This window comes from Haemaphysalis longicornis, unplaced genomic scaffold (assembly GCF_048455015.1).
Source record: "Haemaphysalis longicornis isolate Haplotype H1 unplaced genomic scaffold, Haemaphysalis longicornis Haplotype H1 scaffold_2, whole genome shotgun sequence".
In the NCBI taxonomy this organism is placed as follows: domain Eukaryota; kingdom Metazoa; phylum Arthropoda; class Arachnida; order Ixodida; family Ixodidae; genus Haemaphysalis; species Haemaphysalis longicornis.
The window spans coordinates 68,396,138-68,538,092 of record NW_027526295.1 but is presented as its reverse complement, the minus strand read 5'-3'; the positions used below and the strand labels follow the sequence as shown (position 1 = coordinate 68,538,092).

At 47.3% G+C, this 141,955-nt stretch overlaps 1 protein-coding gene and 1 pseudogene across 1 annotated transcript; one reads left to right on the top strand and one right to left on the bottom strand.

Annotated features, from left to right (window-relative positions):
* Positions 1-27,276: 27,276 nt before the first annotated feature.
* Positions 27,277-30,203, bottom strand: LOC144168038 (uncharacterized; annotated as a pseudogene).
* Positions 30,204-64,346: 34,143 nt separating this feature from the next.
* On the top strand, positions 64,347-132,173 carry LOC144168037 (uncharacterized). Its single transcript, XM_077697127.1, has 5 exons — positions 64,347-64,635; positions 76,166-76,435; positions 77,427-77,515; positions 93,411-93,560; positions 131,806-132,173. The coding sequence occupies exons 1-5, from the start codon at positions 64,347-64,349 to the stop codon at positions 131,818-131,820; spliced, it is 813 nt and encodes a 270-aa protein (XP_077553253.1). The 3' UTR covers positions 131,821-132,173.
* The last annotated feature ends 9,782 nt before the right edge of the window (positions 132,174-141,955 follow it).

The following is a 141,955-nucleotide window of genomic DNA, read 5'->3' as shown; positions in this document are numbered from 1 at the left end:
CCAAGAGCTGGCCAATATGCCGCACGCGCGGCGGCTGGATGCCCTTCGTGCGGCGGTGGCGCCTGTAGTGGCGCCCGCGGTCTTTATATGAAACGAGCGCCGATGTTTCGTGACCAGTAAAGCATTGAAGGACTCTGATAGGATATTGTAGGGTTAGGCGGAGTTAGAAGGAGAGAAGAAGGCTTCGAGGAGCAAACAAGCGGATATGTTCTGCGCTACAGAAGATCCCGAGAAGGCAACGCACACGGGATGGGATTCATAATTCATGGAGAAACCGCAAGGAACGCGGAGGAACTTTTCAGCATTAGCAAAAGAGTCGAGGGCGTCGTGATTGAGCTAAACAAGCTATACACGTTAAAGATAGTGCTGGCCTATGCGCTAACAACTAGCTACGATGATGAAGCCGTACACAGTTTTTGTGACGACATGGAATCAGCAATTAGAAAGGGTACAACTGCGTTTGCGGTTGCGATGGGACACTTTAACGCAAAGGCTGGTAAGGAGCAAGTGGGAAAATGGTCAGTGGGAAACTTTGTCACAGACAAACGCGACCTGAGGTTGGTGAACACATTCTTCTGAATACGAAACAGTAAGAAATAAACATAGAAAGCTCCAGATTGTGCAACAAAACATGAAATAGACTTCATCTTAAGTGACAGCCCAGGTAGTGTGCAGGAGATACAAGTGCTCAGCAAGATAAGGAGCAGTCATCATAGGATTGTGAGACGCAAAGGCTGGCTCTCAAAAGAGACAGAAGAAAACTTCTGCAAAGAAACCGAGCATGGAGTCAGTCACAGCCAAGAGTCACGATTTTAGAATAACTGTCCAAAACAAACCCATCTTTCTGAACCAGGAGAATGGTAATGTACCCAGACTACATGACAACCTTGCAACGTCAATCGCGGGATCACCACCACGTGTGGGAGACGCTGAATGTAGGAAGCAAACTGGAAAACTAAGAAAACGAAGCAACAAATTTTGGAACCAAAGAACCTGAAAATTACAAGTATGGTGGTTCAAGTTTAGTTTGCCGAGCTATTGCAATCGAATGACAGAAACAAAACAGACGTCAACTTGGGCATATAACATGGCTGTGATCGAGAAAGGCTACATATGCGAGGAAGCTTTGAAAAATACGAGGAAGCCAGCCATCGACAAAGACAGAATTTACGCACTCAGGGACGAGGGGGGTAACATTCCGCAGGGCATGGGCGGGATAACAGAGGTATCAGAACGATTTAAAACCAGCGACATTAGACCACCGACTGTAAACGAGCGACGCTGTACCAGCGGAAACTATTAGGCGTACAGTCGGGTCCAATTTGAAGGTGATCCCTCGGGTGGTAAAGTATTAGGCAGCAGCGCCATGTTACGGGTTGTATCAGGGTTGTACCACGCAAGAGACAGGGAGGCGAAAAGGCACTGCTACCTTTATCTCCAAAGTTCTTAAAATGGCCGCTTTGTAGGCTTAATGACCTGCTGATCGATGCTCCCACGGTCACCTTTGAATTGATCGCGGGTTACAAGCATAGCTTGCGAATTCCTACTACAGTCGAATCCCGTTATTGCGAAGCTGAGATTAACGATTTTTTCAGATTAATAAACATTTTGAAAATTCCGTACCAATTTCCCATTTATTTTTATGAAGAAATATTTCGCTACCACGAATTTCAGAACACCGATAATTTCAGAATAACGTATCGAATTTTATCATCCTCATATAAAACAACACTTCAAAATAATGAATTCCGAGTGTACGAAATTACTCGTGTTGGTGTTGGTGGGAACGACGACTAAAGGTGGGCATGTACAACTATCATCATGAGCATACTAAATGCGCGTTAGCGCTATCGCCATCGCCTGCGCTTGGGGAGTCTCGCCACTATGCTAGCCAGTGGGTGCCAAAAGAAAGCGAAGAATGCGACTGAAGACATCGTCAACACCGTTCGTCGCGATGACGGAACCAGCAAAGAGGATGCCGAGAGCGACGATGATGACGCTGAGACTGCGCCCGCAAGCCAAGGCGAAGATGCCGTGTCTAACGCAGATGTTTTGCAGTGCGTAGCAAAAATGCGCACTTTTCGTAGCAGGTGCACCAATGCCACCGAGGCAGTGCACAAGAACTTGGACAGCTTCGAATCGTTCGTCTTGCAGCAGTTGAGTGGCACACATCAGGCAAAGATCACCAATTTCTTCAAATAAACGTGCATCCAGACTCGCGTTAGAGGATAACGCGATTGTGCACGTGTTCCCAGTAAAGGTAGCTGGAAGCTCTTGTTGCGTTCACAATTTTTACCATGCGTTTTTTTTCACTATAACGATTATTTGAAATAACGAACTATTTTTAGCGGTCCCTTGGAAATCGTTGTATCAAGATTTGACTGTAGTAACTAGAGGGGAATTAGAAAAGGCTCTCAAGGGATGAAGAGAGGGAAAGCTGCAAGTAACGACGGCATAAACGTGGATATTTCAAGGAAGGGAAATATACTATACTTGAAAACCTTGCTGCCCTATTTTCAGAATGCTTAAGGACTCAAATGGCGTCCAAATCCTGGAAAAATGCCAATATTATTCTGATTCATAAAAATGGAGCTGTCAAAGACGTTCGGAAATACAGACCCACTAACACAATCTCATTTTTTACAATTTTTATCAAAGGTAATAGCTAACCTCATACGTAACACCCTAGATTCGCTACAACTCAGAGAGCAGGCTGGGTTAGGGAAGGGTACTCAACCATGGATCACATTCATGTCGTCAATTAGGTAGTAAAATAATCCACATAGTACACTGAAGACTTGTACACGGTATAGACTATGAGAAATCGTTTAACTCGGTACGCAGCGCTGACCTGGTAAAAGCATTAAAAGGCTACGGAATACAAGAGACTTGCATTAGACTTCTATACGACCTGCACAAAAAATGAATGGGCAGGGTAATCCTTCTCAAGTAAAGCCGCTAATATCTGATCTGAGTGAGCGTAAGAAAGGCAGATACCATCTCGCCAAAACTGTTCACAGCATATCTGAAGGTTGTATTCAGAAACCTTGGGTGTGAAAACGCATCATCAAGGATAAACAGTGGATACTTCCGCCATTTGAGGTTCGCAGATGAAAGTCTTGCTAAGCGAGACTGCAGAGCACCTGCGAAAAATTCTTGAGGATCTACAATCAGAAAGCACGTCCGTGGCGCTAAAAATAAATATGAATAAATCTGAAGTAATGGGGAAGAAACATGCCGGAAGCATACTTTTTGGCTCAGGAAACCAAACTATAGAAGAAATAAAAGAATATAACTACCTCGGACAGGTGACTAGTGCAGACCCCAACTACGAGAGAGAAATGCGGCGGAAAATAGGTGTGGGCGGGAGAGCACTCTGAAAACACTTCCAAATAATAAAAAGTAAGCTACCTTTGTCACTAAAAAAACATACAACCAATGCATACCGCTGGTGGCGATATATAAAGCTAAAACGTGGCGCCTTACTAAACAACTGGTAAGTAAATGTAGGTCGGCTGAACGGGTCATGAAGGGAGTAACATTAAGAGAGACACTTACGGATAGGTAACGAGCTTCTTGGATAGACGAACAAACGCGACTAAATGATACAATAGGTAAAATAAGGAAACAAGAAATTGACTTTTGCTGTCCATGTATTTAGAAAAAAATGGAGGAAGCTCACACTAACATGTAGGTCTTGATATCACCTTGAAGGGCGTGCGTTATAACGTGTCTTTCCCGTTCTAACCAAGTGCTGCTACGATTGTGGCGGACGCTGGAGTCTTTCTCTTTCCGAGCAAGTGTTGCCACGATTAGGGCGAACGCTCCAGCTCTTTTCGCCAATCTTGGCTAATCTCCGTAAGTGAACTTGACAAACGTGGTGAGCTTGACAAACGCGCGCCGGGGACGCTGGGCGGTCGCCTCGAGGCGCGCACACGCGATCGCTAGGCATTTTCTTGGCATTTCTAACTGAGGGAACAAAAAATTACGATTTGCTAAACAGCTTTGGTGTTAAAAAGTGAAAACCAGTTTACCGCCACGATAACAGAGTGGATACCAATATACGGGCCGAGAAGAAGAGGAGGGCGAATAACACGATGGAGGGACGAAGTAAGCGAATGCGGGGGCAAAGAATGGACTGAAGCAGCGCAACACGGTGGGAGAGGTCTCCGTTCTTTAGTAGATCTGAGTAGGCTGTTGTGGGTGTTGTTGTTGCTGTAGTTGATAGTGATGATGCCGATAATTTCGGCAGTATGCTTTTCCGGTGTAACTTTTCCAAAGCTAGGCATTATTTCGTTTAACACAGCCTCCTTTCGGAATGGAAGTGAAGTGCCCCTACAAGGGCCCTTGGTGATTATCTCTTCAAGAACAATGGGTTCCCAGCTTGCATATTAGTAGCTACCGGCATTTCAATGCCTCGGCTACGAATTACCTTAATTCAACAAAACCATCTTGAAGTAATTGTCTGCGGAGCGCAACAGCAGTACATGGCATGTTTATTCCACCAATACGAAAGATTCACGGTTGAAAAGCGTGAAAAGACAAAACACCAGGGAGTACATGTGCAACTCCAGCGCTGTGGCTGCAACGAATAATTAAAAAGCAAGCTGCTCCATTGACTTGATCCCCAATACAAGTACGTATGCTACGCGGTTCTAAAACGCTGTAGGCGTGCCTGTGTCAGCTTCTAAAGCTTGTTTTTTTTTGTCAGAGAACCATTGTGTTTTTTTGTTTCAAATGTAATTTTTGTTACCAACGAGCGCAACCTTTATTAGGCCATGTGTGACGCCAATGTGGAACAACATTTTAGTGGCATGCGTCACTATATCAGTATATATCAGTGACGTCTTACACACCGTCAGTAATGTTGACATCATTACATACGTAAATGATTCTTTACGTTTTTAGCTCAGCGAGTCCTTTGACGTGCGCGAGTTGTGTGCGCTATTTTAATGGCTTTTATACGATAAGACAGAGTTTTACTGGAAGGGACAAGCCCATCTGTCTCGTCCGTCGTCGTTTTTTCTGTCGTAGTTTTTAGCGCTCTTTTTCTTGAGGCATGTGTTAAAGCCTGCCAGCCCGAGTGATAAACCTTATCTTTGTATGCCGCTTGCTGTTAAATCAAGAAACGTGCAATGACTACCCGGATGCTTAAGTTTGAACTGGATATACCTTGGGGCTATATTGCGCAAAAAATGGACAGGCGGTGTCAGAGTTGCAGTCAACTTAAAGGGGCACTGACACAAAAATTTTGCATCTTGTTTTTTTTGTTGCGATAAGTAGCTAGTGACCTACTTATAACCTGTAGGAACCTCATTTGCTTCAGCGTGCGACGGTTGTTTATTAGAGGCATTTTCAATGCGGCCAGTCGCAGTTTCGGTTTCAGCGAGTGCCGCGAAACGATGGATTTTGTGGATTTTGTGTGAACAAAGCTGACCACGTGACCATCGGAGGGATATCACCGTTACAGAGCAGAGCCGCCGTAGCACTGTCGAATCCGCATCGACGGCAGTTACTGCGAATGCCCCCCCGTACTGATCTCGTGAGGCGCCTAATTAAAAAGCGACCGTGGATGTGACGCGGGCGCTGCGAGTGCAAATGCTACCGCGGCTAACGAACGACGCGCGACGCTCGAGACGGTGGGTGGCAAGACGCGCGCTGGGAGCAGCCGGCCGGTCTGCCCACACGTCCGCCTACAGATGTGTTCGGCTTAGCACTGCGGCGGATATTCGAGTGCCGCTCTCGTAAGCGGTGCAGATGACAATTTTTAATGCAACCCGCCATGGCATCATTAACTCCTTTCTCATGTAAGCCACCATGGTCGGGGCTTGGGGACAATTTCGTGCAGCGGTAACAAGCTATCACTCGAGCTACCTGCGCCGGCGTGGGCCACTTCGCGGCCGTGGCCGCCGCCTGCACAGCGACCGTGCGGCTTGCTCAGTGGGCTTTTCGTGCCTCCGGGGCGTTTCCGCATCCAATGGTAATAAACAGTAATAGAAACAGAGTGCCTGGAATCGCTGTAGAACTTTGGTCGCGGTCAGCTGCCCGATGAGCTGACGAAATCACGGCGCCTCCGCCGCCAACGATCGGGTCGTTCGTTCTCGAGAGCAGAAGCTCCGCCCTCCGGCCCTCCGATTGGAGCGGCGAGCCGGCAGTGCGGAAGCGGCAAACACAAACTCGTGACGTGTTTGGATGTTGTTTATTTACACTTGCGCGTGGTCCTCTGCTGGCCGCTCGGTTGCGTTTCGCACACTTCAAAATTGATTTTAAATATGTTCTAGGCTGTATTCACCGCTGATATTTTGCAGATGATGTATATGTGTTCCCACCAATCTATCTCCGAAGTTATCTCGCCTTCAAAATTTTGTGTCAGTGCCCCTTTAACCTGTGCTTTTCTCTACTTCAGCAGTCACATGATGTACTTAAAGAAGTCCAGACGCTCCTGCGTACGTAAGACGTGCGCATAAAAAGCAAAACGCGGAACTTTCACGCCTTAGGTCGACGTATACTCTAAAATATTGCCCCACAAACAAACTCATCTAATTCTTGTGCATGGTGCTAAATCCCTGATTCACTTTTAAGTCTAGGGTGGCTATCCTTGTTCCTATATACTTTGATTCGAAACACGCCACCATACTTACCCACTCTGACTGATATTCGTTTTGAAAGTCCCCGGGATGTACACCCGAAAGGGAAAAACATTTTAGTCTGAAACCACGCGATTCTTATAATCCTTTCTGGGTAGCGTGTAGTGAAAAAGTCACGCAGTGCACCGTCCTCTTTCCCTCCTCGTAGGGGGCATAAGAACACACAAAGCGGCCACAACAATAAAAGGGAAGGCACAGGTTTTTTGTGAAACCTCTTGCTACATAATAACACAGAAAGGAGGGCTAGTTGGTTTGACGTCGTCACAATAACTTTTGCGCACAAAATACGGGACACAGAAAAAGATGACACGAAGACAAGCACAGACTAACAACTGAACTTTATTAAGAACATATCACATTTATACCCTCAACGTCCTTCCTATGAACACTGCGCATGGTCAGAATGGTGCGAACATTGTTTGATCAGTAAGAAAGTTCATCAAAAAAGTGTTCTTAGTGAATAAATAATGTGTGCACCATTCTGACCATGCGCAGTGTTCATAGAAAGGACGTTGAGGGTATAACTATGATATGTTCTTAATAAAGTTCAGTTGTTAGTCTGCGCTTGTCTTCGTGTCATCTTTTTCTGTGTCCCTGTATCGAGTGCGCAAAAGTTACCGTTAAGATCTTCCTACATGTTTTATTAGTTTTGCTACCATCTTGCCTCGTGCCCCTCTTTTCCGTCGTTAGCCGTCCTATACAATTCGCCGAAGGCCATATGCCGTTCAAAAAACACGTTGGCACATTTTTGGTACCTATGATGAATGCTCCCATGTTAGCGACCGGCCTATGATGAAACGCCATGTGACGAACAGGCGGTATCCCAGTTGGAACATCCCATCTAGTGGGAAAGACGGGATAAAGTTAACTTTCCTTCATCACTCCAGCTGGACCTTTCCACACCATTCGCGGGCACTCAAATTTGCATCCAAATGTCCTGCTTGCTTACCAATGCGGTGACATGTATTTACTCTGCGATAGTAACTGAAGCAGGGACAGAAACACACGAAATAAAGAACGGGCTGAGGTAATGGCGTCAACACCAGTTCAGCTGCTAAATACTGAAGATTTTTTAATTTTTTTCGTAGGGATTTGCTTAGGGGCTAGATTTGCTTTTCTACTAAATAATTCATTACAAATTGCTTGAGGGCAGGCGCTAGAATATACGCGTGTTTGTGATGACGTTATTCTTTCAATTTATTAAAGTGAATCTTTTAGCCTGTCACTGATGATGTCCGTACGCGGAAACGCGCTGCATGAAAGATAACTTTCCCTGACGATAACAATCGTGGGTGACAAAGAAATTAAATGGCTTCCCTGAGACTTGGCGACAGCTACATGGGGTCCCCTCCGCTGTAGTATTAGGCGCAACAGAGGAAGAAGGTGACGCAGGTGTTCGAGGGCCCGACATTTGTAGGCCTAACGTCGTGTTCTGACAGTAACGCCGGCGGCCGTTACACGCAACTGGATGTATGCCATGAGAATGACATGGTCTGCACGTCGTAAGTCTGTCAGCTGCATGATGCCAGGCCTACCATCGCATTTTGAGGTTTAGGACGTTTGGCTTAACCCCACATTCTGAGGTCAAACACCTTTAACCCGAACCCACTGTAAAAAGTACTCGCTGTGCACAAGGCAGCAGGTACCGACCCACGCCGTAGACCTCAAACCTAATCCATTCGAAAATGACGGCAAGGAAAATTTATGTAGTTTGTCGTATTTGCGAGCGTGGTGCTGTCGCCTTGTATTCTTGTCGTGTCGGAATTCTGATGTTATGCCGAGTGTGGTATTCCTGTAATCGTTTAGATGATCCGTCGTGCAGAATTCCTGCCGTGTCGTGATCCTGACGTTCCACCAGAAGTTGCACATGGTTTGAGTGGTATTGTTCATTGTGAAGAGTAGTTCTGTTGGCAGTTCTGTTGTGACTACAGGGAGGTTTGTCATTGAGTAAATTTACTTTGTCATTGCGACGGAAATGTGGGTCGTAACAACAAATGGCTTTGTCGTAACAGAACTTCTTTTGTCAAAACAAAGTTTTTTGTTGTACGACAAAAATTCTGGTTAAGGTTTTGCGGTGTTCCTATTGTGATTTTGGACTGGGAAACGCTAGGCCTACAAAGTGCACACCCGAAAGTTGGTGTGGTTATTTTAGAAAAGTTGTGGACACCTTTAGAATAGCACACAGTTGAAGTGTGGGATTGGCCAATCAAGGAATCCATGACGACAAAGCTTCGTGTTGAACCATCGCCATAGATAGACGAAGGGGTGCAGGATTTTTTTTATTGCTCATGCCTTTGTTTTTTTATTCACGTGTGAAACCTTGATCAGGTAGAGGTTATAGATGGTGTTTCTGTACCTTTTTCCATTTTTCATGCATTCTTTAAGAATAGAGTGGGGGCGCTGGGTATAGCTGCAGCAGTGATTTGTAAATTTGGTTTGAGTTTTTCCATTTCTTTTCTTATTGTGGAAGGGTTTCATCTTTTCGGTGCTGGCAAGCAGCACACGATGCAACATAATTAGAGACACTGGTGGCAAGGCCAGGCCAGCAGAACCGGCTCTTCACGCGGTCACACGTTTGAGGGCTCCGCTGAATTAGGACAGAAATAAGTGTTGCCAGTCAAGAATGCCTCAGAACGCAAAGGGGGAATGTGGCAGTTCATTAAAATAGATGAACTTTGAAAGACAGAAAGAAACGGAAGAAAAAAATGCCCGCCGGGTGGGATCAACACGCCCCTTCTTTTTTTTCTTTTGAGATTTTGATGGGGGGGGGGGGGGCGATAGAGGGGAAAAGGGCCCGAAACTGTTTGCTTGTCGACACCTCATCAGGCCCGTCAACGAGCCCCTGGTTTCCCATTCTGATTCGCTACATGCAAAGCGAAGGTTTCTGTTATGGCAGTCTTGGTGCCATAGGTAGGTTAAAAGAATTAAACGCTGGTCAACCTCTCTCAACATGTCGCAGGCACTCCAGTCACGGCCCGGCGGTTTAAAAGAAGGTCTCCTTCACCCCGAGTTGTCCGAGTGGCGCAGGCTACCATCCCCAAGTGCCGTAAACAAAATACCTTTATATAAGTACCCTAGAAAGTGCAGGGGAAACAGCCCCGCCGGTAGCGTAGTGGTCATCGCACCATACGCGTGTTATGGATGTCGTGGGTTTGGATCCCACCTGGCGTACATTTGTTAACCACTTTCTTTCTGTCTTTGAAATATCTTCATCTATTTCAATGACCTACCATGTTCTCCCCCTTGCTTTCCGAGGCATTCTGCACTGCCCCCTTATTTCTGTATATATATTGCCGCGAACCATGCATTTGGTTTGTTTATTTGTGTTTTGCGTTTGACGCCCGGCTGCGCCGGTCTGTGTTGTCGGTGTTGTCTCTGTGCCAAGGCGGGCGCGTGTTCCGTTCTTTCTTTCTGCGCCGCATGTGTTATCTCTTCTGATAAGGAGAGCGTTCCGAACTAACGTGAATAGCCTAGAATAATCTTCGTTGATCTACAGTGTTCTGGATACACTTCGACTATTCGAGAAACCTTCGCGCCAAGTGATAAATTCCCGCAGAGCAGATGCCGCGGCATCCCATTCGACGACACTTGCCTGTGGAAGTCACTTTGTTAACCGCTGCTTCGCCGCCTCTGTAATCTTTTGAGTTGTTAGGTTAGGGGAGCAGAAGTTTGCTCCAATAAACGTGTTTCTCATTCAAGAAAACTGCGTCGTCCTTGGCTTTGTGACATCTGGTAGAGGTGCGGGGTACGCACCCTTTAGGTTCCCTACGACCTCTGGAAGCCGCCAGGCCAGTCCAACTAAAGTCAGCCGCCGACTGCAAGGTTTGCCGCCCGAGTTCGGCCTCCTGCTAGAAAGACACAAGACAACGACCGCTACAACCACCACGATGGTGTAAGAAACAACGTCGCCAACCGTGCTGCAGCAGCCCCGGGAACCACCAACATCCCGAGGAGGCCTCGCTGAAGACCCGGAAGAATGGTTGGAGAAGCTGGAGCGTGTACGGATTTTCAACAGGTGGGATGACAAAGAAACCTTCCGGCATGTTTTCTTTTACTTGGAGGATGCAGCTCGAACTTGGTTCGAGAACCACAAGAGCGCCTTGACCAATTGGACGCAATTCAAAAGCCCGTTCCTCAAGACCTTCACGACCGTGGTGAGAAAAGAACGAGCTGCGCTTCTGCTGGAAACTCGAACGCAACACCCCAACGAAGGAGTCGTAATCTTCGTGGAGGAAATAAAGCGACTATTTATTTTATTTATTTTATTTATTTATTTATACGGTACTGCCACCCTTGAAACAAGGGCTTAGGCAGGAGTTGGCGGAACAAACCAGCTGATAATACAATGCACGACAGGAAAACACAGGGGACACTGAGCCTTAACAAAAGTTGTCTACAACGTGACTGCACCAAAAGGAACAAGGAAAAAATATAAAAAAAAAACACCGCGGGACATGCGCGTTGCGTATACGAAAGCACGTTATGTGATGCTGCACAGGTAACGAAAAAAAAATAGTAGAACAATGCTGCCAACAATAGCACGCAAGCGCATGCAATTGGCGGAAAAAACTACAGAAGTCATATATAAACACGTAATTGCACTGGGCATAAAGGATCTATCACAATTAGAGAAAAAAAAAGCGTAACAATAAATGTTCATGAACCCTGCCAGGAAACACATACGAGCAGGAAAACTTAAGCATGCGCGCACGCCGATGTTTCCGTAAGCATGCGCGTAAAGGATGCACTGGTAGGGCAGTCTATCAAGCTTGCTGGTAATCGGTTCCACTGGCGTATAGTCCGCGGAAAAAATGAATTTTGAAAGACGTTAGTGCGACAATATATCTGGGCTAGTTTTTTAGTGTGGAAAGATCGGGTCGAGCGTTTATCAACACGTGTTAAGTAGGCGTTGGTGGAGGAGGAGGAGGAATGCCTTTAATGAATGAAGAGAAATCAGCCTGGCAGCGAGCTTGGCTTGCTACTCCACATGAACATGAGATGTGCGAAAGTGAAGGGAAACGAAAACACAAAAACTCACACAGACACTACAAAAGCAAATAAGCACACAAACTGACAAATGCAGGATCACGCACACGGCGCACAAACAGAAGTGAAGTTAAGGCACACACTCGCAGAGTTTCGTTTAGGCCGGAGTCACGGAGAAATGACACCAAAGCCCGTGTACTCCGTGTTGCCGCGGCAGTTGAGTGCCAAGGACCAATGGCGTCACAAAGCTTCAATGGTGCATCAGCACGCAGTCCCAAAGTTGTCTTCCAGGTTAGCCGCGGAGTGTCATAACGGGGACACACACACAGAACATGTTCTATGTCCTCACGGACACTGCATACTTGACAGTGAGGTGAGGCAACTCGGCGCGTCTTGTGCAGGTAGTGGCTGGTGAAAGCGACGTTGAGGCGAATGCGGTGAACGACTCCTTCGTCGCGCTTTCCCAGGCCACACGGCATTCGAAAAGTGCAGGCGGGATCGATTCTGTATAGTGGCTGATAATTTTTTGTCCCGTCCGTCCATGTGGAGAGTTAAGACTGCCGCGCCACGGAGTACGCAAGTGTCGCGGCGTCACGTCTAGAGAAAGGAATCGGGATAATGACACTAGATTGGGTGTGGGCCGCGCAAGCTGTTTCGTCGGCCACCACATTCCCATTCACCCCACAATGTCCAGGTAGCCACTGTAACACTACCTCGTGAAGCATTCTGGCAGCTTGTGTATGCAGGGTGTGTATTTCGTGGGCCAGTTGCTCGCGCGGGAATGATGCTAGTTGCTGTAGCGCCACCCGTGAATCTGTGAAAATCACCCACACAGAAGCTTCTTGCCCAAGAATGTACTGCAAAGCGGAGCGCAAGGCAGCAAGTTCTGAGGTCGTCGACGTTGTTTTGTGGCTTAACCTGGCCGCAATTGTGGTGCGCGTTGATGGAACCCAGATTCGGACAGCAGATGATGTGGCCGTCACCGATCCATCAGTGTAGATGTGCTTGTGGTTAGGGTAGCAATTCCACATGTGCTCTAGAGTGAAGTACTTTGGGGCTGGAAGTGGCAACCTTGATTTACTGCTGATGCCCGGTATTGTGGTGACGATTCGCCAGGGGAGTACAACCAGGGCGGGAGATGAAGCGGCGCAGGGCACTTCTGACACAAGGGTGGTAGAGTGTCTTGTACCTCTAAAGCAGAGCCAGAAGTCAGCGGATGTCCATGGGCCCTAGTCGCCAGCCGCAGATGCAGGCGAAGCTGCTCCTCTTTCACCAGTACACTGGGTAAGAAGCGCCTAGACTCTCGTATGGTCCCCAGCGTAGAAGTTGTCTGCGGAAGACCCAGACAAAACCGCACAGCTCGGGCCTGCATACTTTCTAACAGCCTTGTGTTGGTCTTGGAAAGGGCCGAGTACTGGGAGGCTGTATCGGAGCAGTCCTTCACAGAGTGCCGTGTAGAGACGTAGGAGGGGCCCAGCAGAACAACCTCCTGAGCCGCTGGTCAGCATGCGTAGCACCTGAGCAAAGGAGCCCAGTTTCTCCTTCAGGAGACGAACGTGGGGGGACCACGTCATCGACCTGTCAAGTGTTACGCCCAGGAATCGGTGTGAGTCCACAAAGGGATGGGGACCCCTGCCGCTGAAAGATGATAGCGGGAGACATCACGCCTGGTGAAGGCTATTGCCGCACATTTTCTAACCGAGATTTCGAGGCCACGTCTCGTCAAAAAGTCCGCTATAGAATTGATGGCTTTTTGAAGGCGAGCTTGTAAAACTCGCCTGTTGCGGCCAGAGCTCCAGATGCAGATATCGTCAGCATAGAGCGATATTTCGACAGTGTGTGGCACGCACTTCTCAATTCCAATGAGGCTGATATTAAAGAGGGTTGGGCTTAAAATGCCGCCCTGTGGCACACCTCGCGTGACAGTGTGAGGGGCTGTTTCGCCGTCTTTCGTGGACATAAAGACGGATCTGTCAGACAGATAATCGGATATCCACGCATACATGCGACCTCCGATGCCTACCGACTCCAATGCAGATCTTATTGCCTCATGTGCCACACAGTCAAAGGCTGCTTTAATGTCAATGAACACTGCTAGAGTGATGCGACGCTGGGCTTTCGCACTCTTAACGTCATTGACAACGGCAAGCACGTTGTCGATGCTGCTGCGGGACTGTCTGAATCCAGTCATCTGTGGGGCATACACGTTCCGCTCTGTCAAGTCACAGTCTAGGCGAGCAAGGACCATCTTCTCCATCAGCTTCCCCACGCAGCTCAGGAGTGCAATGGGGCGGTAAGACTCAATTTCCGTAGGGATTTTGCCGGGTTTGAGCACGGGAACAAGGCGACCGCGCTTCCAGCCCGGTTCGAGGCGGCCCGTTTCCCAGCTGTGGTTGTATGTGCCGAGAAGGAAGCGCTTAGCTTTCTCTCCAAGGTGTGACAAAGCTGCATAGCGTATGCCATCTGGGCCCGGTGCAGAAGCCTTGTTTACGGAAGACAAGGCAGCAAATAGTTCTGCCATTGTAAATGGCTTGTCCGTGACGGTCACACTTGCAGAGGGCGGAGAGACATCGGTCAATCTGGCAGGTAAGACTGGAGCCGACAAGGCTGTGACCTTGGCGCAGAAATCTTCAGCGACGTCTAGATCACGGCGGTTCTGTCGCAAAGCGATACAGAGGAAAGGATGCAGAGCAGTAGGTGGTGCCAGTAGGCTGCGTACTAAGCTCCAAATTCTCGTAAGAGGTTTTCGGGGGCCTAATTTTGAGCAGAACGACTGCCATTCCCGCTTAGCCAGTTTCTTCATATGTCGCTGTACGTGCCTCTGTGCTCGTCTAGCGGCTTGCATATCTTCAGATGTTCGTGTTTTGCGAGCACGCCTTTCAGCCCTGCGACGCACCGCGCGGAGCCTTTGGTACTCCGCATCGGCCACAGAGAACCTCGAGGGTAGACGGAAAAACTTCATACAGGAGCTTCTCGCCCGTGTCATGGAGTCTATTAGGTCGCTGTACGATTCAAAATTCCCATCGAGCTCCTCAATAAGAGCAGAATACAGAGACCAATCCAGGCAACGAATTTCTTGATTGAAGGGCCCTCCACAGAGACTATCCAGCAAGATATATGTAGGCAGGTGATCGCTCCCATGTGACTCGATGTCGACGTACCACTGGGCCCTACGTGACAGTCCGAGGGAGACCACGGTGACATCTAGTGTGCTTGATACTGCGCCTCGGCTAAACGTGAGTTCAACGGTATTAATGACAGCCAAGCCGTTACGGCAAGCCGCATCGAAGAGGCGCCTGCCTCTAATTGTGGGCTCAATGCTGCCCCAGGAGGGATGGTGCGGGTTAAAATCTCCAGTTAACACGTGCGGTGCCGGTGTCGTGGCAAGACACGGGTTTTTATGGTAGAGTAGATGCAATTGTTTCAGGCGATCGCGGTAACGTCTTAGTTGCAAGGTTTCAAGCTCGGCTAGATTTAAAAGCGCTGTAGGGGAAATATGCCACCCGTAGGCATTGTAGACAAATCTGATTGATTTTCTTTGGACGCCTTCGAGCATCGATATATTCTGGTCGGTATGCGGGTCCCACACGATAGACGCATATTCTAAAAGCGGTCTTACGAAAGTTTTATATGCGAGTAGTTTAATATCTGGGGGACAAGTTCGCAGTGATCGCCGAACGTAACCAAGCTTGCGAATAGCTTTATTTTTGATATTCAAAACGTGTGCATTCCACCTAAGATCTGCTGAAATTGTGAGTCCTAAATATTTAAAACTGTTAATACGGGAAATACATTCGCCTTTGATGACGTACGAAGACTGAAAAGGGTTACGTTTTCTTGTTAGAGACATAGAGACAGTTTTTCTAACATTAATATTCATTTGCGAAGTAGAGCACCCCTTGTCTATTTTTGTGAGAGCTTCGTTTAGGAGAATATGGTCTGCATTGTTGTGTATTTTGTGGTAAAGGATGCAATCATCGGCGAACATTTTTATCTTCACAGGTACGTTTGAGAAGACATCATTAACGAAAATCAGAAAAAGCAGCGGTCCAAGTACCGAGCCCTGGGGAATGCCAGAATTAAGTAGTGAGGGTGGGGAGGACGTATTACCTATACTTAGACACTGGTACCGAAAGTTAAGGTAAGATTTAATCCAAGCCATGAGGGTATCATTTTTAAGGATGGGTCTGAGTTTTAATAATACTTTGCTGTTGGAAACGCGATAGAAGGCCTTTTCGAAGTCAATAAATATTATGTTTACTTGACTCTGACGATCTAGTGCTAATGCGAAATCGTGGATTACCTCCAGTAGCTGCGTTACTGTAGATCGCCCTCTACGGAAGCAGTGTTGACGGTTGTCGAGTACACTGTGTGTGTCTATAAAGGTCACGAGATGCTTACATATGATATGCTCAAAGATTTTGGCTCATGCGCACAACAGGGAGATAGGACGAAAGGATGACACGGTTGAGGGGTTGCCCCCTTTGGGTATAGGGGTAATTTTACCAAATTTCCAGTCATGAGGCAACTCGGCTCGGGATGAAGATGCCTCGAAAATGATGCACAAATACTTTGAGCGCCATTCGGCGTATCGCACAGGAAAAGCGTTTGGTAAGCAATCAATTCCTGGGGATTTTTTGGTATCAAGATTTATTAAGAGAGACAGCACACCGCTTTCTAAAATCGAGACATTACCAATTAGCGGGAGGGAAACAAATTCCTCAGCGGGGGTCGTAGCCCCATCATCGTGAGTGAACACAGAGCAAAAGAACGGATTGAACAAATTCGCAGTTAATTGTCTATCCGTGATAGCTTCGCCGTTATTTTGAAGGTTGTAAGAATGCTTCTTTTTGGGTGATAAATGCCGCCAGAACTTTGTGGGGGACGAAAGTGGAAAGTTTTTCATTTCGCCGTGCGGACCCAGAAATGGCGGAGGAAAAGAAACTAAGGTTTCTGATGCGAGGGGTAAAACAAGAGCACTTCGCGTGTCTTGTTCGCAACCCCCCCCCCCAAGACAGTGTCTGAATTCGCGTCTGAGGCTGCCGCGATGGGGAAGACGCTCGAAATTAGAACGAGACAGTATGACCTCCCCGTGAATGCGCTGGTTTTTGGAGGCGAGCGGAGCCGGCGCTATTAGCTCTACACACTACGTGAAATAATCCGCGCTGTCGTCAGGGAAGAACTAGGGAAACTCTTCTCAATAACGCCACAACCCCAAGTCACCTCTATGAGCGACGTGTTCCGCGAAGAAATTCAACTCGCTTTGGAGACTTCTACGCCAACTGAAGTACCACGCGAGCCACAAGCTATGACCTACTCCGTGGGAGTTCGCTGACCGCGGCCTGCTGAAACCCGCCGTCAAGAAGTCCCGCCGTACCGCCATCCACTGTCACCCGCCCGACTCCCTGTAGCCCAAAACGAGACGCCGTGGAAAACCGACGTGTGGCGAACGCCCGATAATCGTCCGCTGTGCTACCATTGCGGAGAGGCCGACCACATCTACCGTCGCTGCCCCTATAAGAGGCTCGGTTTACGAGGGTTCTCCGTCGACGCTCTATGTCCCCGATACGGCCAGCGCCCTGCAGAGATCGAAGAATACCTCTCCAACCCCAAACCGTGGACCAGCCCGCTTCCACCGTTCGCTGTCGCTCTACCCGTATCAGTCACCGAACCGCCGCAGCGCTGCTGACATCTCACGTGGAAGGTCCCCCAGCCCATTCGGGGGAAACTAAAAGCAGCAACTTCTGGAGGTAAAATTGCACGACCGCGGAAAAATGAAAACCCCCCAACGACGCAGCGACTCGCTGAATATCATGATTCACGACATGCCCTCAGTCCGACGACCCGATCTAACCCTGACGTGACTTCCGAACACGACGACAGCAAAACAGACAGACGCGTTCCCGACATGACCGAACCTGCCGCTGAGAAAACGACGAAGACTACGACGCGTAGTTCCCGACCATCAACATGTACAAGCCGAGATACGACGCCCCGACGCACGCGAAACTGGAGGAAAGCGGCGTCCGACGTTCAGCTCTCCATCGACGGATTTGATGTAGTCACCCTCATAGATACGGGAGCCGACTACTCAGTAATGAGCGGACCATTTGCGTCTAAGATGAAGAAAGTTAAGACCAGATGGGACGGTCCGCACATTCACACAGCAGGAGGCCACCTCGTGACGCCAAGCGGAACGTGCACATTGCGCGTCACCATAGGCGTCACAACGTACTCTGCGGCGTTCGTCATTTTGCCTAACTGCTCCCGCGACGTGATTCTCGGAATAGTCTTTTTGACCGACAACGGCGCAGTAATTGATCTACAGACCAAGTCGATAAACTTTTGCCTCCGATCACTCCACGACGCCGCAGCGGAACTGCGAACACCGTGCTGCTGTAAGGATCGCCGACGAACACGTCAACCTGCCACCCCGCGCAAGCTGGATGATCGCCATGCACAGTGAGGATGCTGCTCCTGACATCGACGCTATCGTAGAGAGTGACCAAACGTTCCTTCTCAACCACGGCGTCAACGTCGCAACAGGCGATGCGCACTTTAGGCAATGTAAATCCCACGTTTTGGTCGCCAATTTCACCGAGGAGTCCAAGCAACTAAGCAAGGGCGCTGCAATTGCATTCCTCGAAGAAACGCAAGAAGCAAGTCAAGTGATCGCGGTCGCCAACTTTGAACGCGCACGCGCACATGGTTCCAAGCTGCCGCATCTTTTCGACGTGAGCCCGGCGCTGTCGCAAGGAAGTCGGGACAGATTACTGGATTTGCTGCGTCACTAAAGCCAGTGTTTTTCGTCAAACTCCAAATTACGTCAGACACCCCTAGCGAAGCACCAAATTATAACCGAACATGGAGCCCGACCTACCCGACAGTCACCGTACCGCGTCTCTTCACACGAGCGCGAATCCGGACTCAAGTCCACTACATGGTCCACGACGACATTATACAGCCATCGAAAAGTCCGCGGGCTGCGCCGGGCGTACTCGTGAAGAAAAAAGAAGGCACACTGAGGTTTTGCGTTGACTACCGGCGATTTAACAAGATCACAAAAAGGGCGTGTAGCCCCTGCCATTAATCGACGACTTCGTCGACGACCTCTGCCACGCGAAGTACTTATCATCGATGGATTTGAAGACAGGCTACTGGCTAATTGAAGTGGATGAGAGAGATCGAGAGAAGACTGCATTCATAACCCCGGACGGCCTATACGAGTTCAGGGTGATGTCGTTTAGTCTATGCACGGCGCCAGCAACGTTTCAGAGTCATGGATACTGAGCTAGCTGGCCTGAAGTGGCACACCTGTCTCGCATACCTCGACGACGTTGTGGTATTCTCCCGGATTTTCGACGAACACCTTGCCAAGTTGCAGTCTGTGCTCGAGGCTATCGTACGTTGGGGTTAACGCTGAAGCCTGAAAAGTGCCACTTCGCTTACGAGAACTCAAGTTTTTGGGCTGTGTCGTCAACGCCGCGGGAGTCGTGCCTGACCTGGGGAAAACTTCAACCATAGCGAACTTCCCAAGACCGAGAGATAAGAAGGGCGTGCGAACATTTCTCGGACTGTGCGCATACTACCGACGCTTCGTCGCAAACTTCACAAGCATTGCAGAGCCACTCACGCGCTTGATGAAAGATAGCACCCATTGCCGCTCTGAAAACGACCAAGAAAAAGCTTTCTGCGAGCTGCAAAAACGCCAGCAAAGCCCGCCTGTGCTCGCTCATTTCGACGAGAACGCGGAAACGTAAATGCACACGGGCGCCAGAGATACAGGCATAGGGGCTGTCCTCGTCCAGAAGCAAACCGGTTGCGAAAAGGTAATCGCCTATGCCAGCTGTGGTCTGTCTAAGGTGGAGCAAAACTACTGTGCCTCTGAGAAAGAGTGCCTGGCTATTATATGGGCGATTTCAAAATGTCTCCCATACGTATATGGAAGACCATTCAAGGTTGTGACAGACCAACATGCACTGCGTTGGCTCGCCAATTTGAAGGACCCCTCTGGCCCTGTTGGGTGGTGGAGCTTGCGCCTGCAGTAGTTCGACGTTACAGTCGTCTATAAATCCGGCAGGAAACACTCCGACGCCGACTGCCTGTCCCGCGACCCCGTAGACCCACCACCACAAGACTCTGATGAAGACAGTGCGTTCTTCGGAATCGTGACAGAGAACGACCTAGCCGCCCAGCAGCGTGCCGACCGCGACGTACCCGTAATAATTGACTACCTCGAGGGATGCAACGTCGACGTTCCTATGTCCTTCAAACGCAACTTACCATCATTAAGCCTGAGAAACTCCGTCCTCGTAAAAAATAATTTCAGCCCCGGAACAAGAACGAATTACCTTGTTTTCAGCCCCGCGGACCTTTGTGACAAATTTCGGAAGCGTGCCACGACGACCCGTCTTCCGGACATCTCGGCATAGCTCGCACTATTGGAACAATCAAGACGAAGTACTACTGGCCCCGTCTTTCATCGGACGTCACCTACTACGTCCGGAGCTGCCGTGACTGCGAGCGACAAAAAACGCCACCGACGAGAGAGAGAGAGAGAAACAACTTTCGCTGAGCCCATTTCAGGTGACGCTCGCAGGCGTCAGACGGGGTGGAACCCTAGTCACGAGTCTCATATGAGTCCAATAGCTCCTGGCCCCTGGACGCGAGCTCTTGCTGCGTCGACAGGTCGGGGCTGGACATCAAGATCTCCCATCGCTCGGGTAGGGGGGGAAGGGGAAGGGGGAGGGAAGGTAGAGGATTCTTGAGCTCAGTACACTCCGCCAGTATGTGCGGCAGGGTGCCTTCCGTCTTTTTGCAGAACGGGCAGATGGGGTCGTGTTCTGCCGGGAACATCTTGTTCAATAAAGCTGGGTGCGCCAGTGACCCCGCTTGTGCGCGGCGCACTATTGTTTGTTGCTTGCGGTCGAGTTGCTGGTGCGGCACGGGAAGCCTGCACCTGGCGCTCCTGTACAGCGTGGTAATCTCGCGGTAGCTCGTGACTGGGTGCGGTAGCTCCGACTCGTCCTCGGCCCGGTCTGCTAGTTCGCGGGCGTAGTGGTCGGCGAGGGCGTTGCCTTCCACTGTCGAGTGTGCCGGAACCCACACGAGCTCTACGTCTCGTCCCGGTGGGCTGCGCTTTGCGAGAATTGCCATGGCCGCGTGGGAGACGATCCCCTTGCGGTAGTTGCCGTAAGCCGTCTTGGAATCAGTGACGATCGTATGCACGTCTCCGTGCGTGAGGGCGAGAGCGATGGCCATCCCGCCGGACTTTCGCCGTCCCATCGAGGCCCTTCCAGCAGATTGGAATGGACCTTCAGGGCCCGTTCCCTACGTCGCGATCCAAGAACAAGTGGATTGTCGTAGCAACAGACTACATGACGCGCTACGCAGAGACCGCCGCTCTTCCGAGGGGGACTGCACAAGAAGTCTCCAGGTTTTTCATAAACCAACTTGTGCTACGACATGGGGCCCCTGAATTCCTAATCACGGACCGCGGAACGGCCTTCACTGCGGTGTCATGCAAGTAATCTTACGCTACAGCAACACGGATCACGAAGAACAACAGCGTACCACCCCCAAACGAACGGACTAACGGAACGCTTGAACAAGACAATCGCGGACATGCTGTCTCTGTACGTCGTCGTTGAACATATGACTTTGGACGAAGTCCTACCCTATGTCACGTTTGCGCACAACATTGCTATCCAGGAAACCACGCAGATGACACCGTTCGAGCTTGTCTACAGAATGCTTCCCCACGTGGAAGACGACGACCTCAACGCCGACGTCCAAGGATACCTTCAGCGTGCAGAGGAGGCCCGCCAGCTCGCTCGACTTTGAACAATGGACCAGCAGCTGGTGGATGCGAGACGCTACAACCTTCGACGCCGAGACGCCGAGTACGCCAGGGGATCGTGCGTGGGTTTGGACTCCCATCCGACGACGTGGACTCAGTGAGAAGCTGCTACGACGGTACTTCGGACCCTACCGGATTCTGTAACGTGTTGGCAACCTCACCTACGAGGTGATCGCCGATGGTGATTCCGGAACATCACGACGACGCACGCGGCCCGAAGTCGTCCACGTGGTTCGCTTAAAACCTTTCTACGCACGATGACGGACTTTTATTTTTTTATATGTTCTGACTTTCGCTTATGTTAGCATCGGGTCGATGCACTCTTAGAGGGGGGGTAATGCCGCGAACCATGCATTTGGTTTGTTTATTTGCGTTTGTCTGAGGCAGTCCGGCAGAGTACACGAGCGGTGCTAAATGTATTTGCTCTGCCTTTTTAGGGACCGTTCCGAGGGAAATTCTCGTCGCCTGCCGCCTGTGCTCGGACCGTGCCTGCCGCTTCCACCATGATTTTGTCGCCCGTAAAGTCAACGGAACACCTCGCCTGGCTGCTACGTTGGGCGACTATCAACCGGCGTTATCGGCGGGGAAGAAACGGACCACGTGCAGCGATGCCAAGCGCCAGCGCTTAAAAGCCAGCGTTTCCTGGGCCACGCTTGCAGTCCGGCGCAGTACACGAGCGGTGATACATGTATGCGCTCTGCCGTTTTAGGTGAGACTTTTTTCTTGAGTTAACCTTTGAGCGGCTCAATTCTCCGCCGGACTGCAACATTGCTCACGCGTTTACATTCAAAATGTCTCTTGGTGATTGTTTGTCCTGCTTGAAAGCTGTTACTCCTGAGAGCCATTACCTAAAATGTTGTGAATGCGGCAACTGTTACCACATTGGAAAATGCTCAGGAATTACAAAGACTACGCTTAAGAGCATGACACCGGATGGGGTTCTTGAATGGTTGTGCTCTACTTGCGTTAGTAGCAAATCTCGACTAAACCGCAAGCACGATGACGGGGACAGCCAGGCAGGCGCTTCTGAGCCTTCACTGCATGATGTAATGTCGAAACTGGATCCAGTGCTTCGTCGTTTAGATGTCTTGGAGAATAAACACGAAGAACAAGTAGTAATGCACGACGCCACTGACCGCAAAATTGACAAGCAGACTGAAACTATTGAGGGTATGCAAAAAACGCTCGAGTTTCTTTCTTCGAAGTACGACAACTTGCTAATAACCGTTGAATCGCAAAAGGAGGAGATTAAAGACCTAAAGGGAAAAAAACAACTCGCTTAGAGGCCGAATTGCTGGCCAAAGATGAACAAGTGAGCGACCTGGAAATTGAAGTGGATAGATTAGAGCACTACTCGAGAGAAAAGGAACTTGGAGATTCATGGCATTGCTTATGCTGAAGGGGAAGACTTGCGTGCAGTCCTGAGTTCTGTTACCAGTAAACTAAAACTCAGAGCCGCAAACCACGAGGACGTAGAAGTTGTACATAGGATCAAGGCAAAAGCAGGCATGATCCCCCCTATACTTCTACGCTTTTCCCGGCAAGAAATGAAAGAGGAGTGGTTAAAGAAACGGACTACTCTGAAAGAAGAGAGCATTTACCTCAATGAAAACATGACACTCCGCATTAAAAAACTACCGTGGGAGACCAAGAAAGTCGCAAAAGACAAGGAATACGAATTTGTCTAGCAACGCAACGGAAGGGTGTTCGTTAAGAAGCATGAAGGAGCCATACTTGTGGAAATTAGGAAAGTATCGGAACTAAACCAAATAGCATAAAGTGTCCGCAAGCTTGCAATCACTCAAACACTGGATAGAAAAAAACCAAGAGTGGGAATCCGCGAGATCAAAAAATGTAATTCTCGAGCTATTACACGTAAATGTCAGGAGCCTACACAAACATTGGCATTACTTACAATTTGTTCTGACGTCAGCTTTGCCATCTTTACACATCCTTATTTTGACTGAGACTAGCATCTCAGAGATTGACAATTCAAAGTTCTTTCTCGATGGGTTCTAGTCATTTTCGCTATGTAGGGAACACAGAAAAGGAGGTGGCGTGACGGTGTTTGTTCGCAGTGGGTCGTTATGTGACAGACTGTCTCTTACTTTTGATGAGGCTGAAGCGGTAGCCTTAACTGCTGACAGTCCACATGGTGAATTCTTAGTTTGTGCGGTGTACAGGCCACCAAATAAAAATATTGCACTCTTTTTAGACGAGCTTTTGGCATTTTTAAACAAGTACAGCAATAAGCAGATAATCTTAGCTGGAGACTTTAACATTGACATTACTGATACATCGAAAAGTGGAGTCAATGACTACTTAACGCTGTTAGCAGGATATGGGTTTGAGAATAAAATCCAAGATTTTACACGAGAGGAAATCTTAAGTGATCGGTTGACGCAGACATGTATTGACCATATCAGTACCAGAACGGCGAAACTCGATGGATTTGGTTGGGTCGTTCAGGAAATAGTGGCAGACCACTATTTTACTGTATTAGTAATTTCAGGAGATAACCGATTGCCACCCGTAGAGCCAGAGCTAAAAAAATTAGTGTTACGTGACAAAGAAGTTGACCGACAAATTAAATCTTTTAACTGGGATGCACTCTTAGAAAGTAATCATTTGGTGGCTTAAGATCTAATGGCAAAAAAATTTGAGGACATTTACAACAATCAAAAAAGAAAATAAAGCTTCGGCGCAGAAATGTAGCCAGCCCTTGGATAGATAAGGAGATAATGGAACTAAGCTATAAAAAGGCGTCTTGTTTAAACACTGCCGAAAAAACCCCGACAACACTCTTCTGAAAGACGAATTTAAACAGCTGATACTGACTAGAAAAAAAAGGTACTATCTAAATCAGTTTTCAGCCTGTCGAAATAATGTAAAAAACAACTTGGGGCATAGTTAATAACACTTTGGGAAGGGCTCCAACGGGGAACATTGACTCCACACTAAACGAAACATTTCCAAAAGTTTCAGATCCAGAATTACCCGAAAATTTTAATGACCATTTCGCGGTAAGTGTGAAAAAGCTTCACAATCAGTATAGCTCGCAAGTATCCCATACCCACAGTTCTGCTCAAAATGTACATTCAGCTTTCATGCCCACTACTAGTGAAGTTGAGCTTCAGGATGTAATTAAAACGATGCGCATAACGAAATCGCCAGGAATCGACATGATCAGAAGAAGAGATATTATTCATAATTTTGAAAAACTAAAAAAGTTACTACTCTTCATTATCAACGAAATCTTTTTACTGATAAAATACCGGATCCGATGAAAGTAAGCATGGTGAGGCCCCTGCACAAAAAAGGAACCAAGAAGGATTAGTGTAATTACCGGCCAATTGCAATACTTTCATGTATAACATGCATAATTGAAAAAATTGTGTATAAGAACATGAATTCTTTCTGTACAAAATATAACTTACTAAATCCTGCCCAGTTCGGTTTCCGCAGTGGAATAAGCACGATTACACTATTAGAAGACTTTAACGCCTTTATTTGCCATGAACTGGATAATAATAATGTTGTTCTTTCGTTGTTCGTTGATTTACAAAAGGCATTCGATACCGTTGACCATCAATGATTATTGCACAAATTGTACGATATTGGATTCAGAGGACCATATTTGTCGTTCTTTAAAAATTATTTTTGAATCCGGTGCAATGCGTAAAAGTAGGTGCTTCTTTAAGTAAAAACGGGGCAGTGAATTTTGGTATTCCACAGGGTTCTGTGCTAGAGCCTCTTTTGTTTATTATTTATGTTAACGACCTTGCCAATGTACCACTAAAATTCAAAACTTTATATGTACGCTGACGACACGGTCTTAGCCTTTCCGAGTAACTCGTATGATGAAGCTTCAAGAATTTTTCAGACTGATATATGCCATTTGCTCGATTGGTTTGTTTCTAATCGCATTTTCATTAACAAAGCAAAAACGACCCTACTTTGCTTTCATAGCCCACATAAGCGGCTCACAATATCTAGGCCTATTTATCTACACGATAGCGGCTGCCGTCAGTACTTCTGCCCAACTGTGCCACGATCAAGTACTGTTAAGTACTTAGGTTTAACATTCGATGAGACACTAGCTTGGGACAAGCACATTCAAGAAGTGGCGAAGCGCTTGCGTGTAGTGTGCAGTTACCTTTATTCCCTACAATTTACATCACATAGTTTAATAAAAAAAATGGTGTACAAATCATTGGGAGAATCAATAGTACGTTACGGGCTAACTATCTATGGTCATGCCTCACCATACCGGCTAAACATATTAAACCGTTTAATAAAACGAATATCTCGCACCATTTTATATGGAACACTCCTTCAAGGAGAGGACAAAGATTTAACAATGCATCAACCAAAAATGATGTCAGTTGACACAGTTTGCCTTTGATGCACTTTGCAAACATTATTTTTCAAATACCTTTAAAGTAGACAACAAAAAACAAAGACCTTTGCGCCGTATTGAGACGTGTGTAATTCCTCGCGTTTATACCAATTACAAGAAAAGGACACGATCCTACTATGTACCTTCTCGTTTTAATAAACTTGAAGTAGATGCTGCCCTTCATAGTTTTAAAAAAATCAAATTGCTCTTGCACTTATGGCTAACCGAAACTTCTTGATTATTTAGCTATACACCCGCACACTTGGCATGGTCATGCTCGTATTGTATGTTTCATAATAAGTTGTGTATTTGTGAAGAACATATACATTGTATATGTTCTTCCGTTACATTGTGTTAGTTCAAATTTCTTTTGTTTTGTCTGTGTTGTCGAACAGTAATTGTTGTCCGGCCAGAGGAAATTCCCTCTTCTTATTTACCTTTGTATATTTTGTAAAGGGCATAGGCATGTGCCCCGTGCACGAAGTTGGGCTGCCCAGCCCGCTCACAAGCATCATTGCTTAAGTGGGCTGGAATGTATAAAGTGTACTTTTCCTGTAATAAAGATTATTATTATTATTATTATTATTATTATTATTATTATTATTATTATTACAGAAGAAGCTGACGCCTAGCTCCGACTCTTTGCGCTCCCCACAAAACCGGCTTCGCAAGGAATGCGGCTACGCCGGCAATGTTTCTTCCGTAGCGGTATTCAAAACTATAGTTTAACTCATGCTTTCAGCTAGTCTATGCGATTTTAAGTCTATTATTATGATAAAAAGTTACGAACACGCAAAATCTGGTGCGGACACGCATCAGACGTCAACCGAGCGCAAAGAAACACCAGGGAGAGCGAGCTTGAGTGAAGCGCACACCACCTAGACTTTTTAAGGCCTATTCACGGCTCCGTGACGTCACCGTACTACGACGGCCCTGGAGGTTCGGTTTTCGCGTGCGCACGTCTTTCCGCCGCAGTTCCGCGTGTATCTGGAGGATTTTGGGACTGAGAAATGGCCCCTAACTTTTTTTTCAGTCGGTCGGCCACAATAAACAGTTCACTCCCTCACAGAATCCGGGTTCGGTTGCACAGCCTAAATGAATGTTTTTTTTGTTTCCTTGCAGGTAGAACCAGTGACATTTTGGCAGATTATTACTGATTTTATAGCAATGCGCGGATTTACGAAGATACGCCCGTAATACTTTTTTAAGAAGCAACGCATGCCATTTTCATAAGTACTGTTTTATTTTAGGAAAAACACCAGCCAGCAGAAATCAAAACTGTTAAAGCAATAAATAATAGAATGAAATAAGCGAAGGCTGTCAGAAATTGCTCTACACACACAAGAAAAGCTGCAGAATACGGAAATACAACGTGAAAATCAGTTTCATAACTCTGACATGGAGAAAAAAGAACAACAAGTCACAAGCAAACAGAGCAGTAACTTTTTCAAGGTCTTTAATTTTCGCTCTTTTTCTTTTGTAGCCTTTTCAACAACCAATGGATTATTTTTCCTTTTACACAGGTTATTGAAAAGCGTGTTGGCTGCTGAACTTGGGACATCATGCATTACCAACTGTGCACTGTGCCCATTCTCACACACATCAAAGTCCACACTTTCATTTATCACATCATGCGTGAGTGCCAAGAGAGACTCCTTTTGACTTTGTAGTGCATGAAATTGTGCCGCATGCTGTTGGCTCCTCAGTTTGCCAAGAACTATTTCCCCAGTAACCACGGCATTTACTACGGCAGGTTGCGGAAACTTCAGGCCACCACGTGTCATGAACTTGATAAATTTTCCGCGTTCAACTTCAATGCCGTCACCCTGCATTAAACTTTCTTTGCAAGCCATGCATGAAAGCTTTTTGAACGTGGCATGGGCACAGTAGCGAGCAACGTATGTGATTGCAGGGAGATTTGCCTCTTCTTGTCATAGTCAGTATCTGTTACTTCAATGTCCAAATCATCAAGTGCAGCATGATTCACTGCCACCACGTCTTCTACAGCCTCAATTTCTGGGAGCTCCAGAATATTCTGCAGACGAAGCTTCCGCTGAGACTCATACGAGAACCGGAGAGTTGGCGGTATTTGCCGAACCTCTCTTCAAAGAGTCCGTCTGGAACTTTCCTAAGATCACGTTTTCGAACTCCAGTTCATCCAGGCAATACTTAGCAACCTTTGCTAAGGTGTCTGTTGCGAGAGGGAGGGCACTATGAGTCTCTCTCGTATGTACGCCTGTGTCAAATATTAAAGACTGCCACAGATCTAGCCACTCCACTATATCCACAGAAACTGTACCTGTGGACTGGTCACTGATGTAATCGGTGACTGCAGCTCATCACGAAGTCTAATGCCCTTGTTGCATGTCTTTACATTGACAATGCTCCAACACTTCGTTATAAGTTCCAAGAACTCTGCCGTACCAGCCACATGCTCGAGCATAAGCGCAGGCCCACACGCTCGAAGAGCTGTTGCCGCAGACAAGTTGAAAATCTTTAGCGCGCGCTTGACATGCTGTCCTTCATGATTTCATTGGTTGAGAGATTTTGTCGTAAGCGTAGACGCAGATTTGATCTGCTGACCCTGTTTTTTCGAGTGTAGCTCTCGAAGCGTACTAAATGACGCGGTAAGTACAGGTGGCTGTACACAGGGTCCTGTAGGGCTAGTAAAACGCATGCATGCTCGAGAGTTTCGCTTATTGAGGAAGTTATTCTTCACACACTTCATTAATTACACAGGATCAAGCAGGAAAAAAAGAGGACGTTCAGAGTCGGTGGGGTGTGGATACACACTCTAGAGTTTGCAAGATGCCCCGAAAGTGACATTTTTTTGCGGTTGTTGGAGTTATTGTCAGCTATGACAGCAATGACACGCAACCTAACATTCTCTACCCAACATGCTACGAAGAACAGTGTGAAGCTCCTGAGCATCGATGCGCTCTACTGGAAGTATGTGCACAACGTTCTTCTGACTTGAAAGCAGGCTTTGCATCATAAAAACATTCGCTGTTTTTGCTGCATTAGGGCTATTACTAGCGGCACCAACAATTGTTCCTCCCTAATAATCAAAATAAGGCTGCAGGTTACTTTCATCCATAATGAGAACAACAATTATTTCATGCTCCTTCATTGCAGTGAGAAGCTTGTTTGCATACGAAAGAAAAGAAGCGCTTTGCTGCTCTGCTGCTGGGCTTACATTGTACGAGTTACACACACGACGAATGGTAGACTGATGGGGCAGCCTAACATTACGAAAACTGCGCCGGAACCTGTAAGCATGTGGTGAGACTGTAAATAAAATACTCGAAAACACCAGCAACTCTGAAGATTAGCGAGATGACCTGCTATGCCTGACGAGAAGACAAACTTGCTCTTACAAAAAACGAACTACGTTGAGTCGTTCAACATCTGCCAGTTCACAGTTTGAGGCATCTTCAAGCACAGAAAGTGCCAATTTGAGGAAGCCCTCAATTTTTGTTCCTGCTTAGATGAAACTTTCCCAAGTAAGGACTATACAGAGTCCAGCAGGCGTGTGAATTAACGAATGTCGCTAACTTTGTGAGTAACGGCATCTATGCCATCAATCGTAGGAAGCTGCACATCTTGGCAATGAACTTTCACCGTCAGGTCCTTTAAAACCGTCACTGACAGCAAAACACGAGGGGCGTCATCAAGAGCATGATTCAGAAAAAGAACGTAGGCAGGCCGAGAAATAACGCTCCAAAAGTTTGAAAACTTCATTTGAGGAAGGCAGCCCAGTAGACCCTGTAAAGTGTCAATCATGCTTTTTTCCTCCTAATCACCATGTCTACGAAGCGAGAAGGCGATGGCGTCTCGTAAAGAAGCTCCTTCAAGGCGGATCCTTTTTTCAGCGGGGGCCTCTCGGCATGTAGTGGCAGGCGTAGAAAGGTACGCAGGACAATTTCGGGAACACACTGGGAATGGCATCGGAGCTGAGACGAGCGGTCTTCAATTTTGCCTCGACGACTTTGCCCGTTTCCGAGTTCGGAGACCTGTAAAAACAAACGTAAATAATTTGGGCATAATTAGCACGGTTAATTCCAAGAGCGAAACAGCACATTCGTAACTTAGAACTATCGTAGTTCAATGTGTCACCACACAAACGTCTCGCAATAAATATGAGACGTTTTAGACTTACCACTGAGCGCATTCCGTGCTCAAAGTTTGCACGCGGAATGGCTTTAAATCATCGCAACCTTCTGTCGGCATCAGCTGGGAAAGTGAAGACTCGCCCATTCCTTTCTCCATCATAACTCCCGCGACAGCCGGGAACACAACAGTGCCCTGGCATTTTCACAAATTACTCAGAAACGGTCCCGAACACGCATATCACTTTCACAGACTTTTCCCGGTAGTTACGTCCAAGTAATCACAGCGAGCAATGAAGCTTCAGCAAATGGCAAAGAACGACGGAAAAGAGCACGTAAAATGCACGTGCTAGTGTCTCAAACAAGGCATGACATACGAAAAAAACACGAACACGACAACGATGTCTACAGCAATGGCGATGTCCTTTTCGAAATGCCTTCTTTCAAAAAATTACAAAAAACTACTAAATACAGTTTTTAAAAATTGCAGCGTAAAAAATGCAATAAACTATTTTTCATTACTTCAAAGGTTTTTTCTCTTTTCATAATAGTAATTTTTTTTATTTTTGTCTACGAAAGCAACGCTCACAGTACTCAGCATGAAGGGCGGCCGCAGCCGCTGCCGTCAGGTGGGGCTGGTGGAGTGCTGCCGCGCCCGTTGCTTCCGCCGTCGTAGTGCGGTGACGTCACGCGCCCGAGGAAAAGTCGTGGAGAGGCGTTCAGTCTAGGTTGTCTTGGTGAAGCAGACGACAAATTCGAGAATCCCTAGCCGACGTAACGGAGGCGTGTTTCGCAGCGCCGCCCGTGGTCGCGCTTACCGGGCGTTGGCGTATGGCTGAGCGTAAAGCAGAGCGTACGCATAGAGTTTTATCCCAATATATACTACAGGAAAATCTAGCGCTGCATTCACGGGCCGCCGTGGGCGGTGCCATTGCAGCTAGCGACGTTCCTTGCCTCCTTGGCTTGGTTAGCCACACGGGTTCTTTTCGTTTTGAAGTCAAAATCAATAAAAACGGGTATAATTTTCTTTTTGTTCATCTTGCATGAAGCTTCTAAATAGTATCTGACAAATACATCTTTCTGGAGCTCTAATTTATAATGATAAAACAAATTCGATTATTCTTCAGCAGTACTATTGTTGCAATTTTGCAGCCAAAGGCAACTTTTCAGCCTGTTCGTGAGCCATGCCAAGGACAAGTGGAACGTGCCTGCCCGGCACATGACGGAACTCTTGCAGAAGCGCGGCTCCCCTAGACAGTGGCGCCAGATTTCCGTCTAGTGTATATTAGTATGAAACTCTATGATCGTACGCTCGTCGCGACGCGCCCATGGATAGTTTTAGTACAGCGTTTTTCGAAGCGTGCGCTACCGCTTGAGGCCCCACCTGTTGAACCCAATGCGAAGTACCCAAATTTGACCTTTTTTACGTGGTTAACCATGAAAAGGTGCAGCTGGGCGGCGTTTTTTTTTTTCAATGCATTAACGCTAGTTTCCAATGTAAAAATCTTGCAAGTATGCTAAAAAAAGACCCTCTTACCTTGATTCAGTATTGGGGAAAAATACGATACACCCGTCGCGATTGTTTTGCTCAACCGCGCAACGACAATGTTTTGAAGCAACTCGCAGTTCTCGGGATACTCACTGTATTCAGCTCTGAAATATGGCAGGGCCATGCGACAAAAACAACTGAGCATGGCATGCGGCGCTAATGCGACAGAAAAATGAAACAGCGGGTAGGCTGGCACAGCTGTTTAGTGATACACATCACCCGGGTGTAGCAACTCAACAACATATACGAAGCATCTCCATTACTCACTTCCTCTTATTTGTGGAGTCCAAATACAAATCCTTCACGTTTCACACGGGTAGGGAAAAATTCTCGGCACGCACCCGAGGCGCGACGCCGGCGCTGGCGAAATTCTTGCATGCACGAAATGGAGGCCGCCGATCCGCACCAACATTGCGCGCATTCCACCACAGCTACACGCACACAAACACCGCAACCCACTTCGGGAACTATCCGGGTCGTCATTCGTCGTTCATTTCTGGCCTGTATGCCTGTTGGAACTAAAACGTTGTCGCCTACCGAGAAACACACGTGACAGTCCGCGTTTTCAGTCGGGGAACCGGATCTCTCGCCTCCTGCCACCGACATCGCCACGGAAGCAGCCATTTTGGAAGCAAGCTTCCTTCCCGCAGGTCCGCAGCACCCCGCAAGCACCCCGGAACATACGCTCCCAGCAGTTGCGTGCGTAGCACCCCATCGTCGGGGCGTTTACGTAGCGTACTGTGTATACGCAGTCGCGACCCGCTTCGCCGGGGCGTACGGTCGTCCGGAGCGCGCGCCAAACTAAATCTGTTTGGCGGGCGCCAAACTAAAACCAAAACTCCCAGGAATGGGCACGTGGCGGCTCTTGAAGACCGACACTCTTCCACGTCGTGCAGTGCTGCACCATATTCACCCCCACCACTTCCCTCCCCCAACTGCCCTTCGTGCGGTGCTCTAGCCAACATGCCGCACTCCATGAGGGCATATCCTAATGATCCCGTCCACTCCATAGCGTGGGACGAGCAGTGGGAGGGGGCGCTGGGTAGCTCGGATCCTGGATCCAAATCTTCCTGGTGAACCGAGCCACCGCTGTCGCCGTCAGGCTCATGCCACCGGCCACCTCGCCCTCGTAACTGCATCGTACAATAAAGTTTCTCTCTCTCTCTCTCTCTCTCTCTCTCTCTCTCTCTCTCTCTCTCTCTCTCTCTCTCTCGCTCGCTCGCTCGCTCGCTCTCTATTTTTCAAGGCCGCGACTCACGGGCTGTGATGGCCGAGACGATACGTGGGCTGCCGGCGAGGTAGGACTGGGCCGACCTCGTGCGTGCGACATCGCGCGAGCAAGAGAGCAATGAAGTGCACGCGCCGCGCGTATAAGGCGCGGGGGAAAAGAGGCGGCACGGGAAAGCGCGCTCGTTTAAAGGCCACGCTCGCCGGAAGAGGAAAGGGGTATCTACTGGACTAAAGTGTGAAGACGGGCTAGTTGGTTCACACTGAAGGCAAAAAACAGCGCAAAGAAACGGCACGGAAGACGATAAAGAGACAAACACCAGTTGTCAGACAGCACCCGCGCTGGTCTCTTTCTCGTCTTCCGGGCGATTTCTTTGCGCTGTTTTTTGCCTTAAGTATCTACGGGGTCCTCACAGTTGTCAGGATAGTGTTGACAGGGAATGCAATGCCATTCGTGGCGAAGCTTCGAAGGGATTCCTGGGTGCCTGTGCGGACTGTAATGTGGTCGGTCCGATGCTGGTGAAGTAGAATGGCTTCTGCGATAGCTTGAGTCTCTGCAGCTGTGGGCGAGGAAACGTGGCATCACGCGGCAAAACGTCGTTAGAGATGTACAGGGTTGAGAAATTGGACATCAGAAAGGAAAATTTCTACGATAATTCTCAAGGCAGTGCTTGACTTTTTGAGGCTAGAGCAGGTTGCTTGCGAACTATGAGCTTTGTGGGGAAGTATTCAAAAAATCGTGGGGTACGCGTGGTCTGCGGGAAAGAAACAGAACCTTTGCGGCAGATAGGGTTATGTAGTGGTGTCTGTTGTCGTGTGGGATCAGGCGGGGTTAGCCTGGCTGAATATGCCGGCCATTGCTCCGCCCAAGCTCCTCCTAATTAGCCAATGGTAGTGCCCTTTCACTACGAGTTCACCAGTTCCGTGTCCTGAAGGAAGCTTAGGAGAAGGCGCGACAAGTAGAATGTGAGGGTATCTATCCAAATATACATGAGGGAAATATTGGACTTCCAGAAGCCCTGTAGGATTTAAGGGTAGCATAGAGGAAGATAACTCCAAGGCTATCGAGGCGACGAAAAGGAGATTAAAATGCTAGTGGACGAAAAGCGGAGAGGGGAACATTCCCTAGGACAGTATATCACCTTTAACAGGAAAAAAAAGTATTTTGCGCCTAATAAGTTTTTTTGTGCCTGCCCTAAGTAGCGCTAGTATTAAACCGAGAGTATAAAACATAGGTATATTAGTCCTTTTTGGTAAGGTGACACGTCGTCACCCCGCTACAAAGGGGAAACCAATAGCAATCGTCAATCATCATCACCAGCCGTACGGAAGCTGGTCGGGGGCCAAATGATGCCGTCGTCCTTACATGTTCCACAAAGCGGGCGTCCCTGTAGTAAATGTCATGGGTTGGTTCCCGTAGGTGTTGAGCGCGAGATGCTCTACGTTTTTGATCTGTGGCTGAACTCGTGTGTTTTGGTATGGGTAGCTCTGTGATTTTTGGATAAACTGAGGCCGTTGCCTCAAGAGTGCAGGAGGAGAAGAGCGTGGTAGATGGGCGAGGCTATAGAGAGATAAAAGTCAGTTACGTGGCAGGGGCGGACGAGGACTATCGTCTGTCGCTGACATTTGCAGGGAAGCCAAAAAAGATAATCAAACAATTTTCTTTTATAGGAGGATTGTTTTCCACTCCTCCCGGAAGATTTCTAGGGTGAGAGAGAGACGCAGAGGGAAATAGGTTTAATGGGCAGGGGAGGTCAGCCAGGGTAGGCGCCCAACTTGCTACACCAAATGAGGGTGAAGGTGCGATGAAAATATATAAAAATAACTATCAATTACACATGAATGCTCAAACGCACAGATCCACACGAAAAACACACTCATATAAAGGCGATATAGACATTTTTCTGGGAGTTCATACAGTGCTCCAGAGGAAATTTCTAGTGTCATGTTTGATGCTTCACATCGCCTCGTATATTCTTGGGGCTCTGCAGCGATGACGATGAAGAGCGCCATCACCCCAGAGTAGAAGAAGAGGAGGAGGAATAGGAAGAGAAGGAAGGAGCAGCAGGAAGCGGCGCCCTGTGAGATCTCAACGGTCTGGTACGTGATCCGACTGCTTTTTTACGAAGTGATTCCGACTCAGTTGCTTGACAGCTAGGCTTAGGATAGATAGGAAGGCGCGCCTACCCGCCCTGCAGCCTCCGCTGCTAGTGCATGTTTCGACACGCGCCTACCGGCCTTTAGCCTCCGCTGCTAGTCCATGTTTCGACAATGTGGTCACGCTCTTTGCAAAAAGAAATCACTGAGTCATGGGCCGAGTCGGTGAAGTTACCGCTGTATCGCGCACTCATCAAATGGACGTAATACCGCGTCCTAAGCTCGTGGACCTTGAAATTTAACGCGTGTAACCTTGCAATGTGAGAGCGCGTAGATAGCCAAAGTAGGTCATGTACGTAACCTTCGCCGTTGGGAGCGAGGCTCTCCAGAGAACCAGATGTGCCGAATAGAGTACCGCCTAAGGTTAGGAACCTGTTTGATGACAATATTACTAGAAAATCTGCAGAACATCACAGAACGTTCCACTAATCCATGCCATTAATACGCCGTTTGCCTAATTTATTAATCTTTTATAGCCATGAGTAGCCAGATACGTTGCGTTTTTTTATTGTTTGTAATTTTTACTTTGTTTCTTTTAGACAATTATATCAATTTTCAGCGTTATAGCGAATAAATTGCCTCTGCTCCACAAAATATTTTTCCGCAGGCACAAGGCATAATGCAGGATTCGCCCGTCTTGGCGGCTTTTTGTATTCCAGTTCTCGTTATTTTCCAGGTTTTTACTTAGTTCTCTTTTTTCGGAAGACATGTATTAGATGGATACTTTTTATTTTGTTAAGTTCTTGTATTTCTTATTTTTTATTTTTGTGCGGGCAGTTACTCGAGTTGCTGATTTTCGCTATTTTTTTATTCGTATGTCCATCGTTTTCTTATGTGCTTTTACAGTGTGGTCTTCGTTTTTTGAAGGAGATGTGTACGATGGATATTTTCGATTTCGTCAGTTGATTACTGTAAGCTTTATTTTTTTGTTTTTGTTCCGCCGCGTATGTATTTTGGTGCAAATGCAGGGCGTTACACGGTTGGCTAAGTTTCGCTATTTTCTATTCCTGTGTCTATCGTTTTTTTTTTTCTCCTTTTAGTCTCATTTTTCCGAAGGATTTCATTTGGAGGATTCATTTGGGTAAATTTGTTGTTTATATTTGTGTATTTTTAATTTATTAAAATTGCGTTCTATCAGTCGTCCCAATTTACGCTATTATATAACACGTTACACGCGTTACTTCCGCCAATATTACACATTTTTGGAAATGCAGGTTATTACACTGTTGAGTCATTTTCGGTTTTCATCGTATTTCCATGGTTCTTTTCTAGTCTTCCTTACTTTACTCTTCGTTTTCTGAGTAGATGTGTAAGGTGAATATCTTTTTGTCAGGTCATGGCTGCAAAATTTCGATGTTTTCGAATTTTCGTACTTTTTGGTTTATCAACGCTATTATAACAAGGAAAGGGGTTACTTGCGTCGATTGTGCGTTTTTGTGAAAACCCGAAGTGTCACACGCTGGGATGATTTTCGTTATTTTTGTTGTTCGTGTTTCCAATGTTGTTGTCCTGGCTTTCTGAGCTTAGCCTTTCTTTTTGGGGAATATTAGAATGTGTAAATATTATTTTGGCAATCAGTTTTGGAAAAGTATTTTTTATTTTTTCCTCTTTTTGGTTGCTCCAGCAATTAGCTGCATTTACGCTATTATAACTATTGAATGTGTTACTTCCGCCAAATATGATTTCGTTTGGGAATACAAGGTGTTACATGGTCGGCTCATTTTCGCAATGTTTTTATTCGTGTATTCTACGTCCTTCTACGGGCTTTCTGATTTAACATTTCTTTTTTTTTTGTAGGAGATGTATTAGATACCCATTTTTGATTCGTAAGTTTATGTTTGGAATTTTGTCTTCATTTGTGTGTTTTGCCGTTTTAGGTGCGCTGTACCTTAGGACCGCACAATGTCCGTCCGCATCCGTGCGCATAGCATTTACAATCGCAAGACATCACACAGGCACCGGTAGGATTCGAGCCTATGTCTGGTAGACCAGACAGAGTTAGTGCCAGTCGTCTTACGCATTGGGCTACGACCGTGAATTAGTACCCGAGAGTCAAACGGCTTACTCCCTCGCCCCTAACGGTGCGGAGGAGTATTTTAGGACCTCCCAATGTCCGTCCGCGTCCATCCGTGCGCACACCACTTTCAAGCGAAAATCAAGAGAAATTCGATTGGAGCCGTGAGTTGCAGTTTCAGTTAGGGAATAATCAAGGTGCAACTCACGGCTCAAATAGAATGACGGTCGGGGCGCAAATCGGATGTCACTCGGGGCGTAACTTGGATGTCATTTCGAGTCCCCGTACTCCGCACCCTCGCCATCATCCACGGAGTGGAGATGCTGCCATTTTTTCTAGAAGTGTGTTCGATGTATTAACCGTACGCACGTTACAATAAGAAATAATTCCGCTAGTTTTGATAATTATGCATCCTTGTGCAGTGGCACAACTAGATAGGAAGGCGCACATGGCAAATATATTTTCGCACCCATATGATGATAATGATTGCGATTATTATTATTATTATTATATTGTTATTATTATTATTATTATTATTATTATTTCCTTATTTCCTTAGTTATTTTCCTTATGTGTGCGTTGTTTTCATAGAGTTTGTTCTCATTTGTTCGTATATGATATGGTGATGCGGGCGTAATCGTTGTATGTGCTATGACACACTTGTGTAGTCAACTCTTCATACATATTTTTAAGTGGCCCGGGTAGGTTACAGTAACAAATGTTTCTATAACTTATCACTTTCTGTGAATAGGTACAAATATTTTCCGTACTTTGTTTCATACATTTTTGTGTAATTGATGCTTGATCCTATTTCTGTGCTCATGCATGGTACGATGTGTTTTTGCAATGTGCCATAATTAACAGTCTCTGTTGGTCGTGTAAGGTAGTTTGGATACAACTTTTAATTTTATTCTCTGTACTATTTCCAGTTTTTTATTGTTCTTCACTCACCCACCTTTTTTACTGGCTGCTTATGTGTCAGCCGCTGATGTATTTCAATGCGGCTTTTTTTTTACCTCTCAGTGCGCCAGCACGAAGGCTTCGGCTGTTCCTGGGCACTTTATTAAAGGTTTATTTATTTATTTATTTATTTATTTATTTATTTATTTATTTATTTATTTATTTATTTATTTATTTATTTATTTATTTATTGATTGATTGATTGATTGATTGATTGATTGATTGATTGATTGATTGATTGATTGATTGATTGATTGATTGATTGATTGATTGATTATTAATGCATCGTACCATACCCGAGATGTCCGCAAGGTTAGAAAAACCGCAGTGTTTAAAGTTACGTCCGATGGACCCAAACATTGAAAATTAAATTTACAACTGACGAAACTTTCAGTCAGTGTGTTGTGTTATGTCCTACGTAACCCAAAATTGAAAATTAAAATTATGTGCGACAGACCTTTATGCCTGTGCTTTGATTTACCTCTAGCGTAACAGTAAATGAAATTCAAGTTACGTCTGACGTATGCCACAGTAACAATTCAAGTCCGAAATGAAAAAAAAAACCGACGTTCGACGTATTGTAAGCATCGAAGAACGCTTACAACTGTCGGCAGTAAATACCGTGAGGTATAAGTAATCTACGCAACATTATTGCAAGGGTCCGTGGTACGATACGTGACGCCAAATTGGCAAACAACACGAATGTTGCTTATATACGGCCGAACCGGCGCGGAATTGGTAAATAATAGTTTAAACGCTTACGTCGGTTCGTCCGGTCACCGTAGATAGGGTGAGATTTTAGGACTAGTTTTTCATGCAATAATGAGAAAAAAAAATTGCCCTTTGGTCAGAGTGGTTTGGAGCGTGTTACTTGCACCCATACCATGAGGTGATATGGGTTAGAGTTCCACCTGGGTCATTGGAGTTCTCTTTTAAATTAAAGTATTAAAATTTTTATACGAACGCACGTACACGTCTCTTCATATCCAACATACCGAAGGAAAGGAGAAGTCGGGAATTAATAAATAGAACATTTTCTCGAGGGCGGCGGAGTTCCAGTTCATAGCGCCCGCAGCTCGTGTTGAGAACAAAATTTACGTGCGCCAAAAGTATTTTGACAAATGCAATTTATAATTGGTGAGAGTTAGAGAACGGAATGCCTCGATACTCTCTTAATCTTCCCAGATACAAGAAATCTCAAGAATTTTGATTATTATAGCTGACTGACTAAAGAAAAATGTATTTCATGAAATCTTCAACTAGTATGGGCAGACGGGGTGGTTTTTACGCCATATTTAATTGTGGAGAATACAGTCACTTTATATGCAGATGCCAGTAAGATGATAGCCATTGAAGTATTGAAATGTTGCCTTGAAGGAAATGGTTCGCACGCATTTTTTGTCCGGTAGTTAAGAACATCCCAAGCTTTATTCTTTGCGTTCTTAAAGTTTCATACTAAAATACGTATATTAGTACGAAACTATGTTTGCGTATACGCTCTGCGGAAAATACATAGGTGCGCACGCGGTAGATGGTAAAGCAAAAGGTAAACTTTATATTAAAGTGCGGAGTTATGTGGTGAACTTTTCATTTGTGTCTCTACTTGTCGTCGAACCTGATGCGCATTTTTCGAGGAAGCTGCTACAGGGCTGTCTGCCCCGGCTTGTCCTAACACGCTGCGACGGGGGATGAAGAAAAGTCGGGAGCACTGCCGCCTGTAACTGTTGTACGGAACGGCGTTCCTGGAACTAGTTCCTTTTGGGAATAATGGAGAAAAGCTACCGTTCCGTTAAGGGTCGGTGGGACAGTAAGGGTAACTCGTTAGGCTTACGAAGCAACAGCGAGGAAACAACGGCGTTCCTTCTGTAAACGTGCAATAGCTATAGGATTTGGCTGCTTTCGACGCCCAATCTTTGGGGAACTAAAGCTAGTACAAAAAGGGCCCATCTCCCCGCGAGGGGGACTCCAGTAGATGCGTCGCATAGGGGGTGGGTGTATTGGGTTAACGTTTAGTGTTTGGGGAGTTGGTGGTAGTGAATGCGTTGTATCAGCAGCTTCTTGACGTAGTTTGAATGAGTCAAGGATATAAGGCCCGTTCGTAGCCTTTCATTCTGTGTCGGTTTTGTGGCGCAGTGGGAAGAGCACCATGTACCTCGCGTTCCGCCCACAGGTAGAGAATGCGTTGTATCAGCAGCTTCTTGACGTAGTTTGAATGAGTCAAGGATATACGACGCGTTCGTAGCCTTCCATTCTGTGTCGGCTTTGTGGCGCAGTGGGTAGAGCACCATGTACCTTGCGTTCCGCCCGCAGGGTCGTGGGATCGAAACCAGGCGCCGGTAAGTATTATTTTTTATATAGTGTAGGGGGAGGGGTGTGGACCTGTTGTTGAGAGCGAGGAGGGTAGCGTGATGCGGGAGAGGAGGAGTGGGGGAGAGGGCGCACCTGGAACGGCTGTTGCGGACGCCGAGGCACGCCAACGCCGGGTGACATCGTGAGTTAAAGAAATGCTCTGCATTTAAAAGCCGTAGATCGCTGCTGTGTTTCTCTTCCTATGGGCTGCCAAATTTTCCCGCGCTTCCGCGGAAAGCACTTCCTCGAATGTCAAAGGCAGAAGAATAACCCCGCCGCGGGCCGCACCTGTCGGCAGGCTGCACCTGGTGCGCAAAGCCTTGTCGCAACGGCGGGTGCAGACGCGAACAAGACACGTGCCTTGGTGCTCCTTTGAATCTCGCCATAAAAATATATGCGAAAAGGAATGCTGGATTGCGGATGGGACAGACTGCGGTGAGTTCGGGACTGCCTGCAGTCTTGGCAATCGAAAGTTAGCTACCTAGAAGATGACCTGGGCAGAAACAGTTAAAAAAGGTCGCTATTGCACAATCAAAACAAGTATGGCGTGTTTTATGAAATCAAATCAAATCAATATGAAAGTTTCGGATCTTCTTCCACTGTCATTATTGACTTGAGCACGCGTCCGCGCGCAACGCTTTATGGCCAAGGTGCGGTGAGAAAGTATTGGACAGGTACGTACTACCACTTCGTCGACGTGTTCATCTGCGCGTCTCGGATTTACAATCCGCGCAGCGCACTTAGCACACGGAATTCAAGTTAGGCGCATGCACGTACGCAGCGCATAATATACAGTTACGATTGGCGACCTCGTGAGGCGCAAAAAACTACGACTGCTTGACATGTCGCTTGACTGTAGTGCGTTTTTTTTCGTGAGTTCTCTGTTATATTTTTTATGTCTAGGCCATAGAACAGGGAGCTGGGTATGCTTTAAGGTTGCCCCGTGACGGTCCTTCCTGTAGTTTCCTTCCCCTACGACGGCATGCTGGCCTGCCGCATAGGAAGTTGCAGTTAGACATGTCTGGGGTATGGCTGGTGCTCCCTGAAAAAAAATGTGTGGGAGCGTTTATTGTTGCTCTTTTTATCGCCAGATAATCTGCTTCCGGCGGTGTTTATATTCGTATAGTACGCGTAGTTCGATGCGAGTTTTAAATTGCTCCCTTTATTTCGCCTCAAGATTATCCGGCACTATATTTTAATTAAGAAAAACCAAATGTAACGTTAATGTAGCTACAAGATTCAATGCTGGAAATGTACCTGGAACGCGTTCCTTTCGCAATGAATTTGCAACCAGTACTCCTTTCAAAATTTGGAAGGAACGAGGAAAGAGCAGTCTTTCCTGTTTGAGAGGAACGTGTACGACACTGCCGCCCCACTCTTTTTGTCGGGCGCCGACAGCCAGGTGCGGCGTCCTCTGCTCCTTTGTGATATTCCGGGTCGCATGCGTAGTGTTCCGAATTGCCGATGTGTTCGTTTTAATTTCTGCTTTGCACTCTACGTTTTTACTGGGAAATACGTCGGACGCAGCCTCAATATCATTTACAGGCTAGGCAGGTCGTAACTGAAAGCATTCCGTTGAAGGTCCGTCGAATGTGACTTTAATTTATCATTTTGGGTTCAGTCAGACGCAACTGTACACACTGGCTAAAAGTTCCCTAGAAAATAACGTTTGTGTTCAATTTCGGGTTCCCTCGAAGGTAACTCTAGACACTGCATAGAAAAACAAAGTTAAAGAAGAAAGGGAGCTTGCTGTTCAGGTTTTGTGGCCTCGCATGATACGAATAAGGCGACGCTCATAAATTATGTACAAACATGCAGAAGAAAAGGAACAAGTACGCATTTAAACAGTTATCGTTTTTCGCTCCCTTACCGTTAAACATATTGCTCAGAATATTTATAGCATACTTCAAATCTACATACTATGCCCACATGTTGTTGCTAATGCTAATGATGTTAATGCCATCATTGATGCTGATGTCATCAATGATGATGCTGTGCCATCAATGCTAATGATGCTTTCAAAAACTTGTTCCCTCAATCACTGTTGTCTCCTGGTAGCATATCATTGCCTCTTGTGACGCCAGTGCTGATGTTCATCGTGAACAATTTGTCAGGAAACGCATACTTTGAGTTTTGAAACGCTTTTTTAAAATCACTTTGTTATTAATACCAGAGATGTGAAAGTACTATACAGTAGGGCACTCCGTAAAAACTAGAGCAGCACTTGCTTTCGATAAAAAAAACTGTTCTCTAATGTCATCAAAGATAGTTTTTACAGTTTCTTCTCTTTTCACACTCAGCAGAGCGACATTAGAAAGTCTGTCGTGGGCCCTTGTGGCCCTCAAATAGGAAAGTATTATTTTAGCTTGCTGAGGGACTTTTCACAGCCAGCGATGGAAAGGCCTATGGCCAACTTTATCTGAATCGGGACGCGAATGTTGGGAAATACGCTGTAATTCCCGTACTGTATGATAACTTTCAGTTCTTCAAGTCTTGAAATTCTCCGGTCAACACGCCGTGAAAACAGCAGTGGGCAATCTAAAGTCTCTTCATAGAGGTCCTGCGAGCTACCGTCGAAAAAATAACACTCGCCAAAGGTGTAGCAATTTCTTTTTAGTTTGTTGTCGTCGTCACCGTGGCACAGCTTATGTCCAGGAGAAAGCCAAACTTGGAATCGGTGTCCTGTAGGCGAGTAAACCTCTCGTAGATTTCAGAATGAAAACGGTCGGGTGTGGGTTTCATGACCCTTTGTATTTTTTGCGTAGCCGTTCACGCGTCTCCTCTCTACTTTTCACCACCCATCTTTTTTTTCGTCTCGAACGCCCTTCAACATTGACATCCCACGACTCACAGAGAACAAGTCCTTCATCGGCTCACTCACTCACTAGCGTCTCCCTTTCGTCATGAAACTGTTCTCTAAAAGCGTTCATGTCTAAATAAGCCTCGTAAAAGTTCATTATTGAGTTTTGCATCCTTTAGACAATATATTCGAACCAATATCTTGCTCCAAAACCCAACCAAAATAAAAAAATCATATCTTAACATCCGCTGGTGCAATAGCTATAGTGTGTGATCACTTCTCGTTTCACTCGTTGCTTTGTCGTTATTTTTCATAACTTGTAAAACTTCAAGTATGTCTTCAAGGTACCTACTGACCAGCTATACCGCTTTGTTCCTTGCCCTCCGTCTCCTACTCTTACTTTACAACAATAGGCACCGCCACCCGCCGCGGTGGCTCAGTGGCCAAGGCGGTGTGCTGCTGAGCCCAAGGACACGGGTTCTATTTTTAGCCATGGTGGCCGCTTTTCTGATGGAGGCGAAAAGCAAAAACGCTCGTGTGTACGACATTTCGGCGCACGTTAAAGATCCCCAGGTGGTCAAAATTAATCCGGAGCCGTCCACTACGGCGCGCCTCATCGCCTGCGTTGCGTCGGCGCGTTAAACCCTATAATCAATCAATAGGCACCGCCACTTATAGATACCGGGATCTCTACAATTCCCTGCACGTTGTTAACTTCACATTGTAAGAATACCTGCAAAGAGTAAATCGAAATAGAAGGGTGCAAATTTTAAGCACGCCACCCCCCCCCCCCCTCTCGCTACTGCTGGAATACAAACAAGAACACATGCACGCAGCACGCACGCAAGCACACATGATATCTTCCCGTGTTGCTTGAACCGCGGCATTGTAACACAGGGATAGCTCTGCGGAAGGCGAGGATGAAGAGAGGGGTACACTCCCGAGCCGCTTTGCCGGGGATGCGAGGGGCGCCGGCGCCTCGTGCGTGTCCCCTCTCTTCGTCCTCGTCTGCGTCCTCGTCTTTCCTTGTGTTACAATGCCGTACCAAAACTAGAACTCTCCGCAACCGTGACTAGTGCAGCTGCACCGCCCTGCTACTGAAAGATAGCCCCGCTGCTATTTTGCTCCCTCGGGCACGAGTTGCATGGGCAGACTCGGCTCGGCGCCCCCTCCCAAGTGGCGCCCGGGGCAGTTGCACCCACCTGCCCCACCTTAGTTACGCCACTGTCCTTGTGGATATGCAGTGCATTTCACGGTACTGTCTTCGGTGCAGGGTACTCGGCAAAGAAGGGTTCGCGTTAAAAATTTACACTTTTTCGTCTAGTGCGAATACCAGACAGGCAAAGCTGCATTGGTACAGACGGGAACTGCGTAATATTTACAACTTCATTGTCAACTAGAAAATTTGATGAAACTCGGCGTAATGCCATAGTCGTCTTCGGTGGTAAGTTTCACCTGAAATGTTTTGAGTTAGCTGCGAAAAAGCAAGAGGCCCAGCCGTTGTATTTAATCATACTCCTTCCGTCGACAGTTTTGTGTTAACTGTGCAGGGGAATTCTTTATCGTGTTCAACTTCCCTGCGAACGAATTGTGCGAAGTAAATGAAGGTCGGCGTAGTCATAGAGGTGCCTTTGTAGGCAGTTGCAGTTTATTTTTCCAGCATACCTACATTGGACTGGAAGCTACAGAGGATTTATTTTAGGCGAATAGAACGACGAACGCTCGCGTGGCCGGACAAAAACATAGTTTTGCTGCAAAAGAATTATACAGAAATTCAGAGAATTATCTTCTATTACACAGCATTCTTTTGCCGCTTGTCTTGAGTTTTAGTTTTTACAGCCAAAGTTTTTTTGTTTTTCTATATCCTGTCAGACAAATTATCTCCATTTACGCTATTATAACGATTCGAAGTCAAAAATTCGCAAAATATGCTTTAAAATGCAGGGTGTTATACGGATTGCCCTTTTCCGCAATTGCTTAATATTTTGCTTAATTTTCAGTTTTTCAGAATATCGTTCCGCCAATTATCTCCATTTACACTGTATAACGACTGCATTTTGAACTTCCGAGAATTCCGCTATACTGTGGAAATGCAGGCCTTTGCACAACTAGCCTTTTTTTGTATTCGTTTTTTATATTTTTCTTATATTTTATTGTTACAAAACTTCTTTGTATCAATTATCTAAATTACACTAATACAAAAATTATAGGTGGAATGTCCGCAGAATATACATTATTGTTCAAGTGCAGGACATTATAGGGTTCGCCCTTTTCCGTATTTTTTCATAGATTTATTGTTTATTATTTTTTCAAAATTTCATTCGACCTAGTTATTTCCATTTACGCTATTCTAACGACTACAGTGGGAACTTTCTTTAATCTGCGTAATTGAGAAACGCAGTGTGTTACACGGTTCGCCATTTTCCGGAATTATTTTACATTTTTCTGATTTTTTAGTTTTTCAAAATTTCGTCAACCAATTATCTCCATTTACGCTATTACAACGATTACGGGTGGAACTATCACGTAATCTGCGTTTCAGTCAAAATGCCAAGCGTTATATGTTTTGACATTTGGCGTATTTTGTTTTCTATTTTCAGGTTTTTCAAAATTTCGTTTGACCAATTGTGTCCATTCGCGTTAATACAACGATTACACGTGGAACTATGCGATATCTGCGATAATGTGGAAATGCCATGCGTTATACGTTTTGGCATATTTCGTATTTTTTTATGTTTCTTTGTTTTAGTTTTTTAAAATATCGTTTGACGAATTATCTAAATTTACGGTATTATAATTATTAGAAATGGAAATTTCGCGAAATCTGCATCATAATAAAAATGCAAGGCGTTATACGTTTTGACATTTTCCGTAATTTTTTATATTTTTCTTTTTTTTTTAGTTTTTCAAAATTTAGTTCCTACAATTATCTGCATTTAAGCTATTATAGGGACCGGGCAGCTGGACGGGTGGCGCCACCACTGGGCACTGCCTTCGTTAGAGGAACGAGCCGGTGCATTGGACTACGTAGCCTCCCATTGTTTCTGCCGTGTTTGCTTCGGTGATTTCAACGTTTCGGGGGTGTTGTGAGCGTATATGTGCGGTGAAACGAAGTCTAGAGATATATGTTGGGTTCTTAGAAGCAATATCGGCTACGTAAACTTGTCGGACACTTCTGAAGTTGGCTATGGGTACAATGACATGAGCGTTTTTTGCAGCGATCTACGCTTGGCTCCACCCGTTGTTAGTACCAATAAAACTACTATTATTAGTATTCATTTCTTTAACGAACTAACAGCTACGTACACGTATTGGATGCTTTGAAGCTTTGGAATGGTCAACATTGACATGAGCGCTTTCTGCAGCGCTCTGCGCCTGGCTACGCGCGATCGGGTTCGGAATAAAACTTAATGTTAGCATTCGTTTCTACCACTTTAAATTATTCACTGCTTTCGATGACTACGTTTTTCGCGCCACGCTTAACGTTGGGATACCGCGATACGTGTGCTTGGAAGAAAAAGGCACTTATGTCAGAGATGATTACCGTGTGGCTGTGGAAACGCCGCGACAGTTTCCACTTTCTTTCTGTAACCGTAAGGTTTGTGCCTTCGGTTTTGGCGAGTGACACTGTAACAGCATCGTAGCCTGAGAGCCGAAGCGGAACTTCCACCTTTGTAGTGGTCATTTTATCAAGAGACAAAGTTATTTAACTACCCGACAGCCCAAGCTACAAACGATCCCCCCTCTCCCCTTCCCATTTTACAACCTGCGTGAAATAAAGGCTGGCACCGATAGTTAAAAAATTGTGGCAGTTTTAACGTCAGCCTGTGTTTTTATGCTTAAGTATTCCTTGCCGAGTACCTACAAAAAACGTGCAATGCCTTGTGAAGAAACCAAAAACGCGCGACTAGTCACCTCAAACAGGGATTGATTGATTGTAGGTTTTAACGCGCCGACGCAACGCAGGCGATGAGGCGCGCCGTAGTGGAGGGCTCCGGATTAATTTTGACCACCTGGGGATCTTTCACATGCGCCGAAATCTCGTACGCACGGGCGTTTTTGCTTTTCGCCTCCATCAGAAAAGCAGCCGCCGCGGCCGGGAATCGAACCCGCGACCTCTTGCTCAGCAGCGCAACGCCTTAGCCACTGAGCCACCGCGGCGGGTCACCTCAAATAGGGGCGCATTACCACGAGTCATCCTGCACAGACGCATTTCTGGCACGCTGGAAGCAGTTAGGATTTGGAGAGGGGTGCATAGAAGTGCAAAATTAAACAGCAAAATCATCCAGCCCTCCGTTTAACGATGACGATGGTTTCCCGCGAATCTTTCTTTGTGTGAAATAGAATGGGAAAGTGTCAAAGTCAAAGACGCTGCGACCAAAAGACCAAACTGCGTGCTGATCAGATTCCAAGCTCAACAGTCAAATTTTAAATCCAGAATGCGACGAAGGAAACCCATTCGATAAAACTTTGCGATAAACCGTCATCGTCGTTGCAATGGAGGAGTGCATGATTTTCCAAGAATAGGTGACAGCTTGTAAAACAGGACCGCAGCATTCAGTTGTGAAATAGAGGGCAGGTTTTTGGATCCCTCCGGTCTCTCGTCCTTCCGCCACGCAGAAATGTTTATTTCAAAAACAATAACCAACTAGCAAGCAACCATTGAAATTCTTGTAAAGCAACGCTTTTCCACAAGCAATAACATCCTACTATCATGCAGTATTTATTATATACACAATTCCCTATGACTGTAGTGAGCGTATTTCTGGGAAATTAAACACGTTTCCACCATAATTAAGGAAGTTAGGGAGCGTCGTTCATCACAATTTCTGTTTTGGTGTAAATCCTAGAAGGCACCCCCAAATTTGCCTTCCGCTTGTGCACGATGCCGTTTCGTCAACTGCCTAAGTCCAGCGCCGCAGCATTCCCGGATCGGCTGCACACACCAGCTTCCTAATAGCACCTAGCTGCAGTATATTCCTCGATACGCCAAACTGCACGCAGGCATACAAATTTGCACGAAGGAACGCCTTGCACTTCCACCTTGACTTCCAGCTTGGCGCATTGAGCGTCGTCTGCTATCTCTAATTACTGAGTATGTAAATTACATGCATGGCAGGCCTTGTAAGGTAACCTCCACGCTCAAGATTTACCGGCCTGAAAAAAGTCCTTTCCGCAATCTACGCTTTGGAAGCCGCACCGCAGCAGAACTACAGAAAGCCATGCACAACAGCGCTGCGCTTCCGGCCACCGGCAGGCATTCCACTGAAGAGCGCTTCGCCACGGGCGGCGCTGGACGCTGAAGTGACGGTGGTACCATACAACGGCCGCCCGGTCCCTATAGCGATCTCAGGCGGAACTTTCGCCATATCTCCATTATTGTGGAAATGCCCTGCGTTATGCGTTTTATTTTCCGTTATTTTAATTATTTTTATTGTTTTTTTAGTTTTTCAAAATTTTATTTGAACAATTGTCTCCATTTTCGCTATTATAATGATTACAGGTAGAACTTTCGCGATATCTGCATTATTGTGGAAATGGCATGCGTTATTGAATTTGACTTCTTCCGTAATTTTTAATATTATCTTCTAGTTTGTAAATTTTATTCGACCAATTATCTCCATTTAAGCTATTATAACGATTATAGGCGGAACTTTCTCTTAATCTGCATTGTAGTGGAAATGCCAAGCATTATATGTTTTGACATTTCCCGAAATTTATATTATTTTTTCTTTTTTTTTTTTTACTTTTTCAAAATTTTGTTCAATCAAGGATCTCCGTTTGCGTTATTACAACGATTATAGGTGAAACTTTCGCGAAATCTGAATTATAGTGAAAATGCCGGGTGTTACAAAATTCGCCATTTTTCGTTTTTCCTTTATTTTTCTTATTTTTGAGTTTTCCAAAATTTTGTTCGACCAATTGTCTCCATTTACGTTATTATAACGATTACAGGTGAAACTTTCGCAAAATCTGCATTATAGTGGATATGCAGTGCGTTACATATTTTGAAACAGCGTGCTTAATTCTTTTGTTTGTCTTATTTTTTTAGTTTTTCAACCTTTCCTTCGACCAATTATCTCTATGTACGCTATTTTAAAGATTGCAGGTGGAACCATCGCGATATCTGCATTATTGTGGAAATGTCGTGCGTTATACGTTTTGACATTTTCCGTAATTGTTAAATATTTTTCTTATTTTCGAGTTTTTAAAAATCATGTTCGAGCAATTATTTCCATTTAAGCTATTATAGGGATTAAAGGTTGGACATTGGCGATATCTGCATATTGTGGAAATGGCATGCGTTATACTTTTTGACATTTCCCGTAATTTTTAATATTTTAACTATCTTTTAGTTTTTCACAATTTCGTTCGCCCAAGTACCCCATTTACGTTATTACGACGATTACAGATAGAACTTTCACAAAATCTAAATTATGCTTGAAATTCAGGGCGCTACACGTTTTGACATTTTCCGTAATTTTTAATATTTTTCTGATTTTCTAGTTTTTAAAAATTTTGTTCGAGCAATTATCTCCATTTAAGCTATTATAGCGATTACAAGTGGAATTTTCGTGAAATCTGCTGGGCGTTGCACGTTTTGATATTTCGGTGATGTTTTAATAGTTTTCTTATTGTGGTTTTTCAAAATATCGTGGAACAATTATCTCTATTTACGCCATTATAGCGTTTGCAGGTGGAACGTACGCGATACATGTGCAGCTTTCCCGCTCATGGCAGTCCTTTCAACAGTGATTACTCTGAATTTTTTTTAGCGAAATGGAAATGTTCTTTTGCACAGCTAATATTTCAGGTGAATACTTGCTTTTTGCACAGTTTCAAGTCGCGCACGTTGCGCGACTGGGTTCCTGAGCCATGGGAACTATCCCATAGAAATGCATGGGGAGTTAGATTTGACAGCGAATTACACAAAAACATATTCAGAAACCTGAAATATTCTTTTAGCGTTTTAATCATCACATTGACTTCTAGCTTTATGCCAAATATCATTTTCCTAAAGTGGTTTTTCTAGGTTCCCGAGAGGTTGTAATTTTGAGCGAGAAAGCTGGGTATGCTGCATTTTTGTCAGTATGCAGGGCGTTACATGGTACTGGCGGGGGGTGGGGTCGGCAAACAATTCTACGCATTATAATCGCGTTCTCTCCCACAGTGTTGTTTCGAAGGCAACGACAATATTATGCAGTGCGTAGCTCCGCTCAGAGGAGGATATTGTGCGTATACTTTTGATGCAATAGGCATTAAGGAAGGGAATGTAGGCAGCGTTTAATAAAACAAAGAATTGCGTGCTACCGCGCAATTTTCAGCAGAACTAAAGCTCACGGTATCCTACGGGCGGCAAGGAACGTAGATGCAGCACATCAGAGCGCCAAGCACAGTGGGTAGGATTCCGTGAACTTTAGTTCCAGAACGTAGATGCAGCACATCACCGTGCCGAGCAAAGTGGCGCTGCAGTCGGACGCTTGTGGCCTACCTTCGAGAGGAGGAAACCCTCCTGCCTCCTCCTACTGCAGACGGCTGTTCCCCCGTATGGGGCCTGTGGGAGTTCCCCCAGCAGCGGGCGCTGTCGCAGTGAACGGGCGGTGTGGTCGGTGCCGTTGGAGTCGTCTGCGAAATTGATACCTGCCCGCGCACCTCAATCTCGCCTAGGAGCCGAAGACATCGATGACTGTCCCCGAGCAAGAAATAAACCGACGTGTCCGCCTTTCCTATTGAAACTCGCTATTACTTCATTTTCCTGTCGATCCTGATTTGGGAGCCTATAATTAGGTCCCGGGCTTTTGCACCTTACATCCTTACGCGCGCTCAAAGATATTTCCCACCCCTGTGGGCGTAGCTTACGAGTTGCAGGCAAAGTTATCCACGGCCCCCCCACGGCCAGAAAAACCTGCGGTATCGGTTATTGTACAATCTCTTCTATACAGGGCCAAGTGTGCCCAAAATCGTTCATTTTAACCATTTCCCCTGGCAGAACTCTACAGTAAGCCCCCTTGATCACTCAGTGTTAGCTGGGGAGCACACGGCTGCACTGTTTGAGGCACTGCGCAAGTATATATTTTGAAGGGCTAATTTGAACGATAAAACCCGTCTACTCCTTCTGTTACTCTTGAGGCTTCGCAGTTTTTCAGCATGCTAGTAGGCTATTCAATCAATCAATCAATCAATCAATCAATCAATCAATCAATCAATCAATCAATCAATCAATCAATCAATCAATACATCAATCAATACATCAATCAATCAATCAATCACTTTAAGTTCCTACCCGCCGCGGTGGCTCAGTGGCTATGGCGTTGTGCTGCGGAGCCCGAAGACGTAGTTTCGATTCCCGGCTGCGGCGGCCGCTCTGCTGATAGAGGCGAAAAGCGAAAAACTCCGTGTGTTTGAGATTTCGGCGCACGTTAAATATCCCCAGGTAATCAAAATTAATCCGGAGCCCCCCAGTACGGCGCGCCTCATCGCCTGCCTAGCATCGGCACCTTAAAACCCACAGTGAATCAATCACTCTAATTTAATTTCACGAGAAAAAGGGGAGTTTGGTCTCTGCGCATTCACAATTGAATTCCAAACTCCTTATAAGGATTGCACCTAAAACGCCGACTCAGAAATGCACTTGTGAACAGTGGCGGAGCTGAGTTTGATGCTGCTCGATGTATAGCGTTTAACAGGGATGGTGGTTGCCATCCCTACTTGCTGAGGTGTTTGGTAGGAAAATCAACGAGACGTTCTATGATTCTGTCAAGGTGTGGGAGGCAAAGGTAAGGACCGAACAGTTGACAGGTTAAGCTGGGCCGGGGGGTCTTTGTTACGCTTCGAGGTAGGAGAAACCAGGCTGAGTGGGACGATTTTAGGAACAGTGTCTGCTGTCCAAATGGTCTGGCAATGACGTCCACGTTACAAACGTGTGGCCTGGTGACCTCACTTTAGCTCAAGTCCAGACGTAATTGGTCTTGGTGGAGATCATCCCAGAGTTGTACTACCGAGTAAAGCTGCGAAACAGCCGCGAAAGACAGAAACGCTGCGCAGGGGCCTGAGTGAGGATATGATGTCTTCAAAAATGTGTGGTGAGCGGTCGTTCAGTGATATCGGGGGATCATTTAGAGAGAGATAGAGAGAGAGCGAAGTGGGTGACCTTACGCGTGTGCTTTCGGACTTTCTTCAGTATACGACCGTCCCGTCAACTTTGTGGCTACGTTTTTCGCGAAGACTGGCGAAGGCTGTGCTATGGTTTGCAGGCAGGTGAACGTTGATACCTCCAGAGAAGCTGTTACTGTTCGTTGATCTTAAGAAGCTGAATGATGTCGAGGGCAGGGACGGATTTATATTGAGTGCACAGTTTGCGATGCACAGAGTATCTTATTGAAGAAAACAGTGTTACCTTATATAAACGTCTATTCGCCTGAAATGCAGCCTGTAGGTTTTAAATGCACCATTGCTAACACCTGCCATCGGTCATAGTACTTGAGAAATTCTGTAGCTTTGTCATGCCTCCAGACGAGGGGCACTGTGCTTTAGAGAGTGTCATTCCAACTGTAGGGTAGGCGTAGGTTAATTAATAGCGTTTAAAAAGCAGCGTCTGCATTTCAAAAATGCATCACGTTTTAAATAAAAGGCATTGATCCTAAAATATATAAGTAACACCGTTCTAGTGGAATTCGTTGCCGTTTGTGGACAACGTTGTGAGTTCGTTGATAAATGTTGTAATAATTATGTCCGTGCAGGTTCAAAGATTTCAGGCTTTGAGCAGAAAGAACTTGGACGGCCCACCGCCGTGTTCACAAACCTAGGCACTGGGTCAGCTTGCGAAGACGGCAAGGCAGGTTCGGACAGCAGACTGCAGTCAGCGGGACTTCAGAAGCCCCAGGTAACCACTAATTCATCCCTAGTGGCCATGTTTTCCGTCGGGTGTGAAATGTCCGATGCTTAGCATTGACCATCCATCAATTTGTTCACCCTGAACTTAACATCAGGTGCTATCTTTCTTTGCTGTGATTTTTTCTCTGTTGCGAACGGCACTGTAACATGATTTGTACCCTTTTTATATATAACTAACACCCTTGAGTCCTACTAAAAAACAAAAAAAAAACACTTATTGATAGGGTTTAATTGACGCAAAAACGCCCTTTAAATGGTTGTATTTTGACGTTGTCTCTTTTGTTTAAGGGTTTTATAAACGGCACGTCACCATAACTTTTCGTTACCGCGCTTATTCAAAGTCGTTGAATTTGAACTACATCTTGCCAGCCCCTTTTCACGGCGCTCAAGGAGTTTCTATGACAAGTTTAGCTGTTGAGGGTTAGCTCACAAAACTCCCTTTCCAAATCAATTTTGTTTTCATTTTTGCATCAAAAAGGATTTTTGACACAAGTTTGCATCACCTGGGTGTTGAAAAAGGGCGTGGTTATCGCGCCTCACTGCTACCGAAGGCGGCGTGCCGGTCGTAATTACTCTGAATCGGCGTTTGTGTTTTGTTATCAGGACACGAATGGTGAATCCGAAGGCAATTTTCAGTCGTGAGGTTTGCACTCTGTCCGTGATAACCTTTCAAATCGGCTGAACATATCCAGCAGTGCCTGTTTGTAAGGTTACTTCATGATTTTAGGCAGTTTTATTGCCTTTGCGCATGTTTTTCTAAGTCGTCTTCTAGTTCTACTTACCACAGGATCACTCGCAAACAGTTTACAAAAGCTTGCGTTTTGTTTCTGCATGGAGACATTCACAATCGGCTTTACTACGCAGTTACCCAACTTCAAGTCTCTCTGCCATGGCGCCTTGAGCGTCCGATACTGATCCTCGGAAAAAGCATGCCTCTCCATATTTCACCCCACCATACCCCGATTTCTGTGAAAATAACTTCCAACGCAATACGAAAAATACCACCCAGTCGCCAGATATCAGTTCCCACTAGGGGAGCGCTTCAAACCGGCCCAAAAAATATACTTGAAGGCATCAGAGACAACGACATGGAAAAAAAGGATGGACGCCAAGTCCTTAGATATATGTATATATGTAGGAGGATCGGGAAGCGGGAGATCACGAGGGAAAAGTTATTTGAAAATAACAAAGGACTGCATTGCCTTTTGACGCCCGGGCGGGTTGTTTGCGGACAAAAACGTGTGGAGAGAAACGCTTAGCCGCGACACAGTACAGGAAGTTCCGGAAGGGACGGAGAAACCATGCGAGATATTGTAACGGAGTGCAAAGGTACCCGTCCAGCCCTCGGTGAGGGTGACATCCAGCTTCTCGAAGCGCTTGGCTTTAAGGTTAAGGGATAAGTGAACTCGACAGCAGTAGAGGTAAGTAAACGAAGGGTGTAATGTTGGGGGGAAAAGAGCGGACAACAATATGTGAAGACATGCGAACATCCAGCTTCTCGAAGCGCTTGGCTTTAAGGTTAAGGGATACGTGAACTCGACAGCAGTAGAGGTAAGTAAACGAAGGGTGGAATGTTGGGGGGAAAAGAGCGGACAACAATATGTGAAGACATGCGAACAAAGTCAAATTACCACAAAAATTCCATAAAGGTTTTTTATGGCGAGGTGATTGTACAGTGGCGTTACGACTAAGATCGCTTTAAGAGGCCACCCCATTACAAAGGGGAAGCCGCTAACCATCATCATCCTCAGCAGCAGTAGCAGCATCATCATTGCAGACCAGCTGTTCGCTGGCTAGTTTCGTTTCCGTACGAGGGTATTTTCGGAGGAGCTGTAGTGTTGCTCCTTAGCAGAATTGTACATTCGAACGGAGGTTTGGTATTGTTTCTTTGCGACAATGATAGGCGGTGCTCAAAACAGGGGGCTCGTAGTGTTGAAAACTTTCATCGCGCAACAGCTACTCCATGAAAACTTGCAGGGCACGATTATAGCGCATTGAGCCTCATTGCCGCAAACAGGGCCACAGTAGCGAGTAAAAAGAAAATACTAAACCGCAAGTTCGTTTTGAGATCTGGCGGTGAACGTCAACAAGCATCACTCACACAGTTTCATTTTCAACTCCAAGAAGAGTTTTCCGCATCGCGTTCTTGTCCCAAATACTGTGCTGCCCGTAAATGCAAAATCAGTCATTGACAAGTTGTTTTTACGTCACGTGGGGGAAAATTGGTGCTTGTGATAATGTCAAGCCCCCGTGTTTCTTTTGGAAAAATACCCAAAATTGCACATTTTGACATGGAGGTTGGGCTTCACCGCATGGCGCGGACACCACGTGTCCTCACATTGTTTTAAATGCGAATGCATTTATTAGCCGGGGGTTGTCTTGCTCCGTTGGCCGGCGTGCGCCTGCATTCCTCCAGCGCGAGCGCACGTGAGCGCGCACCTCGTAGTTCTGCCTTCATCGTCGTCGTCGTCGTAAATGCGAATGCATTTCTTAGTCGGGGGTTGTCGTGCTCCGTCGGCGTGCGCCCGCAGGTGTTATCTCTCCGCGCTCCTCCTCGCTCCTAGCAACAGCTGGGGCGCGCCCAGCAACCGGAGCAGGTGGTAGCTCGGGCGGGAGTAGCGGAGGCCAAGGTGAGAGGAGGAGCGCGCTCGGGCGTGTGAGGGCGCTCGCATCGCGGAGCTCGGCGGGAGAGAGAGCTCGCGCGCGGAGCGGGCGTGTTGCGCGGGTCTCTCTCTCCTCTCCGCGTACCCTCTCTCCGCTCGCTGCGCTCGGAAAATGTATATAAATGCAGTGGAGCGCACGCCTCTCTTTGTTACTGCTTGCCCCAGCGCACTCACTCATCGGTGCACCCAATGCATTCGCATTTCCGCACGATCCCCTTCGGAGAGGTGGGGGGAGTTTTTTTACGTCTAACAAACTGTTCCGTGCAAGTCAACATTTTTTCCAGGACGTGTTTTTCAAATGTTTCCGTAGAAAATATCTATTGAGATTTTCTATACTACAACTCCTTTTTATAATTTTGCAAGTGTTCACAAAAATTTAGGTTTGGATAATTTTTTACGCAACTATTATATATGAAAACATTATAACAAGTGGTGTTGTTGGAAAGGGTGTTTAACCATCGGCATTTTATTTTAGATCAGTTATTGCCTAATCAGTATGTTTTGCCGGAAAAAGTGTTTTCTTAGACCCCTTTAAATCGGTCAATTTCCGGTTGTAACGAAAGGGGCAAATAATGTTTCCCTTTTTATTTTCGCTAGAGTGTAAGGGTGTGAGTTATAGACAGAAAAAAATGCCTGACGGTTATGATACTCCCTTATGCGAAGTTCTTGTGCAGCGTGAACTGCAGTCTTCTCTGTCAAGGCGCGTTGCTGCTGTGTCTCAGGAAGTGATCGCGTGATCGACGAACGTACGGCCGCGTTCGCTACTCTGCTGTTATCTAGCAACGCGTCGACACAATCGAGTATGTTTTGTAAATAGCGTTCGAACCTCCCGCGAATATGTCACGTTACCCGGATGACCACGCAGCGAGGACGACGACGGACCCTAAGGACCGATTAACCTGCAGAATGTATGCCTGATTTTGCGCTTCATTTTTCGGGCGTCACTAGACGTCGGTTACAAGCAACAGACTTGCCTGTTTTATTCCACTTACTTGCCCTACTCCTGGCTAACCTGATTTCCTTCCTCCGCCCATATCGCCCTCACCCCTGTTTTATACTCTTATGGCTCATTCCCCCCCTTTTTCCTCCCCCCGCAGTTGTTAGTTCTCATCAGTATGATTACTGCCCCCCCCCCCCCCCCCCGCACCGATCTCTTCCCTACTTTTACTCCACACCATTTCAGTCGCCTCTTCGTCACCTCTATGGCCCTGAAGTTGAGGCTCCCCCCCACTCCAAATCCCAAAGCCCCCAGCAACGTCGTTTTCCCATTGCCCCGTGGCCGCCGTATTTCTGTGCAGTCTGTGACAATATGGTACATGGTTTCCCGATCTCTGCAGAAGCATACACGTTTCATCCTGCTGCCAGTAGATATCCGGGTAGGTACGGGTTCTCAGAGGCCCCGCCCATGCTTCAAAGAGCAATGCACTGCCTCTTATATTGCCATAGACACCTTCCTTCCTGATTTCTGTTTTTTTTGTCGTATAAGCTTCCGCTGTTTTTTCGCTTACATTCTATTTGCCCACTTCGCCGTCTCTGCTGCTTTTACCTGCTTTAACGGTTGTGTACACCCCCCTTTCCCCTACCAAAGTTTCATACCGCTTGGTCAGCTGTCTGGCCCTCCGTCTCATTGGCGTGTCCATGCTGCTCATGTACGGGTATTTAAACACTCTCGCGGCCCATTTTTTTTCATCCATGCCACAACATCTCTCCTCAAACTTTATCTTGCTTTGCGCTTCCCTTGCCTCGAACGACGGGCAGCCTAATATCCCCCTGTACCGCTTCATTCGTAGGTTTGCTGTGGGCGCCTAGGCCAGTCTGCATACCGACCTCTGATTTACCTCCACGCCCGCATGTGTCTCTGGTTTCGTGCACAGAACTGAATTTGCGAACGTCACTTCTGGTACCATGACCCCTACCCAATCTCCCCTTACGACTTCCTATTTGTTGTAGCTTCACAGTGATCTTTGCTTGATTATAGCCACGTCCCCTCTTCATTTCGGCCTAATGTAAACGTCTAGCACCTGCGTGTAGTCTCCGTCGTCGTTTAGCCATACTCGTAAATATTTATACTCTTATACCGGTGGTATTTCTACTTGCTGCACAGATAGTCTTTTGTGCTCCGTGTCATTGTTAAAACCACGATTCCCGATTTTGCTCTACTCAATGCTAGCTCTAGGTGCGTCGCTTCTTCACCGCATATATATATCAAGCCCTGCATATCTATCCATTTGTCCGGCATCAACAGTATATTGTCTGCATACATTTATCCTAGAAACCGTTGTTCCACCACCCGCCTGTTTTTCATGTGTGATAAGTCGCATCCCAGAGTACTGCGCTCTAACCCCATCATGTAGACCATGAACAGCACTGGAGAGATAGGACATCCATGTTTCAAATCATTCTTGGTATACACAGGCCTATTGTATGTTATCCTATCCCATATTACTTGTAATTGGTTCTTCCAGTGTAGTTTCATGAGTAAGATAATAAACTCTACCTCCACACCCTGGTCATCCAGGATATTCCGGAGCCACTCCCTTCCTACGTTATCACACGCCGCTTTAATGTCCAGAAAGGCTAACAACAAATGTCGGTTTTGAATATTCGCCGCCTGTATGCATTGGCTCACTAGAAATAGGTTGTCATCTAGTCTTACGTCCTTTCAAAACCCAATTTGAAGTTCCCCTGGTATCCTCCCACTGTTCTAGCTCGAATTTCACTTCCTGCATGGCTAACCTGTACAGCATTGACGTGATTGTGACTAGTCTGTGCGAACGCGATTTAGCCCTGTCTTCTTTTCTCTTGTACATTATGTTCATCCTGCTCGTTTGCCACGTGTCCGGTATTGCCTTATTTTTCTATCTCTGTGCTGATGGCTGGTAGTAGGCTTTCCCTTGATCTTCGGCCCTATTTGGTTGATCGACTCCGTGAGTATCCCATCCGTGCCTACTGCGGTGTTTTTGGGGACCTTTTTCTCTGATTTTTTCTACTTCAGCTTGTCCCCATCTATCTCCAGACAATCCGGCCTCCCCATCGTGACATCTCTGTGACGTTGCGTGGCCGCTTCATCCACCTTACAAAATTTCTCCGTGATAATTCCATTAAGGAATGCGAATGACTGCTCTCCCTTGAGCATCGGCCCTGTTAGTTTTCTATAGTACCACCTTCTGTAGGTCCCGTTCGTTACCCTAATGGCCGCACGTGGTTCGAAAACGTTTTTTGGCCCGCCTCTACCCCTGCCTCGTATTTGCGCTACCCATCGCTCGCTGTCGCCCTTTTTCTTCGCCTACACCAAACTGTTGCCCTTCCACTTTTCTTTGCTTATATTGCTCCCAATTTAGGTCCACCTCTTCCTGCTGCCTCCCTGCCCTCTTGGTCTGCCGTTATCTCTTGCCCTGCCCTATAGGCGCCGTGTTACGGCTCTCTAAACCCTCTTTGATTTCTGCGTTCCACCTGCTTCTTGGCGTTTTCTTTCGTTTGCAGTGATTTGCCATTTCTCGCTTGCCTATTTTTGCTGGCATAGTTTTGATGCGCCTGTCACATTCCCATCTTTCTCCTGGATTTCTTTCTATGACAGTTTCTATACTTAATTATACCCGCAATTTGTTTACTGCTTAACTTTGTGTGCTGCCCAGCTCGGTACGGTTTCGCCCCACCCGGTTTCCGAAAATTCAGCTGGATACGCCTGTGGTCACTGCCCAGACTGCGATCTTCGACTGTCTCCTAACACACTCCCACGTGATTTGACCTTCGCAATTTTTTCTTTATTTAGTATGATGAGGTTCTGTTCCTCAGGCATATCTAGCAATAGATTTCCGTTGCAGTCTGTGTACCCGTCTAGATCTGCAATGTGGGTATTCATGTCCCCTACCAACAGTACGTACGCGGATCGTTTCAAATCCTCGTTGTCCATTTTCCGGCAAGCAAACAATTTTTCATTTTCTTCCCTACTGTCCTTACCCCCACACGTACGACAATCCTAAAGACACCTCCTTACCCCCTACCGTTCCTTTCACCCACACATACGCTTTACAGTCTTCTTTCGCTCTTTTCCTCTTTCCGCGTGGTGGTATCAGCATACCTATTCCTCCGCCTTTTCTCCATCCACCCGTCCTATTGTAACCTTCCCATACATACTCTCCGATTACCGGGGGTTCTTCCAGGCCCCTTAAGTGCGTCTCGGTCACGACATATACCTGGATGTCTTGCTCGTCTAGCTGCTAACGAATCTCCATCCATTTCACTTGTCTCATGCCGCCCTGCATTTTTAGGCACGCGATCTTCAGTTCTCGCCCTCTCTTATTTGCACACCGGCATCGCCCTTTTTTCTACCTATTACCAAACTAGTCAACTTCTCTTTCTCTCCGCCTACTCTCTCCTCGCTAAGGGCTACGCCCCCCTAAAAAAGCAACTCCTGGTGCCGCGTGTCGTCGCCTGGTGGATTCTCCCACCTGCCCGCTGAAGTGGACTCCCTCTCTCTGGAACGCCCTTTTCAAGCCTACCCGTCGGACGTCACTGTTGATGTCGATGACTGCAAAATTCATCGCCTTGCCCAGCTCTCCTGTCTCTCTGATTACTGTCAGCACCTCCCTCTGCACATGCACCCCTCTCCCAATTATCTGGGGTACCATGCTCACCACGATCTGTACATTCGGCACAGCGTCAGAAGCTCCCTCACCCCTTTTCTAGTTTCTTCCGCATTCAAGTGCCCCTTCACTGAGGAACGTCATTGGTTCCTGCAGCTTTAACCACGAGGTTTTGCCCCTGCATGTTCTGCCACATCGTTTCCTTCACCTTTTCCAGAACTACCCTGACCGACTGGCCAGGGAACACGCTCACCTGTACCGTCTCGTCCCCCCTCACCCGTTCCCTTATCTCCCACTCGGAGTAGCCCATGTTCCAGTCCCCTGCCACGATCATACCATGCTCCTATCTCCTTTCTTTTGCTCGTCCCCCGGCGTGCCCACCTGCCCCTGCTGCGTTTGAGTCAGCCTCGCCTCCTTATCGCTCGGATCCCTTTCGGCCGGCTTCCCTGTTTAGTTGTAGTACTCCTTTTCCACAGGCGCACTGGTTCTTCCTCGGTAACTAGCGCTGCCCGGTCCTCCGCCATTTTCGTCGGGGCCTAGCACTCTCAGCCAGCCCGTCTTGCTGCGTACGTCACTCTTGGACTTGAATATCGCCGCTAGTCCCAAGCGTGCCGTCCACCTGCGCCACCTTCTCTTCGAGTTCCTCCCGCTGCTTCTGTTCACCTTTAAGCTTTTCATGTAACTCTTCAACTTCCACCCGTGGCTTCTACTTTTCTTCCTCGTGCCTCCCGGTTACAACGCCGCCACGAAGCCACAGTAGCGCGTGGCCGCCGATGTGCTTGCGCACGAAAACGCCCACAAGGGTGTGAATCATTTCACAGTTACAACGTGCGGAAGGACGCTAAGAAGCCACGTGAAAGCGATAAACGTGCGGCCCCAGTCTTTCTCAGTCCACCTCTGCTGCAAAAGCCGCAGAATAAAGAGAACGATCGCCGCAATTTCAGTGCTGATTTAACTTCCGCTTTGTTTGTTAGAAAAAGTGGACACAAATTTCGAGAAATTTCGAATAATTAATTACACCGATTCACCTTTTCAGGAGCCTAACGTTTCTTTGCTGGCATCTCGGGCTTTAATATTTAATGTTAATCAATGAGCTGATCGCGTGATTAGGCTGAATCATATATAGCTGTGCAGCTTTGCTTCTCCATCTTGTTTTCTAGCCAGATTTGACTGAGTAGCTGAACAGGGAGACGTTTTGTAGCTTTGCATGAAGCCGTTGCTCGGATATTAATGCAAAGTTGGATGTTAATGCAAAGCTTTCTAGCTCTACCAGCAGCAGCTCTTTCGTGGCGGGCGAGGCATCAAACTCCCAACGCGGCGGAGGCGGGAGGAGGGGGGAGAGGCAGAGGGTTTCACTCACGGGGAGTACTGAATATGGCGAGGCGAATGTACCCAGCGTTCTCATCGCGGAAGTGCCTGCTCGCCGGCGTCGTTGGTACGGCTGTGTCCTCTGCTTTAGCGACGGTTGTGTTGGGCCTGTTGTGGCGAAGCTTCGCGTCCATTGCGCGCTGCCTTCGCACGGCTTGATTAAATTGTTAGACAGCACCTGCAGGGTAACCCGCACCCGACATAATTAGGTGGTCGTACCGCAAAGATACGTTAAGGATTAATTTGCAGAGCGGGAAAACAAAATGTACAAACCACATACAGACGTCTTGACTCTAGAGAAACGATACCATTTGCGACTGCTTGCCACGAATGGGACTCCGTTTGCTAAATTGGTGAATACCAATTCAGTTGTGGTTTAAGCGGTATTCAAAGAGGGGAAAGTAGCAACTGGTTCTGAATAATAGCGATTATAAAAGTTCCCTCAGCTTTCTCGTAATTCGCAATCTTACCAAACTAACTGGTTTAAATAGGTATAGGTGGGAATCACTAAGCTCATCTACCGAGTTGTTTTGGTTTCTGCGCCTGTGTTGCGCGGTGGTGTAGCCCTAAGCCAACGCATCAGGATGGCTAGGTTCTGCAGTCTCGACCTGCGAAAGACGCTACTCTCCGTTTTCTTTTTCCCGACTCCCGGCCGGGCTACAGCGGCGGACGCCGCCGCTGTAGCCCGGCCCTGGACGATGCTGCTGCTGCGTTCGGGACGCCGCCCCCGCGAATTCCAGAAACGACTGGCAGAATTTGTGGTTTCACTTTTTGTATAGCCACGTGTGTTAATTAAGTGACGTCGCATGGGCAATAGTTTGGGGTGTCGTTTAAAGCTTTGCTTTCTAACCACTATGACACCGTGGATTGGAGCCAATTTTTTTCATTTCGTCTGTAATATTTCTGTTTTTTTCAGTTCTTGGGTACTCTTACGCATTACCTACGTTTACATTACCAACTTAATCATCATCGTGCTCTTTCCTGCCGACAAAACTTAAGGATGGCTTTGCTTTTTCTACACTCTGTTTTATTTGTTTATTTTTTTCATTTCAATGTTTTGTCTTAATTGTAAGAGGGCGGTAGATTGACCTGAACCTATTGGTTTCGTTAGTTAATTTTTAGTTTATTATTATTGTATTTCAATGAAATGTTCAACTTTTCCAACGTGCACTTTTGTGGACACAGAGGGAGACACTGTTGCGTCTGCGATACCGGACAAAGAACGCTTCTGCATTAGAACTGTTCAGTTCACCGATTGATTCGCATTCCAGCGCTTAATCTCAACACGGCGTCAAAGTTAACGTCAGAATTAGAAGTTGGAAATCTTATGATTTATCCAAGGGATGATATATTTTTCTGCGAGAAATGTAAGATACATCAAAATATTCGGGCCCTGACACCGTGTTTAATTTTTTGTGAATTTGTCTGCACGCAGAACACGAGTTCCCAAGATTTTCGTTCCACACGGGCACAAAAACTAGGGAGGCTCAAAATTTCAAAAAGTCCTTTTCGCCGTTTTACCGGCACCGAAAGGCAGTTTTGTGCATTTGTATAAGCAACATTTATTAGCGAAAACCAATTGGATAAATGAATGAGTCAAACATTTATTGCAGAATCTTTAAGAACACCCATTTTGCTCCGAAATGCTGGATCGCCCAAACAGTGTTGGTTAGAACTAAACCCTAAAACTACTTCGTGGCATTCTCAAGGGCTACACTAGCAGCAAAAAAAAAACTTCGATATTTGAACGGTTGAGGGACATAATCACATAATTGGGAAAGTACAACTTCCTCTTTTTCCTCTCTTAGGGACATAATTTCCCAGAAATTACGCCTTAGGGAGCCCGTACGCCACGAAGAATACCATCCGGAAACTCAAGTCTGTAGGTCTAGAAGTTTTGAATGTGCGTTGATGGACCATACAGCAAGATAGTCGGGCACTTCGTTTTATAGTAATAGGTAGGAAAAAAATCCGTTAATACCACTGTATTTCACCTATAGTGACGTGCGTTTTAGTGAACTGTCAGCGCGATCTACCTAATAATTTCAGCAATTAGTGAGAGTTACGCGCATTCTGATGTAGAGACTTTGCCAAAATTTTGTATGTGCGACCGTGGCCGGAGCAGCGCGTGGCCAAGCAGGGTGCTGCGGTTGGCGCAGTAGGCTGGCTGCGCAGCTAGAGTGCGAGGGGAACTTTGCTCTTGCTTTCGTAGCGCGGCTGGCGCGACTTGTGTGGCGCGTAGTGCCTGCGAAATGCCCTGCGATGAGAAACCAGGCGTATCCGCACTAGCAATTGCAGCAATAGCGCTTGCAATTGCAATGGCAATTGGCCGCGTACCTGCTCCGGCCGCGGTTGGACAAAACAAGAGTTGCAGGCGTTTTCCGTTACCATACTCGCTCCGTAGATGGCCATCATTTGACAGCAGGACAGAAATAAGCAACGTTTTCTGATTAAGTCACGGAAATGAAACTCGGCACAGAATACATTCGACTTTGTGCCTAACTTCAGTTTTGATTTTTTCAAGATAGCCAAGAAGCATTTGCAAGAAACGAGAGAGGAACTGTTTTTGTGTCCACGAGAGGCGCATACAGGAGGCAGGCACATCGACCACCACCGGGTGTCGATGTGCGTAAAGCTTCACCATAGAAATTATTTTGAGGCACTTGAAGCGACCCCTGTAAAACATTTGGCGCCAGGGGCTGGGTGTGCTGAGTCACAGGAGACCTGCGTTAGTGGACCTGCTGACTGTTCCCTCTGATGTTTCAGGCGCACCCGGGGAATGGCGCTGCCCAACGCCTGCGTCCTGTTTCAGCGTCGCCTCTGGCTGCAGTCGATACGGCGACACTACATAGCCTTTGCGATTGAGGCTATCGTGACGCTGGGCTTATGCTACCTGGTGGTGAAAGCCTGCACGCCCGAAAAGGCTGTGGTTAAGCTGACCAGTAAAGTCGTCTACGATATTGCCACAGATCCTTATGACGCAAACATAGAAGTCAACGGGATCATTTACGGACGCGAGAACAGCGTCATCGAGGAGCTGGTCCAAGCGGCCTTCCCCAAAGCCAAAAGTACGTCCTGCAGACTCACGCTCTCCTACGGGCATTCAGCGGTTCCCCTGTTAAATCAACTTATAAGAAAAAAACATGAAGGAAGCTCACACTAACGCTAAGACTTGAAGGTAGCGAAGCCGCACGCAACCTTCACGACCATCACGGAGGTTTAAGCCCATGATTGCAGCCGAGATGTTGCTTCGTTGCTGCTGCAACGACGTGTACGCCATCATTGTTGCTATAAGCGTGACGTTCTTTCATTTTCTCGGAAGTGATAATCATTGGACATCACCTTGAAGGGCCGTACGCTATGGCGTGTCTTTCTCGTACCGAGCAAGTGATGTCACGATTTATGGCTAAAGCTAAAATTTTTTAGACAATCTTGACCAAGTTCCCTAACTGGGTATGCTTTGCTTGACAAACGGGCGTCGGGAACGCTGAGCGGTCACCGCGAATCATGCACACACTAGCGCAACATCTTTTTCTTGTTTTTTTTTTTAAACTGGCGCGCGGTCGCCGCAAACTTGGCCAATATCCCTGAGCGGGTATTTGTGGCTCAATAAACATAGGCAGGGGACGCTGGGCGATCGTCGCAAGGCGGACACACATAACCGGTAGGCATTTTCTTGGTTTTGCTAACTGCAGGGCGGCCTCCGCGGGGCCCGCGCTCACGTGCGCGAGCTCGGCAATTGGTATTTTTAACTGCTGACACGAAAAATTACGATTTGCTAAACAGCTTCGCTGTTACAAAAATTGAAACCAGTTGTCTCAGTGATTGCGAAGATACTAAAGTTGAGCGGCTGACTGGTGTGGCTGTCCCTGGGGATTGTTAGGAGTTTCCTATAAAGTTTTATGGTATTTCTCGCTTCGTTTATCACGATTGGCTTTTCACTTTCTCATTGCATCGAACTCTCCACACCTCCTCGTCGGTTTTCTATAGTATTCCATGTCTCCCGTTTGCCTCCCCCGCTTGAACAATGTATTCCCATACAATCCCGTTTCCACTCGACCTGCAGTCCGCCTCTCTTGGTTTCGCCCCATCAGTAGACTCTGGCGCCACGTGGTCATTTTTAGGTCTCGTGCAGCCTGCCCCTGTCCCTCGCCTTCGTCCTAATGTTCCTGCAGGCGGTAGTGACAGCGGCGAAAACTTGATAAAACGCAAAATATTCATCCCCGATAAAATGTCTGTCTGCGATTTTGCCTAAAGACCACGTAGAGCGAGTCATATTCAGGGTGTGTGTATATATTACCCGGCAACTTGGGCTCGGTGCATGTATAAGTTGTCAACGAGTTGCCCCGTGTAGGTTGAAGCTGAAGTTTATTTTCACAAGTTTTAAAAGTGCGTTCAAGTAGTTATACAGAAGGAGGAACGGGGGTACCTCCTGTGAGAAGGTGCGTAAAAGAACAGCGTTAGAGTAGGGAATACGTACACTATACATCAAAACAAAATGAGCAAGAACAGGCGAAAGCAATACATATATGTGTATATATGCATAGGGACACATGTATACATCCATTTGTAGCAAAACAAACAAATGCACATAAAACACTGCCGTAAAAACGATTACACCTAAGAATACAAGCACTGCAAAAATAAAGCTACAATGAAAACACGTTTAAACATTATGCCAAGGTAGACAATAGAAAATATTTCAATAGGTTTCGGAATAAATGAGGAGAGTGAATTGATTTGAGGGGGTTGGGTAGTTCATTCGATATTGAAATGGCTGCGAATACGGCTGTTTGCTTGCCGTAGTTGAAGCGAATGTTCGGTAGAATTAGGTCGTTGTGTTCTAAAAAGCGGGTACTTTTGGGGTTAAAAAGTAATGACTGGTCGATCCAGTTGTGCGTCAATTCATTATTTTTTGCAAATGCTCCAAGCAAGTGAATGACGAGTGACTCTGGAAATCCGTCGGAACGGTGGGGCAGTTTTTCGAGGCAAATTATAAGAACTTCTCGACGACGGCATCACGCAGGCCCTGAAAAGGACTGCACAGGCGGTGGTTGGTTGTAAAGCAAGGACGATGTCCTAACTAGGAGTTGGCATTTGCCATGGACGACAAAATCAAAAGTGTGGGGCAGCGACACGCACCCTGTACGACGCCATAAATAGGCTCTGCAGTTCGGAGTAATTTGATTTGTTGTATCGAGAACCCGATCGATACCCAAAACTGATCGCGAATACCCCAAGCTAAAATGTTGGAAGCGTTGCGGGTCGTACAGGGCTCCTTGTGCATTCAAGGTGACTGTATTGGCGACACTGCGGGCCCCGAGCCCCCACACTCACGCTGTAACCAGCCGTGACAGGAAGTTTTGAGGTGAAATGTAGAATCCTCTACCTGTGGCCGTCGAAGCTTTGGAGGTGAAGCTCCGGCTGGTGCGCTCCTGGTCTGTTTACGAGACCGGGAGCCCTGAGACCTCTCTGGCCATCAGGCCAGACAAAAAATCGTGGCTTGGTCATCCTCTGCGTGGAAAAACGCAGAGGAAGACGAAGCCACGATTTTTTCTCCTCTGTATTCGCAGCGTGATTTTGCAGTCCACGAACCTCGAGGTGATTCATCAGCGGCACGTTCCTTCGTCTGAGCGTCTCCGGCGGTGCCGGTGAGCCTGCAAGTTTTTCCCAGGGCAATGGGTTTGACTGTAGGAGCCCGGTTAGCCGGTTAAGCTTAGTGTGGATTGCAAGCCATCGTGTATAGGCCGCAGGAAAACCTGCATTGAAGCGCCAGCCGCGATCTCCCTTCAGGGACGCAATGGAAGATCAACCACCCGTCGCGCTCCGCCAGACATCTCGTGGATCACTTGCAGACGGCGCTAACGGTCCGAACGGAGATGTTCAACGATAGATTCAAGATCAAGAGCCGTTACTAGTTGGCAATCCCCAAGGTAGTCATCATCATGCAGAGGGGTACAATCCCCCCCCGGGATCACGCTCACAGTGACAGTGTTCGTGCTTCCAGCCCTGTGGCGCGTCCAATGCACACTTTTGAGGGATCGCCAGTCGAAAGAGAAGAAGATACCTCCCTCCTCTGCGACAAAGGGAAGCAGCTCCTAAATGTTCTCAGTGATGGAAGAAACAAAGTATTGCACCCAGTGCCCAAAAGGATTATGGACATCTTCGACTTGCAGACAATGTTCATGTCCCTACGTAGGAAGCTATCCGGCGCGCCGAAGGAACGATCGACGAGCTGCGATCGCAGTTAGCTGAGTGCCGCCATGAAGAATTCACCCCACAAAATCCACCATCTGTGCCGCTGCAGTCCTTCGCGAATGCTCTGCGTAACCCCAGGGACTCTGCGTGCAATGCACGCGTCCCCGAACCGTCACTCTATCCTCCCCTTCAGCCTGTGCAGCACTACCCAGACAAAGAAGTTAGGCCTCTTGCAACTGACCCAAACCACGTTCAGCACATTAGGCCTCTTTTTCCATTTGGTCATCATGGCCCCGCAACTATTACCCTGCTCAAATCAACGTCTGGAACGATCCATCCGGAATCGGAGAGAAACAAGTTAAACTCATTCCTAACCACACCGGGCTGACGGTAGTGTCTGCGGACCGAGCTTCGATTAACCATCTCGAAAAGCCATCGAAGGAAACACTCAGCTTAGAACAGCCATCAAAGTTATCCGTCTTCCACGCCGTTTGCCACAGTTTAAAATCAGTGGTGTAGACCCCAGCATCGTTCCCGGTATATTGCGCACGAACATCAATGCTCGCAATGAGTTGAATATCCGCGAAGGAGAGTTTAAACACAGGACCTACATTATAGACCGTACTGGTAACAACGTTCATATTGTGGAGGTTTCGCCATCCGTCTACCACATCCTGAAAGCGAAAGATCGCTTATTGATCGGCTGGACGTCCTGTCCCATTAAAGAAAATTTCTACGTGGCGGCGTGCACTCGTTGTTGCACATACAGCCACGTCGCTTTACAATGCAACTCGGAGAGTGTCTGCTGCTTGTACTGTGCGGGTGATCACCTCTCAGAAGACTGCACACTTGCCGACAAAGAGAACGTTGTGTGCAGGGAGTGTGGGCCGCAGGGCCACGTTCCAACCACACCTTCAACACACCGTGCTGTTTTACAATAGAATGGAGGGTTGCCCGCATGCGTCAAAAAACTATTTATGACACCACTCCGACATCTACCTCGCCCTCTACCGTTTCAGCCTAGCACAACAGCTCCAAATAACCGCTCAAAATTCCACATGGATTCTTTAAAATTTCTTCAGGCAAACCTAGACCACACTCGTGCGGCAACTCCACATCTTGTTGATTTCGTCGAAGCAGAGCACATTGATGTGGCTGTTGTTTGTGACCCATATGCCAGCTGATCAACCACACTTGGAGTACCACCCAATTGGCTTCGTTTTCTGCATCAAGACACTCCCCGATGCATGGTCCTCATACCCCGGCGTAAATTCGATGTCTTTCCCCTCACCGTGTCTCCTTATATTGTGGCTCTGCGACTTCAAAATCAGCAGTCCACCATGCTTCTCATCGCTTCTTATGCTGCGTCATCAGTGCCGATGGACTTTATTTTGTCTCGAATTATGACGTCCTCGAACGATACTGTGCTACGAATGTGATATTGGCAGGAGATTTCAACGCCCGGTATCCCATTTGGGGAGGCGATGTTTTGAACTCCCGCGGCGTCCAGCTCGCTCACTTCATCCACACAAGCCGACTCAAAATACTGAATGACCCAACTTTGGTAGCGACCTTTCGAAATGCTTACTAGGAGTCTTGGATCGACCTTACCCTTCTTTCCCGTCCCATTTGGGAAGGTGATTGTTTGTGGAATGTACATGACACGCCAACTTTATCAGATCACAAGTTCGTAATATGCGGCCTGCAACGGTTTCCACTGCCCTTGAAAAGACGACTTACCAAGGCATCATTACAATATTTGGTTGAGGAATCGGCAGCAGATGACTGGATTTAAAATTTTAACCCGCAAGATGTCTCTACGAAGTTCAACCCTTAAGACAGTTCTTGACGTTTTCTATTCCAAATTAGCCAGTTTAAAAAAATAAGTTTGAACGACTGCTGAAGGAACACCGGGGAAACGCGTGGGGGAGAGATGCTCTGGCGAGGGAAAGATCGGCAGTGCGATTATTGCGGAGGCGGTACCAGCATTACCGACATCCACTCTTGCGGGAAGATCATCGTATTGTTTATTACAGAAGTCTCGCCACCTACAGGGAGCACATACAGATCGCCAAGGACAAGGCCCTAAGACAGGCATGTGCAGATGCGACCCGCAAGACCTTGTTCCGGCAACCATTCAAAGCCACGTTTCGGAAGCACCGAGTACCTTCTGTTTTATCCCCTCTGCACTTACCGGATGATACGTCGACAACAAGCACATTACAGTCAGCTGGTCTCCTTCTGAAAACTCACTTCCCTTCTGATTTCCATGAAGACGACACTCTGGCCCACAAAGCAATGAGGGTCGTCATTGCCACAACTAGATACCACACGGAAGTCCACGGCGAGCTCTTTACTCTTGGTGAGTCGCGATTGGCCTCCAGAAAACTGAAAAATCAAACAAAGCGGTTGTTGTGTTGTGTCCCAAGGTAAAGCCATACTGATGTGGATGAAGAAGTCCGGAACGGTGTAGAAAATAGTAAAACCGTGAATTTAGCATTCGTTCTAGCAGCTTCCAATTATCCACGTAATGCATATTATCCTGTATGAAGAAGGCTCCGTCGGCGGACGTCCAGGTTTCAATAAAAATTTGACCCGCACGCACACGAGAGCTTTCTTTTCAAGCAACGCTTGACTCGTGCCGCCGTTGGTGTTGCCAACGCCGCACGTCAAAACCATCGTCCTCGCTTCCCTACCCTAAGTGGCGCGTCGGTCTACGCCATACTCCGAGCCAGTCACACAAGTCACACACGCTGTCTCACTCCGGAGAAGGGAAACGCAGGGTAGCTTTCTCCGCACGCGCTGTTTTCTCGCTAGTTGAAGGCGAGCTGTGCCATAGGTAGGCCGCGCTTGGTCCACTCCACCGAAGGCCAGGCATGAACGCGGAACATTTGAGCTCGCGTGAAGGTTACCTAATGGGCAATGGTTTGGTTTCAATGGGTCAAGGGCTGGGCCGCGAAGTTGTGTTCCGTACTGAGGAGAAAAAGTCCCATTTCTAGGTTCAGCAATTCGCTATTTTAGCATTTATTCCCACATAGTTTTTTTAAAATTGCCTGCACATTTCCCTGCATTCTATTTTTGCAGGCGATGACGTAGCGCACGGCTCATAGATCTTTACGTGAATTCCTGTTCGGTTTTGGGCTTCACCCACCGCCCCCTATGTCTACTTTACGTAGACTTCTGGACGTAGACGCCGTTCAGGCAATCTACCGCTAAGCAGCACTCGACTATGCGTTTCGCGTTTTCTACTCGAAGGCAGGCTTTATTTGCTTGCTAAAGCTCAAATTCAAAAGTGCGTGTATGGGAAAGAACAAGACATTCTAGGGTAATTCAGGCAATTTTAGTAGTGGTGGGACAGCTTGCGCCATGTCTTGTTGACAGCACGCAGGCTAAGGCGCATCTGAAATACCTTTTTGTATATTGCGCAGCAATACATGTGATGAGGCTTCAGCCCTTAAGACACCACTTCACGCTTTACTAGCTTCCGCATGTAGTATTCTTTCATCTATGCTCCCTCCTGCTTTACGAATTGGATTGCAAGCGCTCTCGGGTGCTTGTGACTTGCGGGAACACAATATTCGAACTTTTTTAACACGATTGTTGAACTTTTTCAAAGAAAACAAAGTAAGAAACCACGCGATGTACGGTTTACTGGCATTTTTTTACCCATAAAATGTTCTGCATCTATTAAAGAACCCCTGTTTCCTTGTGGACAATATTACAGCCGAAAATTCTCCGGCAAGGGAAAATTCACCGCTCGGAACATCACTGATAGGGCTTGTGGTTTCGCATGGATTTCACAAAGGATTGGTTTACGGCTTCGTAGGATTGCCAAGCTTCGCGTGCACGACTGTTGCCAGTAGCAGATGTGTTGGTTAGTTTATTTTTCGTGTTCCCAAGAAAACCGACTGCCGCAGCAGGGGTGGAACCGGTGTCCCGCAGGCAGAAGCACGTCGCCATACCAATCTGCCAGCGCGGGTTTGTGAAGTCACCCATTCGTAGAAATAGGGGGGGCAACTACTACAAATGAAGATATGCTGCTTTCGCGAGCACGTTCTGTTTTATTTTCATGATGCGAATGATGACATTCAGTAATGGCTACAGTCGGGATACTCGTAATTGGTGGTGCAAAAATTGAAGGACAACGTAGCGTACCTTTCTCTTCTTGGTTCGAAGGTAACCGACCGCATACCAATCTGCCAGCGCGGGTGTGTGAAGCACCTTCACCCATTCGTTGGAATAGGGTGGCAACTGCTACAACTGAAGATATTCTGCTTTCGCGAGCACGTTCTGTTTTCTTTCACGATGCGAATGATGCCATTCAGTAATGGTTACAGTCGGGATACTCGTACTTGGTGGTGCAAAAATTGAAGGGCAATGTAGCGTACCTTTCTTTTCTTGGTTCGAAGGTAACCGACCGCATACCAATCAGCCAGCCCGGGTGTGTGAAGCACCTTCACCCATTCGTTGGAATAGGGGTGGCAACTACTACAACTGAAGATATGCTGCTTTCGCGAGCACGTTCTGTTTTCTTTTCACGATGCGAATGATGCCATTCAGTAATGGCTACAGTCGGGATACTCGTAATTGGTGGTGCAAAAATTGAAGGGCAATGTAGCGTACCTTTCTTTTCTTGGTTCGAAGGTAACCCACCGCATACCAATCTGCCAGCGCGGGTGTGTGAAGCACCTTCACCCATTCGTTGGAATAGGGGTGGCAACTACTACAACTGAAGATATGCTCCTTTCGCGAGCACGTTCTGTTTTCTTTTCACGATGCGAATGATGCCATTCAGTAATGGCTACATCGGGATACCCGTAATTGGTGGTGCAAAAATTGAAGGGCAATAAAGCGTACCTTTCTTTTCTTGGTTCTAAGGTAACCCACCGCATACCAATCTGCCAGCGCGGGTGTGTGAAGCACCTTCACCCATTCGTTGGAATAGGGTGGCAACTGCTACAACTGAAGATATGCTGCTTTCGCGACCACGTTCTGTTTTCTTTTCACGATGCGAATGATGCCATTCAGTAATGGTTACAGCCGGGATACTCGTAATTGGTGGCGCAAAAATTGAAGGGCAATGTAGCGTACCTTTCTTTTCTTGGTTCGAAAGTAACCCACCGCATACCAATCTGCCAGTGCGGGTGTGTGTAGCACCTTCACCCATTCGTTGGAATAGGGGTGGCAACTACTACAACTGAAGATATGCTGATTTCGCGAGCACGTTCTGTCTTCTTTTCACGATGCGAATGATGCCATTCAGTAATGGTTACAGTCGGGATACTCGTAATTGGTGGTACAAAATTGAAGGGCAATGTATCGTACCTTTCTTGTCTTGGTTCGAAGGTAACCCACCGCATACCAATCTGCCAGCGCGGGTGTGTGAAGCACCTTCACCCATTCGTTGGAATAGGGGTGGCAACTACTAACAACTGAAGATATGCTGCTTTCGCGAGCACGTTCTGTCTTCTTTTCACGATGCGAATGATCCCATTCAGTAATGGCTACAGTCGGGATACTCGTAATTGGTGGTACAAAATTGAAGGGCAATGTATCGTACCTTTCTTGTCTTGGTTCGAAGGTAACCCACCGCATACCAATCTGCCAGCGCGGGTGTGTGAAGCACCTTCACCCATTCGTTGGAATAGGGGTGGCAACTACTACCAAATAAGATATGCTGCTTTCGCGAGCACGTTCTGTTTTCTTTTCACGATGCGAATGATGACATTCAGTAATGGCTACAGTCGGGATACTCGTAATTGGTGGTGCAAAAATTGAAGGGCAATGTAGCGTACCTTTCTTTTCTTGGTTCGAAGGTAACCGACCACATACCAATCTGCCAGCGCGGGTGTGTGAAGCACCTTCACCCATTCGTTGGAATAGGGGTGGCAACTACTACAACTGAAGATATGCTGCCTTCGCGAGCACTTTCTGTTTTCTTTTCATGATGCGAATGATGCCATTCAGTAATGGTTACAGTCGGGATACTCGTAATTGGTGGTACAAAATTGAAGGGCAATGTATCGTATCTTTCTTGTCTTGGTTCGAAGGTAACCCACCGCATACCAATCTGCCAGCGCGGGTGTGTGTAGCACCTTCACCCATTCGTTGGAATAGGGGTGGCAACTACTACAACTGAAGATATGCTGCTTTCGCGAGCACGTTCTGTTTTCTTTTCACGATGCGAACGATGCCATTCAGTAGTGGTTTAAACAGTCCGGATACTCGTAATTGGTGGTGCAAAAATTGAAGGGCAATGTAGCGTATCTTTTTTTTTCTTGGTTCGAAGGTAACCCACCGCTGCAACACGTTTATTTTATTTGCCCGTCCCGGATAGCACAGGCTCTGTGGCGAAGCAAACTTTAAAACTGAAATTCCGCCCACCTCCCCTCGCGGGAACCCTCGTGTGATGCGACGCTGAGGGGGGTTCAAGCGCCAGCGCAGAGCAACCGTCGACCCAAAGGCTGCCGGAGAGCGGCACACTCGTTATATGCGCAGCGCGCCCGAAGGAGAGGATACCGCGGAGAGAGAGATAGTGCCTAGGCTATGACGCAACACAATCCAAAACAATCCACTTTAATCCAATTCAATCCAAATCCAATTCAATCCAATCCAAGTCAAGCCGAGCCAAGCCAAGCCAATCCAATCGAATCCAATGCAATGCCCCTCGCGAGAGAGTGTTCACTATCGGAGAAGAGAGGGGGAGTGTGGCTGCGGACAACGGACGCACGCGGACAACAATGGACGCACGCAGGAAGGACAGGGCCGCCGACAAGAGATGTTCTGAGCGTCGCATCTAAAACTCCATTTACCTGTTCTACTGCAAATACGTTAGAAAACGAACCCGTTCCTAGAAGCCGGTTTCATGAGCTCGCCGTCAATGTTTTGAGTTATCATCTGTTGACGATACGTGCACGTTTAGTAAAACTTAAGCTTCCGCAAGTTGTATGTGTTTTCCCTGCAACAGGCACGATAAATTAGGTTACACCTTTCACTGCTAAGGTCGTGACCGCACTGTGGGATGCTTTGTCCAAGCAGCGAACGTAACAGTATAATTTCAAAACAAAACTCGGTAGTGTCACTTCCGAAGCCACTCCTGCGACATCAAAACATTGCGTAAGAGAACTGCGAAACAGGATTTATTGTACGCAAGTGTCTACAAAAATATGTTACTTGCAAGTAAGCCAAATAACAAACGAAAAGCTATCGTAATTTTTGATTGTGCACTTTCTCGATAGTAGCACGTCACTGGGAAGTGCAGTGGTTATTCTGCCTGTAAAAACCGAACTAAGGAGCGCTTGAACGCATAACATCCTAATAAAAATCTGACATGCATACATGAACTCCGAAACTTGTTAGTCCATTCGTGTCATCCCTGCACTTGGCACGGCATTCTGGTGCGTCTTGTACCGAAGACGTTCGGGCGTGCCATTACTTGTTGAATTTAGGGCAGGTTTTGCAAATTCCTAACCTTAATCGGACATTGTTCGCCGGAGAGTCTTCATGTGACCTGTTGGAGGTTATTCATTACTCCAAAATTCCTATTTCTTCATACCGAAGTCGATGCCGAGTGGCTGGGAATTCTATGCCGTAACGTGGTGGCATGGGCTCGACATACGGTGGGGAAATCGGCGCTTTATTGAGCCAAGCTTCATCTGGCTAGTAGAAAGAAAAATGGGGTGGTCCCGTGTACGCTTAAAACGCCTCCAGAACAACCACATGCGCACGCGGGGCTCGCTGAGCCACACATGCAATTGCCGCGCAGTAGCCCACTGAACTTCATGCTGTACTTCTTGCAGCATGAAGCACAGCTTCATGTACTTTATGTAGCTGTACTTCAAGCTATACTTCAAGCTGTACTTCAAGCTGTAGCTCACTGCGCGAGCTACTGCATGAAGTACAGCTCAAACCACAACAGCGGGCAGGGGTGACTGGCAGTGCGGACGGGGAAGCATCAACGTGTAAATGGCGAACGCTACATTCAAATGAACGCAACCTTGAACTCTACATTGGCAGAATGTTACTTTGAAATGAACGCGACTTTGAACGCCACATTGGCCCAGGGCAACTTTGAAATGAGTAGGCCACGCGTCGTACGCGTAACCCACTGACGGCGCGTTACAGCCGCGCTGGTTATTTAACCGCGTGTGCGGAGTGCATGGGCCTACATTTTTTCTACCTTAGAAAGAAGTGCTGCGCTCGCACGAGCAAAATTTTGAAAGTCGGTTCCACACCGGTGAGAGGGAATTTATATCCATGTGCTCTCTTGGGTTTTGTTTGCTTATAAGTACGACCTCACTAAAGCCCTGAGGGCTTACAGAAATTTTTACCTTACCTTCAACAATTGTTATAGCGGCTGTTATGGGGAAGTGACGCAGAAAATGTCTTGGTAACTTGCAGCGCTACAGCGTAAAAACCCCAACGGAACGGTTGGCGACGTCTACAATCCCGTGAAGAATGGCGCCGACGTATTCACCACGTGTCATGAAAGCAACGACCAACCGGCGTGCATTCGCTTCGCGGACGACTTCGGCCGCACGGGCAGCGTGGAGCTGAACTACGAGCTCATTGGGAAATCCGGACAAGCCATCGTGCCGGAGAAACTTCCGCTGGAGCGTCCGCACTCATTCAGGCTTTCCAACAAGCTGGAGAGTGGGAGTACCAGCATGAGTGAGTAGGCCCTCTATACTCGGGTGCAAGTCAGGAACGGCGATAACTCCTGCATGTGTATCACTCCGCCGGGGCGACGGAACTTTGGGTCAACGCGCGCGAACGCCAATTCAAAGGAAATGGCGCCTGACGCCTGACGTCGTCTGCCTTTTTTGAGAATTTTCTTTCGCGTCTCAGCAGCAATATATGCGCAGATTCGGCTGAAAAATCTAAACAAACTCGTGTCACGTTCAAACTGCTCGCAGTACCGCACCCTCTCTGTCGAGCGGAGAAGCCGACTGCGGCGAAGATACCAAGTGGGCAAGTTCACTAGAAGTCGCTCCTAAGTAGTGCCCGATTATAGGTGAGCGGTATAACCTTATCATTGGGCGCGTACCCAATGGATGTGCCTTCGTAAGACTTGCGATGCCATTCATGAGTAAACTGTAGTCTTTACTTTCGGAGGTAATGCAGATTTGTGCAAGCCTCCCGTTGTCTGCGCCCCTGACACCGGAAATCCGTACGCCTCAATTCAAACTCTCTGAGAGAAAAATCGCGTTGCTTCCAGTTTTAAGAAGAATAAAGCGTAGCCACATGTTTTCAGAACGCTGCAGTCACATATGGGAGTAATGAAGTTACGGTAATGAATATGCAGTTTTTATTTACCTGTTGCGGTAATCGGTAATATAATGAATTACTTTTGTTCTCAGGTGAGTTAGGCGCCAAATTCGAAAACCGGCGTTTATAGACCGTTTATAGGCACTTCGGAGCAAACGCCCAAATAAGCAATTATAGGTTTTAGAAAACACCATAGAGCCCTTCTTTACCTCTAATTTATGCTCATATATCAAAGTAACGCGATAGGAGTGCAAGAAAAAAATAAGCATTTGCCTAAAATGCCGTCTCTAGTAATTAGCAGCGAAGCAAGCAAATACGAGGCTTTTTAATTGAGCTACTAGGTGGACGGCTGAGGTGCATAGCTGGAAGGCTGGCGGTTATTTTGCTGTTTCAGAGGTACTGCTCTACCACCAGGCCAGGATTGAGAAAGCCTACCTTAGGATGGAGAAAAACAAAAGCGGATCGCAGTCTCCAGAATACAAGGTGAGCAGCTTTCTCGTGGCTCGAGCGTCCCGTACGTCTGCTATGGTGTTGCAGGAAGAATCACCTGGCAGCTTTTGCTTGTTTGGTTGGATATATATTCCAGCATGTGGTTCGATCGGGAGGCACGAGATTAGGAAAGCGCTGCAAAGGTCGCACACGAACGACTAAAAGGGTTGCGTGTGCCCCGAGCAGGAGAGATTAGGTTTCCTGCGGCGCTCTGTTATCAGAATGAGGCCTGCTAAGACAGTTGGGTACTCTCGCATGGCTGGATTGTGGCTGAATATCCCCACCCTGAAAATTACGAAGCACAAAAATTCGTGGACGTTGCTGGCATGAAGTGAAAGCTCAATCACATGTGAAAAATTGTTTCAGCAATAACTCAATCAATCAACGCTATCTCTAGAATGGAAAATCGGGGAGGAGGTTCCCATCTGTAAATCCGGAAATAGATGCTATCCTACTACCTATGGCCCCATTTCGCTCACAAGCACCTGCTACAAACTCCTAGAACATATGTTCACACACCTTGTTATCTTCCTTCAATCAAACTCATTTTTCACTCCAGTGCAACACGGGTTTCGTAAAACATACTCTTGCGAAACACAGCTCGTATCTTTCACTGAAACATTGCCTATTATCCTAAACAGCTCATCTCAGGATGACTGCATTTATTTAGATTTGTCTAGAGCACTCGATAAGGTCTGTCATCAACTTCTACTTCACAAGCTAACTAACCTCAACTTTCAGAGAAACGTGTTACAATGGCATCAATCATTCCTGACCCGCCGCACTCAATTTGTTCATGTTAATGGCGTTAAGTCTTCTTTCAGCGAAGTGCGCTCTGGGGTACCACACGGATCTGTCCTTGGGCCTCTCCTATTTCTTATTTATATTAATGTCCTTCTCTCCAACGTAGGCTCTAATATTCATTTGTGTGCCAACGATTGTGTGATTTTTCGTAAGGTGATGACATTAGAACCCTTCACTGTGATCTAACCACAATTCCTAACTGGTGCCAAACTTGGCTAATGGAAGTAACATGAAGAACAAATGTAAAATTATGCACGTATCCCGCAACGTTAGACATCGGTCAACGTACTATATAAAGGACGCTTTAGCACCAGCTAAGTCATATAACTACATTGGAGTTCACATTACAACAACCTCAGCTGGTCAACCCATATTTATTTATTTTATTTCAAACTTCGTTCAGACACACATTGTCTAGGATGAGAGGGCTAAAGGCAACAAGCTGCCTGACTAGGGCCCTGACACCCAAATGACACTGAACAGGAGCAATGAGCAGCGAAATGACCAAACAAAACTTGTTGCAGACCTAGTTGGTACATATTTTAAGGAAGAAGAAAACGTGGCGCAAACTAGACGTAGACGAAAGACGTAGAAATAGACGTGGTGCCTGTATATGTCTTCCCTCGTTTCTTTCATATACGTCTAGTTTGCGCCACGTTTTATTCTTCCTCGAAATTACCAGTTCACTGGCAAGAAAAGTAACATATGCACGATAATTCAAGCATTACGAAGCTAGCTAGCAATTCATTATACAATAAATAGCGACAAATAACGAGGTAGTAAAACAATGACGCATGCAGATGTGATTTACATATAGTTTAGCAGATAATTATAACATTTGCACCAATGTTTCATACACAAGGCATACAAGTCTAACAAACACGCACGCATTTATTAGAAAAAAAAGAAAAAGTTACAGGAGCACATCAGTGAACCACATATTCGTTACCAGAAAAAGTCGCACGGCCCGCTTTTTTAAATTGTGAGCGAGTGATAACAAGTAAATTTTAAGGTTATTTTTACATTGGTAATCAGAACGACAGTTTTTAATCCAATCGATTATAGCAGGGTGGGTATTTAGAACATCAGGTTTCCAGTAGGTTAGCGTCTTTGTTCCACAGTTTGTTCGAATGGCTGGTGTCCTAAAACAACTGTCCTAAACCATGCTATAACTAATGATTAAAAACTAGTAGCTTGACTCAATATAGCTTCCTTTCGTATATGCATAGCAAGTTTAAGGTAAAAAAGCTGACGAACTGTAATCAGGTTATGTTTATAGAAAAATGGCGCTGTGTGATCCATTTGTTGGAGGTTTTCTATGCAGCTTACAGCTCGCTTTTGTAAAACCACTAGTCTGTCTAACTTGTACTTAGTTTTAGTACCGCATACTCAGCATTTTAGTACGCTGAGATCATGTTAGGGTATTTTAGGGTAGAAGACGCATTAGGGTTGAATACACAGTATTGGTATGGGATTCAAGCTATGATAATCTAATCGCTTCCGTCGAGCTTGCTCAAAATATTTCGGTTTGCTTTATCCTATCAAACTATAACCGTACTGCCAGCATATCTTCAATGAAAAGCAGCCTTTCCCTACCCTCTTTATCATCACGCAGGAAGCTTTTTTGGTTAACAATACTGCCCAAAATATACCATCATTACACCCTGAGCAATGAACTCTTACCCCAATCACTGTACATTTCCCATCGCATGAATTACCGTCACAAAGTGGGCATTGACTATTATCATATAAAATCTGCCACTCACTCATTTTTGCCACTTGGAAGGTGGTTTTATTTGAGAATGGAACCTACCTTCCAGCTGAAATTGAGGATATCTCAGCTAGTCAATTGTTCGGTGAAGCCCTATCCAGTATTGTATACGACGGAAATATCTGATGTTGATTACGGTTTGTGGCCACATTATTCCGATAAAACTAATTTGTTTTTTCTGATCCACACGAGGTTGTTGTCACCATGCTATTGCATTTTAAATGCCTTTTTGTACCACTCCCTCTGTAATGCCTTTGGCCATGAGGTTATTATAAATAAATAAATAAATAAATAAATAAATAAATAAATAAATAAATAAATAAAAAAACAGAAATAAATGAATACAAAAATTAAGAAACGCGTGAAACTAGTGAAATGCGTTATTTGGACATAAGCATATTCCCGTTCACTATCGTTTTTTAAACCTTGGTGTAACTTAAGCCAACGAGATTGTACACATCTAATCAACAAGAGCTCAATTGGCCGAGAGACACAGAGAGAACAACTTTATTGGAAATGCCTGCAGAATCGGTTAAGCTTCTGCCACGCAGGGAGGACGAGCTTTCACCACGACGCGGCCACTAGGTCAGTCTCGTTCGTTGTACGCCTGGAAGTCTTCCTCCCTCGCTACTTCCACGGGTCCGAGATTTCTGTGGCCACATGTACAGTTGATTGCTGTGGCCACATGTACAGTTAATACTGTGCACGGAATGGCTGACATAGAAGACTAGTGCGCTTATTCTAGAGGTAAACATGTTCTGTAGAATAAGATACCTTACCAAACAAAAACAGCGATGGCAGTGCGGCATCTACAGGTGCTTTAGAACCTTACTGCACTGGAATCTTGCTGGTGTACAAAAAACTGGTGCTGGAACAAAGGGTCGCGGAACCAATGGCCTGGGAATTTATGGAACCTGAACAAACGTCCTGGAAGAAGTGGTCCCAAATTCAAGGGAAAGAAATGGTCCCCGAACAGATGCTCTCCGGGAGATTGGTCCGGGTGCTTATGTTTCCAGAGAAAATGGTCCTGCAACAGATGGCCCCAAATTCAAAATAGAAAAAAAATGGTCCAGGAACAAATGGTAACGAAGCAAGTGGTTTGGAAAGAATGCTCACGAAACCAGCTTCAGTAAAAATGAAAACATAAAGCCGGGTGCTAATTGCTTAACTTCGATGTATCTCGGTAGAGTGCAGTTTGGCGAGCGCTCACAAAAAGTGTCAGGTCACATCTACGGTTAGGTTTTAGGATGTGCGATGCGATCGCGTTTCTTCGATACGGAAAGAGCGTTTTCTAAGAAAGTTCTGCATTTACGAGTTCTGCTTTCTAACCACTGATGCACAGCGAAGATAGTACGACTAGCCTAAAAAAATGTTGAATCGCGGTGGCCCAGGAAAGACAAACGCCATTTAGGTATGCGGCATAAAATGCGGGCATGAAAGGTTGTGGGTGTTTGGTGTTAGTCAGTTTGAGGGAGAAGGCGACAGTGTCGGGGGTGTTAGTCAGTTTGAGGGAGAAGGCGACAGTGTCGGGGTTTCGAAGAAATAATTTCTTACTTTCGGGACCGGTCTGGAATGTTTGGTTTTTGCGAGGAATGCACATAGAGAGAGATGAAAAGAAAAAGCTGTGATAACTAAGGAGTAGGATTAGGTGAGGAATAAGAGGAACTCGAAGTACGGTTCACCATATGCAGCAGCTCGTTCCCTCAATCTACAATCAGCGCACACCGAGCTGGAGGTGACGGGCTAGTCAAAGTTGCCTCCCATTTCCAGGTGAAAATGTGATATGTAATGCTTGAGTTGTTCTACCCTGAACATATCACTGGGGATGGATCGGTTGCGGGGTTGCATGTTTCCCCAACTTACAAGTTTCCAGTTAAAATCAGACGTTTCCTAGTTTATGAATGTATTGGTCGATTTATTTCCTGGACAGAGTTTTCGATCCTTCGGCCTTGAGACGCACGTGTGGCGCGCGAAGGATCCTGTTTATAGGCAAACAAAAAGGAAAGCTTCTCCATATTTTTCGGGGAGGGGAGTGCGATAGTCATGGTCGCCAGGAGCACCGCACTGTGAGTGCACGTGCTTTTTTATCAGCATCCACGATCCCTTCCCGACCCTCGCATCGGGGTGTCCAGGAAATGTGAACGTGCTTTCTTGTGGATGGCAGAAGCATTTAGGCATTCTGTCTGCATTCTGTCAGCAGAGGGGCCGCCGTGCCCGGGAGTCGAACCCGCGTTCTCGTGCTGAGCAGTCACAAAGATTTCTAGGATTGTCCACTGCGAAAAATGTTGCTTTAGCACGTCCTTAAACCCCAATGTCGGTGTGTATTGTGTTTGCATGTTTTTGGTACTTTACTCAAAAAAAATTTGATCCCGGCCTGCCGCCCGTCCTTTTATAGGGTTGGTTCGAATGAGGCAGGAGTTTTCACGCGGAGTCGCTACATAGGTGACACATTAATTACAGCGTTCCTTTTCCATAGGAGTGCCTATCTTACGTACAATCTCCCGTCGCTATTTTCGTTTTCCCAGCGGGCTGTTTCAATCAAGGAGAATGGCTCTACGATTTCTTGAGAAGTGTTATAAAAACCCGACTTGAGGACACTTCCGCCAACAGGGGAAAATTGGGAACTTGAGAGCTACGCTATATCTTGTATTGATGATGTTTATCTGGTGTTATTCGGTGTGGGTTAATTCGCAGTATGGCAGGCTGTGAAATATCCTGTTCAAAATCAGTGTTGCCATTGGTGTTAGTGCTCCTTTCCTTATTCCTGTTGTTTCACTGGTTAGCCGTCCTATTCTTGGGACCAATACGCCATAGATTTTTGTATTTTGGTTATTGAGAGAACGACCCACATGCTGACCAGTACGACATACCCGAGGATTCTTGTATGATGTTTGTATGAAATCACTACTTATTTCTTGGACTTGGATCAACTTAGCTTCAAGTCGCCCACAGTAGTTCGCTGGACACACCTTACGGCGGTGACAAAGCCGCTGAAAATTTGAATAGCAAATAGGGAGACTTTAAATACTGAGTGTTTTTTTACTAGGCTTTCCTTGTTTTTGTAATGCTGAAATTATCTTCTGCAGAGACCTGGCAAAAATTTGACAATTTAATTTGTGAAATATATAGTATATGTTAAATACTGAGTTTTAGTTCTTCCTAGACTTAATTGTTGTTTTGAAACTGTAAATATATTCTATACCTTTTTGAGTTGCCTAACACAATGTTGGGTGGGAAGCAGTTCCATTGGAGAGCAGGTTTAGTGTGACAGCGTCAGTTGCGAGCACGGCTCGACACTGCCGAGCGTCTGCCACCGACAGAGCGTAGGACGAACTTCAATATACACGCGACGCATCTACTTCATTTGCGAATTTGTTTTTATTCTAGACCGTAGTATCATTGTTTTTCTTCCGCATTTCAGTTTCCGTTGCGCGTGTTCCGATTGAGTCGAACATTCGTATCAGCCGGCCCCAGTCGTGGCTTCCTTTTTGGAAGCGATAACGTGTTTCCGGCGACACTTGAGAAATCGAAAGCAGCAGAAGTATTGCAAAATTAGCCTAATAACGCTATCGCGTTAAAACTCTCACAGAACGATCAGTTCATTTTAGTGACTTTATAAAAAGTGTTAGGGAGTACAGCTTAATCAGTGAATAAATGAATAAAGGTAATAAAAATTCCGCTTCATTATATAGCGCTTTTTATGTCACTAATTGCAGCATTAGTATGGGAGCTGTCGGAAGAGCAGGGCAGCGATTCGGAAAGCGGGGCTGTGACGCCCTTCTCCGCTCTTTGGTACCGCCACTCACCCTCTTTCCCTTTCTGTCGCACTTTTATCTTTATGAACTGAACCGAGGTTTGTTCAATGGGATTCAATATTTCCGACATCGCAGTGCTCGCGATCCTTTGCCTGGGACAGCGCGCATCCTTTTATTTACATTTGATTCTTGTTCTGCCTGCAACAGCACAAGCGGGGGTTCTCGTCTTTTTGTGCTTGCTTTAATATCGCACGTGCTGGAGCTTTTCTACGCCATTTTGAAAGCGTCGTGTTCTGTTCGGCCAGCACATTTTTTCGCTTACCATCGCAAAAAATAACACAACGATCATTCCTAACTAAATGAACGCGGGCACAGCCGGTTAACTGCATATATTTTGCCTCAAATGTACCTGCAATTTTTTGCGCTAAATAATGGGGACATGTAGGACAAGTGCCAGCGGTTTCAGGATCTTCGAACGGTTCTGCCTAAATAAAACGCTTGTTCAATTATCCTCTTAAGTATTGGCCGGAAGGTTGAATCTAGGGACAGACGGGTATTTTTTTCGAAGCCTCTGTTTGGGCGCGTGACGCCGCGTGCCTGCGGTGGCTAGTTAGCGTGACCGCAGGCGAACTACGACGACAAGCCGGGTCCCAAAAATGCTCTACATTTCAAACAAGATTTCCTTTTCGCTAGAGGCAGCAGCTACGACAAGCCGGCCCCAAAAGACCTCTACGTTTAAAACACGAGTTGTCTTTCGCTAGAGGCAGGAGCTACGACGAGAAGTCGGGCCCCAAAAGGGCTCTACACTTAAAACACGATTTGGCTTTCGCTAAAGGCAGCAGCTACGACATAAAGTCGGGCCTCAAAAGGGCTCTGCACTTAAAACACGATTTGTCTTTCGCTAGAGGCAGGAGCTACGACGAGAAGTCGGGCCCCAAAAGGGCTCTACACTTAAAACACGATTTGCTTTTCCCTAGAGGCAGCAGCTACGACAAGCCGGCCCCAAAAGACCTCTACATTTAAAACACGATTTGTCTTTCGCTAAAGGCAGCAGCAACGACCACAAGCCGGGCCCCAAAAGGTCTCTACACTTAAAACACGATTTTTCTTTCGCTAGACGCAACAGCGTTATATCCCGCCTGTGAATGTCATGTGGAGGCAGGTCATAAACTCAGTGCTGAGAAAAAATCTGCCGAAATTCAGAGAATTGCCTACAAACTCGTAGAAATTTTACACCGCTTCTCGCTATTGCGAATTTTACAGCGAAGCTCTATCTCATTTCCTAGGTTCTCGCGGTGGTAAGGGCGTTTTGCTCGTGGACTCAGTATCTCCGATCAGGCGCTCATAGTAACGCTGATTCGTTCGCACGCTCTCTCATTTCTTCGTTCGTTCATTACTCGGGGCCTCAGCATTTCCGACAAGGGTGCCAAGTTATGCTGGTTATGATGATGATGTTAGGTTTTCTTTGCGCAAGAGCATGAAGGCCAAAGAGCGCCAGTACTATGATGAGGATTATTCAAGTGGAAATATTAATTACAGAATATATTATAAAGGTATCTCAAATTTCTGTTAAGAAAAGAATTGGTGTAGAGGGCCAAGTAAAACCAATTGTCACTATGACAGGGATTTTCTACGCGCGTCCCTTGCCACCGTCTTTGCGGCAGCAATGAGTGGCCCTACCGGGTTCTAGCGTGCGATGGTGGCTCGGCTCACGGGTGATATGACACATACCTTAAAGAATCTACGTCTGAGAGATACTTAAAAACACGGTGAACAGAAAAAAAAGGCTCGTCTGATAGAAACAGCGGTAGCATTTCGGCTGGCGTACCCGCAAATTTTCCCGCCATTTTTTCGCGGGGCTACCTTGTTTGCCAGACCAGGACTGCCAACAGTTGATTAGCTCGCATCATACATTCTCGGGTACTATAAACGGTAGCATTTCGGCTGGCGTACCCGCAAATTTTCCCGCCATTTTTTCGCGGGGCTACCTTGTTTGCCAGACCAGGACTGCCAACAGTTGATTAGCTCGCATCATACATTCTCGGGTACTATAAACGTATTGGGGCCCGTAAAGGCCACGGATCTGTCAGCCCGCTGTGGTTACAAACACTTGCACGCTCGCGCCGCGAACTCGAGCTGGAGCCCGGGTTCGTTTTCTTTTTTTATGGCTTCGTTCCCACTGGAGGTACTACAAACGTATTGAGGCCCGTAAAGGCCGGGGATCTGTCAGTCCGCTCTGGTTGCAAACCCCTGCGCGCTCGCGCCGCGGCTCGGGGCCGGGTGAACCCGCAAATTTTTCCGCCATTTTTTCGCGGGGCTACCATGGTTGCCACACCAGGACTGCCCTTCCCTTGCGGGCCCCATACGTTTGTAGTATCTCCCCTAGGAAGGAAGCGAAAAAAAAAAACACAGATTGAACCCGGGCTCGAGCCGCGGCGCGAGCGCGCAGTGGTTAGCCACCAGAGCAGACTGAACGATCCCCGGCCTTTACGGGCCTTAATACGTTTGTAGTACCTGCCGTGGGAACGAAGCAAAAAAAAAAAAAAACGAACCCGGGCTCGAGCCTCAGTTCGCGGCGCGAGCGCGCAAGTATTTGTAACCAGAGCGGGCTGACAGATCCGTGGCCTTTACGGGCCCAATGCGTCTGTAGTACCCGCGAATGTATGATGCGAGCTAATCAACAGTGGGAAGTCCTGGTCTGGAAACCAAGGTAGCCCCGCGAAAAAATGGCGGGAAAATTTGCGGGTACGCCAGCCGAAATGCTACCGTTTGCATTCTACTAGTACGTGAATGACTGATAACGACCCTCCACACCTCAAGCAGCGTGGCTGCTCTGGTCCTTTCAATAGGTACGCATGTGTGTAGCTTGAGTATGGCCTATGCGCACTCTACAGAGAGTAACCTCTGTGATCCTGTCCCGTTTCTCAGGGGTAGATCTACCTAACTTCGGTTTTACCATGTGCAATTTGTTTGCTGTTAGCCCATTCCAATCTTCCTGCCATTGGTGGCGCAGCCTTTTTCGTACCGACGCCTAAAGATCCGCGTACGGGAATATCTAGCTCACTCCGAAGAGCACAGGTACAGCATTCCTGTCTGCTTGCTCATTTTCGGCTCTGCCGCAGTGCCCTGGGACCCAAAAGACTGTGATTTCACGTTTTTGTTTGTGGGCTGAGCACAGCAGTTTTAGCAATTGATTAAAGTCTATTTTTTTGTAACTTTTCTCACGCTAAAGCCTGCACTGCACTTTGAGATTCAGTGAATATCACTGACTTTTGGACATTGTTCTGAATATATTCTACAGCCATTACAAGGCCGTGTGTTCCAGCAGTCATAATGGATGTGGCTTTAGGCATAGTCTTTGACGTGGAAAAGTTTGGACCATGTGCAGCGCTTAATACTGCACCAGCTGACTTGGAAGCATCTGTGTAGAACTCACATGCTCTGTACTTGTTCTGCAAAAGCAAAAAATGCTGCATAATTAATTCCTTTGGAGCGGTTCTTTTGTCAATCTTCATAAAAGAGAGATCACAAGAGATAGGGCAGAGATCCCATGGAGGGACAAAGTCAGCGAAGCTAGTTTCCTGAGCGTCAGTGAAGGATATTCCCAGGCCTGTGGCCAGTGCCCTCACCGACAAAAAAATGGCTCAGCCATGGCACGTCGCTTTTCAAAAAGCGTGATAGCCTGGTTACCTAGAGTGCTGTTCGTGTGTGCGGTCAAGGATGTCACTTTTAGAGCATAATTCAACCCAGTGTACTTCCACTGTGTCTCAAGAGACCACCGATTTGCTTCCACATACAGTCTTAAAACAGGGCTTGTTCGGAAAGCTCCGGTAGCCAGACGAAGGCCAAGATGGTCGACAGGGTCTAACATCTTTAGTGCTGTTCTCGCCGCAGATTATTAAACAAGGCACGCGTAGTCGGTGTGGGACCTCACAAGGCTATTTAATAAGGCCAATAGGCACTTTGTGTCAGTACCCCACGACTGGTGTGAGAGGACTTTCAGGATTCTGACTGTATCCAAACATTTACTCTAAGGCGTTTGAGGTGTGCAATGAACGAAAGTTTATCATCAAGCACAACCCCAAGGAACTTGTGCTCCTTTTTTACTGCTATGGGTGTTTCAGTTAAATAGTGGGATCCGGGCGGATATCACGCTGCCTAGAGAAGGCCACACGCCTGCTTTTTTCTGGGTTAAAACAGAAGCCATTCTCATCCGCCCATTTCGTAAGTTTGTTAACAGCTAGTTGGATTTGCCCCTCACAAATGGACATATTACATGATTTAAAGGCAATTTGCACATTATCAACATACAGTGAGTAGGAAATGGAGCGAGGCAGTGCAGTTCCTATGGAATTCACCTTAACAATAAAAAGGGTGCAGCTAAGCACGCCACCCTGCGGCACTCCATTTTCTTGGACGAACATCTTCGAGAGGACGTTTACAACCTTAACCTGAAATGTGCGCTCCGAAAGGTAATCTTTGAAACTGTTTAGCATGTTTCCACAAACTCCAAGGCGCCGCAGATCACAAAGAATACCGTAACGCGAGGCTGTGTCGTAAGCTTTCTGGAGGTCAAAGAAAACTGATAAACAATGCTGCTTATGAACAAATGCATCCCTGATGTAGGATTCAATAGCTACTGTGTGGTCTGTTGTGGATCTACCAGAGCGAAAGCCCGCCTGGCGATTGTCTATAATGCCATGGTACTCTGGAAGATAGATAAGGCGACAGGTAATCATTTTTTCTAGGACATGGCATAAGCAACTGGTTAAAGCGACCGCTCACTAGTTGCAAGTGATTTATCTTTCCCCTCCTTCAGAATCGCCACCACAATAGCTTCTTTCCACACTTTTGGAAACTACCCTGCACGCCAGATCTTGTTAAACAACAGTAACAGCGCTTCTAGCGTGTCCTCGTGCAGGTGCTTAATCATGGTATATGTTATTCGGTCGCGACCTGGTGATGATTTACCACAAGTGGTGAGCGCAACTTTAAGCTCCTGCATAGTGAAGGGGCTAATATACCCTGCCTCAGACTGCCGTTTGTCACGTACGATCTTCCGTTCCTCTGCATTCTTGTGTCTCAGGAAGTTATTTGAATAGTGAGCTGAGCTTGATATATACTCAAAATGCTTGCCTAGGACATTTGCTTGGTCTTGTAAAGTGTTTCTACTTGTGCTGACCAAAAGGTGCGTAAGAGTGTTATTTCCTCGGAGGGCTTTGATTCTCCTCCATACTTTCCGCGTGTCAGTATAGGATGTGATTGATGACACAAAATGATTCCAGATTTCTCTTTTCGCAATACGCCGTATCCGTCTGCCATTGGCCTTTGCCCGCTTGAAAAGTACTAAGTTTCCAGTCGTCGGGCACCTACGCAAGACACCCCATGCCTTATTCTGTTCCTTGCGCGCCTGCCTGCAATCATCATTCCACTAATGTTTTGGCTTAGTAACCCTACTAGAATAAGTCTGGGGGATGGACTTCAGCGCAGCTCCAATTATATGGGTGGTCAGATTCTCAGCAGCTTCATCAATACCAAGGTTGTCCATAAGTGTATAGTGACACTCATAGAGCTCTTTGAATTTTTTTCCAGTCTGCGGCCTCCTCCTTGAACTTTTTGGGCATGGAGTGTTAACAGGTTGTTAATGACCTTCCACTGGAGTGCTCGAAACAAACCCGGAGAGGCTATGGCGAGATTTGTGCAAGAGTACAAGGCATGTGTTGTGTCATAATATGTTGGGTCTTTCTTGTTAAGTATGCACGCTCCAGATGATAGCAGAAACTTTTCAAAGAGGCGTCCTCTAACATCAGTGCGTGCAGAACTCCAGAGTGGGTAGTGAGCATTACAATCCCCAACTAGCAGATACGGCTCTGGCAGCTGATCAACTAATGTTTCAAACTCCATACTGGAGAGCCCGTGGTCTGGAGGTATGTACAATAAGCATACTGTTAGGAGTTTATTAAGTTTAATGGCTCGTATGGCTACTGCCTCTAAACTGGTCTGTAGCGGTAAGAACTGGCATGGCACTGATTTGTGCACGATAATCGCAACTCCTCCAGAGGGGTGCATGCATCCATCCCCGTCTTTCTTAAATACAGATTAGTTCTTTTGAGAAGTTTGTTTGGTTCATCCTCTAGTGCGTCTCCTGGAGACACATAATACTTATTTCATGTTGTGACACCAATTCATAGATATCGTCCAAGTTTTTCAGGAGGCCTCTGCAGTTCCATTGGACTACATTATCAGCTACCATCAGCTTATGCTGAACAAGGATTAAGGAAGTGCCATGCTGTCACCCTCCCAGGCTCAACGTACCTTCCCAGGAGCCCTGACCATAAGACGCTTTTACTCTGAACGGTCACGGGACGTGCCGAGCCCTCTCGGCGTACCGCGCGCCGGAGACTTTGGCGTTGTGTCCATGGCTTCCTGCGAAGCCTCGACAGCCGGGCTAGGCTGGCTGGTTGCGGCAGCCTGCCTCTCAGCAAGCACTGGCACTGCAGTGCCAGCAAGGGGCCTACCGTTGGCATGAAGGGGTGCTGGGGCAGCCCTTGACGCGTGTTTTATGGCATGTGCAGTGCCCTTAGCCACCGACACTGAGGGGGCTTGGGGTGCCCCTTGGGGCCTCGCTGGGAGGGTTCCAAGGGGAACTCCAACCGAGTTTAGCACCGCCCCCCATCGCGCTACATCGGCAAAGCTAGCGTGTGTCAGGAACAGTCTCTGTCGTGCTTGCCTAAAGGTAGTGTTTCCTTATACTCAAGAGCAATTATTTCTTTTTCTTTCTTTTATTGCGGGCACAAGCACGTGTACGCGGCACGCTCTCCCTTGCAGTTTAGACAGTGTAGTAGAGCTCACAGGTGTCGGACGAGTGGTCGGGAAGGCTACACTTTGGACATGCTGCCTTCCCTCGGCAGGTCAATGAACTATGGCCAAATCTTTGGAATTTAAAACACTGTCGGGGGTTGGCAATATACAAACGGACAGGAATTTTAACATAGCCTGCCTCGACAGACTCGGGCAGTACACTGGTCGAGAATGTGAGGATTACATGGTTGGTCGAAATTTCCTTCCCATCTCTATGTATTTTGATTCGTTTAACATTCACAACATTCTGGCCCTCGAACCCTTCCAGGAGTGCTTGCTCAGACAAGTTCAGGAAGTCTTCATCAGAGATAACACCTCTGGTAGTGTTCATGGATCGGTTGGGAGTGATGCTTACAGGATTGTCACCAACAGTGGTTATTTTCGTCAACTTGGCACACTGAGCTACGTCTTGTACTTCTAAGAGAAGGTCACCGCTTCCCAACTTGCTTACTTTATAGCCGCCGCCTAGCTTATTCGTTAGAACTTTGGCTACCAAGAACGGTGACAGACGTCTTATTGGCATGCCTTCTTTTTCACAGTGCATTACTTGGAACTTTACAAACTTTTCTGACATTTTCGGTGAGAAACACTGCTGTACTGCTTCGTTGCACCCCCGTTTTCGAGGACGATCATGGGATGCAGAAAATCGTGTCACCATAACAAGTGAAATTAGTTCAGCAGCTATGCTGGCCGCCCACCACCGAGCCCAACCTGGGAACGCGCTAGATGCGCGTTAGCCATACATAGCTGCTATAACCCTGTTTAGGTCTTCAAGGTTGATTCCTTACCCAGGGTTAATCCTCACTGCCTAGAAAAGTGTGGAAATGAGAAAAAGAAGAGATGACAGGACAGGGGCAGCAAAGAAGATAGGAAGGTGAAAGAGCCGAGAGGGAGGCAGGAAAAGGCGACTGGCTGGTTCCCCCCGGGCGGGTAAAACCGGGGGCACCGTCTGCGAGAAGCAGGGGCCAAAATGGCGTGTTGCCTCTACCGGGGGTCCGTGAAGGTCCGAAACAACCCCGGCTTTGGCTCAGCCACCAGGATTCCCTTTTCCCCGGACACGGCTAAGCCACGCACAAGCGGGGGCGTGGGTGGGTCCAACCCACATGTGCTCGGCTCCGTGGTGTTGCAAGACACCAAGTGCCTACGGCAGTAGGCACCCCTGCCGAGCTTGGGACCGTGGTGGCGCTACTCACTAAAACACCTTGAGTACACAAGGTACCCCTTGCGGGAAGTTATGCTCGTTACTTAGAACATGTATAGAGCGCACGAGATAACAGCACGGAAGAACGCCGGACAAGCGCTAATTTTTAAGTGCGAATGCACTTTATAAGCGACCCTGAATTCCGGCGACCGCCGTTCGTCCACATAGCAACAGCTGCGGGTGCGCGCGCTCCTCGCCTTCCTTGGCAACGGGGGGAGATGGGCGCGCGCTGCCTGGCCGCTGACATGGCACATACCCACGTGGGGGATTGGCCAGGAATCTCCTCGTCTTCCTTGGCAACGGGGGGAGATGGGCGCGCGCTGCCTGGCCGCTGACATGGCACATACCCACGTGGGGGATTGGCCAGGAATCGGGCGTGAGAAGGGCTGGAGTACTGACACGAAATTTCAAAGCTGAGATCCGCTCTAGCAATCAAGTACAACGACTACACAATTAGGTGTCTGTGCATGGCACATACCCACGTGGGGGATTGGCCAGGAATCGGGCGTGAGAAGGGCTAATGCACCCGCTTAAAGGAGTACTGACACGAAATTTCAAAGCTGAGATCCGCTCTAGCAATCAAGTACAACGACAACACAAATAGGTGTCTGTGAATAAATGCATCTTTCTTTCTTTGTAGTTGTGTGTGTGTGTGTGTGATCTCTCTTTCGCGAACATTACCGAACCGCGCAAATTCAACTCGTGCATTCGCACTTTCACATTCTTCCCCTCGGGGAAATTGCGGGGAAATTTTTCTGCCCATTCTTTCGTGCGCGTATTAATGTTTCTCAACCGTAACCCAGTAGCCCAGATAGACCGTCTGACGAACGTGTAGGAGCAGAGGCCGGAGCAGGGGTATCTAGCTTTCTCGTTGTAATGGGCCGGTCGCAGTAATCGTGGATTCCGTGAACAGATCACGTGATGCTTCAAACACCACACTTTGCGCTAGGGGATAATCGAGCGATACGGACAGCAAAACTGCTGCTGTTGGAAAGAGTGTTGTTGGTGTCTATCTAATGTCCTGTCGGGCAATTCGTAATGCCCCTCGGGCTTTGAACACAGCACCATCCTGCTAATATTTCGTCTCCTCCAGCCACGCAGGTTTTATGGTCGAAACCCTTTAGGGGCTCGGACTGTCGGCGTCCGCAACTCTCGGGCTCTCTGGCAGTCCGCAGCAGCAGAATTTGTTTTAAATAGAATGGTACGCTTTCCAAAACAGATCAATCAAAAGTTCGTTTGTTTGCCCGCAAAATCTTTCCTGAAAATTATGCCAAGTTGGACAGGAACTTGGGAAATAAGTTGACGTCCTTCAGGTCACTAGTACGGGATTGCGCTTCAAAGAGGACTGCAGCGCATAAACTACGGGCAGGCAGATTTGATGTCTGCAGCATTAACAGAAGTGTGCCAGAGCTCAAGTGCATCAATATCACTAACAATCCGAGGGGGAGAGTACTCAGTCCCTATACACATGACCCATAGGATTCTTTTCCTTTCCAGGTACTCCTCCGGCAAATTCCAGAGGAACCGCCAGCCGAGGATGTGAAAAATTACCGACTGTATACCATTAATATTTACAACCAGGCGCTGACGATTCCCTTCATGAGGCGTATCACCGCAATAGCGAATGAGATCGGCTCCGGAATGAAGGTTAGACTGAGCCATTCTACTCTGGACGCATTAGTATTGGTTTATCCTCTATTGATGGTTGTGGCCATCGACGCAGAGATATACTTAATTGAACTGATTTATTTTATTGAAATGTGTGGTAGAACCAGTAAATTCCTAACACAAACACGCACAGGCATGCACATGCCCTCAAGGACTAGCGCACACACGCACACCCAGGCGCACGCGCGCGTTAAGGGAATGCTTTGAACGTTCTAAACACGTACAGGCAAAACCCTAATTAGACCTTATGTTCATCTGCGGTTCAGCTTTCTGTTCATCGTTGCTGGCGCGCCCGCGACTCTTTTACGAACCTATCGACAGAACCGTGCAGATCTTGACCTGCTGGCTTGCCATCGCTTAGGGCCTCCTGTTGATCTGATACTGAACTTTTTGTGAAGCTTTATGGCGGCTCTCATCAATGCTTGACCAGCCTTTTGGACAACATCCTCCTAAGCTCCTTTCTCTCGCCAGACACCGCAGGCAGCATCCTAAACTATTTGTGCTCGCTAACCATCGCCGGGAGCATGTTGTTCGCCTCTGTCTTAGTCTTCACCTGCCAAGGTAGTTCATATTGCACGTTCGAAGATGCGTACCTCCCTTTTGAATCAGCTGCTTCCTACATCCGGATAGCGCTTTCTCAGAGCCCTGCTCTGACCATGCCACTCATTGCTGTTTCTCTTTCCGGGCACATGATTACGGCAAACACTTCCTTTGCGCGTGGTCCCTCTCTCGCGAAAGCTTGACTTTTTGGACGATTATGCGTACCTAACAAACATATTTTGTACCTCACGCGTACCAGAAAGCATGGTGACCAAACGATTTTTCTTGAACTGCTACAGAAGAATGGCAGGCCGGCTTTTTTGTAGGGGAAAACCTTTTCAACTGCATAAAAGACACGTGCTGGGCAAGAAAGCGCTTGGCAAGAAAAGGTGTGCTTTAATTGCAGAGCACTTCGGAGGCGCAGCTTTTCGTCGTAGCTCGGTCGCTGTCGCACTATCGCTGTCAGGCTCGTTCGCTGTCACGTAGTCACGGACCAAAGCAGAGCCCCGTGGTGTAACGCACCCAAACAGAAGCTTCGAAAAGATACCATCTTGTCCCTCGATTCAGCGTTCCGGGAAAGAGTTAACGGCACACTTGAACAAGCAGTTTATATAGCCAAAACCGTTCGAAACGCCTGAACTGCTGGAACGTGTCATATATGTCCCCACTATTTAGCGGAAAGAAAGCTGCAGCTACATTTAAGGCAAAATACATGCAATTAACTGGAAGCCCCCGCGTCAATTTATGTAGGAAAGCTCTTTGGATTGGCTGTAACGATTGTGAGGAAAAAAAGGGCCGCGGAATACCAAAAACGACAGTAAGGCTCCGGCACGTGCGAGATGAAAGCAAGCACAAAAAGGACCGAGCTCCCGCTCGTGCTGTTGCAGGCAGAGTGCGCGCTAGCCCGGCGAAGCCGGGAAATTTCAGTTGCATTGGACAAAATCTCTGTTACATTCATTAAGAGAGGAGAGAGACAGGCATGGTAAGACCTTGAGAGGTGTAGAAATGAGCAGGTAACAGCACCACAGCCCCTCTGGCGGGTTAATCCCTCTCTGCTCTTCCGACTGCTTTTACGTTGAGTGCAACGGCTTTGATTGGTTGTGGGGTTTAACGCGCCGACGCAACGCAGGCGATGAGGCGCGCCGTAGTGGAGGGCTCCGGATTAATTTTGACCACCTGGGGATCTTTATCGTGCGCCGAAATCTCGTACACACGGGCGTTTTTGCTTTTCGCCTCCATCAGAAAAGCGGCCGCCGCGGCCGGGAATCGAACCCGCGACCGAGTGCAACGGCTTTAGTGGTTGTTGACACCACACAGTCATGCCTTTGGACTCCATTAAAAATAAAATGACAGCATCTCCACTCCGTGGATGACGGCAAGGGTGCGGAGTACGGGGACTCGGAATTACATCCAAGTTGCGCCCCGAGTGACATCCTATTTGCGCCCCGACCGTTATTCGATTTAAGCCGTGAGTTGCAGCTTGTATATTCCCTAAATGAAACTGCAACACACGACTCAAATCTAATTCCGCTTGCTTTTCGCTTGATGGTGGTGTGCGTACGGATGGACGCAGACGGACATTGGGAGGTCCTAAGGTACTCCGATCCGTTAGAGGCGAGGGAATAAGCCGTTTGACTCTCGGGTACTAACTCACGGTCGCAGCCCAATGGGTAAGATGACTGACAGTAACTGTCTGGTCTACCAGACACATGCTCGAATCCTGCGGGTGCCTGTGTGATTTTTTGCGATTGTAAATGCTATGAGCATGGACGCGGATGGACATTGTGCGGTCCTAAGGTACTCCGCACCCAAAGAAACCACGCACATGCCACGTGACATGACATTGGTGGGGTAGGCGGCACTACTCTAACCTAAAACTCTCAATGATGAAAAGTCAGCTACTACCATGCACGTTCAATGCAACATGAATACAGAACCTGTTTAGGTGCGTCTCACATTTATATAGCATATTACTGCATTAATAATTCCTTCGTAGGTAGGCGACAAATGTGGTAAATGATGAAAGTAAGGGAGCGCATTTTGCATTTGATGTTAGAAAAAGTGAGCACAACTCTTGTGGCCTGCTTCTATCGTCGTCGTCTACATTTTCGACACGTTGTAAAGTTAATATACCCAGAAACGTGCAGCCCTGCGCTCCCGCTATAACACACGCGCACCTGCACACACCGTGTAGTGCGGAAGATAAGCACATCCAGATGCTTAAATAGCGGTGTTTACACTGGAAACGCCGCAGCATGCCTATATAACTAGGCAGTGAAGGAGGCTGTGAAGAAGCCGAACCTAGAGTGCAAATGATCGCACTGGAGGTTTCACCGTTTGTACGCATAAGTGTTGGACCTTCTCCTGCAATCAGTAAGTTGTTATCCAGTATAAAGATAACTTCGGCACAAATTCTCCCAGAAAGGATGCCAGCAAACGTTGGTGAAAAAGAGTAGCTTTCAAGCTAATTCCAGCGACAGTCGCCTAGGCTGAACTCCCCATACATTCAGAAGCCCGAAACTGCTAATTGAAAAAGTGAAGTTGTAACTCCGCAGTCAGCACAACAATCAGAGGGCCGTCACTGAAGACATAGTTGTGCCCTTTAGTTGCGAATAAATGCTTGATGCGCCAAGAGAGAGCCGAATTCCACAATCCGCGGGTGAGGAATGGAAACATCTCGCAAACGCCTCTGTTTACACGAACCTCCATTGTAAACTACGAAACGATGTCTTCACTTGCTTTCTCTAGCCATGGAAGGTGATGCCGTGCGTGAGGATGTTAAGGCTGACAAAATCATTCTGCATTAGTCTTCGTCAACGAAACGACAGGCTAAACTTGGCAGGACCCTTCGCTTGGCGGCGGAGTGCATGCAACAAAGCAGGGAGGTATTCGTTTTCCGTCCAGGCTCCCGCGAAAATGATACGGGCGCCTTCCCATTCCAAACAAGTTTAGTCCTCGATACGGTTAGAATTTACGCAGATATCTCGAACATTGTAGCAACCATGCCATTATTCGAAATAGGGACCTTGGCTTAGCGTTACTTCAAGGTCATCTCTTGTCGAGGAGCCAGATAATTGGAAACTGACCATTTAACGTTTGACTGTCTAGTAAGGGACTGTTGTAAAACACCAAATCTATGCCAGGTTATAATGTGTGCGCAGCACGGAGGGGGGGGGGGGGCTGGGCTTTCGTGTACGTTCTGGTCTAGTCACATAGATACGTTCCATTGCCGAAGCAATCACTGACCCTGATCACGAAAAGCAGCAAATTAGTCTGGACATGTAACCAAGAAGCTGTCCGAGCCTTCGAGCTGACCACTATAGCTGGTAATATACACATAACGGAAAACAGTGGCTGTGGCCAATTTCACGGGGTGGCTATGCACAGCACCATGTTCTGGGGCCAATGAGGATGCGGGCAGCACGAGCGAATGACAAAAAGTGGCCGACAGCACGGGATTGAGTTAGTGCGGAGCTGGACCGGGCGAGGATGGGGCGTGTGGGAAGGTACTCCCTAAAGGTGGGCTCTCCGGGGACTCCGTGTCGTTTTTTGGAACCCGGTACCAAAGACCCAGGTGCTACATTAGGGACTCTGACCTTGGGGCAGGTCGCTGTTCACGAGAACAACACCAAGTACCCTAATAACCACAGCTTTACTGGTAGGGTCCGAACGCGGGCAGTTTCGCCGCACACTAGGTGAGTTCCACGCTGTCCGCCATGTCCCAATCTTCCTCGCGTCACGCGTCACATCTATTTATTTATTTCTTTAGTACATACTGCAGTCCCGGCAGCATGAGCACTTGAGTAGCACAATATTACAGAAAGAGCAAAATGGACAAAAAATGAAACGCCGGACATTGCATGGTCAATCCAAGACACAAGCAACAACAACAATAACAAAAAAACGGGGCTATACAGTATCTAATGAGTATGGTTCAGTAATAGAATTCCATTCACCCACGGTACGCGGGAAGAATGAAAACTTGAAAGTATCAGTATGCACTTGGTATGGTGTTAGCGATCTAGGGTGATGGTGCCGCGTGTGTCTTGTAGTCAGGGCGGATGCATACAGGGAGAGGTCGATAGCCAATTCATGGTTAGTAAGTGAGCAGAGGAAATCGAGACCAAATTTCTGTCTTCCTAACTGAAGCTTGGGAATGTTATTGGCAATCATTAATTCAGAGGGCGAATTCGTGCGACGAAATTTTGAAAAAATGAGCGTAACAGCTTTCCTCTGAATCTTTTCCAATTTATCGATGTTATTTTTGGTATACGGGAACAATACTACAGCAGCATACTCAAGTTTTGGTCTAACGTATGAATGGTAGCAAAGACGTTTAAAACTTGGAGGCGAATTACGAAGTTTGTGTCTCAAAAAACACAGTTTTTGAAAAGCGGAGGATCAGATGTTGTCTATGTGTAGGTTCCAGGAAAGATTACTAGTAAACGTTACGCCTAGGTATTTGAAGCTGTTGACTTGGTTCACCGCGCCCGATCCTAGTGTGTACTGAAATTCGAATGGAGATTTTTTACGCGTTATGCGGAGAGAAAGTTTTCTCTGCGTTGACAACCATGCCCCATTCCTTGCACCAACTGTATATATTGTCCAGGTTTCTGTTAAGTTCTATTTGATCTTGCATGCTTGAGATTTTACGGAATAAAATACAGTCATCTGCAAACAGCCGGGTATGAGTGGTGGGTGTAACTACAGTGACGATATCATTGATGTATAAAAGAAAAAGCAACGGCCCCAGAACACTACCTTGAGGCGCTCCGGATGTGACGGGAAGATAGCTGGAGGCATGACCATCAATCAAAACATACTGCTCTCTATTCATCAAATACCTAGACACCCACGCTACCAAAATTTCCGGAAGATTTATATTTTTGTAATTTTTGAATTTGTCATGAGGAACTTTGTCGAATGCTTTGCTAAGATCAAGAAATATTGTGTCTCAAGGGCCTTTGCAAACTCGTGTGTGACGCTGACCAGTTGAGTCACAGTCGAATAGCCTTTCCTAAAACCATTTTGGAAGCTTGTTAGAATCGAGTGTCTTTCAAGGCATTCAATGATACGGTTGGCTGTGATATGTTCAATTAATTTACAGCATGTTAAGTTAAAGATATACGACGGTAGTTAACCAGAATTAATGGATCCCCTTTTTAAAGATAGGGATAACTCTAGCTATCCTTCAGTCACGTGGTAGTGTTGCAGTTAACAAGGACGCTTGGAGTATTAGAACAAGAAATTTGGCGATGCATTCGGCATAACGCCGAAGAAACACATTCGGAAGGTCATCAGGACCGAAGCATTTTTTCGCGCTTTCAAGTTTAAAAGCATTGAAACTAAACCAGAATAAGAAATGAAATTTGCTTCACACGGTTCAAACAAAAACGTTTCTGGCACACATCTTTCTGAATTTGCAAACACGCTCTGAAAATAAATGTTGAAGTGATCTGCGATGTCACTGCGATTTGTAACCATGCGCCCTTTGATAGAAATTGACATCACTGGCTTTTTATTATCGGTGTTTTGTTAACTCTAGAACTTTGTTGGGTCACTTTTAATAAAGTTTGGCATTAACGTTTTAAAGTAATAGTCTTCGGACTGTTGCACTTCACTTTCCAGGCTTTTTTGTAGCTTTTCGATCACATTTCCCTGGGAGTGCCTCTTTTTCAATCGTTTAGTTTCCCGCTTTAGATAGTTGATACTGCGCGTCATTCAAGGTGTGCGTTTGTTCGTTTTTTTACGTTTGTTTGGTACAAAGTTGGTGATACAGTAGCGGCATACTCCCAAAAAACGATCCCAAAGAGCGCATACGTCATTGACATCATCGCTGAAGTCAACTAAGGCCGCTTCCATATGTTCAAACACGCAGGCATCGTTTGCTCATGAATAATATTTAAAAGTTTTACCGGACGGTTTTTTATAACAAACAGATTTCAAGAGCGGAATAGATACGCTGACAAGGCTATGATCCGATAACCCTTGATGTATTAATACGGTATGCTCAGAAAAGTCGCGATTCACAAACACCAAGTCTAAAATAGAGCTCGACTGTCCTTGTACACGAGTAGGTTGTTTAACTAGTTGTATTAGGTCGTGTGTGAGCATGATGTTAAAAATAGCATTCTCATTTTTGCTAGGCTGTGTACAAGTTTGACACCTTTCCCAGTCGATGGTGGGAATTTTGAAATCACCTATCAAAAATAATTTTTATTAAGATACAGGGACATATGTTCTGGCAACGTGATTAGCTAATCTGGAGCTGAATCTGGAGGCCTGTAGCACGCGTACAAAAGAAAGCTATGGCTGCAGCACGTAATCTGTAAGCATAAACATTCAAGATTGCTTATATTGGCAAGAATCTTAGCTTTTAATGGAAGCTTTACTAGGACGGCTACGCCCCCTCCTCTGGTGGCCCTGTCTCTGCGAAATACGTTGTAATGGGGGGGGGGGGGGAATTTCATCACCAATTTCACCTCTTAACCAACTTTCAGTTATTACGGCTATGTGCGGGTCATGTTGCAATAATTTAATTCCCAGTGAATCTATCTTATTAATGGTACTACGTGCATTTATATTCAGTAGCCTTAGTTGTTTTTCATTCACAACATTTTTTATGTTTGAGGAAGATGGTCTGATCCTAGCAGTGAGTGCATCGGCGGAGCGTACAGCTGAGACACTGACATGCCTCTCAATTAGCTCTGTAATGGCCCTTGGCTTCGCGTATTTGGGCGGCCTGACTCTGCGATTTGGTTTTTTTTTTGGGCAGGAAGTTTGTCGATTTTATTTTTTTTTCAGGAACTTTGTCGTTTTTCTCGTCATCCCGGACATAGGCCTTTTTGTTTATATATAATCTATCAAAGATGAGCGAGGTTTTGTCTCCATTATCGCGGTTTGCCTTACAACTTTGCCAGAGCTTCCTTCTCAACCCTCTCAGTCTTTCTGAAAAATCCTCGCCTGTCGAATAATTTGTGCCTTTTAATTTGATTCCTTTTTTTCGAAATGGCAACTTTGTCCCTGGAATCCAGCAGCTTGAAAATTACCGGCCTTACTTTTCCGGGTGATGGCCTTCCCAGCCTATGAATGCGATCTATACCCACTGGATCCAAAGCAAGAATGCCTTTGACTATCTCTTCTTTTACAATATGCTCCAACGTGTCGCTACTTTCGTCCTCAGCTTCAGGTAGTCCGTAAATAATAAGGTTAGACCTTCTGCTACAATTCTCGAGGTCATCTAACCTGTTCTCAAGGGTTTGAATTGTAGTAGACATGGAAGCAATCTGTTCCTGGCATGAGGAGACCTTGGTTTCAAGTACTGTTAAGGCATCAAGTTTCCTTGCAATATATCCAAGCCGCTTTTCGTTGATTTCTTTATTATAAGTAGCGATTTCGTTGAGTTGTCTCGCTATTTTAGCCAGGTCTGGACCAGGGTTGGTCTCAATATCCCCTCCTAGCAAGAGTATCTTCCGGCACAACGAAGCAACGTCATATAGCAAGCAACAAATCTCTGAACAGGAAAGCTGTGGGCACGGCAGCACCACTAAAAATGGGTCGTTGGAGCAAAAGCTCTTTCCATAATGTTTTCTCACCTGTATAATAAACGGGAACGGGTTAGCAGCGGTGCGCATGTTCGTGGTGCCACTGTGCCCAGTGACCGTGCCTTGAGCAGGGTTTCCTTTTATAGCCGAGAAGACGGGTGTCGTCATCCGCAGCTTCACCACGTGTCGTTCTGCGCGCGTAGTTGACGAGTGACGGGGCAGCAGGGTCCATGACGACCCTTCCAAATGGTACGGCCCGAGGAAGTCGGTCCTCTCTTGGTCATGCGCCGTGGGACCGGCATTGCACTTGCCACGATGCGTGGCGTTGACGTTATGCAGGAGGCCAAACACCGGTAGAATAAACAGGAACGGGTTGGCAGCGGTCCGCATGTGCGTGGTGCCACCGTGCTTCGTCGTCATCCGGCAGAAGGTGCTGTTGATGACCGACAGATGACATTTATTTCAAATCACATAATTTTACGACAAATCACTCTGAGCTCAAGGTGAATTTCGAATGTGTACACGGACATCAGGCTGTAGATGTGAAACCACGGGCCCGGCAGCTCACCTGCGAAACAACAAATCCGGGAGTTCACTGCTATTGATCAGACACCTACGACCCCCATGTTGATGGAGCTGAAAATCACCCGTTCCGTATAAATCAGATGCATACTTTTAGGGGCATGCGCAGCAGTCTACCAACTCTATCTTGCTTATTTGATCGCGCTACCTTATGCGTTTTCCGACAAGCAGAAGCTGATTACGTTCACCATAGTCAAGTTCAGCTGGATCAACCGACGTACCGACACTGGGCACTCTGGGGAAGGCACCCATGTTATAATCCTGATCCATTGCTAAACACGCCTTGGCAGCAACCTTTGATTCCTTTTCAGCGCACCTGGTTCAGCATTTCTTGGAACAATGTTTTGCTCCGCATCGTCACGCCAGTGAATGCTAGGGTGCCTCCCCTTCGCCCATGCCAAGGACATGGTAGCAACACATCCGTATTCGATAACACAAGACCGGCCACCAGACACTTCGGCTTGATATTCCCCGTCTGAGGAGGACATTAACTCGAACTTCAGCCTTCAAAATAAATGGCTCTTCCTCGGCAGTGAGCCATCAAACCTTGTCAACACCTCCTTGATGTACCGGCTCGGTGCTTCGAAACACTGACTCCAATTTCACGCACCTCGACAAGCCAAAGAGTGTCGACAGATTGCCCATTGTCAGACTTGCGAATAATACCGAAAGCCGCAGCGTCACAAGACTAAGGCAACGGTGTTTTTCCCGGATCGGTTTTGTGTCTGTAGATGCCTGCACCCATTCGAGGTCTTTGCCAATAGCCCCTTTGAGAGTACCGGGACCTCTACCTCACATTCAAGCATGTTTCTCGTGTTAACCACGCAGTTTTACGCTCACGCCACCCGCAGGCCTTCGTCACCGCAAACTCTCAACCTACCGCGTCGACCTTTAACACGAACAATTTCTCCGGTCTAGCTGTTCGTCACTGCAAAAGACGCTTGTTCCCCCGATTGGAATTGCAGCATGAAAATTGTAGCTGTAAATTTAAACTGTAAAATTATACCTGAAAAATCGCGTCATACATGTGTGCGGTCCAAGCCGCACACAGGTATGACGCGAGTAATAAATTCCTATGCGCAGTGTGACTGTGTGCCCCTGTTGAATGCCTTGATATTGCAGTGCAAGTACACTACAGCGCCAGCCCACTACTGCGCTCAGCCAGCTATTCCACGGATGCACCATGGGTGGCAGTAAACCTGATACCGCATACCGCGCGTATAGCCCGCAGATAGAACGGAATGGATGATCCAATCAATAAAGTGATTAGCGAGGCGAAAGACGGACCGAGACGGAAGAAACAATTAAAACTATATATTCAAGCAAAAACGATTCACCTTAACCGGAGGACCACATGACCTCAAACATCTAACTAGACGAAACAACTATCGGGGGGACAATCCAGCCAAGCCTGAACATCCTCCTGATCAAAGATTCGGCAGGGTGAAACATAAAATTTGGGCTAAATGTCCAACGAGACAAATAGCTACTCAAAGGAAATGCAGTGAAGTAAATAATGCGTGCCGTATATGAGATATCCTCTGTTGACTTTATTGCACATGTTTATACCTACAGCGATGCCTACGAATGAGTTCAGTCAAACGCGCAAAAGAACCTGCACAAAATAACTAAAACAAAGATAACGCATACAACTTAGGTATTCGTTGCAGGAATCTGTTTTGCGCGAATTCCTCGGTTCCTCAGGAGCATTGTGCGCATGTGACCTTGAATAAGCGCAGGGACGACGTTCTTGCAGAGGGAGGTTAATTGTTCTGAACTAGCTCAAGCCATTTAATTAAGTTAAGATGACAGGGATCCAAAACCGAAGAAGAATATTCTAGCTTAGGTCGTAGTAGCCCTAGTACAGGGCTAATGATTGATTCAATAAAGATAGAGCTCTGGAAAAGTTGAGGCGTAGATACCGAAGCATGCGGTTAGCCTTGTTGATTTCTTCGAAGTGCAGTGCCCAAGAGAGATTTGATGCTATGTGGACGCCTAAGTACTTGTACGAGGTAGTAAATACAAGAAGTATCGTTTAAATAGTAAGTAAATTGACTGCAAGTCCTACGGGACACGCGCATAACTTTATATTTATTAACGTTCAATTCCATTAACCATGCACGGCGCCTGTTAGCAACAGTGTTAAAGTCTGATTGAAAAGTACCCGAATCAATTGGGGTCACCTCACAAAAAATAACGCAATCAGCAAGTAAAGGAATACTGAAGTTGATGTCACAGGGGAGGTGATTAATATATATCAGAAATATGGGAGGCCCAATTACCAATCCCTGAGGAACGCCGAAGTGTGTTCCGGTAAAACAAAAATTAAACCCATTAGTGTAAACAAATTGTAAGCGATTTTTAAGCATTTAATCTATTTAGGCAAGTTATGGCGAAGTTTCACTTGGATTAATTTACGAAGCAGTAGTTTATAACATACCTTATTAAATACTTTAGAAAAATCCAAAAAGGTGCAATCAGCTTGTGATGAGTTGTGCAAAATACTGTGTAATATATTTATTAAAGATATAGGTTCGGTATCACAGCAGTATGATTTGCGAAAGCCGTGCTGAGCGTACGTGAGAAATGAAGTACTTTCAAGACAATTTGCAAAGTTTCTGAATACTACGTGTTTTTATAGCTCACAGCACGTAGTGGGGAAGGAAATGGGACGATAATGAGCAGGGGAACATTTTCTACCAGATTTATAAATAGGAACCATCTTCCCGATTTTCCTGTCATTTGGGAAAGTAGACGTGTTGAGCTATTGTTGTAATACCTTGGCTAATATGACGGAGCTTATTCCTACGGTATTTCTTACCGTATTTCTTAAACACTTAGTATTGATGGAATCATAACCAAGCAAAAATGTTTGCTTAATTTTTTTATAAGAGAAGCGATACTAGGGGCGTCAATTACTATTGGTGGCATGAGGAGGTGGTTGTAGCAAGAGATGGTAGGTAGCGGAATATCAGATATTTTTGTAAACTTGGCAGCAAATGTGTTGTTGAGGACTGTTGCACATTGATTGATGGGAACTGTATCACCAGATGAGTCTTGTAATAAGGTGGAATTGTCTTACGAAGGATTGATAACATTTAACTAAGGCGTTGCGCTGCTGAGCACGAGGTCGCGGGTTCGATTCCCGGCCGTGGCGGCCGCTTTTCTGATGGAGGCGAAAAGCAAAAACGCCCGTGTGTACGAGATTTCGGCGCACGATAAAGATCCCCAGGTGGTCAAAATTAATCCGGAGCCCTCCACTACGGCGCGCCTCATCGCCTGCGTTGGGTCGGCGCGTTACACCCCACAATCAAATCAATAACATTTAACTTGGATGGCAGCGCGTTAGAAACAAAGTTATCCTTAGCTTGCTTGAGTGCCTTGACGTAAATACTAAATGTGATTTTATAAGTGGCCCATCGCGCGTTCGTTGGCTAAAGCTTAGCTGAACGATACAGGCATTTTTGTTGTTAGACATGGGTTTGATAGTAGTAATATACTATGGCGACTGTGGGTGAGTAGGAATGGTGTCGGTTGCTATGAACTACACGGTGAGGCGATGAACTTCGGCGGCAAGCATATTCCAGTTAGATTGAACGGAACGGTTGTAAAAATCCGTCATAAAAAGTAATCAACTGAGACGATGCACAAATGCAGACAAATTCAGACAATTGAGGCTCAAACTCGCAGAAGAGTTTCGCGTGCGAGTTGATGGGTTGCCACCATTTACTAGTATTGGCGGTGAGCGCGACCACGGGTGGCGCTGCGAAGGGCGTCTTCGTGACGTCGGCTTAGGGATTCTCGCATTTGTCGTCTGCTTCACTCGGGCTCGCTCTATATGCTGTTTCTTTGCACTCGGGTAACTTTTGATGTTTGTCCGCACCAGATTTTGCGTATGCGGAACTTCTTATTATAAGAAAAGACTTAAATCGCATACACTAGCTGAGGGGGCGATTTACAGTATAGTTTTCGGCACCGCTTCGGAAGAAACATTGCCGGCGTGGCCCCTTTCCTGCGAAGCCGGTCTTGCCCGGAGAGTCGGAGCTAGGCGCCAGCTTCTGTATTCAGAAATCTTTCGGACAAGAGAACATCCTGTGTCTAAAAACCGACAGCAGCGAAAATGCAAGACCAAAACAAAATTCAGGCCTTTGGGGCTCTCGGCTTTGGCAGAAGGCACTACGATTCCTGGTAATCGTATGTAAGGTAAAACAGTTTTTGCAATCTTGCCGAACGCTCGAAAGTATTGTATCACATCACTTTACGTTGTCATAGCATGAAAGTGTGCCGACATGCACTATGGGACGCAAAAAATGTAAGTTGAGTTCCAAATAACCTACGTATGTATAGGCGCGTGCTGGTGCATACTTGTGACCAGTATGGAGGCTTATAGAGCAAAACGGGAAACGTGTACGGTAAAAATACAGTAACAATATGTTTCTTCAGACTTCTGAGGGACATTTCGGTACATTTCCGACAGCCATGCCTTGCCAATATTCAGATTAATAACACTGCACTCAAGAGTACGAGGAGGAGAGTAAGGAGGAAAAAACTTTAGCAGTAAAATCGATCTCGCTAGTGGGCGGGTTCCTCAGTCCAGGACAGACAGTAAGAATAATTTTCTTCACTTCATCGAATGTCATCCCGAGTAGGCAAGGATTTGTTCTTTGCGCCTGAAGGGGTTGAAAAAAAATAAATAGCTGCTTGGAGGTATTCATCGGTTATGATTCTTAATAATACTGAAAACCGGCACGTACACCATTTCTTGCGTTTCTCAGCGAGTATATCAAGCCTTCAACACCGTAATCATGTCATAGCTGTTCATGTTGAGATTCAGTTCGTTAGTTAGGATAAAAATTGGGGGCGGAAAAGTCGCCTTCCAGTACTCTGGACTACGTCGTCTGCGCCGTTTCGCGGTGGCGTAGCACAAACCTTCTCATTGCATTTGCATGGAAATAAACTCACGCTGCGAATATGCACCTTCTTGTACGCAGCCACACCTAAAGCCAATTTCTGAAGATTGTAGTGTATGCTTCACAGCCTGAAGAACGTATCCACACGAACTATTTGCGCCTCTCAAGCATCCCCAAACCTCCTAATAAGACGTGCGTGGCGGCGCAGAAAATTTAGTGCCTTGGAAAAAGCATTCACCTGATACAACTCAACAACAACGAAAGAAAGAAATAGAAGACAACCGCTTTGTTTCCTGCTTCGCGATGCGCGTGTAGGGACGCGCTGCTTGGTGCGTACAATTAGACTGTTTTATATTTATATGAACATATCTAAAATACTTTAGGGGAGCCTACGCATTTTGCATACTTATCGAGGAGCTCTGAGCCCTGGACCTGGTAAATAAGCTAGAAAGGAGGAGTTACACACGATTATCTGGCCGATGCTCTGAAGAAAGTTGGTCTCTCCTCATTTGTTGCAAACTTTTGCGGTATACAGCTTGAAGTTATTAAGAGCTGTCAGAAGCTGGAAAAATAACTGAATTACTGGAAATACGCTTTTCGATGCCCTAATAGATTAAAGCGGGCGATGTTTAGCTTAGGTTTTGCTGCCCGTCACAAGCGGACCTCAGCGGAGCGAGTGTATCAGCGGCGCAAGTGTAGCAGACGACAGCGGCGTGAGTCCCTAAGCTGACGTCAGAGCCAGGGGGCGCCACTCAAACATCTCTCCGCCAATTCCTTGATGACTTGGGCTCCAGTGGAGTTTGACCGAAGGCTGTGTTTGAGAGGTTAGATCCACTTTGGGTATGATGTGTACGTGCGTGGCTTTTTTTGCGGGCAGAAGAGGTGGATCGCATCCAGGCTGTCAGCATGAGCAGTTTCCGTCGGCCGGTGCAGTTCATAATGGCATCTGCTATGGCTAACGCTTTGGCAGGACCAGGATCATAGATTCCCAGGAAGCTACGAGTACTTTGTCCGTTCCGGTAGTACGTGGCGGTAGCAACTATACGGCCTTCTGATAAGGCGGCATCGGTGTAGACGGGAGTGTAACTGGTCTATTTTCTGTGCCACTAAAAGGGGGCTGGCACGCGCTCTGGGCTCGGCCTGTTGCCTTGTGGTTTCTGAATTTGTGCCCTTAGTGAATGGAGTATAGCTCATCCCTGTCTAGAGGCGCGCAGTCGAGACTCTTGCGCTTCTTTGTGGCTGTCTATGCGGAGTGAGATTAGAGTGTGAACTCCCATTCGTCGTATCTCGTGGAGTGGGGAGCCCCAGGGCAACACGAATGAGTTTGCGCAGTTACGTTTCCAATTTGTCTGTCTGAGTGCAGGCCAGCGGCATGTAAGGGGCTGCTACATGATGCGGGGAATGATGAACGTCCCGAAAATCTGTAGTAGTTCATGCTCTTTTACCCCTTATCGCTTCCTTGAAATCGATTTTATTATGTGCGTGATCTGATTGGTCTGAGGCATGATCTTTTTAACCCAAGTAATCGCTTTGCCTTTTTGGTGAGGCCAAAAGCCGAGAGCACGATTTTCTTGTTTCCTGGCTATGGAACTGCTACCTAGTGTGAATTTGATCAAATTGCGACTAGGTCAGTGCGGCCGGCTTGACTATCCTCTACGACGGCGATGTCGGTCTTAGAGAGTGAGCAGCTGAGACCAAGGTCTTTATCCATGCGATGACGTTATCAGTATGTTTCCTGTACGTGATGCTCTGATGCTCGGGGGAGCCCTGACAGCACCCAAAAGCCAGAATCGTCATAGATGTTGAAGTGAACGTCGGCGATGGAGTCTAGTTTGGCGGGTAGAGCTTTGAGGACGATGTTAAAAAGGGTTGGGGAAAGAATAGAGCCTTGTGGTACTCCTGTACTTGGTTTGAAAGGGCCTACGACGCGGCTGTCTACAAGGAGCTTCGTGGTTCGATCGCTTAACAAGTTGCGTATGTAGGTATATATTCGCTCACCGCATTGGATGCTTTGGAGTTTTTCCAAGATGGTTTTATGACTTGCGTTGTCGTATGCCTTGTAGAAATCGAGCGGCACAGTTGTCCTTAGTTGTGCGCTGCTAGGGGAGTCCTTAACATCGTGTTTGAGACAGTAAATGCAGTCCTGAGTCGACACGTGCTGCCTAAATGCTGTCATGTCTTGGTCAAGCACTGCCTTGATGTTTATAACCCATGTAAGGCGCTCTAGAATTATCATCTCCGCGAGCTAGCCGCAGCAGGATGATAGTGATATTGGACGGAGATTCTCAAGGCGATTGGGTGTCTCCCCCGATTTTGGTATAGGTGCCATTGTGTCTTTCCATTCTTAGGAACTACGCCTGATATCATTGCTTCGTTTATGTACCGAAGTAGTTAAGTTATGGCGTTTTCTGGCAAATGTTTGGTGAGTTTATATATAGTTTGGTCTTTTCCTGGTGCTGCGTTTTAATATGAAAATGCTTGATGTCGGGTTACACCAAGATTTCAGTGAAGTCATATCCGTCCCGGAAATTACGCCAGTACAACGAACACAGGAGAAATGCCAGAAAAGGTTTCATTGACGCGAATGGTGCTGCCGTCTAGGAGAGGGGAAGCGAAGTAGTGCATCATGACGCCAACGAGCGCCGACAGTTGGCGCCTCGATAGGGCAGCGTAAGCTTCTTCGTGTCTCAGTGCGACGGCCCCAAAAAGGCAACGACGCCGACGGGCGAATGCCACAAACGTGACTGATTTGATGCGAAGAGAACCCTCCAGCGGGAAGCGGAACGCGTTCGCGCGTTAATGGTCCAAGCTAAGAACTCTGTGTCCCGTTCAACAAGCTGAGCTCGTCGCAATGCAACCGTCTGCCGAACACGCTATGGAGCAGGACCTAAGTGGTCGCATCTTTGCCGAAACGACCCGCCAGCAGGACGTCGCTCGCCAACGCACCCACAAGACAGCCGACCCGCAAATTATGCTCCTTTGGCTGCCGTTTTCTCTGCTCATTTCACTTTCGTGTTTTAGCGATTACTATGACAGAGGAATTAACCACATTTTTTTATGTATCTTACTTAGGCGGATATCCAATTTTTGACTGGAGAACGGTGCATTGATATCCTCATCCAGTGATTCCCCAAGACCGGGAATATAATCGGCTAGTGTTTCTGGGTTGTAGCTGTCAGGGTGTATCGTTCGGTTGAACTCGTTGGCGAAGTCTTCGTCTGAAAGCCCTGACGCAGGCGACCACCTCGTTGCGGTTAAGCCGCCAGGGAAGGCAGCCGTCAGACACCCTGATGGAACACTTTTTATGGCGATGACTGACAAATTTAAAATTATTATGATAGTGTGGCGGTGTGTGCCAGGGCTTCCTCTTCTTCAATTCTCGACATACTCCCGGCCACATAAGATATTACAACGACTTCAACCTGTACTAAACGGCTCCTGGTCTAAACACCGCACCACCATATTCGGTAAAAATACAACGTTCAATCAGTTTCGTCTAGATCGTGATTGTCCTTCTCTATTTTCGGGTGACTTTCCGTTCGATGCGGTTCCTTCTTTTATTTTGGTGTACCCAGGTGGGTGACCACGTTGTTTCCGATGTCTTGCAACAGTAGTTATTCAAACACCGGATGTAGCTCCTGTAGCCAGTCAAGGAAATGCGCGCTGCTGGAGCAGTTAGCGAAGATGTTCCTGCTGTAGATGTGAAACATGTACAGTCCGTGTCTTCATAATCTTCCCTCTGAGGTTTGTTAGCATTACCAAGACAGATTTCTCTGAGCTGAAAAGTTTGAGCATTTATCAGAGTCGATTCCTCGAAAGGTAGAGATCCGCTCTTTTGTATGGAGCACAGGATATCATCCGTGTCCGTGAGGCTCGCATGCCCAATGTCTTGTCTTTGGTTCTGTAATGCTGTGGGCGGACGACTTGTCATCTTCTTTCCTCCACTTTGTGTGGCGTTCTGTGCAATCGCACTGCCGTGAATATCCCGCAGGTCCTGTGTGGAGCCCACTTTCGATATGTCGTTGAGAGATGCCTGTGCACGCAGTGCGCAAGTCACAACGCTCGTTGTTTGGAGAACAGGGCTCTGTTTGAGGACAGGGCACTGCAGCGGTCATCCCAGCCAGGTCTTTATAGCTACTAAACCTTGTACTTGCTCGCTTCGAATAATGTCTCCTGCCATTTGTCTCCAAAGCTGGTCAGATCCTACGACCTGGTGGATACCTTACTTCGTACATTCTTGGGGAACTGTACGTTCGTCAGCAAGTGTTTAGCCAAACTTCCTTAGATGCTTCACAAAATCACTGTTAATGTACGTATTTGCGACGTTTAGGCATATCGTGGGTACTTTAACTGTGTCGACTACATGCTCTACATCGTCAAATTGGCCGTTCAGTCGAACCTCAACGATTATTCTGCGCACTTGAGAAGTGACTGACGATGCGAAGGTATTGTTGACGAGGCTTGTCTCTCCCACGACTTCATGTTGTAATTTCGCGACGAGGGCGGTGAATGCTATCTTGGTGGCTAGCGTCTGCACCCTGAAATTACAGGTGGTTTCGCCCTTGACCTCGTTTTGCCTTGACTTGTAGCCTGGGTCGCACATGACGGTAGCATCGCTTCCCTTGCATGTCGTGCACATAATATTTCCTCGGCACCCTTTTGGTCGGCGGTCCATCCCCATGCATGGGTAGCACCGCACAGATTTTTCCAGCCTCTGTTTCTTTTTGGGGATGCTAAAAGAATCGTGGCATGCCTCGGTAATGTGCTTTGGCTATTTGCAAGAAAAGCACTCGTTTCGTTTCAGCATCGCATCTTGTTCGGTGTGCAGTAGCGAGGTGCCGAACAATCCTATGAGCATGGCACAACTCGGCATGTCGGTTGATTGTCGGTTGATTCTTTGAGATGGCAGGGTCATCTGGATTGTCTTTGTAGCGTGTCTGGCCTATCCCAGCAGACTACGCAGGATTTGCCACTCTTGCTTCATGTTGATTTAGCTGTGGCAGAAATATATCCACTGTTTCGAGGCCAGTTCATTTGAGTTGCATACCAGATCCCCTGCAATGTTTCTGACGACATTTTTAGTTATTTGTGTCTTTTTTCCTGCTACACTTCTTTAATTTCCTTTGCTTCGCTAGAAGGCTTAGCCAGTGCCACCCTGGAACGGCCTCCTTGAGTTCAGCAAGGGAAGTTGCAGTGCGGTTTTCTTGAGCCTCTAGGGCCAGTTGGGTCCAGCCCCACAAGGGAATGTTCGATGTCTGAGCGTTTACTGTGGCCTCTTCTAATTTATCTAAATCCGTGTGTTTTATGTTGGACGTATTCCTCATTGCTGTCGTTTTAAGTTCTAAATCCGCAAGAACTACGCAGTGGTCGCTGCCTACGTTTCAATTGTGGTATTGCATAGATTTCTGCTTGGCCCTTGTGCCAGGTAAGATCGGGTTTAGAGTATTTCTGTACACTGTTCTCGGATATGGTGCACAGCATTAGGTCATTCGCAAGAGTCATTTGGTGCTATTTCATGGCATGTTATACGAGTCGTTCGGATTTGGATGTTGAGGTGTAGCCCAATGCGACGTGAAGGCTATTAAAATATCCTGCAATGACTACTACTGTGTCTCTATGCTCCTATAGCAACCCATGAGGCCACATCTTGTGGCTGTCATGTGCGACTGTCCCGGGAGCCAATAAGCGTTAACACTTGCATTACATGGCAATCTAAGAATCCCGGATGTACATGTACAGGTGATATGCTCTTGTCTGTCGTTGTTATAATGCGTGGAATCATGCTGAATGACTGCCAGCGATTTGTGGGCCAGCGTGATGCACATTGTGGGGCACTTTTTTCCTCCATATTGCCTTTCCTCGTCTTTTGCATGATACTCTTCTGGGAGAAGGTTTCCTATCCTGAAAGTTGAAACTCCCCCCTTGTTTTTGACAGGAGTGTAATTTGTGGTGTTTCTTTACATATCAAGAATTTTCCCAGAAAATTTCTTTTTCGCTTGAGGCTGCGACAGCTCCATTGCAGTATGGTAAGGGTTGGTCTAGGGAGGGGCTGTCGTGGTGCTGAGAGATCATTCCGGCGGGAACCTCTGATTATGACCCGACGTGCTGCTTTCGCGGGTGTAGTTCTTGGAGCGTTTTAGTGTGTTCTAGTGACAAAATTCTGGTTACTCATCATTGGCTGAGTGACTGCGTTCTGGTGGAGATAACTCAGTGGCTCGCCTCTTAAACATGACACCTATACGGGCTTCAGTGTCACTTAGGCGGTTTTCGAAGCGTTTGGAGAGCCTGGTGGCCACAGTATCTATTATATGCAGTGCAATGGTGTCAATTGTAGTCTAGATTAGGCGACGATGTGTGGCCTCTATAATTGTCTCGACTGTGCGAAACTGCTCCTTCTTTACAGCGTCCATTTCCGAGCGTAGTTCTTGGAGCATGGTGAAAATATCGCTTACTGTGGTGACGGGCGATCTGCTAACAGCACCAGTTTCAATGGTGATGGTACACGCTCGTTGGTTTCTTGGACTGGTCATTCATCAATAGGGGATGCAAGTCTGTGTAGTCCTAGTCCGAATGCTTGCTTGCATGTTTCAGTGGCTGTTATTGGTGGGATGTGTGTTTCCCTGCACGGGAGCGGATGAGTAAGGACGGAGTGGCTGGCTCACCTCAAATCTGGCGCCAGACTTGCAACATCTGCGGTGCTGTCATTACAGTGATGGTCTGGTGGGGGTTACCTCATTTCCTTTGGTCGTTCCGGCAGTGCTCGTCTCTCGGCTGTTTCAGATGAGGCACCTCGTGGGGGGAGGGAGGGGTGGAAAATAATGCTTACTGTACCTACTGTGTACTGCTGTAGTTGGACACGTCGTGGCAGGCGAGGTTTTTGCGTGTCATGCTTGATGTCCTGGGCGAAAGCTAGGGCATCTTCGCGAAGATTCGAGGGGTTGCTTTAGCGATTTTACCAAAAAGTCATCGGATTGGGCTGATTTATCTTTCTTTCGCGGGCGTTATTGGCGACTATAGGCGCTTTCGACGTGTGTTTTGCTAATTATTTTGCATTCTCTCCCGCGCCAGTTCTCACTTTGCAGTCGGAGTCTGTAGCAGGATGTTCACCTTGGCAGTTGTAGCAGGGCGTCTCGCAGGAGCGCGCTACCTCAGTCCCGGTTTGGCTGCAAAGGTGCCTCTGCAGTTGGGACAGGTCAGAGAAAGGCATTTTATGGGTCATACTTTGGATTTGTATCCAATAATCATGCAATTCAGGCTTAGTATGCTTCTCGGGCCATGTGGATAGCAAAGCATGGTGGTACGTGGAAAATTAACACGTATTCTGGCTCCCTGAGGGCTTCAAATGTCACAAGGATGGCATTGGACCGACCCACTGAACGAGAAAACAAAATGCGGGTTTGTCCTGATACGAGGTGTTGCCAGGCCTCTTGTTCGGTTGTTTCAGCGGAGATTTCCAGCCGTTATTATTTCTCTCTTTTTGTACCGCCTCAAGGAGGTGAGAATACTGACATTCTCCGCACCTTCCGTTTGTTCGTGTCCCAGCAGCTGCGCGACATAAGGTTAGTGTGGGTCGGTTAGTGTGGCTAACTTGTCTCCCGCGTCATCTTCAATGACGTGGTTGGCCAGTTACCCACTATGGTTATTGGTTACCCGTTCGTCGTGAGTTGTCCAATTGGGTTTTCTATTGTAGAAAGTTTCAGGTTTTTCAAATTTTACACTTTATTCGGCAGGGTGCCGTTCGTTCCAGTTCTGAATGTAATAATCTCTCTTATTCATTGGTGACAAATTTCATTTATTCTCGTGAATCCGAAGCCGCTGCCACGAAATGTTGATTCAGAATTGCGCAATTAAATTTTTCTCTGCGCAAATCTGGTCAAGTGTCGTCTCCTCAGTGTACGTTCAGCAATGATCTAGTAACAGCTGCACACTGTATTTTAAATTTCTGCTGCGTTTCCTCGATGTGACGCAGGCATCTTGCCGCAGGCATTAATTCGGCTCAATTTCTCACTTTTGTTCCGGCGGCCTTTCGGCTGCCGCAGGGATGTTCTGTGAAGAGAAGTTTTACTTTTTCAGGGAATTTTCGCTTGTAACTTTGGAAGAAAAGGCAAAAGGAAATGTTTAATAGACGCAGGGAATTTCAGGAGTCGTGTTGTTAAAAGAACAAATAATGTCCGTAAACCGGAACCCGCATCATTTATTATTTCTTTTCTTTTAAAAGTTCCCTTATGTGTTCCCACACGCCACAAGCATCGAAGGCCAGGAGGTAGTATAGAGAAAAGAATACTCCATGGGGAAGCTAGTAAAGCGTGAAGCGGGGACTTAAGGACTGAAGCCTGCTCGCATGTATTCCTGCGCAATTTAAAAATATATATTTAAATTATCCTTAGCCCGCGTACTCTCCACAAAGATGGCGTCATCAGCCCCGGCGCCGAGCTAAAATTACCACAATTAACCAAAAAAGTCTTGTTCTTCTCAATACGGGCAGGTTTAACTTTGACATTCGGCATGCTACGCTAGAATGCTGTTTGGTACAAAACGGGAAATCCATAGTGAAATGCTGCTTCGCGCCAGGCGGTGGTGGTGGTTGTGGTTTCCGTCAGGAAAAGGAAAGGAAATTCACTTGGCTAATTTTGAGCTCCGCAAGTAGCTCACCTGCATACAATCAAGTGCCGGGGAAGGGAAGTAGAGGAGGAGTGATAGGATAAAGTAGGGAGAGAGAGAGAGAAAGGTATACAGAGAGCTTTTCCGTCGTAGAAAGCTGTCAGTCCGGGCATATCTGTCAATCACTGCACTCCGGACTACAGCCGTTGCGTGAGGCTGGTCGTCTCCAGGTAATGGAGCAGATAAGCGAAGACTTCCCGTTGGGTTTCCGCAGATGGAGTGAAATTTAGTTTGGAAGGATAACTGCTTCTGGAAGGATAACTAAAGCAGACATAGGTGGCACTAGCTAACGCCAAAACCAAAGAACAGTTCGCCTAAGGATCAGGTATAAAAAGATACTACTGAAAAATTTGCATTGAATTCTTGAGAAACCAGCGGGAAGAAATTCTAAAAATAAGAAATGGCTGTAGCTATGGAAATTTTTCGCCCTAGTACGGAACATTCTTGTGCTGCCGTGCTTGACTGCTATTTCTTCATTCTTGCTTCTTCGCTTGCTCTAGTGTTGCATTGCATGATTTTTGTTCCGTTTTTGTCTTGCCCTTTCTCTAATTTTGTTTTTAAAATAAACCAGTTAAACACGTAATCTCCACCGGCAGTTTCTTGGCCAATCCGCCACAGGGGTGTGGGTCAGGATCCCATGTTGGGGGTTAGGCAACATACCAACTACTGCTTGCATTGTTCTTGCTGTTCCGATGCCGGGGCACACAAAGCTTTCTTATGGCTTTCTGTAAAAGGTGAACATAGTCTGATATTTGCTTTTGACGCTGTTAAGAGTAATCCTTCAAGCGCCTTCTGGTTGTTTTTTGTATGATTTAAATGACCAACAGCTGTTTGCTCAAAATGCATCCAGCTTTTTGTAGTACTGAAAGCTTGTATATTACTTTTTGTACTTAGGAAGGAGGGACTTATTTTTGGGGGCATTTTACGTTTCAGGACCAGCAGCGCATCAACGGTCTTTCTCCTAGACATTTCTGGATCGGACACTTTTTGGTGGGATTTGCCATCGAAATGGTTTACTGTTCCATTACCATCTTTTTTATGTTTTCACTAACTGGAAAAGGCAATCTGCCATTTCTTCGCAACGTCGACATAACGCTGCTGGTGGCCGTCATGGCTCTCTTCACCGTACAGCATAATCTGTGGGCCATGCTCCTCGCCGGGGTCCTTCCTAAAGGTGAGCTTGGCAATGCTCAGTCTTCGTCTACGTTCACAAATGCTGAGTTATGTGACAGAAGGTGTGCATTAAATAAAAAAATTTAGAAGAACCAATATATTAAACCGTCACCAGGCGACTTGATACTCAACGTAGGTTCTCCACGCTACGATACGTTACTAGCAGTATTAAACTTGCTAGCATATGTGGCACGGGGGTCTTAGCGCCCGGCCACGGCCCCCAAGAAAGACACCGAGTCCCAGAAAACCACTTTTAGTCAGGTCCGAGTCCGTCTTCAGACATCCGACTTCCCCGAAAGGCAGGCACGCCCTGCCCCAGTCCTTGGTCTCGTTCCCACGTGCCCCCAACTGCCTCTTTCTCGTCCTTTTCTACGCACAGTTGCCACACTTCCCCCCCCCCCCTCGAAAACGACGTCAAGACAAGTCGGGCATGTCGATGACCTGGTCGGCTGGGAGAGGGTTGCGGAGGAGGTCCGGGCGGTGTTGAAGAAGCAGGGCAAAGGTGGCCGCGACGGAATCTTCTGTTTGGGGTCCAGCGGAAGCAGATGGTGTAGCAATGGCTGCAGTCATGCGGTCACGGTACGCAGCACCTGCCAGGTGCGTGGGCAGATGGATTTGCGGCACTCGGCAGTAAGGGCAAAGGCGGCGGAGCTCCTCAGCAGTGTAGGACGGAGGCTCCTGGGGATGCCGGTCCGAAAGTAAACAGCCCTGGAAAGGCTCTGGGACATCGGCTGCTGGATCCCCACGTTCGGGACGGGGCTGCAGTTCCCAGGGGAGGAGGACACCCAGCCAACCGAGCGATGTCCCTCCACGACCGTCCAAGTGGCCACGGTGCGAAGTGTTGATGGAGGGCGAGGACGCGGTGCCCGGGGAAGCCAGAGATGAAAACGTGCCCGTGCATACCCAGAATGACCCAATCCCCGAGAGGGCCCAGGAACCTTGCGTGGTGGCGGGGGCATCTAAGAGAGCGTTCAGAAGAACATACAAACAATACAAATATTGAAAGGGAAGAAAAAAGAGCAAGCCAAGCTGGTACTACGAAAAAGGTGAACCCCACAATAATTATAAAGGACTGATCACGGCTCTACATAAAGAATCGATCAAGAATAAACACAGAAGAAAAATAAAAAGTGGATGGCAAAATAAAAAATAAATCTGTGATTAATTCGGTAGAGCTCATACGCAACGCTAGGCGAAGGCATCCTCTGGAAAGAGAAAACATGATCAGTCCGCATGGTACTGTTTAAGGTCGGCTATATTATCAGGCCCTGCATGTTCACTTGTCCTGCTGTTCCGTAAAAGATACGTTATGTAAGACAGCTTCTCGCCTACGGTAAAAGGGCCCTCCCATTTAGGGGCTTGTGACGCGGCAAACTTGGGTGAAGCGTCGCTCAGCGGGTGAGTGCGCCGGAGAACCATGTCGCCAACCGCAAACTGAACATCTCGACGGCCCCGGTTATACTGGTCCGCCTGCTGGAGACGAGCAACGTCGAGCTGCTCCCGGGCAGCCTGTATCGCGTCCCGCAGGCGCTGGCGGACGACCACAGCATGGGGCGACAGACCAGAACCCGCCTCCGTTTGTGGAAGTGTCCTGTCAAGTGAAAATGGCATCTCCCGACCGTAATTCAAATAAGCCGGCGTACACCCGGTTGAAAGATTCACCGTGGTGCGAGTGGAAAATGCAATCTCAGGCAGCTTAGCGCCCCAATCCTTATGTTGGTCCGTGTGGGCAATCAACATTGCCTTGACATTGAGATTCACACGCTCAGTGATGTTGACTGAGGGTGGTACGTCATCGTACGCTTGTATTTCACGCCTACGGCTAGACAGTTATCCTCAAACAATTTGCTCGTGAAAGACGTAGCGTTATCCGTAATGCGTTGGGCAGGAAAGCCAAACCGCGCAAACACTTCCATGAGACATCTCCATTCGTTCTGAGTATTGACGGTACGTAGCGGGAACAGCTGTACCGACTTTCTGAAATGGTCCGTCACCACAAACAAATAACAATTACCACGCGGGCTGCGGGGGTAAGGGCCCATGATATCGCAAGCAACGATTTGCCAGGGGCTCTTACTCTCAACAGAATGCATCAATCCGGGCGGGCAACCAAGTCGGGGTTTCGCTGTCTGACCCACATAACAGCTCCTGGCATACCTCAGCACATCCTGCCTCATCCCCGGCCGCATGACAGTCCGACATAACTTCTCATACGTTTTGCTGCCGGAGTTGTGTCCAGCCAGTGCGGAATCATGAAAGTAACGGACGAAAGCCCTCCGAAGGTTACGTGGTACAACAGCGCGGAATAGTGAAATCGTCGTCTTCCTGCGGAATATACCGCAGCAGGAGACCGTCCTCCGCCAGCACATATGAATCAAACTCACCGCTGTTGCTGGTGGGAGCAGCGCCCTGTGCCCCGAGGTTCTCAATGATCTTATGGCAGAGTCTCTCGGCACGTTCCGCGGCGAGAAGATCTGCCCTGCTGACCAGCGTACCCCACCGTGCGTCAGTATCCACTGCAGCCACCAGCGCTAGCGCTTCGGCGTCCGAAGATGACGGCAGGGGCGCGCGTGATACCCCGTCAGCGACTTGGTTCTGCGAACCCTTCCCGTGCTGGATGGTAAAATCGTAGCGCTGAAGCGCAAGCACCCAGCGCGCAAGACAACCAGCAGGGTTCTGCAAATGCTGCAGCCACGTTCATGCCATGTGGTCTGTCGGAATCGTGAATGAGGCACCGTCTAGATACATGTTAAATTTATTCAGTGCAAACACAATTCCGAGACACTCACGTTCTGTGACCGTGTAATTGCGCTCAAATAGAGTGAGCGTATGGCTAGTACATGCGACCAGACGGAGAACGCATCCAAACTCCTGCATCAGCACTGCGCCCAGTCCATAGTCGCTAGCATCGCTCTGCAAGACAAATAGTTTGTTAAGGTCCGGTTTCCTTAACGCCGCTTTTTCCGCGATTGCGCGAGACAGTGCTTCAAAAGCTTGCTGTTCAGCCTCCTCCCATTGACATTTCACGCCCTTTCCGTAGAAGCTGGTTCAGCGGACATGACAGCTCTGCACAATGAGGGATGAAGCTACGGTAAAAGGCTATCATGCCCAAGAAGCGCTGCAAGCTCTTAACGTCACGCGGGCACGGATACACTGTAATCGCCTTCAGCTTGGCATCATTAGAACGAAGCTCTCCGTTGTCAACAACAAATATGAGCAAGTCAACCTTGCTTCTCGCCAGTTGAACCTTTTTGGGATTGATGGTGAGACCGGCGCGTTGCATGCAGTCAAGCACACCTCTGAGCTGCACGAGATGCTCCTCAAAGGTACGCGAAAAGACGACGGCGTCATCCATATAGGTCATCGCGTACTTCTAACGTACATTGTCAATGACAATGTCCATTAATCTTTGAAACGAGCTCGGGGAGTTCTTCAGACCAAACGGCGTGCACACAAACTGGAAAATACCGATGTAGCACGTGAAGGGTGTTTTAGGAATATCATACGGGTGCATTTCAATTTGCCAAAAGCCGCGTGAGCAATCTAGAGTGGTAAACACGCGTGCAGCACCAAGCGACGAAACGATGGATTCTATGGCAGGAAAAGGATAAGCATCTCTCACGGTTACGTCGTTGAGACGACGGTAGTCCACGCAGAGACGCACACTGCCATTTTTTTGGCGCCAACACGACCGGAGATGAAGGGGCAAACTGCGACGGCCGCACAACCCCCGTGTTCAGCATCTCCTCGAGGGCGACATCCAGTTTCGCCTTCTTCTGGATGCTGCGCGGCCGTGGATTGCAGCTTCAAGGGGGGGGCGTCTCCCGTGTCAATGCGATGATGGAGGAAGGTTGTCCTCCCAGGGGCCTCCGTGAACATTTCAGCAAATGGCTCCAGCACATAGGCGAGCTGCTCCCTCTCATAGTCACTGCAAGTACAGTCCTCAAGTAACGGCTTGATTCGCTCAGGACAAACGATTTCGTTGCGACTGTGGCTATCCTTGGCATGGTACAGATATGCGTTGACGCCACAAAAGGTACCAATTCTGTGTCATTGCCCAATCTGTAACTACCTCCCGCCAAGTCAAGCAGTAGGTCTTTGCGAAAATCATGGGCACCGGCAAGCCAGGGCAGTACGTAAAGCGCTGCCGACACCTTCTGCTTGCGTAAGAAATGTGCTAAGCGCACAGCCCCACGCGCTTCAACCACAGCACCATTGGCCAGTTCGAACCGGGTACTGTATTTGCGCAGCTTGACACCACGTACTCGGCAGAGTTCAAAGACTGCATCTCCAATTAGTGACAAACTGCCGCCAGTGTCAACCAATGCGTCAACATCCGTTCCAAGCACGTGAACAGAAACGTGCGGTGCTATGAGCTGTGAGCTCGCTTCAACACGGCAAGCAGTGGGTAAAAACGCTAGTCCTCGCCTCCAGACTATTTTTGGGCCCTCGGCGACGGGTTAGTCACCATCATTGCCCCGGGCTGCATTTCCCCATTTCGATGGCTATTTGTATTTTGTCGACCAGCCATAACACGGGTACACTCACGACAGACGTGTCCTGGCTGTCCACATTGGTAACAGCCACCAGCTTTACTTCCTTCAGGCACGTAGCCTCGCGACCCTCCCGTCTCGACAACCGGACGAGAAGGATCTCTGGAGTTCAGGGGATTTCGTTGCCGACCCCAAAGGGAGAGACTCGGGTCGGGGAGCAGTGAGCCTGCAGTTAAAAGGGCCTGTTTTCCCAGCGCAGGAGCCCTGGCTCAAACCGCTGCGGGGAGTTCCCGCCATGGGCTGCACCATCTAGTGGTCCAACTGCCTGTCGCCAAGTGCAGAAGGATCTAGTCCACGGAAGGAATTCAAGCCCGCCGCTGCCATACGCGGCTGTGGACTTCGCTCTGGCGAAGTCTCAAAGGTGTCTCTCCATGCACAAGCTGCCTCAATCGACTATTGGCGGAGGGGGTACATAATTAAGGTGCGACATGAGAGCTTGCTCGATTGACCGGGCTGATCGTGCCATCTCCTCCAAGCTCGAGTACGCACGGCCGCGTAAGTAAGGCCGGAAGCGCGGGTGGCATCGTCGTCGTAAGACGTGCCTCACCATTTCTGCGTCAGACGCACCCGGGATAGCTCGTTTGAAGAGCTCCTGGATAGCTCTAATGTATTCGAGCAAGTCCTCGCGTGGGTGCTGCGTACGTGCCCCCAACTCAGCGCGGATGCGGAAGTCGTAGTCAGGAGGCAGGAACTCCTCGCGGAAGCGCACCTCGAAGTCGGCCCAAGACGCCAACGGAGCCTGCAGACGCCACCAGTGTCCGGCGGATCCCTCCAAAGCAACCGGCAGGACGCGGGCCAGGACGAACTCGTTCGAGGCGCCTGACGCCGCCTTGTATACGGTGAGGTCGCACAGGAAGTTCGCCATTGTCTTGCGGTCATCGTAGCCTGAGAACCGTGGCACCGCTAGGCTCGGATGCAACGATGGCGCTTGCTCGGACCCACCGCGTTCTAGCCTGAGACCTGCCAGTCGGTTCGTGAGGTTGTCGCAGAGGTCCATGATCGGGCGGAGCACGCCGACGAGCACAGTGGCGTCCGCATCCCTTGTGGGCTCGCGCGAAGCAACCAAGGGACTCCGACGGGTATCGGCTCCACGGCCAGACATGCCCCTGGGATGAAATGCTCTCGCACGCCGCGAAGTGAATACAGGAACAATAATGATTATAAACAGCCCAAGGCACTAAAAAGGCGCCTCAAAATACGAAAAGGACAGCCAAAAACCCCCGTGGTCACAAAAAAAAATGCCAATACAATTCGCCGCACAAAACGACCACCGCGAAATAGCAAAAAAAGGAAGACCAGAATTCCCTTCTCAGAAACGACGGCGGGCCCCACGTTGCGCACCAAATGTGGTACCGAGGTCCTAGCGTCCGGCCGCGGCACCAAGAAAGACACCGAGTCAAAGAAAACCACACCTTTATTCAGGTCCGAGCCCGTCTTCAGACATCCGATTTTCCCAAAGGCCAGGCACGCACTGCAATACCCCTCTCACCACTTACCATCTAGTATTCTCCTGCCCATACTCACCTAACCCCCTCCCCTCACCCTCCCTGGAGCAGTGGGAGACTGAGCTGACCAGTCCGGACCCAGCCCGCCAGCAGGCCCTGGTCTCCCGGGCTCTCCAGTCAGCGCGGTCACGAGGCCTTCTGGACTAAGGAGGCCTCCCACACCCCTTCCCCTTCCCCTGTTGCTCCAATAAACGTTCACCACCACCACCACCACCACCAGGCACGCCCTGCCCTAGTCCCTGGTCTCGTTCCCGCGTGCACACGCTGCGTGGGCCCCCAACTGCCTCTTTCTCGTCCTTTTCTACGCACAGTTGCCACACGTACTGGCGACATTGTGTTTATCGTGTTTGAGGGATACTACCGCTGCCGAATCCATGAAGGCCGGATTTGTGCCCACTTAAAACACCCTGGACAAATTGCAAGAAGCCGCAGGTTAGGCGGTATAAACACCGATGGCGGAGAAAGCGCTCTGGAACCCGGAACGAAGAGGAACGAAGCTCGGAAATTTCCATGACGTGTCCCTTAATCTTGGACTTGGACCATAGCGGCATTTAGTTGTGTGAGATGGCATAATATGAATCACAAAATCATGCCATGGGATTCTTGGAGGGTTCACACTTCCAAAGAAGGGCTACAACTTACTGGCATATAAAAATATATCAAGAAATATCGCTCCCTTTCCAGCTCCTTAAAGATGAAGATTGCTTGGCTGTGGTGCAAGAGTGCGCGACACGTGATGAAAAGGCACTAAACTTTCGGACCTACCAGCCGCCGCCTCGAAATCAGTACAAGGTTTAGGCGAAGGTTTGTTCGCGGAATTTTGTGGTGAATTAACATAGGCTAGATGGTCACTTTTTTGAAGATCTTTAGTGCTCGCTCATAGAATCCTCCACGGTAGATTCCTCCATCCACATACTATCACGAGGTTCCCGGCACATCTAGACTCTCAGCTCGATTCCCTCGCCAACATCAACGACATCGCACACGTCTCAACGCGCGCACTAACACACCGCGCGGACGCAAATGCGAGTCGAGGTCTTGTTGAACGTAGGTTTGTCGAGTTCCGAGACATTCTTTACACCTTCAATGAGGTCACTAAGCACTAGTACTTGACAGGAGAGTTTACTCGCCTCCTTACGGTAAACTAAACGGACCACAGGCTATCACAGGCTTTCTCTCTCTCTTTGCCATTCGGCCTCCACCTTCAGCCTTTCGGTCTCCGCCTCCTCCTTATTCCTTTGCCGTTCTTCATTACGCTCATCTCTACGCCTTGCTCGGTCCTGCTGCACGAACTCCATCAGCTTACTTCCTTCCAGTCCGAAGATTCGGCCCTGTTTAATCAACTTGTCAGTCTCCGTCATCTCGAGCGCCGGAAGAACAAAAAAAACCTGCTAGAAGCTCCTTGTGTCGCGGCGGCTAGATGCGCTACTGAGGAACCTCAAAAACAAACACGCGAGCCAGCGGCTAGCGTTACTACAAGTGAGCCTCTCCGATTCCAGCAACCTCAACACGTGGCCGACCCGTCCTGCCGTGGACGCCACTTGTTGTCACAAACCCCTCCTCCGGACAATTGCGTCCGCTTGCAAAAACCAAAGAAGGGCGCGAGACAACAGTTATTTATATTTTAGCAGGGTGGCCGGCCTGTGAGTTTTCACGTGTGCCGAGATTGCTGGGGTGGATGAAATCACAACCGAGATGCTCGACTACGTTTTGAACTATATAGGTTTACTGCACAAACAAAAATACTACAGGGCAACGCCCGGCACAAGGGGAGAAAAAAAAGCCTTCACAATGCCATCGGCCTCGTGCGCGCAGGCACTAATCGGCCGTACAAGCAGGGTGTCGAACCGGAACCGGAACCGAACCGAAAACCGGAACCGAACCCGAATTTTCGCCCGGAACTGGAACTGAACCGGAACCGTATTTTTTCCGCCATTTTGGAACTGAACCCGAACCGGAACGAATCGAAGGAACCGTTCCGAACCGGTTCCGGGGCCTCAAAAATGCGATTTCTAGTTTTCCATTTCGGTACCCTACCTTGCGTCTGAAGATATTTTGCCACTCGCCAGACCGAACCATGAAATATTTTGCGTAGTCTGCAGTTCCCAAGGCCCATCATGTTCTCTTCTAATTACCGTAATTACCCGATTCTAACGCGCACTTTTTTTCCGGAAAAATAGGTCGAAAAATCGCATGCGCGTTAGAATCGGATACGAAACCGAAACTGCCGAAACAGCGGAAATTTTTTCCCACCCATCACCATCGCCATATCAAGATGGCGCCAAAGCTACTTTTAGCAACGATTTTTCGGACGCAGGAAGCATAGGCGCCTAAGCTTTTCTATCGGCGTTCGCACAAATCGCCAAATCGTTCCACTTGCGCGCTTGATAACAGCAATGGCAGAAGCGGCTCTCACGCGTTTAAAACGAGCGGTCGGCTGAAGCGTGCGCCTCTGGAGAAGCTCGCGGGATGGGCGTGCGAGGCGTGGGCCACGATCCCATCGACCATGGTTGAACGTTCGTTCAGAAGTCGCGAACGCGCTTGACGGCACCGAGGACAAGATGTTGTGGTCAGCGGAGAGCGGCGAGGAGTGAGATGAGTGAGATTACTTCGGAAAATAAATCGCCCGTTTCTCTCGCATTCGTTTTTCTTGCTCACAAAGTTCCGTGCTCATTACAATCGGAGGTGCAAGTTTTTTAGTTGTTTTTTTTGCCAGGAAAATCGGGTGCGCGTTAGAATCGGGTAATTACGGTATTGCCCTCAATTTAATGTAAAGTTGTCCGTATATACAATCACTTTGCGTTAGGTACTGCCCATCTCTCCCAATTATCTTTTACATTTAGCATAACTTAAGTTATAACGCATATTACGAGGCAACATATCATGGAATATTCTTCATGGTTTCTATCTACATGGTGTTTAAAATCATGTAAAGTTTTCAATGTGTTGTTAATTCGCAGGCATACCTGTCCGCTTGTGAAGGCCTTCAGGGACACCGTCAACAATAAATCCATATCTTCCACTTATTCTAGTTTGAATGGGCAGTTATATACAAACAGCACTGAGACACCAACACTCGCAGTTCTCAAAATTAACGTCACTTTTTCTTGTATACAGAGCCGTTGTGTCCTTTGGTTACTGCTCTAAGAGAACATGAGATATAAAAAAATGGGGAATCCTAATTTCCACTTTTAAAGTATATTTGATAGCATTTTCATGTTATCTTGAATCTGCTCAACCTTACACTTACGAGGCGGATGGATTGAAGTCGATTAGTGTGGGTTAGCGGGTAGACTGGGGTGAATTAGGTGAGTGAATGAGCTAATGTGAATTAGTGGGACTGGTGTGTTGATTAATTTGGAATAAAGGAATTAGCGGGTCAGTTAAGGCGGATTCGACGGTCGGACCAAACATGATATCTTTGGGGTCCTTAGAAATTTTGCAGCGTTCTCCTTCTCGACCAATCAGGAAATTTTGTCACGCACAAAGTATCCGCAAAGTTATGTGACGACGCCTGAATGCTATAAAAGTCTTTCTTTATGCCCGTATTGCGCTATTAGGTTTTTGCTATATTAACATTGACATCTCGGACTAAAGTTACAAACTAATTGCTTAATGCATATTTTATATTCATTAAATGGTTTTCGAAACGTGTGTATATTAAAGGGGAGACAGTTGGAAAGAAACTAAACTGCAAGAAAAAAAGGGAGGGACGATCTACTGGTTTGATGCAAAGACGCCCGATAGCATTCTTTAATACCTTCTCTTTGTGTTACCGTTCTGCAGCCTCCCACACGTGTAGCATCTCAACCCCCGAACACAGCCCCCTCTAAGCTGAGGAAGCGGCGATAGCACGTGCGCTTAGCCAAAGCGGCGCCAAAACTCTCATAACAGACTCTTAGCAGGCATGGCCCAACTTTGCCAACGGTCGATTGCATGTTACAACACTTCCGTTGATAAATTAGAGACCACCAACGTGACCAGTCACGACTGTATGAGCACCAGCTCATACTGGCATCCCCGGCAAACAAGATCACCAACCTCGTGGGTCGAGATTTGACTCGCTTATCCAGCGCTGATGAAGCCCAGCCCGAGTGCATGCATCCTGCAGTCATAGACCAGGAAGTTACTCAGCACTATGGCCTCTTCCATAGAACGTATTCCTCCTAGCACAAATTGCTACCGATTAACCAGGAAAGATTACTCCGCACCCTGTGGGCATACACCTTCCCACACAACACCAGACTTCACCTCTCTGACGGGACACAACTCTCTCCATTTTGTTGCTTCTGTGGAGAGCCTGGGAACACCATGCACATAGTAGGCGGCTGCGACAAGTGTGCCGTAGATCCATCCAACCTCCACGTTTTCATAGAGAATTGGGAGACAGCCATGGCCAGCTCCGGCCTGGAAGATCAGTTGATCTTGATGGAAACTGCTGTTGATTCAGCCCCCTCGAATGAGGTCGCCTCTCTGAAACTTTGCCTCGATTGAATTAAACTTCATTCTCTCTTTCTCTCTCTCTCTCTCTCTCTCTCTATCTACAAGTGATCATTACTGTTGCTTGTGACTTCACTTGGCTATCATCTTTCCTAGAGCCCAATTGCTGTCACCAGTCGCTGAAAGGTCATTAGCAAGTTCCTATCTCCGGTGCTTCCCTATCCAATGCCGTCCTATACACGCCGTCCAATGAGTCTTTGTATCCATTCTTTCTTTCTAACAGTTCTGTTAGCAGATAAAAGAGGAGCAGAAGGAAATTTCTCTAAATGCCACCTCCCACGCTTGGCAGTCGGCGCCTCATAGTCGTCACACTACCATAGAAAACATTTTGCAGGTACAGTTAAAGGAGCTCTTCAACACTTTAGATAAACTCGCCGCGGTGGCTCAGTGGCTAAGGCGTTGCTGCTGAGCACACAGACGCGATTTAGATTCCCGGCCGCGGCGGCCACTTTTCTGATGGAAGCGAAAAGCGAAAACGTTCGTGTGTCCGAAATTTCGGCGCACGTAAAGATCCCCACGTGGTCAAAATTATTCCGGAGCCCTTCACTATGGCGCGCCTCGCCGTCGGCGTTGTGTGGGCGCGTTAAACCCAACAACAAACAAACAAACAAACAAACAAACAAATAAATAAATAAATAAATAAATAAATAAATAAATAAATAAATAAATAAATAAATAAATAAATAAATAAATAAATAAATAAAAAAGCAGTAAATAAATAAATCAACACTTTCCATAAACGCTTTCACTCTTCTTCGCATCTGGAAGCACTGTGAAAACTATAGCTATTGCCAGCACAGAGCAACAGTGCGTGATTTGCTCGTCGCTGCGGACACACCTTCCGTTTCTGCTTCGCTTTTGTGGCTTTTTTTTAAGTGGCTATGAAATGCGCTCTATTCTGCAACTTAAGGAAAGCCGGCAAACAGCCGCTACACCGCTGTAATGACGTCATTCAGCGGTCGAAGAACGTGAAGACCGGGAAGGAGAGAAAAATATTTTGAGCAAGTTTCTAAGTTATCTGACGAGGAGGTAGCAGTAATTTTTGGCTGAGGCACGTTGCGACCACATAATCTAATGTGTTGGTTGGCTACTTTCTGCAAGCACTCAAGATTTAGAAAAAAGTTGAAAAAAGTGTTGCGGGGTCGCATTAGTTTGGCGAAGACAAAATATTTGGACAAAGAAACCTTCATTATGACTGTTTTTATGCCGACTTTATAAGGAAACGAAAAACGAGCAAAACAAAAATTAACAGAAAAATCACGCCTGCTTTTTTTCTTCGAACCCGTTTGAACCGGTTCGAACCGGTTCGAACCGGAACGGAATGGTGCTCTGGAACTGAACCCGAACCGAACCCGAAAGGCTTGAACCCGAACCCGAACCGAACCCGAAAAAATTCCGGTTCGACACCCTGCGTACAAGAAGGGCACGCGCGCGCTGGGAGGCTAGCGCACAGCGCTAACCACGTAGGAACGCAACAAAAGAAAGCCAAATACACAGGGTGGCCACTATGACGACACTCGACCCACCGTGGCCTTCGCCTTATCCTTCGACCTCGAACTCATCACTCAGACAGCTGTACGCGACACACTCTAGCGGCAAACACTTGTTTTAACCTCGACTACGCAACTACAACAAAAGTACTAACATGTACGCAACACGCAAAACACTCTAGAGGCAAACACTTGTTTAAGCCTCGACAACGCAACTACCAAAAAATACTAACAATTACGCAACACGCAAAACCCTCTAGGGGACAAACATCGTTAGTTACAAGTGACGCTAGAAAAAAACCGAAGGCGGATATCTTAATCCGATACAACAAACAATTACGAAGGAGGGAGCGCGGGAAGAGAAAGTCTCTACGAGGCACGGAGAACCCGCCGGTTCAACGGCAGAAAGTCACGACAAGGTGGAGACGGCCTCGCCGGGCAGCGGCTTACGTGTTTCGGGGCTCCGGGGTGCAGAAGCTGGTCGGCCATGGGACTCGCGGCGACGGGCGAACTCGAGCGCTGAGCCGAGGCGTGGACCGATCCGTCGCAAGCCTACCGATGAACTTCCGCAAAGCGCGTGACCTCCGGACTCTTCCCCGCGTAGCACGTTCACGAATCTCCAGCCGACTGCCCTAAGCGACCGCGTGCGCTCCCTTAAATAACTTTCGCCGGCCGCTGAAGTCCTGCTCTGACGTCTTCCCATTGTTCCTCTTTTCCCCCTCTCGGGGCCATCGGCAACTCGCCACGATCGTACGCGCGCCCGAGCCAGCGATCGTGACGTCACCCCTCCGCACCTGCACGCTGGAATGCGGCAGCTCGCATTTTCCTCGGAGCTGGCAGGGAAAAGCAAAGGACGTGAGCAAAAAGCCGAAGGGCGCACCCCAAATTCCTCAGCCAGGCGCAAAATCGCCGACTCCGCCCGGGAGGCCGTCATTTCGGCCGTCCGAATATAAAAATGGAGGGCCTAGCCTGCAGTTTGCGACAGTACTACACACCCTCGCTATCATCCACGGAGTGGAGATGCTTCCATTATTTTTACGTGCTCTAGCCCTCCCAGATTCATTTCGACATGCGCAACTAAAGCAAGCGTGTGCCTGCGCTTGCAGTCAGTGCAGGTCTTTGTTCACTTCGTGGTAAGCTGTGTTTACTTTTGTTAATATGTCTTCACCTTGTATTAGCTGTACCGGAGTTCTATGTATAAATAGAGAGTTATAGCAGATCGGAAAAACGATTCCGGTACGGTAACGTCTACCGTCTGGACGCCACCGCGCATGCGCAGAACCCTACCGTATACCGGAGCGACTTGGCCGCGCGGTACCTACCGTGTCCGTCCTTCGGAAGCGGGCGGCCGCTTTGGAAGAGTTTAGGATACGTACGACTGGCTCACGCCTAGTCGAACGGATTGTAAATATGAGATCGTTTAAGAAAAATGAGGTTGCAACAAGTGAAATCCGCGCGATTCTGACAGCTCAAGCAGCAAGCGGAACACGGTCCCGGCCCAACTGCCGTGGCTTGTGTCGTCGAACGACGCATGTCCGATAGCTTCTTTTAGGTTAAATAAAGGCGATATGGCTACTTCACTAGTACTAACAGCAACATGGGGCCCGTCTACAAATCGGCGAGTGAGGAACAGGCGGTATCAGTGCGAGGGACTCTCAAATACAACGAAAAACTAGAAACAGCCAGCCGTATGTACTGAGCTTGACCTACTGGCGCCATCTATTGAAATGGTGTAGAGTTAAAATGCCGCTCCAAGTTCACGCAGTCGCAGTTCGAATCTCCGTACGGGCGTTGGATGTTTTTTTTTTTTTTTTTTTTTCTAATACTGTCATTAGCGCTTTTGAGAACTGAAAACTAATATTTCAGCACAGGAAGCGCCACAGACTCACGAAAAATTGCCAAACGACTTACAACACAAGTCGCTCCCAGTCACGGTAGCATGGCCGGTAGTTACGGTCTGCTGTAACTCTAAAAACGAGCCTTCCCGGTACGGTCCCGTAGCGGCTACCGTGTACCGTACCGGAACCGTTTTTCCGATCTGCTATAACTCTCTAATAAGCGTGTTTTCGTTATAAGTGGGAACAGTCAGAACCCGCTATACCGACTCTGTAAGCGGTAAGCACTGAACTTCGGCGACGCCGCGGCAACCATACGCAATAGGCTGGCAACTAACTACACGGGGGTTCTCTCGCGCCGTGCGATGGCGCCACCGCTCGGCCACTTCGGCGCACTTGGAAGCGGGGAGCTCGAGTGTCGCTTCGGCGGCGAGGCGGCTGCGGCGAGCGGAGAACTTTGGAAGCGGTGTTGGGCTCGACCGGTTGGATGCGCCGAGCGGCCCCACAGACGGCGTGCTGCCACGGAGGAACCCGGAGCTTTATCTTCCAGCCTGGCGCGACCATCGTCCACCGTTAGCGCCGGAGTCGAACGACTCCGGCTGCTCAAGCAGCGCGGGACCTGTTGACGACGTAGAAGACTAGAGCGCTATGGTGGTTCGGGGAATAAACCCCCTTGGATGCTGGCATCGGCTGCCTTTGTCCCTTGCCTGCCTCCCACGCCAGCGCTGTTGACGCGGCAAGCGCGTGTGCAGGATCGTCTGAGTGAGAGCCACCCACAAAAGGAACAGTTGGAACATGGCACATGTATATGTTGTTTGTGTCTCTTCGTTCTTGTTTGCTCAGTTCCCAATTCTTTTTTAGCGCCTCATCTCTCGAGGGCGGAGTGTGTAGCTGAACAGCAAAGGTATTTTGTTTTCTTTTTCCGTTGCAGGACGGTACGCTCTGACGGCGGGCGCATTCCTGGGATTCCTCGCTCCACTTCTTGACCGGGCCTTTTCGCGTGTAGACGCGGACTCTCTAAACGGTCTGGTGCTCATGGACAGATTCACCAAACTAAGGATGACCTTATTCCCTCAAGTGGCAGCCGAATTTGTTATAAGGACCATGTGCATCTTTGACGACTTCGAAGGCATGATGCTTTGTCTCTTCGTTCCCTTATTTGGTTGCTGAACCGGAATGGAAAATAACGTGCGGAATGTTCTACCATTGGTATTTCCCCAACCATTGCTGAAAATATCAATAATATTAAAACTATAACTATCTGAATGTAAAAATTGCCAATATCAATATCAGTATTATTACACCAACAAACACAGAGCTCCCGCCTGATGAAAATCGCTTTGAAAGGAAATGATTGATTAATCGTTCCCGCAGCTACAACAGTAATCAATAAACATTCCTTATTTGGTATACTACTATGATGTGTGAGAATACTGCCAGTACAATGCCTGCGGTGAATAAGCCACTACATGAATTCATCGCAATACTCGTTGATCTTTAGAGAGCCTGACCTTATTAGATTACACGCATCATTTTATTGGGCAACAGGCGCGTACACGGCCTCCACGTCATCTGTAGCCATAAACAGAAGGCCCGACTGACTGACTCATTCACTGACTCAACCCCCTAGCCAAAACTGCTACCCCTAGAGACTTGAAATTTCGGAAGTACATTCGTGTCATGACGTAGGAGCTCACTGAGGTGGAATTTTCCGAAGTTGTACACCTCAGAGAAAACAAGGGGGAAAGTTGTTTTCGTAAATTCGTCGTTGTCTCACTCACCCGTTGACATATCCGAGTGGTTTTTGCTGATATGGGTAGCCCTTACGAACATCTAAAAATCATTCATATGGTTTCGCTCTAACCACACTACTGCGGCGATTCTGCATTTCGGAACGAAGTGGGTGTTCTTAACAAACCTGCAATAAACGTATCACTCGTTGCATATCGAAATTTTTTTCATAATAAATGTTACTTATACAAACGCGAAAAACAAATTTCAAGAATTTTGCTGTGACCCGCTAAATGGGAGAAACGAATTGTTTTAAATTTCCACCCCTGACGACCCCAAGAGTCTGAACACGTTATGTCAACTTACTCCAAAACTGCTGGTTGCACTTGCGTCATATTTCACGAGTACATTCCTACTGTGGTGTAGGAGAAAAATATCGCTTAAATTATGAAAAACTCACGCCTATGAAAAAGTAAAAATCGATAAAGTGTTTTCTCAAGCACGTTTTTCATCGCACAACCTATGCGATGTCGAGCAGGTCTTTGTAATGTAGGTACTCTACACAGATATTCAACAACTATTTTAAATTTTTTTTCATACTTCACAGTGCAGTGCAGACTTTATATGAACAATCTTCCCCTCCCCTTTTCCCCCTGTCCCACACCAGGGCCTATTGGCCTCCTGCTGTAATAAAGTCATCCATTCCATTCCATTCCATTCATACTTGCCCCTGAAGGGACAATCAAGATTTTGGCCAAATTACGTGTTTTTACAGAGTTTCTTGCATCTGTTCAGCCTGTCAATAAATACAATTTGCTTACAAATGACGCGTATAAAATTCTCCAAAAACCGGTTTCAAGATGTTGCCCTAACAAACGTAGAAAGAGGCGAGCGGGAATTCTCGAATTACACCCGTCTCCGAGGAGAATATTCAGTTCAATTTTCCCGCGCTCGCATAGCGATCGCCATTTTTTGGGACTTTTTGCAACCACGCGCCTCCCGTAGGCGACCAAGTCGTTTATCAGAAAACTGTGTGATGTGTATCCTTCATGCCTGCTGAGATAACCATGCCCATGGATAAGCTGTTGTTTGCACCACATTAGTTAGCAAAGAAGGGAACAGCGCAAAACGGACGGTGCGGAAGGCGAAGAAAACAGCAACCATAATCGCTCAACCAACTTGATGAGCTACTTCCCTCCGGGCCTACCAGATTGGCGCCTGTTGGTTTCGTCTTCTAATTATTCCCTTTTGGTCAAACTTCTGGTCAAACTTCTGGTCAAACTGGTCAAATTGGTCAAACTTCTGTTTTTGTTCGCATTGCACCGTCTTACTCAAATGCACACTTTTTATCGTTTATTCGGCTCGTGAATAAGTATTTATTTATAAAACCTGAAAGACGACAGAAATATCGACCGTCATTTGCGGAGGACGCCAGAACTACAGCATAGTGACGCGCACTTGTCCTGCGATGTGATTAGACGATGTCCAAGATTGAAGTTCCGCAAAGAATTTTCGCTTCCGTTTTCGGTTCCGCAACATATTTGGTATCCAACGTTAACGTAGGTTGGGCATTCTCGATATTCTTTTGGAATTGGCACACCGTGCTTCTGCCGTGTTGTCGGCAGTGGAATGGGTCCAGTAAGCCTGCCAGCACCACTTAGAATGGTAACGTTCACTAGCCCAAGCGTTCGCAGTGACTGAACGCGCGTCATCGCAGACGCTGAACTGTTAGGTGCTTCGTCCCCCTTTAGAGATTTCCTGGCTCGTCACTGTGCCGTAAGACGCGTGTGTACACCAGGCCGACAGTTGGCTGTTTTGGCACTACGCCTGCAAGCTGTCGGTGCTTATGTCAATACCGCGCCAACGAGAAGGTGGCGGCGCGCCATTGTCAGTCTTCAAGCAGTCTGCCAACTCACTCTGGGAGCAATGGCGGTTGCAGCGCAAAATGGTGAATAGAGTGTGGAAAACATTACCTCAACGAAAGCAAATCAACTTTTAGAAAGACGACCCTTCGGCAATTTGAACCTATCCACAGCGACGGGCGACATCTAGTGCTTCAGGCTACTGGGCCATGATCTTTTTATTGCCTGGATTTGGCAATTCATAACACGTAACAGTTAAGCATTGTAAAATACAGGCGGGAGATGATGACGCCAGTCGTGAATGAACTGAAGTGTTAATTTAAAATTGCGTCGTGGTGGTCAGCTTTTCTATTTGTGCCAGCCGCTCGGGCAATTCTTCCTGCATTTTCATCATCAGCATCACCAGCCTATCTCCGCCCACTGCACGGCGAAGGCCTCTCCCATTATTCTCCAATTACCCCGGTCCCGTGCAAACTGTGACCAATTTATCCATGCAAACTTCCTATCTCATCTGCCCATCCAACTTTCTGCCGCCCCCTGCAGCGCTTGCTTTCTCTAGGGATCCACTCTGTTATCCTTAATGACCAACGGTTATCTAGCCTTCGCATTACATGCCCTGTCCACATCCATATCTTCTCAATTTCTACTATATGTCCGTAACACGCGTTTGTTCCCTGATCCACTCCGCTCTCTTCTTGTTCCTTAATGTTACACCTATCATTTTCCGCTCCATTGCCCGCTGAGTCGTTCTCAATTTTAATTGAACCCTCTTAGTGAGCCTCCAAGTTTCTGCCCCGTAGGTGAGTACCGGTAAGACGAAGCTGTCATACACTTTCTTCTTCAGGCACAATGGTAGGCTGTTATTCATTATCCGAGAATGTCTGCCGTATGCACTCCACCCCATTCTGATCCTTCTAATTATCTCTGCCTCATGCTTGGGATCCGGGGTCACAACTTGGAATAAGTATATATATTCTTTTTACCACTTCCACTACCTCGCCCCCTATCCCAAACTGCTGTGCTGTCGCGAGGTTATTGATCATTACATTAGTTTTCTGCGTATTAATTTTCAGGCTCACGGTTCTACTCTGTTCGTGTAGTGCGGAAAGCATGCTTTGGAATTCGTCCCCCGAGTTACTTAGCAAGGCAACGTCATCAGCAAATCAGAGGTTACTGAGGTATTCTTCATTAACCCTTACTCCCACCTGTTCCCAATCCAACGTTCTGAATACTTCTTGTTAACATGCTGTGTATAACATGGGAGAGATTGTGTGTCCTTGTCTGAGGCCCTTCCTTATAGGTATCTTAGTTTTCTCCTTATGGAGGATGATGGTAGCTGTGGACCCATTGTAGATATTCTCGAGTATTTTTACGTAATGCTCATCTACCCCCTGGTTCCGTAATGCCTAAACGACTGCTAGGGTATCGACCGAGTAAAGTGCTTTCTCATAATCTATGAAGGCTATATATAGGGGTTCAGTACACTCAGCGCACTTCTCTATCACCTCATTGATCGTGTAAATATGGTCCATTTTTGAATAACATTTGCGGAACCCTGCTTGTTCTTTAGGTTGACTGAAATCATAGCTTTAATCTATCTACCAATGGTCCCTTTAAAGTACCCTTTTGCGGACCTCGAATAAACATCACTGTACAGCATTGCTGTGCGGGAGCGCCATATGCTGTGGAGGCCCAGTGCCGTGACTAGGTCGTAAGGCACTCCTACCACTTTGTCCACTGCAAGGAATCGAAAGTCGTATGGATCTATTTGCAAATTCTTCTGAAGTGTCCTTTGTAGTATCCCAAAAATGCAAAAAACGTGACCTATCGTCCCTGATGACCTGATGACTTACAATTGAAGCAATGTGTTCCACACGGTACGGATAGCTTCATGTTTTCCATGTAAGTTTTCTGGATAACATTTCTCTATGCAATCTAAAGAAAAGGACTTCGTCCCTGACTGTGCCGGTATACTATTCGCACTTTTAGGCATACCCGGAGCGGGACCTCCACAGGTCGTAGCTCTGGACATGGGCAGAGGGAATACAACATAGACAATATCATTGATTTTTTTCCCTTTATGGTACTCAAGTACTCTTCGAAAACCTTGCAGCAAAAAAGTTTACGCTGCAGACGAGATGTTCGAAAAATCTCAAAACTACTTCAAGGCATACACTGCGTCGTACTAACAAAGTGGGGAGAGCTGTGCCAGGCCCTACTTCACACACCGTGCGGAGAAAAGGGTCGCTTACTTCCCTCGAAAAAAGAAACCTGTTCACTAATTGTCAACCAAATAAACGCGCTAACCACAATCATCCATGTTTCACACGCCTGAAAAGGTTGGTGCGACTGCAACTCTCCTAGTTTTAGGCCCACACGGAAACAGGGAACGCTCGATGCAGCTTTTGCACGTTCATTCGTAAGCATTGGAACACCTGCATCACATACCCGCTGTGGAGGGCCTGTAACTGAAGCTTTGTGTTGCTGAGCCCAGTGAGGCGGGCTCGATTCCCGGCTGCGGCGGCCGCTTTTTTGATGGAGACGAAAAGCGTAAACTCCCTTGTGTTCGAGATTTCGGCGCATATTGAAGATCTCCGGTTGTCAAAATTATTCCGGAGCCCTCTACTACGGAGCGCCTGCTCGCCTGTATAGCGCCTGAGCATTAGCCCTCACAGTCAATCAATCAATAAATCAATTACCTGCATCACATACCAGAGTTTGCATACAAGAAAGAAGTTACACACTGTATCCGTAGCAGACGTTGATAAATAAGCCCCCTTCCACACTCAGGCATGAGCACACACGTACCGGGGGGGCGGAGTATATAACGTATAGGCTGTATTTTTTGCTTAAGGCCGCGTTCAGACTGTTGGCGCAACTGTCGTAATAACTTTAAAGAACGACGTCATTTCACGTCTCAGCCTACCGAACTGCGCGACACGCCGTTTTTTTACGTCCATAGATCACGATATGGCTTTTGCGTTGGTAGTGGGAACATACAATTAGAATTCCCCAGCAGCTTAGATCAGTATTTCTTTAATAACGCTTGCGCAGTAAGCGTTCCGAAATCCCCTCGAATCTTATCACTAGCGGCTACGTTCAGTATTCAGAAAAAGCCATCCCAAATGCGTGATTGTGCTTCTGACCGTTGTGCTTGTTCACCCTGTGCACAAAATGCGCCCTGTACGTTGATTTTACGCTTTACAGTAAAGGTTTCGGTTGATTTCATTTACTTATTACCTACACTAACTTCGGCTCCGCCTCTTCTCCGCTTCTTCTGCCGTTCCGGCTCTTCTCCGCCTCTTCTGCCGCTTTTCACTGGCCTTATTTTTTCTTATGGCGTACCGTTCGAACAGGTACGCGCAGCTTGCAGGTCCAGAGAAGCGAAATCAGCGTAATGTCGCATATGGGCTTGACGGAAGCTTGGTTTCTTCTACAAACTAACAAACCACAGTTACATTCTTTCAGGCACAAATCTTGTGCTTGCTTTGTTTTGACTGATCGAACAAAATACGACGAGCCGCGTGTGGTCGGCCGAATGACTCTGTCGTAGGGTCGCGATCCACGCAGCAGCCCAGCCCAGCCACGCCTGCTAGAGTAACTGCCATACCAAACGTCATAGGAAAACGGCGGGAAGAATGTAAACAGAAGGACAGCAGTTTCAAATTTAGTTCTCCAGTAAATAAAGACGCGCAAACGAACGTAAAATGGTCAAAACATGGACTAGGGAATGCACGGTCCGATTGGCGTCAGTAGGTTCACGATACTTACAAATCACTTCAGTGCCCCTTGAAGATGTGCCCATTTAGTTTGAACAACGGATGCCCTACTAGAAATGACCGATTTCGAGTACGCGTTTGCCGTCGTTCTTTTTGATACCGCGCTGTAGTTCCGCATCGCATCCTTGGATATATCCCTTCTCATGGCCGTTCCAACGGATCGGCTTCCCTTGCGTTCTTATTTGGGCCTGTAGAATAGGTACCTCTACGACTTCTGTCATGTGCTTCGCTCTAAGCTTGGTTTGCATGTCAGTGACGATAGCTTGAAGTGATGTCCGCGCGTTTCCTTTTCAGTGGCTTCTCCCCGCGTCCTAGTTCCAACGGTTCGGACCTACATTTGGCTGTCTTCGGGCAGTTGCGGGATTGGATGCCTGCTAGCAGGCCAGGGCCATTACCTTCTCTTCGTTCTTAGTCAATCCACCTTCAACTACTGCTCGCTTGATGCACGCCTTCTTTAGGGAGACCCAGTAGGTCTTGGTTTCTTCGGTTTCGCCAAATGGAATGGGCCACCTGTCGCGCCGCCGCATGCTGGATGCGTTGATGCTGTCGCGTGCTTTCCGAAAGGGAACTGGTGGTACTAAATCTAAGCGCAGGAGATTCGACTGTTTCTTGAAGGGTTCAATTTAGCACTGTTACCCTGCACACTTGCTTGACATCGAAGATCACTAATATTGTCGTAAAGCGCGAATGGTTCAAGTGGCGCGTCCAATTTCCAGTGGTAGTGGTAGTAGCAGTACAAAGCTTTATCTCGCAGAGATGGGTGTGGTTTTGCATTTAAGGAGGACAAGTGATGATTTCACGATGTCTGTCCTGGAGACCAGTAGTTGATGGGCGTACTGGTTAGCGCTGGTCATGAGGTTCACCCACAACTCGGGAAGGAGAGGATGAGAGGAAATAGGCGGAAGGGCTCCGTTGTGAGCAAACCTAATGATTATGTGCGTTACGGTGCATGATTGAGAGCAACATTTACGTTATGCGGGATATTTGGCTGGGCAGAGGCAGTGTCGTCGGTTCCGGTGAAAACGTTACGTGAATTCGACGAACATCAGTTTTCTTTGTGTTTGAATATGTTACTTTGGGGAGGTGTGCAGGATTGTGTATGGGCGCGGTAATGCTACGTGAACTCTTGCAAGGTGACCAGGTTTGGAGTGCCGAAATTATTCTCGGGGCAAAGGGCGCATTCTTGCCGGTAGACACGGTTGTTGCATGCTAGTCACGAGTTGACCGGGGTTCAGAGAAGGTAGTTGCCCGGTAGATGTATTGATGACCATGTAGCGGGAAAATTCTGGCCCCCTTACCCGGCAAGACGATACGACAAGAAGCCCTTGAGTTCACGACTATGTTTGGGGACATGGTTTGGGGGGTTGGTACAGCTAGAGCGCATTGTTCAGCGACCTCGGTGGCCACTTCTGCATATCGAGACGGGGCGGGGCGAGGGCTTGCATCTTTGCATGAAATGTCATAGCGTTTGCCTTGTGCCCTTTGGTTGGCTTGGCCGCGAGCAAGACATCGACCTCGGTAAAGTGCGGGATGCATATTCTTTGGTATAGGGCGAAGTTTCATCTGTTGTGCCATTGGTGAGTGTTTGGAATGGAGATGCGAAGACCTTTACAGAGCAAGCCCCGTGGTAGGTTAGGTGAGCCCGACACGCGGGCTGGAGAGATCCCCTTTAATGAATTTGGTAACAATGCTATGACGTTCAAGACTCGGAGCGCGTCGACTGGATGGGGAACTGGGGAGGGAAAGAGCGCCTTTAATTGCTTTGCGGACGACTCATTATCATCGTACGCATGAGTGCTCTGCGAACTTTCTTGAAGGTGTGTCTTTTTGGCGAGCATTTTGAAAACTTTATTCTGGGCAAAGGTTTTGCAAAAAACAGCAACCTTTTTCAGTTGGTACGCTCACTCTTAGAAGGTACGTCGTTTACTTTGTAGCGTGAGTTGGCTAGTGCAAACAACACTGGAGCCAAATTCACACGATCTGCAGTTGTCGTCATCGCCAGGGGATGTGCAAGCAGATGACAAACAACAAACGGCACGACGACCACCAACGAGCTCATCGCCGACACAGCAGAAGTTGTTACCGCTCTAGTCCTTCAAATTTTTTCGCAGATTATAAATCTTGAAAGGGACAAAACAAAATATGCAGCAAGTACGGCATACTAGAGAAAAGCAGTGTAGACGACAGCAGGAGGACAAAGTTCGAGATCCTAATGTGGCGAAAGCAATAAACACTACCGCAAGAAAAAGTTACTGCGCGGGGTGAGTGTGAGGACATTTTAGGCCCATAACGGGTTCGATAGCGCGAAAAGTATAAAAGTAAAGAATAGAATTGGTTGAGTTGGTGTGTGGAACCTGAAATAAGGTCGTGCTAAAGGATAGTAAAACCGGCAATCATTGCGATATGGAACATCCTTGTCTCTAGCTCGCTGAAGTCTACCCAGTAGATGTTTTGGTCTTCCTTTTAAAAAGGCGCGTTAGAGAGATATACTGAAATCTAAGGAGTACTTTGAACAAGGTAATAAAAAGAAGTATCAAAGCACATTATGCTGACGTCCTAAGAATAAGGCTTAGAAGGGAGAAGTAAAAATACAGGGGAAAAAAATCAAAGCCAAAAAAAAGGGGTCATAAAGATGTTTTCGGCGAGAGACATTGGTAGCTCTGGAGACCTACAGGAGTAATTTGAGAATACGAATTTCAAAAAAGTAGTAAAGCATGCTTGTGCGAATAGGTAATATGTGACAATAACAAAGCCTTCTGGGCAAGCCTCCTTGGCATAGTAATGGAGAAGAAGAAACTAGCGCTATCTAAGAGAGATTATGACAATAATAATGACAATTCATACTTCCACCTCCCGACACGTTATTGCGTGCCTGGGCTGTCTCTACCACAATACAAAACTCCCACCTCCACTCGCGGGAACCCCTGTGTAGATGCAACGCATGGGGGTTCCCGTTGCAGCGTTGGACAGCGGAGGAACGGCGCTAGAACAATGGAGCGGAGCGGCGCAGGCACCGCGTTTTATAGCGCGCAGAACGGCGAGGGGACGCGCCGGCGCCAGTGCGTCTGGCGCGGTTATGACGCAACACAATCCAACAGAATCCACTTTAATCCAATACAATCCAAATTCAATCCAAGCCAAGCCAAGCCAAGCCAATCCAAGCCAAGCCAATTGAATCCAATCCAATGCCCCTCGCGAGAGAGTGTTTGCTATCGGAGAGGAGAGGGGGTGGGCGGCGGAGAGCGCAGCTGGCGCGGCGAGGAGAATGGTGGAGGGGCGGCCGCCGACGACGACGACGCCGGAAGCAGGGACAAGGCGGGTGAATGAGATGCGGTCGTATCTAAACTTACGCGTCCATCTCAGTGGGAGTGGAGCAATGTGGTCACCCCCAAGCACACAGATAGTGCGAAAACCATGAATATTTCGCACGGCAAGCAAGAAGGCAGGTGCTTACTCCGCCTAGAACACCAGCAGCGACCATTGTGCACGAAAATTATACCACATATATACCTCCCTCTAAAAACGAAGGTGGTGTCAAAGCAAACGGTGACATAATTCCAACAAACCAAGCAGCACAAAGCTCGAAAAATTTCAGTGCTTGTTCGCTGTCACAAGTTTGAAGATTGATAAGTGTCTCTCAGAATTCATTTTTTATACGCTGACTTTGAAACAATCGTTTGGTTTTCAAATGTCACTGGAGAATCTTGTT

Bases quoted from the DNA above. Each gene is read 5' to 3' on its own strand.
- LOC144168037 (XM_077697127.1), top strand. From the start codon at position 64,347: ATGGCGCTGCCCAACGCCTGCGTCCTGTTTCAGCGTCGCCTCTGGCTG. The intron at 64,636-76,165 runs GTACGTCCTGCA...GGTAACTTGCAG, and splicing joins GGCCTTCCCCAAAGCCAAAA to CGCTACAGCGTAAAAACCCC. The intron at 76,436-77,426 runs GTGAGTAGGCCC...TTGCTGTTTCAG, and splicing joins GAGTGGGAGTACCAGCATGA to AGGTACTGCTCTACCACCAG.